This window comes from Quercus lobata, chromosome 3, assembly GCF_001633185.2.
Source record: "Quercus lobata isolate SW786 chromosome 3, ValleyOak3.0 Primary Assembly, whole genome shotgun sequence".
NCBI lineage: Eukaryota > Viridiplantae > Streptophyta > Magnoliopsida > Fagales > Fagaceae > Quercus > Quercus lobata.
Genome location: NC_044906.1, coordinates 18,216,061 through 18,329,515, shown reverse-complemented (window position 1 = coordinate 18,329,515; position 113,455 = coordinate 18,216,061). Strand labels below are relative to the sequence as shown.

The window sequence follows — 113,455 nt, the reverse complement described above, 5'->3', positions numbered from 1 at the left end:
AGCCTCTCAGAAGCTCTCTATTTTTTTGGACAAATTTTCATTCATCCCTATATGCTAATATGCTATATCTATTCCCCATCCTTTTCTCCATTACTGGTCATATATCCTTCCATCTAACCATTTTTTGTTGGTTTACAGAAATGGACAGCACTAATCTTTTTTGCCATTGTGGTTGAAACAAATAAGGGAAAATTATACTTTTCAGCATAAATTATACCTCATTTTACACTTATTTTCCTAAACTACAAGAATGCATGACCGGTCCCCTAAACTAAAACTCGTATAATACTTTATCTCCATCCGTCACTTTCTCAATTAAGTTTAACAGAATATAGTATTAGTTGATTCTCAAAAAAGAAAAAAAAAAGAAAAGAATATAGTATTTTTTTTTTTTTTTGAGGGGAAAAAGAATATAGTATTAGAAGACCAATTTACCTTCTATCGTATGTTTTGGAGGGAGGGATAAATCTGTCTTTTAATGTTAAATTTTGTTAAACTTTTTTTTTTTTTTTTTGAGAATCAATTTTTTTAAAACTTAACTTCAAAATAAATGGCTAAGGATTAAATGTTATAGAATTATAATTTTAGGGGGTCAATCATGTACTTTGTTAGTTCCAGAGTAAATTGTAAAATATTGTATAAAAGTATAATTTCCCCACAAATAAACAATGATAACATCCTAAATAGAAATGATAACACATAAATAGATATATGGAAAGTTTTCAAATTTCAACATTCTTAAGCTGAGCAATATAGATTGTTAAACAGGTCGATTGTATGTGGTATATACCATACTAACTAATCGTAGATTATCAAATAACCAATAGTATATTATTATCAAATATTGAATGATGAGATAAGGAAATCATAACAAAACCAAAATAAACTGACAATGCACAATCAAATTCTTGTAAAAAAGAAGAAAAATAAATCACCTTAACAAGTCTAGAATGTCTACAATCCGGAAAAAGATTTAGAAGAATATCCTAATTATATGAAATATAAAATTTTTATTAAAAAAATCCAAAAGAAAAAAAAAAATCACTCTCTCCATGAAAGATGAAACCAATTTTTTGCTGATTTTGACTCCAATTTGGCAACAAAATGGCGGTGCTCTTGTCGTTTACGAAGACTTGGTCTCCATTTTCCTTTCGTGCAAGCTCTTATGTAGCCACTAGTATGAACCGACCATTTTTTTTTTTTTGAAAACGCCTCAAAACTTTCATTCATTAAGATTGAAGGGAGTCAACATACAATGCCTCCAAGGCTGGTGGAGGAGAATCCTCTAACCAAACTACATCTTCAACAATATTTTTTGCATAACGTGCTAAGGAGTGTGCTGCACCATTTGCATTTCTACTTACCAGTTTGACTTCTACCCACAGTAAACCAGCCATCAAACATTGAATATCATCAAAAATATGACCAAGCCGAGACAGATTTGTAGCAGTGGACCTCAGTGAATTCAGCACCTGCGCACTATCTCCTTCAATCACTAGCTCTGAAAAACCAATATCAATGGCAAATTCAAGAGCTCTGCGGCAAGCAAGTACTTCGGCTTCAGTGCTGTCCAGTACCTGTTGCTCCTTGGCGGACATGGCACCCATCACTTCACCTCTTTCATTGCGAATAATAGCTCCTATACCAGAACACTTGAGGTCAGGGAAAATGGCTGCATCAAAGTTAAGTTTAAACCTTGAATTCGGTGGAGGACACCATCTGCTCACTGTGCTGGTTCTGCTGGCTATTGTTAGCTGTTCTTGTGCTTGTCGAAACTCTGTTAGAAGATCAAATGCTCTTTTGTTCAGTTGGGTTGGTGACTGAAGCTTGCCTCCATGTGAAATCCTGTTCCGTTGGGACCATATGAGCCAGGCCTGAACTAAATTAACCGACCATTGAAGTCAACCTGGACCACCCAAATTAAACGACTTCTCAAGGTTATGATGATAGCCAATTTGCTTTAATTTGTAAAGAATGTCAAATTTTATTGAATTAGTAATTTTGACCAATCTTGTGAAGAATCTTCCAATCAATTAGTAATTTCCTTATACCTTACTATAAGGAAAAAGGGGAAAAAAAAAAGAAAAAAAAAGTAAATATTACATTCTCAAAAAATAATAATAATAAAATAAAATACACATTAGGAGACATTTGATTCGCTATGATATGCCATTAATTTGATGCACATTACGATGATATGACATTAAGTTTTTTAGTTTATTTTATTTTTTCTAACTTTACCATAATTTAAAATTATATAATATATCACATTACCATAATTTCATCATCTTATCCCAAAAAAAAAAAAAAAAAAACTTTATAGACAATGTAATGCTGTATTCTTGTATTAAAATTACATTAATATAAGATTACGATAACATAATATTACGGCGGAATGTAACATCATGTCGAACTAAACGCCCCTTTAGTGTATTAATTTGCTGTGATTTAAAAAATTAATATTGTTCCTAAAAATATTTAGTGACATTGAAAAGCACAAAAGAAATAAAATGTGACATGGAGATTTTCCACACAAAAAAAATAAAATAAACTAAAAAGGAGAGAGAAGAGTAGGGTTTTTTTTTTTTTTTTGTGTGGATGGAAGATAGAAGAGTAGGTTGATGAGTGGTAATGACAAGGGAGATTATGAGAGCTATAAAAAAGAGGTGTAAATTTTGTTCTTTAGTTCTTTTATTTTCTTTTTTCTTTTCCAAAATTTGAAGAAAGAGAAGAGAAAAGGAGGTGGGACATGTGTTATTGGGAAAAGATAAGAAAAGGAGGACTGTGAGGGTGAGACATTAATGTGTTATTATTGGGATGAGAGAGACAAAACACATGAAGAGGAAGTTGATTGAATAGTAGGATCTCTATGTGAATATTTTGGGTTATCTTAAAAAATTGAGACCAAAGCAAGGGGATTGTCCTAAAAAATTAAGACCAAAAAATTTAGTGTATTAATTTGTTGTGATTTAAAAAATTAATATTGCTCCTAAAAAAATTTAGTGACACTGAAAAGCACAAAAGGAATAAAATGTGACATGGAGATTTTCCACCAAAAAAAAGGACAGAGAAGAGTAGGGTTTTTTTTTTTTTTTTTTTTTTTTATTTTTTTATTTTATGGAAGAGAGAAGAGTAGGTTGATGAGTGGTAATGACAAGGGAGATTATGAGAGCTATAAAAAAGAGGTGAAAACTTTGTTCTTTAGTTCTTTTATTTTCTTGTTTCTTTTCCAAAATCTAAAGAAAAAGAAGAGTAAAGGAGGTGGGACATGTGTTATTGGGAAAAGATAAGAAAAGGAGGACCATGAGGGTGAGACATTAATGTGTTATTATTGGGATGGTATTGAGAAAACGCATGAAGAGGAAGTTGATTGAATTGTAGGATCTCTATGCGAATATTTTGGGATATCTTAAAAAATTGAGACCAAAGCAAGGGAATTGTCTTTAAGAATAAGTAATGTATATAAAATTAATTGGAGGGTGTTGTCAATTCAATTGTGAGTTTTATACTCTCTGAAATGTAATTCAATTCTACATTATGGGAAAGAAGGATAAATTTGAGACTTAGCAAATGAGATTTATGATGGGTTTGGTTAAAGGGGGAAATAAAGAGAGATGGAAATTAGAGAAGATAAAATGGTTTTTGGAGTCATTTGATAAGATGAGAAAAGAATAACAATACTAATAGGGCCTAAACAATTCCTCTCCCTTCCCTCCCCCCCCCCCCCCCCCACCTACCACAAATTGATCTTTCCAAAATGGGGAGAAAACATAGCTAAAAACCTGGTATTGGGCTTAGACAAATGATTTTATGAAAGTAACCCCACATTATTAATAACTCATGAAATGGTTTTTGGAGTCGTGTGATAAGATGGGAAAAGAATAACAATTCTAGTAGGGCCTAGACAATTCCCCCCCCCCCACCTACCACAAATTGATCTTTCCAAAATGGAGAGAAAACACAGCTAAAAACCTGGTATTGGGCTTAGCTAAATGATTTTATGAAAGTAACCCCACATTATTAATAACTCTAGCGTATGACCTATCCATCCAGCCAATTCTTTATCACCTTCAACCAAGAACCATACAATTGTTTTATCCTTTTTTTTCTCTCTCCTTTTTAACTTCTTTTGAACCGCTACTACCCAATATATCTCACTCTTCTTCAATTTTTTTTATCCTTCTTGTCCTCTCTCTCTCTCTCTCTCTCTCTCTCTCTTCCACCCAAAAATATAATAAAGTATATATTATATATAATGACAGAGAAAAAGCTTAAAAGTTTATATGTATGAAGTGTTAATTTTTACAAGATGTTATTTTATTCATTTAATTAATAAACTACCAACGGGTCTGGTACAGGTAGGTGACTGCTGAGGCTTTCACCACATCTTAGGTTCGAGTTCTCATGAGGATTGTAATTGCAATTTCTAGAAGTCCCATAAACCAATAGAGCCTGGGGTGTATGTGGGTTCGGAGTTTCCAAGCTCCAGTTTGAGCTAGTGGTACCCATGGGCTTACCCAACTATACCGTGGGGCGTGGGACAATGACTACCACAAGCGAGTCCCATTTTTGTTTCTCAAAAAAAAATAATAATAATAATAAGTAGTATTTTCTTTTGTATAAAGAAATTATTTCTTACATATTATGTAATAATTGTATAAGAGTAATAAACTATATTTTTTATTCTTCCTACTTTTTTCCTCAACTAAATAAATAAATTTTTCATCCTCTCACTTTTCTCTTCTTCTAACCAAACACACATGAGGGAAAATTAAAAATTTTCTATTATCCTACTTTTCCATCGTCTCGTTTTTTTCATCTCCCTACCAAACCAACTCATGGAAACTAAAAAAACGTGACCCATATATTTTTCATAAATCTCTTGTTGATCATAAATTATTACCGCCGTTATTGTATGCATCTTTATTCACTAAATATAATTTAGCTATTAAACGGGTCTTAAACCATGTATTCTCTCCACTAGTACAAGAAAAGCACAAGTTTAAGGAAAAGTACAAGAGAATGCTCCTATACTTTGAAAAATAAAACTAATCATACCTCACGTAATATACAATTTTTGACAACAGCAACAAACATTTGGACTATTTCTAGGACAGCATATGATATTTATTTCTTTTAAAGGTAAGGAAACTAATGAAACAAAAATTTTGCAACTTTTGTTTTTAATATACATTTCTTGAGTTAGTTTTTTGTGATTAATGTATAATAAAAGTAGTATCAATAATGGATTCATATAAAAGTAATGTTACTTCAATTACAACTTATCATTTCAACAAGTTATGGAAATTTTTTTTTAACATTTTCAAAAGTTTTTAGTTCTTAAAGTTGAACTCATAATGGAATTAAAGTTATATTTATTTATTTAATCAAAGGGAAAAGGTGAAAAAATTAAGCATAAGGTTTCGAGGAAGAAGTTGAGTTGAGTAATTACAAATAAGGTCAAGTTAACGGATGCCCTTAGAGCATTTATTAATCAATTATTTTAGGAAAGTTTTGATACCACTTTCATAAGAAATATAAAAAAAAAACTCTTTAAAAAAAGTAGTTACTTTTTTATTTTCTCATAAAAAAGTTTCTTAAAACATTTATAAAGCGCACCTTCATTAACTTTTTCCTTATAAATAATAGGGTCATACTAACGAGTACTTTTAAGGCACTGGTTAAGAATACAATTAAAGAAAATTTTGACATCACTTTTATGAAAAATGAAAAAAGCTGTCAAAATATTAATTGGTTTTTTTTTTTTTTCTTTTCTCATAAAAACTTTCTTTAATTAGATTCTTAATCAATACCCTAAGGGCACTCATTAGCATTTTCCTAAATAATATATTAGTAAAAAATTAATGCAAGAGGATATAACTCAACTTTGGGAAGGGCTTGTGTTCGGTGGCAGTTGCCATTGGACACAAGCCGCACCCCTCAACTTTTTAGATAATCCCGCTTTATACACAAACATCATTTATTACCTTGTCTTTTAAATAAAAATATAGGAGTTTCTAAAATTACCCTTAAACAAAGTTATGAAAAGTTTTCTATTTTTTAAATTTTTGAAAAAAAAGTTATCAAATCTTTCCCTTAGTTCCAGGAAGTTTTCAAAGTACTTTAAGAAGGAATCCAAATTCAAACTTACCCTTTAAATCAAATGTAAAAAAATACTAGTACTATTATAATACAAAATCCATTGACATCAAATAGTCAATATACATTATTGGCACCAAGCAAGTTCCAAAAATTTTAAGATTGTTCTGTGCAAGGTAAACTACTTTTTGATTAGTTATTTTTTATATTGCTCTTACTGTAGCTAGTTGCCCTTTTTTTTTTTTGGTAGTTAACTTGTTGAAATAACTTTTAAGTTATTTCAACAACTTTAGTGTGAATGCTCTTAAAATTCAAACTTGATTTAGCATAACAAGGAGGACAAGGCATCTTAGGAGAAATGACTTTTATACTAATTTAACTGTAAGGAATTATTTTTTGAAAAATAATACTTGTTTGGGAAAAGAAGTTCTTAGTTTAGATGATTCCGATTCAAATAATAACTTTGGCCAGGACAATGAATTGAATTGTCTTTCCCTTCTTTACATTTTGAGAAAAAAACCACTAATTTTTTTTAAAAAAATGTTTGGTACAAATACAATAAAGAAAACAACGTTTTTCATATTTTAAGGTCTGGTATGTTGGAAGACATCTTACACTTTTAGAAAGCAGAAACGTTTTTTTTTTTTTTTGAAACATCACATACTTAACAAAATTACCACAAAAAAGTTCCACATAACCCCAAAAAAAAAAAAAAAAAAATCCTAATAATAACTTCTGTATCTTCACCTCTCTTTCTCTCCATGGAGATCAAATGAATAAATGCAGTTGGATCTCTAAATCCAAAAATTTTACATTATTGCTAATTCAATAACAGTTGTTTTTATTGATCATTGATGATCAACGTTAACCAACCATTAACTTTGTTCAATTTGACAATTTTTTACTCAAACCAGTTACTTTTCCTCTTAAGTTTTTTCCATAGATTCCAAATTTTGGGTTTGTTTTCCCATTTAAGACTCCCAAGTGATCCAAAAACAAAAAAAAAAAAAAAAAATACATTTTTATTTGGGATCTATTTTTATAAACGTAAGTTTATTTGAGACTCTTTTTTTTTTTAATGAGTCTATGACCTATTGGGCTTGTTTGTTGGTGGTGAAGCAAGAAAATGTCTCATTTTGTTTATTGCAAGGTTAAGAAATGTAGCCAATCCATGGAATGTTTGTTCTTTATGAATTTATTATTTAATGTAGGTAATGGATAAAGAACAAACATTCCTTGGATTGGAGTTTATGAGTTTTAGGACTAGTTCTAGGACTACAAAATTTGTTTACCATAATTTTGCTAAAATTCTTATGTAGCAAAGTGTAAATAATTACTTTCACATGAATCTACAAATTTTTTTTCTACTGCTCATAATCTGCCACTGTATATTTAAGACAAAATTATGGTTTAAAATTTTGTGGTCCTAAATATTATCGAGTTTTAGTGGTACAAAGGCTTAGATTTGCTAACTCCTTAACACGTGTGGGCCAGCGTGTGATATGATGACGTGTTTCATATTTAGGTTTTGCTTTCTCTAGAGAATCCACATCCGGATCTCATATCTCATCTTATTTTACCATCTCAAAAAGCTACTTTATCAATTATACCATATCATTTCACAATACACCCAACATCCCAAAACTCTATTATTTTACCATCTTATTAAAATATTATTTTTTAATCTTTCTTTATTATTACTTTTCCAACCGTCATTTTTTTTTTCAAATTCAACTATTCCAGCTTTTTCAAATTCAACTATTCCAGCTTTCTCCTTTAACCTCTAGCACCGGCCAACCAACCAAACGCCAGCCACCAAACCCAGAAACCGGCCGCAACTAAAAACAAACAATCACCACCACGCCACCACTACCCTTGGCTCAACAAAATCCCACCAGAACCAAAAAACCCAAAATAATAAAACAAAATAAAACCCACCAAGTACCCACTACAAACCCAGCAAACCCATAGTAACCCAACCAACCAAACGCCGGCCACCAAACCCAGAAATCGGCCACAACTAAAAACAAACAATCACCACCACGCCACCACTACCCTCGGCCCAACAAAATCCCACCGGAACCAAAAAATCCAAAATAATAAAACAAAATAAAACCCACCTAGTACCCACTACAAACCCATAGCAACCCAACACACCAAACGCCGACCACCAAACCCAGAAACCGGTCACCATGTCAAACCCACCAAACGCCGATCTCTATGCCGATCTCCACGTCGGCCACCAAACCCACCAAACGCCGGTCTCTATGCCGATCTCCACATCGGTCTCCACACTGACCTCCAGCCACCATACCCATCTCAGTAACGCCACCAACCTCGCCACCACACCGATCTAGAAATCCGATCAGGCGTGAGCTCCGATCTGGCACAAACAACTGAGAGAAGCTTGACAATGGCGAGAGAAAAGAGGGGATGAGAAAGAGAGAAGGAAGAGAGAAAAGAAAGAGAAAAAATGAGAGGGGAGAGAGAACCAGTTAAAATCATTTTAATGAGAAGGAAGCATTAAAAATATATTTTTTTTATACCATTCAACTACAGTATCATCTTACATTTGAGATGATACTGTAGCTAAATCTCAAAAAAAAATTTGGCATATGCGATATGGCCTTCCTATTATTGAGCAGTTTTGGGGCTTAAATGCCAAATGTTCCTAACATTTGACATATACAAATCTCACTGCTGATGCTCTTAAAGAAGTTGGTATATATCTTGCTTCTCCACTTGCATTTTTCTGTTTTTTTTTTTTCAACTATTGTATATATAATAAAAAAAGTGGTGTTCCAACTTCCAACTTCCCAACTTTTTGGTCAAACAATTTTACTTCTGGCCTATGAGATACCTTGATAAAATAGTTGAGAGACTTAAAAGCTGAAACTTATTACTGATAAATTTCATAGTTTATTTAGATTTGATTCTCAGCAAACAAATGGTGGCTTGGTATTTTTGTTTAATTTGGTATTCTTTGTTGTGGGTATTGGTGAGTGAATATTGCAGATCCAGAGCACACTTGGGAAATCAAATACTACACCATCTGTGATGCCATCTGAGTACTTGACATCATGGGTATCTACATTTGGGAAAATCAAGTTCGATGTTAATAGGGAACATGACTTACATGATTGTGAATCTGTGACTAGTTTTTTCCAGTAATCCAGATCCAGATTCACCCCCAATTTGAACCATGATAAACTGTAAGTTGTGACTGTATAGTATATGCCATAAATTTGGCAATATTGAATATTTTGTTTTTGCAATGAAAAGTTAACCTTTATTATATTTTTAACTGATTTGGCTAACCTCAAACCAAAATACTAAGCAAATGAGAATTTTGGTGCTCTTATATATCTCCATTTACTAAATGTCTTGTATATATGTTTCATATGCTTCAACTTTGCTATCCCAACTGAACCCCAGAGGCCTGAGAAATTGTTTTTGCTTATGTTATTGCCTGACCCAAAATCTTAATATACTATTGCCTTCATAATCCAGGCAAACCTTTCTGTGTTTATATTTGATTCATGGAAGGAGAACATTGATCATGGGAGTTCGATTATAGCACATTTAGTTTTAGAAGGTCTGCTAATAATGTCACAACATACATAATTCATTCTCTTTGTCATTCTTCTAGTACATCATTTACTTCTTACATGTTGATTATTCTTTCTTGTTTAGCCCTTGTTTCTTGTAGTTGTTTTACTTTTATTTACCAAAAAAAAAGATGATTCTTGTATATCTCATGATTCTGTATTGCTATCTTCCTTGTTAAGTAATGCATAATTGCTAAATACATTGTAATCTCTGTTCTGTAGATGGATGCCATTGCGTACATTGTGAATGCTGATATCATGGACACGGAGCAATTTTCGGGGCCAAGGGAAGAGCTGAATGCTCTACTGTCTGATGAGGCCTTTGCAAATGTTCCATTCCTTATTTTTGTCGTAACATCTAATGGAGCTTTTTCTCTCCCAAAAGAGAGATTGTGTTTCTTCCTCGGCCCGCTTGATGTCACCACAGGGACGCGTAAGGTAGAGCCAGCTGATGAAAATGGCCATCCCCATGAGGTTTTTGTGGCTGAAGCAAAAGAGTATTTAGATGGTGTCAACTGGCTTTCTCAGTACATTACGTAGCAGTAGAGGTGATTACACTGGATGATCCGACGCTTGAATTCTTTTCCCAATCTAATCTACCAAGGATTCATAACCGACCCAAATTGTGAGACTAAGGCTTTGTTGTTGTTGTAGTATAATTGGTGTCACGTCAATTTATTAGCTTGATATAATAAAACTTGTAATACTTATTACAGTACTCGGCTACCTATACAACCTACGATCAACTTGTTTGACAATTAATAATGCCCAGTTTAGGGAGATTAAATTTTGAAAATTTTCCATGCCTATCTTTCTGCTATCATTGTTTAAATCACATTGGCAAAGAGGTAAGTGCTGTTCATTTTTGTGAAACTGCATCTTTTCTTTTCTTTTCTTTTCTTTTTCTTTTTTACTTTCCCTCCTTTTTTTTATCAAGGGAAAAAAAAAAAAGACAAAATAAACTGACAATGCACAATCAAATTCTCGAAAAAAAATGACACAAAAAAAAAATCATTTTAAGAAATCTAGAATCCGGATGAAGATTTAGAAGAATATCCTAATTTAAAATTTAAAATTTAAAGAAAAAAAATCCCACTAAAACACCTCTTAAGGTTCAATTTTACATAAGCTCAAAAAAAAAAAAGGGTTCAATTTTACTAACATTAATCCAATTACCAAAACAAAAACAAAAAATCACTCTCTGCCATGAAACCAATTTTTTGTACCTAAAACCAGAAAAAAAGAAACCAATTTTTTGCTGATTTTGATTCCAATTTGGCAACAAATGGCAGTAGTCGCCTGGAGGCCAGTGTTGGCATGATTCATAATCTTCACCCTTGTCGTTTCCGAAGAGTGGATCTCCATTTCCCTTTCGTGCAAAAATGGTACCTTAGCCAATTTGAACTAGCCATTGAAGTCGACCACTTGAACAACTTTAAGGTTATGATGATAGCCAATTTGCTTCTGTGAAGAATGTCGTTAAATTTTTTGAAGATCCTTCCTCAATGAAATTTTTCAAAATGACTTAATAAAAGGAAAAAAGGAAAATAAATAAATAAATAAATATTACAGTCTTTAACATTGGTTTGCCGTGATCTAAAAAATTAACATTGTTCCTCAAAAATAAAAAATAAAAAATAAATTTAACATTGAAAAACACAAGTCGAATGAAATGTCATGGAGATTTTCCAGAGAAAAAAGAGAGATGAGGAGGTTACTGAAAATAAAACCTAACACTTTGTTTTGTGGTGCCGTACAAAAATTTGAGATTATCATAAAAATGACAGTAAGGCCAAATTGTAGAATCCTATCCAATCTAAATTTTGTTTGAAATATTTTAGTGAATAAACAAATTTTGATACAGCATATAATATTCCGGATAATAAGCAAGAACAAAAAATAAAGAATAGTTTACTATAAAATCACACAAAGGCACTATAGAATCACATAAAGAATGTTGTCCTTAAAAATTGACTCATATCACTTAGAGTAAGACTCGATGCGACTGTAAAAACGACTAAATTTTAATTCTGTTGGCAATGAAAAATATTTGAGACCTCAACAAATATTTGGACAATTATTTAAGAACAAAAAACATAATATTTTAATCCTTTTAAAGGCAAGCATCCAAATGAAAGGAAAATTTTTGCAACTTTTTTATTTTTGCATATTTTATTGAGCTAGAGCGATGGAGTACAATAAAAGTGATCTCGAATCCTCGATAATGAATCCATATGAAATTGATATTGCTCTTATTACAACTTATCAATTTAAAAATTAAGGAAAATTTTGGTGTTTTAACATTATTAAAAGTTTTTAGTTCTTAAAGTTCAACTCATAATGGAATTAAATTCTTTTTTTTTTTTAATCAAAAGGAAAAGATGAAAAAAATAAATAAATAAATAAACATAAATTTCCGAGTTGTTTAAAGAAGTTATTTTGAGATGATATAAATATACTGGTAATTATAATTTCATAAGTGGGGATGTAGCTCAGATGGTAGAGCGCTCGCTTAGCATGCGAGAGGTACGGGGATCGATACCCCGCATCTCCACTCTTTTTATGTTTTCTGATTTTTCTAGTTTCCCCTTTTGGGCCTAAAATGAAGAAATTCACAAGCCCACTTATGGTCCAATTAAAGATCTTTAAATGGGCTTGGGCCTTCAACTAGTTTCAATGCAAGCCAGTTCCCAATAGTCCAAGTTTCATGTTCTGTCCTCATTTCAATAATCATGCACATAATTTTTTTCCCCTCAAACTTTTGGGAATACCATACTATCTTCTGTTTATAATAAACTCAAAACAAACAAAAACAAAAACAAAACAAAAAAATTATACTTAGCTGCACATTTTCGAGAGGGATGCATGGTACCTTGCTTATAATAATTTTATTTCATTATAAAAGTTGTTTTCCTCCATTTGTTCACCTACCTTCTTTCTCAAGGGAAAATAATTCTTACACGAGTTTTGTTTAGTCAAGATGTGCAAAATTGAGAAGGCAAAAAGAATTTGAAGGATAATAAAAGTAAGCGGAAAGAGTGAACTATAGGAATTTCTATCATAAGAGTTTCTTAAGAATTAAATATAGAAAAGTTAGAAGTTTAAAATTTATAAAAATAAAATAAAAAAAAAAGAGGCTAGAGATACAGATAATTTTACAATATTTTTAACAAGCTATTTATATGGTAAGTGATTATTGATAAATGAAAAAATGATGTTAGTGGTGGGCTCAAATGAAAATCAATAAGAATTGACCACATTAACATATTGTAAAATAGTGCATGGTACCTTGCTTATAATAATTTTATTTCATTATAAAAGTTGTTTCCCCCCATTTGTTCAACTACCTTCTTTCTCAAGGGAAAATAATGCCTACACGGGTTTTGTTTAGTCAAGATGTGGAAAATTGAGAAGGCAAAAAGAATTTGAAGGATAATAAAAGTAAGAAGAAAGAATGAACAATAGTAATATCTATCATAAGAGTTTCTTAAAATTAAATATAGAAAATTTGGAAGTTGAAAAAAAAGGAAAATACTAGAGATATAAACTATTTTACAATATTTTTAATAAACTATTTATATGGTAAGTGATTATTGATAAGTGAAAAAAATGATGTTAGTGGTGGGCTTAAATGAAAATCAGTAAGAATTGGCCACATTAACATATTGTAAAAACGTTGTAAAATCGTTTATGTCTGTAGCATTACTCCTGAAAAAAATGCATATAATTTACTCTTTTAATATGTTAAAAATTCATAACGAACCCCTAAATTATGGGATTAAGATTTGATTGTTGTTGTGATAAAATTGTTTATATGGTATATGCAAGATATTTTTTTTCCTCCTCTTTTCCTTTCATATGAGAAGGAATGAAAATGGTGAGCTTAGGGAAAGAATCTCTCTCTCTAACTTTTCTTTTCTGCCAAACAAGGCAAAATAGCAACCCCTCTTAGGCTCTTACACTTTTCCACCCTCTTCCATCCTCCAACTTTTCATCACTATCAAAAGGCAATCAAAAGATGACCAGAGTTCTTTAGTCAACGTTTGGGCATTGGCCTTGTTCTAAACTTAGGTAGATATATGCAGCAAATCCACTAAAAAAAGATGATAGAAGTTCAATTCTAGGTTCTACCCTCAATCATTCCAAAAATAGAAATAAGATCTAACACTCAAAGGCTTTGAAAGCAACTACAAGTTGGTGGCTAACACACCAACTTTCACTCTTCCTTTTAGTCCATTAGTCTACAACAGTCACCAACTAAGCTCTACTCATATTTCTTTAATATTGCCTAGGTGGGGTGGCCTAATATTTTGTCTCTTATATTACTGCATTACTTCTAATATTAAAACATGTAAGCCATTTCTTACAATAAATTATACCATACCGTACTACTGATACCAGTTTAAATAGTCCTTCCTCTTTATGCCCAATTCTTCTTCCTCACAGCTCTTGCAATGGCATTTTCATTCTTGCCAAAGCAGAAATTCTTCATCCTCACACTATTTTTCATTGCCATATTTTGCTGCTTCTCAGGTTATATGCCTGTGACATTCACCTTTTTTTTTTCTTCTTTTCAATACAAATTTCCTAATTCATTTTTCTTTTCTTCTTTTTTTCTTTATGGATTGTGAACAGGTGACATTCACCTTTTTTTTTTCATCTTTTCAATACAAATTTCCTTATTCATTTTTCTTTTCTTCTTTTTTTCTTTATGGATTGTGAACAGGTTATGCAGATGACAACCCTGGGCAAATGACAGCACAAGCCTTGTTTTGTTTCAACAATAAGCTTGTCAGTGAGAACCTTATATTCATATGCTATGACAAATATATGTCGTGATGAACTTACATAGTGTTAGAGCAGACGGTCATGAGTTCGAACCTGTATCCACTCTACTTCCCATTTAAAAAAGTTCAAACCCGGCATGTTTGGGACAACTAATATTTTATCAAAGAGAATGACAAAATTTATTCTGAATAATTAACTTCATCTATAAACTTCTATTAATTATATAGAAGCTAAAAACACCTGTGATTCCTTTCTAGCCTGTTTGTTTTAGTAAAGCCTTATTTTTTTATATTGTCCTTACGATTTCATAATCCAAGTCCATCCATGCTTCTTGTTGTGTAACTTTTTTTTTTTTTTTTCATTTTGGACGTGTCACAGATCTACAGTGGCTGTGATGAGACATATAGATTGAATCCAAGTGGAAATATTAATGTACCTCCTGAGGCTGCTGACCTATTCTGCAATGGACCATGCCTATTTGAGACACAACAAGTTCTCAATTGCATCAATAACTTATTATCTAACTTCTTATTCTACAACAAGGCCACCATACCAGATGTTAGATATGCACTCAATGCTGGCTGCAGCAACACCAACCAAAGAGGTAGCATGTTATCACTGCTTCTTGAAGATTTACATTAGCTTGTGGATTCATATTTGTTATGATTACAAATGTTGTCATTGAACATAGAAGTACGTTCATATAGTTGCATTCTTAAAGAGGAGCTAGTGTTCAACTAAATAACAAAAGTTTTTGTTCAACGTAGGGAATTTCAATGTGGGACAATACATTGATGGATTTACAAGCAATGCACACAGATCAACAGATTGGATCAGCCACCACACATTCGTGCTGATTATTTGGCTATTGTTTTTCCATTTTATATGAAAGCCTCCAGTATCTTCCATTTAAGGAATTTTTAACGTAGTGAAATCTTATGGCTGGCTTAAAAACCTTTTGTTTCATATATATATTTACGAACCAATTTAAGAAACATTTCAGGACTTCGTGGACTTCATTTGGAAAATGAACAAAAAAAATTCAAATTCATAATTTGAAGTTCATAGAAATTTGTTTTTATGCTTGTACCATAACAACATTTTACTTTTAGATACCATACCACTTGTTTTCAACTGGCAGATGTGACGGACTTAAATAATTTAACAAATACACCCTTGCCAAATCTTCCTAATCACCAATAGTACTATAAATAAAATTTACACAAGTCTCATAAACTGATGTCTCATCAATTTCAAAAAAGGCAATTTATACATTTTTTAATTTTTTTTTTAATTTCAGTAGCACTAATCATATTCATTGCCGCATCAATTTATAAAACTTTCTTTGAGAATTGTATTTATAGGATGAGAGAGAGAGAGAGAGAGAGAGAGATTACATCATTACACAACTGTATTATTTTATTACTTGAGATTTGAGAGGGCCTTATTCAAAGTTTCAAACAAACTATGGATTACATCACATCTATAGAAACCACAAAGCAAACTGACAATCACGCAAATAAAAGAAAGCTAAAAACCAGACCAACTGTTATAAACAAAACAAAACACCCAACCCCCTCAAAATCCACTAAGAAATCACATTTTTAACCACAACCACCACATCAAACATTAACTTTAACTTTTTCTTCTTTCTTGACACTAGCAATCTCCTTTTCCTCAGCCTTTGGAGACTTCACCGCTGTTGCAGCTCCACAAGTTGAACTTCCTTTAACATCCTCAGCAGTTTCTTTCTTAACATCTTCCTCTTTCTTTGGGCTCACGACTGGTTCCTTCTTAGGCTGTGTAGTGCATGGAGATGAAACGTAGCTCCTTCCTCCACAGCAGGACTTTCTCTCCATATTCTTCCTAATGTTTTTTTCTTTGAAACCCTTACTTAAAGTAATATTAGGAATATCCAATGAGAGATGAGAGTGTTGTGCATATTGTGAAAAAGAGCAGGAGTATTTATAGAAGCAAAAGAGGCTAATGGTTTTCTTCATTTTTTTTTTCACCATAATGGTCTTGTTTTCATGAACTCAAGGAGTCACCTAGCGTTCCTCAAAGTTTGTGTTTCATTCAAATGAGTGCAATGTACCTTGTTAGTAGAGGGACCTTTAAGGATAGGATTTTCTTGGAAAACAAAGATGATCATTATGGGGTAGACTTGGGATTCGAGCTTAATGAGCTTCATCTAATCTTCTCCTTCTAATCAATTATTAGAATAAAACGAAGGTGGCCGGACATTACGTGAGTTGGGGTTCCTAGACTCCATTTTGCTTAGCTTTGGTTTCAGGTTCCATCAAATTCAACAATGATGATAATGAAAAACATACTGACTTTCACAGGGCATGTTTTCATTATGATAAGACAACTGAAAAATATCATTTTCCTGATAAAATTATGTGGTAAAATATCAATTCGAATTGTGAAAAGTTGAAATATATAATAATTATAATGATTAATGGTCCTAATTTCTTGATCCAAATAATTTACAAGCCCACAAGGTGTGTGGCTTGTAATTTCTGATTGCAAATCACATGTCACCATTTTCGTTGGGTGCCATTGAAACTGAAAGTACCTGGTACAAGTTATTTGAGAACCCACACATTAGTGGATCTGTGGATGAGTTTAAATATTTTAGTTCTATCATCAATTGACAATGAAAGGAAAGGATCCACAAAACAAAGTAGTCTTTTGTTCTATAGGAGGTCAACTTTTCCTATCAGCTTATTTATAAGATTTAGGGTCTTTAAAAAAATTAAAATCTGTCTTCAATTAGAAGGTTTACTTATGCTGTATTAGTTTTTCAGGATGGCTTTCACTCCTTGATCCTTATAATGGACATATCAGCATGAATTCATCAAAATTGCAGAATAAAGCTCCAATTCTGTTAATTACCCTTTTATCATTGGTATACAGTTACATTTCCATAGCGTCAAAAAAAAAAAACAAAAAACAAAAACAAGAAGAAGAAGTTGTACAATTACATTTTAAGGGAAATCTTGCTATATCATCACTCATAATACAATATCCCACTCACAACAGAAGCATTGTTTCAAGCTTGCTCTACTCAGCAACATAAAAATCATCCAGTTAGTACTTTGACGGAGCATCACACGACATTAGTAGTCAGCTGTCTTAACAGATACTTGAAGGAAAGAAATGGGATACTCATGATGAAAGTGAAAAATGAAATGGGAAGAGAAACATCCCACTTAAGTGTGAAACAGATGTCACAGATGAATATATAGAAGAGCTCTAGTTCTTTGATTTTTGGGAGTCAATAGCTTATTATGAAGAAGTACAAAAACAAAGACAGGGGAAGGTATTTCATTGAAAGAATTCTATTGGTTCTTGCTGACTTTCTTTGCTTACAATTCTCAATTTCTTGTACCCGATATTCATATCGAACTTGTCCGGAAGAAATAAACATAGAAGAATATTCTAAAAAATGTCTCTCTGTTTTCTCTCAGCAAAATTCTCATTGTAAGGTTTCTTACTCTGTCAGTAAATTTGCTTTCTTTCAGCCTCCTGCTTCCATTTCTATGCGATCCCATCATCATTTTTGTAAATTTGACCAGGATCTAGGTGGATGCACAAAGCAACCAGCCTTCCTTTGCTTTAAGTCATTTCCCAAACAGCCATCATGTATATCTTCAATTCATGGTGGAGATGTTAAGTCTTGCAATAAAGGAACCAAACACCTAGAATACCAGCCAAGAGAAGACTTTTTTTTCCTAAACCAACATTTCATAATTATTCAATCACACTCTGCCCTGGTGCTTTCTTGACGCACTTTTCCTTCATTAAAACCCTGACCATTGCAACCTCATCCCACCTCCCTTCATCTGCGTATATATTTGACAAAAGCACATAATTACCAGAATTCCACGGTTCAATATTGATCAGCTCTTTAACAGAAAGTTCTGCAACTTCTACATCACCATGAGTGCGGCAAGCACCAAGCAATGCACCCCATAAAGCAGCATTTGGCTTCATGGGCATGTTTCTAATCAAGCCATGAGCCTCCCTCACAAGTCCACTACGCCCAAGAAGATCAACCATACAACCATAATGCTCAAGCTTTGGTTGAATTTGGTGTTTTTCAGACATAGAAGCAAACAACTCTCGCCCCTTTTCCACCAAGCCTGCATGGGCACAACATGCTAAAACGCCTACAAAAGTTGCATCATTAGGGCTCATACCTTTGTTTATCATCTCCTCAAACAATTTGACCCCAACCTCACCCTCCCCATTGAGTGCCAGACCTGAGATCATTGCATTCCACGAAACAACATTTTTGCAAGGCATTTCATTAAAAAGGCTGCGCGCAACTTCCAAATTTCCACATTTACAATAAAAATCAACAAGCGAATTACCCACAGAAATAGCATCTCTCAGAAGCCCTCTAGAACCTGAGTATGAGTGTATCCACTGCCCAACCTCAACAGCCCCCAAACGAGCACAAACAGGCAACACAATCACCACAGTCACTTCGTCTAGCTCAAAACCCTGATCCCTCATTTCACAAAAGAGTTCCAAAGCCTCCCTATCCCACCCACTCTTCGCCAAGCAAGAAATCATCGAGTTCCAAGAAACAACACTCCGCTCACTCATCTTTCTAAACAAACACAACCCCATATCAACATCACCCATCTTGCAAAACCCCCGAATCATCAAATTCCAAACAACCACATCTCTATAAGACATTTCATCAAACACCATCCTAGCATCCTCCATTCTCTCACAACTCACATACAACTCAACAATCCCAATCCGGATCGAACCAAAACGCTCAAACCCAATCCTAATTACCTCCGCATGAACACATTGCCCAAGTTTACAATCACAAATACCCGAACACGCCTTAAGCAAAGGAGCAAACGTGTATTCATCAGGCCGAATGCCCCGGCTTCTCAAAAGGGAAAACAAATGGAGGGATTGCTCAAAGGGTCCACAAAGCGAGTACCCTTTAATCATAGAATTGAAAAATATGATATTTGGGTTATGGGTTAAGCAAAAGATGCGATTTGCATAGGCCATTTTGTGAAGGGACCCGCAAACGGAGACAAAGTGGGCAAGGACTTGGTTTAATTGGTCGAGGCCGTGGCGGAGGAAATGGGCGTGGATTTCTGGGAGTCGGGTTCGGGTTTTGTGGCCGTGGAGGAGGCGGAGGACTCGCCGCTCAACCTCGAGGAGAGCTTTACTCATGGTGGTTTGTTTTTTTGGCAATGGAAATGTGAGGGTTACAGAGAAATGAGTTTAGAGAGAAATAACTGAAATTTGAAAAGTTTGGTGGGTTAGCGGGAAGTGGCGTAAATAAAACGACGAGTCGTTTTTCTTTTTTGGTACAGTTGAGGAAACAACAAGAACTTTTGCTTTCCCAGTTTCAAATTCGTTTAATTTTTTTTTTTTTATATCCCAAACTCTTCTCAAATTCTATTAAATTTTAAAAAATTAATTTCAAATATGTCTTATATACATTTAAAATACGAATTTGTTATGAAAGTTGAGCTACTTTTGTTTGACAAAATGACCTAAGAATGACTTAAACGGCATGCTCTTATCTATATAAAACGTGATTATTTTTTTTTTATCTTTGAAAAGTAGTAAAATGCTAAGGGGGTGTTTGGTTTGTATTTTCAAACAATAATTTTCAGTTTTTAAACAACATTACATGTATTTTCACACTTTTTTTACCCACAAATATTTCCACACATATTTTTAAATAACAATTTTCAATTTTTAAACCTATGTACCAAACCAACTCCTAAGTGTTTTTGAGTATTTTTTTAGTCGTTTACACTTTAATGAGCGGTACTTCTTCTTATCTCTTTGTTGACTTTTTATTTAGCCAACAAAAAACAGGACACGTTGAGGGATAGAGATAAGAAAAAGAAAATTACTAGAGAGTAGAGACTAGAGAGAGAATGGTTAAACACGGGCACACATTCAAAAAGAAAAAGAGAGAGAAAGTTTGTGAAGAAAGAAAACTCATACTCCCTCCGTCCCACTTTGTTTGTCCTGTTTGAAAAGTCAAATTTTTTAAGGGAACATCATTTATTGTTGTAGGGCCCAAATGATTTATGGGCCGGACCCGTCTACCTGGGAAAAATTCGAAGGCCCAAGCCGAGGAGGGCTATGGCCCAAGCCCGACAAAATAGCCTGTGGATATCGCCGAGGACGGCTCAGTCCTCGGCAGACCCAAAGTTCCCCTCCCTGAAGGAAGGGTAAAAACGGTATAGGACCGAAATCAGGACGAAAGATCTAAAATATCCAGGGAAAGCTGCTCTCACTGCCATTCTATGCTCTGAACCTGACAGAGCCGCAGTCTTTGGCTTTTACAACCACCCTCAACGACTTTGAATATGGGCTGATGGGACAAGTATCAATTTTGGAAAGGTTGACCCTATACGTGGACGACAGACAATGAACGCAGGCGAATATAAAAAGGAAAAAGAAGTAACCTAAAGGGGGGTTGGGAAAAATGGCCAGAAACCAGAGCTTCCCAGCCCACCTCTAGGAGAAAGACTCCAGAGGTGTAGGAAAACTTAAACTTGTACGGACACCGCAAAAAACCCACCTCCTATCAATCAAGGCCTAACCCTCCAAACCCACGCTCTACAAATGATATTGTTGGGGGCCTTTTCACGTGCGAACCCGACACTGTTACGGTCCGCCACGAATCGCGTCCTTACAATTGGCGCCGTCTGTGGGGAGGGTTTGTGTGTTGGTATAGGAAGTGGGTTGATAGAGTTTCTTCGTTATATCTAACCGTTGGTTATAGGGTTCTAGTATAAAGTTCTGTTAGGAACTACATTTCTTGATTAGGGGCTTGGTTGAGGAGCTAACTCCCTTAAAGCCAAGGTCCCCCGTAAAGAGCAAACTAGGCGCTTGGTAACATTAACCGTATAGATAAACTCAAGGGGCTTGGCTGAGTAGCTAACTCTCCTAAAGCTAAAGGCCAGCCAAGGCCCCGTGCAAAGAGAAAACTAGGTTTTGGACAGAACCAAGGCATTGTATGGTCCACGGACTCAAGCCTCTGGGGAAACCAACTACTTGGATGATGGAAAACTAGGTTTTGGACAGAAACAAGGCATTGTATGGTCCACGGACTCAAGCCTCTGGGAAAACCAACTACCTGGATGTGGAAAACTAGGTTTTGGACAGAACCAAGGCATTATATGGTCCACGGACTCAAGCCTCTGGGGAAACCAACTACTTGGATGATGGAAAACTAGGTTTTGGACAGAACCAAGGCATTGCATAGTCCTCGGACTCAAGCCTCTGGGAAAACCAACTACTTGGATGATGGAAAACTAGGTTTTGGACAGAACCAAGGCATTGTATGGTCCACGGACTCAAGCCTCTGGGGAAACCAACTACTTGGATGATGGAAAACTAGGTTTTGGACAGAACCAAGGCATTGTATGGTCCACGAACTCAAGCCTCTGGGAAAACCAACTACCTGGATGTGGAAAACTAGGTTTTGGACAGAACTAAGGCATTGTATGGTCCACGGACTCAAGCCTCTGGGGAAACCAACTACTTGGATGATGGAAAACTAGGTTTTGGACAGAACCAAGGCATTGTATGGTCCACGGACTCAAGCCTCTAGGGAAACCAACTACTTGGATGATGGAAAACTAGGTGTTAGACAGAACCAAGGCATTGCATGGTCCTCGGACCCAAGCCTCAGGGGAAACCAACTACCTGGATGTAATGAAAACTAGGTTTTGGACAGAACCAAGGCATTGCATGGTCCTCAGACCCAAGCCTCAGGGGAAACCAACTACCTGGATGTAATGAAAACTAGGTTTTGGACAGAACCAAGGCATTGCATGGTCCTCGGACCCAAGCTCAGGGGAAACCAACTACCTGGATGTAATGAAAACTAGGTTTTGGACAGAACCAAGGCATTGCATGGTCCTTGGACCCAAGCTTCAGGGGAAACCAACTACCTGGATGTAATGAAAACTAGGTTTTGGACAGAACCAAGGCATTGCATGGTCCTCGGACCCAAGCCTCAGGGGAAACCAACTACCTGGATGGGGAACCCACTATTTTAAAAAAAAAAAAACTATGGCACATAAACCTCAAAATTCATCTGAAGAGAGCTCTGCATTAATAGATGGGTTAATACCTTGATTGCGTGGGTTCCCCGGTCTACCCTCTGATCCCCCAATATCAAAGGGGTTGATGCGATACGGCGCAACAAATTATCCAAAAGCGCAACCAAAGCCCCTCGCTACTCGGCTACCCTCTTGGACGAATTACCTAGAGTTTATCGTACTCGGACATCGCTCTAGCACGCATCGCGCAGCACTTAGCCGTTATCCTGGTTAGTTCCAGGAGTTTAATTTATTGATGATTAATCTTGTTACGCTTGATAATATTTGTAAGTCTAAACTAGTAGGAATCTGTGTTAAGGCGTTTCTCTGCCTAGAATATCATTAAGGGCAAGCTCATATTTAATATTCATGCATAAAGTAGTGGTTACGGAGAAGAAAGATATGTATAGAGAAATAGACCCATATTTTATTAAGACAAAAGAACAGTACAGTGTACAATGGAAAGCTGAAACAAAACCTACATCGAAGCTAACTACGTGAGTAACGAAGAATACAAGAGAGTGAAGATAAAGCCGAGGAGGCAGTTCAGAGGAGAGGTTGGCTTCTGCCTCGAGACCTTATTCCTCCTCCATGCTTTTGCACGCCCGTAACTCAGGCAGCAAAAGAACCTGACCTCAGGCTAACACCATCTACAGAAAAGGTGCAGGGAGCCGGAAGTTGGGAAGCCCCCGCAAAAATCTGCCTACCACAAAGTAGACAGTGCTGATGGCGGAAATTCCTTTTTCTGACATACCAAAAATCTGGCATGACCAGAACCTGCTTCGGGTTTTGATTAAAAGAAGGAGGAATACCATCTTCCTCCCCTCAAGATGGAGGACTGGCTTAAATCTGTGCCATCCTTGTCCATACCATATCACCTTGAGGATTCGGTGCCTCTGAAGCGTACGGAGACCTTTCGTCCCTATCCAAGCCTCAAACATCTTGCTTTGGGGCAGTGGCACTAGAAAGAGGGATCGCGGATATGGAAGAAATATAGTTCTGAAGGGAACGGGAGAGTTCATGTGCAAGTGAAGTGATCCCCTATCCCATTTATACCCAGAAGTAAACCGGTGGCATTTAATTCGCGCAGCGTCCCAAGGAACGCTACAGACAAAACGTCTCTGACTCGATTTCCAACGTCGTTTGCAACCCTGAGGCTAAAGGAGTCTCGAGAAGGTGCACCTCGAACACTGGGACGCCAAAAGGTACCGCGTGATCAAAGGTTATGGAGACACCTCTTGATTTGTGGGCCCAGTAAATTCGCGGACCAGGCCCGTTTAACATAAGGGCCCAAGGACAGAACCAAGGCCTTGTATGGTCCTCGGACTCAAGCCTATGGGGAAACCAAGTACAAAAAATTATAAAAATTACAAGTTTTGGACAGAACCAAGGCCTTGTATGGTCCTCGGACTCAAGCCTATGGGGAAACCAAGTACAAAGAATTATAAAAATTACAAGTTTTGGACAGAACCAAGGCCTTGTATGGTCCTCGGATCCCAGCCAATGGGGAAACCAAATACTTGGATAAGACAAGGTTTGAATCTCGTAAGATGGGTTACTTGGTAAGAATGTCAAGTCACCTCATCCACGGCTTGAACACCATAAAAGGTTAAGGCCAGTTAAGGTGTAAGGAAGGGAGTGGAACGGCCCAGCACTTAGTCATATTAGAAGGCCGCTCATTTGGTGGGTGATATATCTTCAAATGGTTGTTCCATACATGACATCAAGCCTTCGTTTTTCTCCTCGGCTAGCATGGGGTAAGTATGACTCTTCACTGATCGGCCTTATTATGCCAAGCATTTCTATTAAAGTTATGGTAACATCTTTTTATTATCAAATCTTTTGGTTTTAGTCGTCATTGATTTAGATGCTATATTATTGTGCCGAGCAGCGTTTGTAGATCCAAAAAAAAAAAAAGGCATAGAGACAAAACATGCGAAATAAAATAACAACGATTTTTATTAATACGAAAAACTATTACAATGTACAAAGAGGGGCTCGAACGAGCCTATGCAAAATGTGAACTGCCTAAGCGACGGTTACATCCGTAGTATAGATAAGTAAACTCCCAGGCATCTTTTAAACTCGTCTTCAAAGTCTCTCCAATCTTTGCCTCAATACCGCTCATATTATGATAAGAACCTTCTTTGGGAGGAAATGGCGGAGAAGGAAATAGTAAGGAAGAAATCAATGAAGAAGATGGAGGAGATGAATGAAGAAGATGGAGGACATGAGTAAAGAAGGAGGAGAAGAAGAGAGAAGAGATGAAAGGAAAGAAAAAGGAGCAAAAGAGGGAGAAGTGAAAGCACCAGGGTGGAACTGGTGCTGGGAAGACTAAGAAAAGGAGACGGAGAATAGCCCCAGTGAAGGAAGAGGGGAAGAAGTAGAGACACTTAGTCCCTACCTCGATCCTGACTCCCAACACACTGGAGCCATACTAGGTATGCTCATAGGAGAGCGGTTGGTACTGATGATGGGTGTTCTCGACTCAGTCACGCCGAAAGTTTGACGTGACGAGTCCCTGCTTCGGATTTTGACTGAAAGGAGGGTGAGGTTGATTTTGAGTCTTCGCCACCCCTGTCCCGATTGAGCCATAATGAGTTTTATTGGAACATGGCGTTTATGAGAGGGTTTTGGCTCTCGCATCGCTCGTCGTTATGGTAAAGTGTATCACGATTTAGTGCGTAAACCCTTCGGTAAAATGAACCCTGGGGGAGGCCAAATATTTCAAATCTCAGAAAGATGAGAAGGAATTATTTACAAAAACAATAACCTCCGCCCTTCCTTCTTATACTGAGGGGGGAGCGGGAGACATTTAATAGGTTCAGATATCCAAAGGAATCTGCCAACACGAACATGCCGGTTCCGTTTCTCCACCCCATCAAAACAAACCGCCGAATTAAAGCAGTCTCGTAAATAGTGGTCATTAAAAGCACGTTTTAGGATGCCCAAACGATACAAGCGCGTCAAGCGCGAAATCAAAAGGCTGCCTCATAAACCGGCGCGTTTCTTGGACAGATGAGGAGCCGCCAGCATTATTAAAAGGCCAAATTAATTGGGCCGTAGGAAGAGGTTTGGCATCGCCAAAACCCCCCTTTCCAACCAAGAGGTTGGATAGCCGGGTTTTGAGGGGCTATTGTGGGGCCCAAATGATTTATGGGCCGGGCCCGTCTACCTGGGAAAAATCCGAAGGCCCAAGCCGAGGAGGGCTATGGCCCAAGCCCGACAAAATAGCCTGTGGATATCGCCGAGGACGGCTCAGTCCTCGGCAGACCCAAAGTTCCCCTCCCTGAAGGAAGGGTAAAAACGGTATAAGACCGAAATCAGGACGAAAGATCTAAAATATCCAAGGAAAGCTGCTCTCACTGCCATTCTATGCTCTGAACCTGACAGAGCCGCAATCTTTGGCTTTTACAACCACCCTCAACGACTTTGAATATGGGCTGATGGGACAAGTATCAATTTTGGAAAGGTTGACCCTATACGTGGACGACGGACAATGAACGCAGGCGAATATAAAAAGGAAAAAGAAGTAACCTAAAGGGGGGTTGGGAAAAATGGCCAGAAACCAGAGCTTCCCAGCCCACCTCCAGGAGAAAGACTCCAGAGGTGTAGGAAAACTTAAACTTGTACGGACACCGCGAAAAACCCACCTCCTATCGATCAAGGCCTAGCCCTCCAAACCCACGCTCTACAAATGATATTGTTGGGGGCCTTTTCACGTGCGAACCCGACACTGTTACGGTCCGCCACGAATCGCGTCCTTACAATTGTCTTGTCTACCTTTTAAAAATGTATAAGTTTCCAAAACTACTCTTAAATAAATTTATCAAAAAATTGAATTACTCCCTCCGTCCCACTTTGTTTGTCTTGTTTGAAAAGTCAAACTTTTTAAGGGAACATCATTTATTGTCTTGTCTACCTTTTAAAATTGTATAAGTTTCCAAAACTATCCTTAAATAAGTTTATCAAAAAATTGAATTATTAATAAAATAGGGGTATAATAGGAACATTAGTAAATTAATGACTTTTATTTTTAGAAACAGGACAATATTTTGGGACATCCTAAAATGGAATAGAGGACAAACAAAGTGGGACGGAGGGAGTAGTAAATTAATAGGGATATAATAGGAACATTAGTAAATTAATAACTTTTATTTTTGGAAACAGGACAATATTTTGGGACATTTCAAAATGGAATGGAGGACAAACAAAGTGGGACGGAGGGAATATTTATACTATAAAGCATAGACCTCTCACCTCCTTACATATCATTAAATAAAAATTCTTACCGATATTTTAATTTGATTTCTTAAAGTTTTTATTTTTTTTTTAATAAGTAATGAAACTTATTAGTTAACAAAAAAAAATTTATTAAGCATGTCAAACAACCATGCGCCAGCCCAACTGGGTCTAATCGGGTTGGGAATGATATCTACAGCTTGAAGACTTGAAAACGTTATCGCCTAGCAATAATTAGACTATGACACACTGTCATAGTTCATCTACCAAGTTTAGGTTCCCATCTCTTTGTGTTCAACAACTTAGATGTACAAGCCTTTATTAGGACAGTCATTATTCAAGGAAGGGTCAATTGCATCTTATTTGTTGAACACTTGAACCTGAAGTTCATCAATCTGCATTAATGACACTCCAATTTAGAGCAAAAAAATAGCTCCAAAATAGGGAGGGATGGCGTGTTAGGTTTGAATTGTTCAATGGGTTTTTCAATTTGACTCAACCTCCTCAATAAGATAGATTATAAAATTTCAAGGCTTTTGTTGATGGGTTTGTGCACTGTTAAGGAGGTTTGAAAAGAGTTCTATCTATATTGGAAAATAACAAAAACTAATAAAAATATGGACTTTAAACTAAAAGTGACTTGACTCCTTATAAAAATCTAGTCAATTGTATTATAAAATTCTACCTTATCAAATAGACAAACAAAATCTGATAAAAATATAGACTTTAAATTGAAAGTGACTTGACTCCTTATAAAAAGTCAATCAATTGTATTATAAAATTCTACCTTAATGCATAAAAAAACTAAATCTTATAAAAATATGGACTTTAAACTGAAAGTGACTCGACTCCTTATAAAAAGTCAATCAATTGTATTATAAAATTCTACCTTAATGCATAGATAAACAAAAGCTGATAAAAATATGGACTTTAAACTGAAAGTGACTCGACTCTTTATAAAAAGTCAATCAATTGTATTATAAAATTCTACCTTAATGCATAAATAAACAAAAGCTGATAAAAATATGGACTTTAAACTGAAAGTAATTCGACTCCTTATAAAAAGTTAATGAATTATATTATAAAATTCAAAATTCTACCTTGATAGAGAGACAACAAAAGGGTGAGTTTGGGTTCAAATTTTCAATAATTTGAATCTAATAAGGTTTGTGTAATAATTATTAAACATTGAATACCTCAACCCAACTGAATTAATATACATTTAAATTATTAAATTACTCATATTATTAGTTTTTACTTTTTAGTCTTTGCCTTTTCTTGATAGGCGTCAGTGATGAAAACTTGAAATGCAACAACGCATGCTTTTAGTTAGCCTACTAAACCAACGAGAACCTTTTTTTCCACGAAATTTATCTTATCTTGTACTAGACAACGAGTTTTTGGTTTTAGACAGCACGTCACTGATGCAAGAGACGTACTTGTGTAGTGTGATGTGACTATGTGAGTGTTTTTGTTTCGCCCTATGCTAAGGCCATTCTCACCAAAACATTTTCATTTCGTTTGTACGCATGTCGTCAAACAAAAGATTTCCCATAAGATTCAAAGAATCATTTCAGTTGTCCCTAATGAGGATTGTCACTTCTTGTTCATATTCTGAATTTATGATGATAGAAGGGTAATGATATTTTTGTTGGGGTTCTACAACAATTGTTGATAAAAAACAGCGGGTTATGGATGTCAAGGAAAAACTACATTCTCTAAGCCCTCCATCTAATGCAGACTTTCACCACAAGAGAGTCAGAAGAAAGGTACAAGGTAGCCTTAAAATCATTCATTGATCAGTATCTCCTGCAAGGAGAATGTACAAGAATGAAAATGAATGGCATCACCACTCACCAGTAAAATCTACCATAAATGTCGAGAAATTCCATGAAATTTGCTTTTTCGCTGTTAACATAGAACGTCTCAAATGAAATATAAAATGAACATACAATTTCTAAAAGGTCAAGTTACCTAAATTAGACTGTTCCTTACAGAACTGTCACTAGTACAATGCTACAAAGGTTACATGGCCAAAACTCACTCCAAATATAGGATGGAGTGATGAAACATGATCACTTCTTGGATGAACGGAAACCCCCAAATCCCATCATTTCCGCAACATCAGGATCCATTTCAGTTTCCTCTTCTGCCACCTTCTCTCTCTGAACACAAAAATATAACAAAATTATCAGGAAACATTACAGTTAAAATCTACAGACAGGCAAAAAAATTTCCCCAACAATCTTATGGCTCAGGCATACGGTATTAAGCAAACCATGGTAGTACAGTGCTCACCTTCTTCTCTTTTTTCTTTTCGCGACGTTGGCGCTTCCGTTCTTCCTCTTCTTGTTGCTGCTTTAAGATCCGCTCATCAAGATCTAGGGAGAGAGAGAGAGAAAGAGAGAGAGGGATCAATTTTCCAACAACCATAGATTACCAACCAATTGCATAAACCTCTAATGAAAGACACACACACACACACACACACACACAAACACCCAAAAAATATATTTCCATCTCCTTCAATTTTTTTACCTTGCTCTGTGAAGCTTCCAGGAACTCTCCGCTTCTTAAGGACTTCAAATCGCTGTTTGACCTGTAGACCATAAAGTTGCAGCTCAAATACACCATAACAAGAGAAATATGTACTTGTGATGAAATGGTTTAGGCCAGAAAATAGTTTTTTCTTTAAATGAATTGCAGTGATCTCTTCCTCATCTCCAAAAGGTGGGATTTTTAGCATCCATGTAACATATATTACATGGTTTACTTCTATATATCTTTGCATACATAGAGCCCAAGCTTGAGAGTTTCACTAAGTAAAGGTTGCATCCTATTTCACACATTCAATTATGCCTGTTTATTAAACTTCCATTCATCATAAATTAAAAGTACTTGCCAAAATATACCTGGTCAACAGATGCCCGTTCTACCCTCATAGACATACCCAACGCTCTTTGATCTATGGGACAAGATAAAGAGAGCCATTAGAAGAGTGATCAAACTATGAAACGTTTTCATTAAAAGAATTGATGAAACAATATTGTCTCCAGATAACCACATACGTTTCTTTCCATTGATATGATCCAAGTAATTTGCAGAATCCTTCACTACACACTCACAAACTGAACAATAATATCCAGCCTGTAAAATGAACAGATTTAATCAAGAAATGACATGGTAAATAAAAATGTTTAATATAAGATTACTATTAAAGAAGATAGATATCAGCAATAACAATACGATGACATGGGACACATGAGAACACGGTCATGTACCTGCTGACTTAAAGGTGCCACTGGTGTAACAACCTGCAAAATTAAGACAAAATAAAGTCATGTATTAAGTCGAGCAAAGATGGGGTATTTAAGATATTCAACATACAATTATAGATGTTTCAAACTTTTAAAACTAACAGGGAAATAAGAAGTTATGCTATATGTGCCAAGAAACTTATAAGTTATAAGACAGGACAAATCAAAACATATGAAAACACAAAGCAAAACGTACCCCACACAATTTTTTTTTGATAAGTAAAAACATACCCCACAGAATTAGAGCAATAAAATAGAAAACCATGACAATTGTATTCCATATTTTCACATTCTAGATCATGCCAAACACAACATTCAAAACTCAGAAGACTTTATACCAAAGCCAAATCCATAAAAAAAATTATGGTTAAGTCCACTACACAGACCATATCCAATCCATAAAATGCTGCATGTCATTATGATTTGGGCCCAAAATTTATAGCTCGATTAACAAAATGGTAACTCTAATAGGACATTAATTCCTTAGTTTCATTTACTCTAAAAGGTACGTACATCATTTCCTCATTTTCTGCATGGTTTATTTGACCTGAAAATCTCAATAATCTTGCTGCAATATTTTCCCAAGGTAAAGTGAATAAGATGTATGAATAGTCTTTGTCTCAATTGTCAAATAGATTTACAATTATACATTAATGAAAACTAATTATACTTTTAAACAAGGTTCAAAGGAAATACATATTACTACTTCCACAATGAAATTGGAAAGCCCAATTTCAGGATTGTCAACTGTTATAAGCAGGTTTGCTTCAAAAGTGTGATCCGTCTATATTGATGGTGTATATGTTACTCCATCATCCACTAAATCCCCAACCAAAGAGGTAAAAGTTTTAGTATCATCTTCTTTAAAGCAACAAAAAGCAACATAAGAGAGTAAGAGAAACCTGCTTCTTTTTGGATAGAAGACCTGCTAATTACAATAGTGTCTGAATCTCCTAGAACCAGCAGAATCAATTCCAAACTTAGTCATTCTTGAGGAATCCGGTTTGAAATATCATGGACAGTGTAACTAGGTTGGTGCATAGAGCTAGCCAAGTAGCCAAACCTTTCAACATTTATCAACAAATCATAATCCCAGCAAGCTACAGAAAATTTTCATGTAAAAGTGCATCAAGACACAAGATTAGATAGACTCATTCAATGCTCTCAAAGTGACACACCTACTTGCATTATACAGATTAACCATGTCATTTGACAACACGCACACTAGGAAAACTTTTATAACTCTCTTCTAAGTATTGCTTATGAAAATTGATTGTACTCCTCAATGCATTTCAATGTCATCCACATAAGTGGAAACAATGTCATAAACATTCCACAAATTGAACCGCTCATAAAAGAACTAATCAACCAAAGAGTACAACTTACAAGCAAAATGGCCTAAGCACACATTCAAGAAGAAAAACAATTCTAGAAAAGAAACAGAGACAAAGCAACACACCTGAGTTTTTCCCAACCGAGATTCAAGGTCCACTTCACAATCCCTATGTTTCAAAGGCTTCCTCTGCACTGGAGGACCTTTTGCTGCAACAAAACCGACAAATCACGTAAATTTTTCACGCCCATCAATCTACACTTCAGCAGAGCCAATAGTTTCAACATATACAACACCCAATATTAATTCTACAAACTAATCACTCTAGAATTCAGAGAGTTCAATTAACATGCATACACACATATGTACACAGAGTACAACCGCCCGATATTGATTGTGCAAACTGATTACTCTACAATTCAAAGGGTTCAATTAGCACACACACGTTACTCTACAATTCAGAGAATTTAATTAACTCACATGCATACAGAGTACAAACACCTATTATGAATTCTACAAACCCATTGATCTACAATTCATAGGGTTCAATTAACACACATGCACGCATGTAGGCACGTGCACCCAATATTAATTTTGCAAATCCTATGATTCAGAAGGGTTCAATTAACACATGCACGCTCGCGAGCGCACACCCAGAGTCAACACTCAGTACTATTTTTGCAAACCCATTACCCTAAAATTCAGAGGATTCAATTTACACACACAATAGTATTTCTGCAAACCCATTACAGTACAATTCAAAGGGTTCAATTAAAACACACACAGATACTAAAACCCATAAAACCAGAAACAAATACAAATTCAAACTAAAATAAAAAAAGATTATCAGCTTAGAATCACTTACATTTGGACTTAGACCGTGACTCTTCCTCCTACAGTTCAACAAAAAATGAACCACAATCAACTAAGAGCAATTCATCACAATGTAAATTTATAAAATAATAAAAATTGAAAAACAAAAACTTTGAAAAATTAAAAAATTGAATTAAATTACCTGTCTTTCACGCTCTCGAGCTCGTTCCAAATACTCTTCCCGATCAAATTTCCTTCTAAATGTGTTATCAACCCCAACAACCTACACCAACAATCCCAAACAAAAATTAAGTAAGCCAGTTAAGTTATTTTATTTCAAAAAATTTGAATTGATAAAACTAATTAGGGTTACAGAAAGTAGGAAAGAGATTTGAGCTTACCTCTTTGTTGGTGTGAGCCATTGATTTTTTTTAATTTAAATTAAAACAAAAAGGGAAATTTTGTTTGAGCTGATTACAGATTAGCCTCAATACTGTGATTGAGAGTTTATTTAAAAATTGAAGAATTTGGCATAATTTTTTTTTTTTTTTAAATAAGAACCCTAATTCTGAGTCTGTTTGGAGTCTGAGAAAGTTGAAGGAAAAGACACTTTAAGCTGTGATCGAAGAATTTGAAAATTAGTTAATAAAAAAGGGTTTTAAGATTGAGAAAAAAATAAATACTGTAAAAAATTCTGGTCCGGTTCAATCGGGAACCGTACATCAATCCGGTCCGGTTCTAATTAAAAATCGGAAATACTGACATCGTTTTTTTAAGTAAACGATGGTGTAGTAGGTTTTTTTTTTTTTTTTTTTTCTAAGATGATTATTTTTAGTTAATTAAATAATAAAAAAAGAAGTTAAAATCTACTTTATATTTCTTTAAAATGAATACATAAAAAAAGAAACTACTATTTACTTATATTAATAATTTCATAATAATATATTTGTGAGACCAAGCACAATAATTTTTTTTTGTTTTTTTAGGATCAACAATTATAGTTAATGTAATAAAAGAAAAATAAAGACTTATTATAACAAGCTTTCAAGATGGCTAGTTGAGTCCAATTTTTTGTTTTTTTTTTTTTTTTTTTTTTTTTTTTTTTAACAGTAATGGCCGTATATTGCCCTTAAAAAAGAAGGCTATACTACTAATTGTTTTGTTTTGAGGCTGATATTGCAATGTTAATATATTTAGTTATATTTTTGTATCTTTTGTTTTTAATTATAATCCGTGAAAACTTTATTTTATTTTATTAAATATTTTTAACTGGTTATAAATTTATTATATTTTTTTATAATTTTAAAATTATTAATTAATTATTTATGATATCACGAATTCCACCGTCGATTTGATTCCAATTAAACCAAAGAACCAAGAATTATTCTCTTTTTCTATTCTTTGATCAATTCAATTTTTAAAACTATATGATTCTAGCTTCGATGTAAGAGGTGGTGAGTTCAATTCTTACAACATCCCTTCTATTTTATATATTTGACTAATAGTATTTTGGTTTGTTATTTTCTTCCTTTGTGTACTTTTTTCTTTTATTTTGGATAGATACCAAAAAAAATTATTTTCTTTTTGTCTAATATGTTTTTTGATAAATTGAAAAAAACTTAAAATATTATTTTCCAATTATTAACACATGCAATTAATAATGTGAAAAATAATTGTACACTTAAATGAGTGAAAATAATTAAATATTTTTCAATTCACTCTAACATTTTGCTCTTTTTTTTTTTTTTTTTTAATCATCGTCTCTTTCTAAAGGCAAGTATATAACATATAATAAGTTGATTCTTATATATTATAACACATAGTAAGTATTATAATTTATTACACAGTGTTGCAAAATGCATTGGATGGCAAAAATGCCCTCCCCAACCTTGCTCCACCACACGCAAATTCTTCCCATTACAAAGAGGTGTTAGGGTGAAGACGATTTTTGCTTGCACCCACCCTACCCTGATATATAATTTAAATGATATATATTAAAATTAGTTATTCATATAATTTAATCTTTTTTGTACGTAAAAATAAAAAATATTTTTTACATATAGCTTAATTATAATTTGTTTCTTCTCAAAAAATAATTATAATTTGTTTTTTATAATACATGTGTAGGGTCGGTTTTTGGGGCCCAGGCCCAACAAGTAAGTGATTCTGGCCCAAAGAACCCTAGATAATGAATTTGTAAAAAGCGGGTTACAGAACTAGGGCTGGACGAAGTGAATGTTAGTTAATTGTATGCCATGCAGCAGTTTGAACGTAAGAATATCTCCTTAATGTCCACAGGATACTCAGTCCGAGAAAACGTATGGGTGCACCTCTGGTTCTGATCCAAGACTATTGCCTTCCTTTTTCTTTCTATATCCTTTTTGTTTTCAAATTTCCGATCCCTTCTTCATGGGGATTTCCTTCTCTTATATAGCCTCCTTGAATTGATAAGAGTTTTACACTTGTTAACCATTTGGACCTTCACTTGACTGCCTGTCCTATCGGACGTCCACCTTATCTTTCTGTGAGTTGCATTGGCCAATGTAACACTATTCGCCTGTTTTCTCCACATTAATACGGCTGGAAAAGTAGCTTCATTGCATTTAATGCGGCAATTGTGGTCTCCCCCTGGACGTCTTACATTTTCTTCCTTCTTCTTGCTTTGTGAGGCTCATCCTACTATCCACATTTGTTTAGGATGATTCTTCACTGTGGATAGGGTGCACATTGGGCCCGTATTTGGTGAGTCCGAGGAAACGTTCCTTCTCGGACGTCTTTTTAAATAAGTTGGGCTCAACAAGGTTGGGTTAGAAGTCTTTTGGTCCCCATTTTCCCTTTTGATCATGGCTGAATTCCGTGCGGGGCCCAAGACCCATTGTTGACTTGAGAATTTTACCCTTACAACATGTTATATTATTATTATTATCTTCAAAAATATTTTATTTATCACTCTTTCCTTTTACTCTTGATTTCACTATTTTTCTTTATGTTTTATTTTTATCTCTTATCAATAGTGGAGTTATCTTCGTAGGATTAGTAAAAGACAATCAACTTATCCCAAGCTCAATAGATTTTTTTTTTTTTTAATGATTTATCTTTATCTCTCAAGTCTTATCAATATCAAAGTTATCTTATTAGGATTAGCAAAAGGTAATCAATTTATCACAAACTCAACGTATCTTGTTGTCTTGTTTCTTTTGAATTCTTTTCATCACAAAAGGGGGATGGGGGAACCCATGAGCGTATCTTGCCTTATTGTCATTGCTATCATCGAAAAATTATCTTACAAAATATCTCTCTTATAATATGCGTAGATTTTACACATATTGTAAAAAAGATGTCTCTTATCATGAGTTATCTTCTTGTATACACTATGAATGACTCTAGATAATTACAAAATGGTTTCTAAATAAATAAATAAAATATATGGAAAAATATAATTTTTGTCCACACATTTTGGTGTTGCTGTCAATTTGATCTATATATTCTAGTAGCAGTTGATTTGGTCTAGATTATTTTCAACTCAGTAATTTAGTAAATTTAGTTAATGTTATCATCAATTTACTAACGAAAATTGACTAAAAGTTAAAGTAAATTTAGTTAATGTTATCGTCAATTTACTAACGAAAATTGACTAAAAGTTAAAAATAACATGGACTAAAAACTAATATATATTCATATCTCATATGCTTTTTTACCTCTGATAATTTTTCAAAAAAGCAGGCAAGAAAATTTCGAAGGCATTGAACAGAGCTACAGAAATGAAGAACGCAAGGACTTGTTGCTCTGTTTTGATCGCGTTGTCCTTAATATTCCTCTTTGCCTCGCCGGTGATCGCAGACGACGTCGTTGTGCTCACCGAGGACAACTTCGACAAGGAGGTCGGTCAAGATCGCGACGCTCTCGTCGAGTTCTACGCTCCCTGGTACCAGAAACTCTCTCTCTCTCTCTCTCTCTCTCAATTCTCTGTTTGGTTGCATAGAAAATTCATTTTTCTCGAGAACCAGATAGAAAACTCGATTAGCGTTAGCTGTATAGTGTTTGATGAGCTCTTCATTGTGTTGTTGAAATTTTTTTTTTTTAAATGATCGTTTTAGTAATATGTGTTTTTGATGATCTCGTGTTTGATTTGTTGGAGAAATGATGAGATTGACTGTGAGCGATGGGTGATCTGTGGATTTTGAGCTCGATAATGCTATATTTGAATCAAACTCTCTCTCTCTCTCTCTCTCTTTAATTCTCTGTTTTGTTGCTAGAAAAATTAGTTTTCTCAGGAACCACACGGAAAATATATGTTGGTTTTAGTTCTATATAGTTCTGCGTTATTGAGATTTTTAGGTTCGTTTAGTGATGAGCTCATCAAGCATGTGATCGGAGCATCTCGTGGATATTGACAGTGTGTTATTGGAGATCTGTGGTTTTTCAGCTCGATATTGCTATATATGAGTCTATCTCTGTGTGATTCTGTGTTTGGCTGCTAAGAAAATCTAGCATTATCAGTTTTTCTCGTAAACGAAACACATATTAGATACGCTTTTGTTATATATAGTTTGTGTTATTAGGTTTGTACTAGATACGTGTTGTTTTATTGATTAGCTCAAGTGTTTGATGAGTTCGTTGTGGTGACAGTTCATTTGTTGGAAAAATAATGATATTGACAGTGAATTTGATTGGGCATCTGTGAGTTTGAGCTTTGACATTTGCTGTATCTGAATTGCTACTGGTCTACTTAGATATGAGGAACTGTAGGAAAGGAAAATGTAATCAAGATTTGAAACTCGAATGAATTTCATTCGAGTAAGAAAATACACAATTGAGAATGCCTTATATATGTATAGTGTAATTGGTGTGTTGTGGATCAGTGCAAGACGCAAGCGTTTGAATAGCTTGTCATGGGTACCATTGATTTGTGGGAAAAATGATGATATTGAATGTGTGATTGGTGATCTGTGGGTTTTGAGCTTGATATTGCTTTGTTTGAATTGCTTTTGGTCTATTTAGATCTAAAGTGGGTGATCCCAAATCAAATAGACTGTTTGGAATATTGTCAAGGTCGTTTCCTGCAATTCAGTAATGCACTTAGAAGCTCTACCCACTTTGTTTCTGGTTTGCTAGATTTAATTAGTTGTGATCTAAGAGCTCCACTCCATTTAGAAGGCCTGACTAGACTCTATCATTTTAATATGGTTTTCTTAAAATTTGTGGGTTCAAGAGCCATTGGATACGTGTGTAACTTGCCAATCAAACCAAATTTTTTAAAAAATTCTTGAAAAATTTCAGGGATGTCAGTTGTAAAATATATATATATATATATATTTTTATCAGTTGTAAAAAATTAAGATTTAAGAACCCTTTTTGGAGATAATGAAATGTGTAAGGACACGATTCGTGGCGGACCGTAACAGTGTCGGGTTCGCACGTGAAAAGGCCCTAACAATATCATTTGTAGAGCGTGGGTTTGGAAGGCTAGGCCTTGATCGACAGGCGGTGGGTTTTTCATGGTGTTCGTACAAATTTAAGTTTTCCTTCACCCCTGGAGTCTTTCTCCTGGAGGTGGGCTGGGAAGCTCTGGTTTTTGGCTATTTTTCCCAACCACTTCTCTAGGTTCCTTATCTTTCCTTTTATACTCGCCTGCGTCCACTATCCTTCATCCACGTATAGGGTCAACCTTTCCAAGGCTGATACTTGTCCCGTCAGTCCATACCCAAAGTCGTTGGGGATGGTTGTAAAAGCTAAAGAATGCGGATCTGTCAGGTTCAGAGCACTAAATGGCAGTAACAGCAGCTTTCCCTGGATATTTTAGATCTTTCTTCCAAGTTTCAGTCCTATACTGTTTTTACCCTTTTTTCTGGGGGTACCTTGGGTCTGCCGAGGACTGAACTGCCCTCGGCGGTATCCAAAGGCTATCTTGTCGAGTTTGGGCCATAGCCCTCCTCGGCTTGGGCCTTTGGATTCTCCCCGGGTAGATGGGCCTGACCCATAAATCATTTGGGCCCCACAAAATGAATTGAGTTAGAAGAAGAAGATACATATTAGTTTTTTATGATTTCCTTCTGTTATTCTCATTTTTTTTAACACTTCTGTTATTCTCATATTTGTACTGCTTTGGGAACTGGAATAATGGTTTTGTTTCCCTTGGCAGGTGTGGGCATTGTAAAAAGCTTGCTCCAGAGTATGAGAAGCTTGGTTCAAGTTTCAAGAAAGCAAAGACTGTACTGATTGGAAAGGTCAGCTCCTTGAATCCTTATTATTATTTTGTATTATTGCTTTATTCCTGGATGTACGATTCTGGATTCATTATTCTTGTTGCCAAATTTATGGGTCTGTTTTTATTACAAATTGTTGCTCTTTTGGGCCTCATAATTGATCTCAAAAACAATATTTTCTCATCTTACATCAAATAATGAGCTTTTTCCAGTAGGTTGCAACTGTTATCGCCAATGGTGATTGATTGATATGTTATTTCACTTCATCGATGGTTTCTGGTGTAGGTTGACTGTGATTCACACAAGAGCATATGCTCTAAATATGGGGTTTCTGGATATCCCACAATTAAATGGTTTCCAAAAGGATCTCTAGAACCAAAGAAGTGAGTGCACCCATCCCCCACTTCTCCTCTATTCTTTTCCTCTCAAAAACATTTCCCGAATCCATGTGAACCCCTAAATCCTAAATATCGCAGAACGTTTTCACCTTCTTTTAGTTTAGGAATGTTGATGCTAATTGGTTAAGGGAGAAGAAAATATTAAAATATACAATTAAAATCCTTATTCAACTAGGAAAAGGATTTTAATTGAACTTGAAAAAACAAATAAATCCTAATGCCACTAAGAAAGAGAAAACAACATAAAATATTAAAATATTTTCTTCTCCCTTAACAAATCTGCATCAAATGTTTAACTAGACACCTTTTGATCACATTCTCTATGTTTTAGGTATGAAGGTGCTCGTAATGCAGAAGCCCTAGCAGAGTTTGTGAATAAGGAAGGAGGTAATAATATGTTTTTAATTTTGGTTGAATTGTGTGCACCAAAGCAGGAGGTTGTTATTTCTTGCATGATGTTTTTGTTGCTCCATCTGTTCTTTTCCCCCTAAGTTGCCCCATCATGTTTTTGTTATTACATTTATTTTTCTAGCTTTTGTATAAGTGCATAATCTGATACTTTCAGTGGACCATGTAGACATATTATCTTATAACGTTCAATTGAATATATATTGTTCATCTTATATTTGCTTGAGTGGATTGGCTATAATATTTCCTGTGCAATGACTTTGCCTTTAGCCAACTTCTTGAAGTTCAGAATCCAATTTCTCTCCTTTAATTGCTGAGTAGACATGGGATTGATGGTTCTTGTTAGATTTGAAGATCAATCTCTTCGAGATGATTAATTATAATAAAAAAGCTCGAGTTTATGTGAAGTATTTAATGGCATACATGTTATCTTTAGTAATTGAGACAACTTAATTAAAGTACATCACAACTTCAATGCTGATTGACTGATAATTGGACACTTGTTTTCTAATACTTATCACAATACTTTTCAGTAGATTGAAAATTGATAATTGGACTTTGTTCTCAAATACTTCTGGCAACTCTAGTCAATAAATTTAGATTCTGTTCTTTAATTGTAAGATATTATGCCTCGAGTTATTCCATTGATACTTGCCTACTTTTTGGTCGATGCCCAGCATGACTTGTTCTATGGACTCCAGCTAATGGCTCTCTCTAGGTTTTTTTTTTAAATATTTCTACATGGTCTATCATGCTGCATTCTTGTTAACTTTAGTTGCTTTAATAAACAACTCATATCACTAGTCAACTTGTAGTTTGACATTGAAGTGTTGCCTGTGTCCAGGGACCAATGTGAAGATAGCCGCAATCCCATCCAACGTAGTGGTACTAACAGCAGACAATTTTGACAAGGTTGTCCTAGATGAAACTAAAGATGTTCTGGTTGAGTTCTATGCACCCTGGTAAGTTTAGGTGTTCAATTTTTCTGTGTCCACTTCATTGTGCTGCTATATTAATGTTATGATGTCTTTGAAGCTATGTCTGCCTGAATATGGCTGAAAAGACTTTTTTAGTTGAAGTTTTGCATCTCTAATTATGCTTTTCTTTTCTTGGTGTGTGGCAGGTGTGGCCATTGCAAAGCCCTTGCTCCGGTAAGTATATATTTTGCTTCTTTATCTTGTGCCTAAAAGATGGTTGATACTGATCTATTTCTGCTGTCTGTCTTGTAGATTTATGAAAAGGTTGCAACAGCATTTAAATTGGAGGAAGATGTAGTGATTGCTAATCTTGATGCTGATAACTACAAGGATTTGGGTGAAAAGTGAGTTCAGTAGTACAATATGAATTTTTTATTGTTATCTGTAGGGTGCTATCAACTCTCAGATTTCCGTGGTTAATAATTGCAGACTTAAATGTACTTGTTAATTTCTTTTTGGATAATTACTCGGTTAATATTCATTAAAAATGAATAAAAGAATTCTATTATGAAAGTGAATATGCCTGATGCACGGATGCTGCTTTTGCAGGTATGGTGTGAGTGGATATCCCACATTGAAGTTTTTCCCCAAGAGCAACAAAGCTGGCGAAGGTTATGATGGTGGCCGAGATTTAGATGACTTTGTAAATTTTATCAACGAGAAATGTGGCACTAGTCGTGATGGGAAAGGACAATATACATCCAAAGTGAGATTTGTATATTCATAATGGACCATAACATGACATGTTTTCAATTTTTTTTAATAAATCTTTTCTTCCTTTGATGTAGGCTGGTATAGTTGCAAGTTTGGATGAACTGGTGAAGGAATTTGTGAGTGCTGGAAATGAAGAGAAGAAGGCAGTATTTGCTCGCATAGAAGAAGAGGTTGAGAAGCTCAAGGGTTCAACTGCCAGGTTGTAACAGTGACTTCATACTTCTGAAATATTTGTTCATCAAATTTAGTCAAACCCTCTGTTATAATGTGAATGATTGGTGGCAGTCACCATTCACCACTTTCTTAATGGAACCATAGGGAATTTTTTTAGTAAAAACTGAAGTTTGTGAGACCTGAGTTTTTAAAGTTGACTATCTGTTTCTCACGATTACTTACTTTGTTCCCCCTTTCTCTCTCCAAAGATATGGCAAGATCTATTTGAAAACTTCCAAGAACTTTATGGAGAAAGGAGCAGATTATGCCAAGAATGAAATTCAGCGACTTGAGCGCATACTTGAGAAGGTACTATATATGACCTTTTTTTCACTTCACTTTATGAATCCATCTTGACAAAAGACACTTTAAAGTTTTTTTGTCACTTGAAAATTATTTCATTTCTTTGAGAGTTATAGAAATACTGAGATTGTGAATATTGACCTTGACTGTTATTGCAAGATTTGTTCTTTGCTTCACTGCCTCTTTGAGGGCCAAATTAACTGGGTTTATGTCCATATGAGACCAGGTTCTATTAGCTGCCACATATCACAAGTTTTAAGACAGATCTTTAGGAGACTATATACAAATTAGCTCAGGAAAAAAATTGTGCTTCTCAATAACCCTTGGCATTTCAGAACAAGAAGAGAAGATGATGGGAGATGGAGACCTTAGCTCATTCCTACCTGTAATCTGTCCCTTGATTGTCTGGTCGCTTTGTGCAAACCAACAAATACCTTTTAACAATCCCATGATACACTCTTTTTTTGTGTTGTCATTGTCTTTAGATATCACATTTTCACATCTTCTTTTCTTTATTTTTTGATTGGAAAGTTACACTTGCACCTCATGGGTCTAACCCACAACCCCTACCTTACCTCATTGGCATATCTTTTCTTTTCTTCTTTCCTCAATCATGCAGTACTTTATTCCTGTAATGAAGAACATTGCCATCCTGCTGGGGCTGGGCTGACAACACCTAATTGTAGAGCATTTCTCTGTACAGCCTTAGTAAGGTCTTTTTGGACCTTGTAAAACTTACAAAATAAAAAGGATTTTTAGTACCTTAAGTTGCTGAAAAATAACGGTCATCACATCCATGCTAAGCTGCTGTCTACCTTCCATATAGGACACAAGATGTAACAAAATAATCTCAACACAACAATTCTAAGATACTTTAAATTCAACTTCTTGGGGAACAATAAAATTATCCTTGTATGTATATAAATTAACTGCTTTTTTAGAACTTGAGTCTGAAAAATCTGGTGGTCACCAGTCGAGGCAATTACTATTACAATGTTGGAAAGATATTAATACGTGGATAGACAAATGTGAAATGTTATTGGGCTGTTCTTAATTCTCATGAGGACTATTATGGAAGCTGCTTATTCTTGGCATCCACTCAAGCTGCATATAATCTCAACATACTCTCGTTGGCTCATATTTTGTGTATTGTTGGTGCAGTCTGTCAGCCCAGCAAAGGCAGATGAGTTCACCCTCAAAAAGAATATCCTGTCCACCTTTGCTTGATCCTCAGGAGTCCCAAGAGAGGAGTCACATCTTTCAGTTTTGCTTGGAGGTATCAGCAACCCAGTTCCTGGGGTTTCTATTTTCAAAATTTTTGAGCTTGGGAAATTTACTTTTTTTTAGTGTACTCTAAACGCATATCCTTATCTTCAAATTTTGCACTTTTTGAAGTTATTATGGTAGAAGAGAAGGAAAGGTTAGCTAGCATATGATTCACACTAATATGTAGTTTTTGTTTTTGTATTCAGAATCGGATTTTCATAAGCCCCTTTGGCATATAACGAGGCATATATTAACTGTTGTACAATGTTTACTTTTTTGAGCTTGCATTTTCTACGGTCCAAAAGGTAGGCAGCTCTGTAAGGGTGTCTTGTACAATCAGGTTGGGACCATTAGATACATGTCTTCGATACTTACACTAATTCTCCTAGAGGATTAAGGTCCAATTACTATAACCTGTCCTTAATAATTCCCTTTTTTTATTGGATGGAGTTAATTGTAGCCAATGAGTTCAAAATCCAATGGCACTTTCTTTCTTGCCTTGTAAAATGAGTGAGACAAGGGTAAAGTTGTGCGTTTGAGTCACCAATTGGGTGTGAGTGTAATTTATTAATAATACCATGTAGATGCCTGTGCACATAGTATATGTAGGACAGGTTGATGTGATATTACTGGCGATGAGAGAGATGCTATAGAAAAAGTACTAGCTTAAAAACCGAAAATCAGATGTGTACATTTGAGCTTGGACTGACGGTGAAAATACGAGGGTTAGATTCTCGATATTCTCTTAAAAATTCACTGCCCAAAATTTATTCGTGCTCAGTTTTGGCAGATTGTCATCTTAGTACCATATTAGATTTTGTGATGCCATTTTATATCCCAGGAATTTAGTATAGATTACATAAGATAAGAATCTGGTGAAAGTGCCAATTGGCCAAAAATCCAGAAGAAATTAATGCAGGAGAGGTTCTGAAATTGCAAACTCATCTCATCAAAAAGAAAAATAGTGCAGATATGGTAACGACGTTGACCATAAAATAGGATAAAATTGGGACGTAAATTTTTTTGCATTGCCTGCCTAAAGGCTAATGGTATAGGACTTCTGAAAAGTTTCACATGGATCATGCAGTACCTAAAGCAAATCCATCAGAAACGTAGTGCGAGCTTTAGGCCCACGGTGCAGTGTGGACTGTAAAAAACTCTTTCGTGATTCATGTGAGCCTTTAATCAGATGAGGAAACAGACAAAAGGTTTTTTTCTCTCACACCATCACATCCAGGGCTCATGTGTATGGGGGATTGGGATGTGATTGCAACATTAGACTTCCCTTGGGGGCTGTTTGCCTGGCTGGATAATTTTTATACTTTCCTTCGTTTTGGATTGGATTCTCTTTACAGTAGAAAATACTGGAACCCTGCCATATTGTCATGATTGTTGTGTTGTGTATGTGTAATTGTGTATGAGGTTGTAGGATTGCTAAGAAAATAGACCACTTTTTTTTTTGCCAAACCTTGGTAAACTCGCACTGCAACACTTTACTTATTTTTGCCTTTTCGGTCAGTAAGAAGAGTTCATTTTTACAAATCTTTGCCCATAATGAGTTCAAGTTAATATTGGAATTACTCGTGGTGATTAAGAAGTGCTCATCTTGGGCCAAATTTGCCGGCACAATTTAAGCAAAATTTTAAGGAAAAAACTAAACAAAATTATTTAGTTATGTAGGACATTTTCAAAACTCAAATTTTAACTCAAACTCAAGTTTCAGTAATTGGCGTGCCATGCCAGCTGTTTAACTCGAGTTTGAGTTGAAACTCTAGATTCAAAAATGTGCTACATAACTTTTGTGGAATGCATTTCTCCTAAAATTTTGCTAAAACTGTGCAGTTTTAGCAAATTTGGCTCTCATCTTGGAACTATCTTGGTGAAATTCAAGGCAGCAGTTTGTGTATTGTTTTCAAAAAGAGAGTGGTGAGTGAACTGCTATAGAGATGCCCGGTCCTATATCAACCAAACACTTTCGAGTCCAGGTAGATTGTGATTGAACAGTGTGGAATTTTCACACGGATCTTTGTAGTACCACCTAACTAGATGTTATCATTATTATTGATTCTGGGGATATAAACCAAAGAGCAATAATGGCTCTGGGGACCATGATTTGATTTTAGGCATCACTTTCTACTGGGGGTTAAAATTTTAGTGTCTCACAACAATAAATGAAGTTGAGGCTTCATATCTGTATCTGATAATTAATGGCTCTGCTCAATTTATTAACAAATGCGACCAAAAGTCCAGACAGTTTCACTTTTGAAGGTGAAAAGGGAAGCAACAAAACAATTGTTTTAACCATTTTTGTTTAGTGATGATGCTTAAGAAGTTTTTAGTGCGCTTTTCTCTTTTACGTTTTTTTATTTAGATAGTGCAATATGATGTTCTCATGGGAAAAAAAAAGAAAAGAAAAGAAAGACCACAAAGAGAAGAAGCCAAAAAGAGATGTTTCCGTAGTTTCGGATTCGATTGACAACAAACTCAACAAAAACAAGTCAATGTTTCACAATCTCACACTCTTTTATGTCAATGTCTAGGAGACATCATTGCCCCATTTAAGTTTGGATTATAATCCACCCTTATCACTTCCCATTTGGATCTTATCGAATTTTTTTTGAGAATCTGGATCTTATCAAATTGATTGGCTCGAATGTAATCGAGGCAATATCATTACATAAACAAGAGGCTCTTTTTTTTTGTGGCCCCAAAATATGTATAACAAAAGCAAATTGGCTCTCATTGCATCTATTCCCAAAAAAAATCCCACTACTATGCCATGTAAATCTGCGCAAATGCATCAAGAGCTTGATCCATGAAGAAACAACCAAAAATCTTGAACACCCTTTTGTGCTTGTGGGTTGGTATGGTACTATGGGCATACAATTGTGGGTTAGCATGGGTCCTTTTACTACCTAACAGGTCTGGCCATGTCCACCATGTGGATCACATTATTGGTTCAATAATCTGATAAGGTTTTCTCAATCACAATGATGCAAATTGGGTAATAACTATACTCAAAAACATAAAAAAGCCTCTAATTATTAGCACAATAATTACATTTAACTTTGATTTAACTTTTTATAGGCTGTTACTTGAGTAACCATAAGGAACAAGATTTTTGATCATATATCTTCCTCATAGCTTTACAACAAACCCTATGAGAGAGAAAGTACCATATCAAAGACTGATAGAAAGTGCACTATAGGTGGATATTCCACACTACTTGACCCTTAACACAAGGCGAATTGGGGACAAAAGGAACCCCATAATTTCATCAACCTCGTTTAATTGGGGACAGCTTCTCCAACGATAAATACATATAGATAATAATAAAAATCCTAAACATAAAACAAAAAAAAATCTATACAATTTTTTTTTATCTTGAAACCCCAACAACACGGATAGATTTACCTGGAGGAGACTGGGTTTAGAGCTCTAGCAAACCCATTCATAGCCCCATAACCTTTTGAACTGAACCCCAAGCAACCAAGTAACCCTTGCCTATAAGGCAGGAAAGTCTTTTTCTTCATCTCCTCAGCTTGAGCCCTATTAGTTTTGTAATGCAATTCATGTGGTGAAGGTGGCACACGCCTTTTACCAATTCCATTGGCAAACCTTCCTGCTGATTTCTTAGCTGAAGTTTGTGCATTTCCTTTAGTATTAGCCGAAGTACTATTCAGCTTGCTATCCTTATCTTTTGGAAGTACTGGTTGGTTTGCTGATTTCTTTTCTTTTGTGGGAACAAAAGAGATAGTAGACCAGAACTTGTTGTTGCTTCTTCCTTCACTCTTACTCCTAAGAAAATCTTTCAAGAAAACCCATCTCTTTGAGCTTCTTCCAGCTGAAGAAGATCTTGAAGATGAAGCTGAAACTGAAGGAGTAGTAGCCTCTGAACAATCAATCTTCTCTCTCTCATCACTTTCTTCCACTTCCAAACCATCACTATCTTTGTTCTTTATAGTTGCATCTCTGTCTTCATTTTCTGACCACTCAAACCCTGTGTTTCTGAGTGGTGACATAGATCTAGTTCTTCTACGCAAAGACTTATCACGTAGCCTTAGATCTCTGCCTCTCACACCATCATCTTCTTCAGCTTCAAGATCCAACAATGGAGCTAAAACCTGAGGCTGCTCTAAGTGTGTGGAGAGCTTCATGGGTCTGATCTGACCATTCAAGAATAACTCATCAGCTGAGCTCATAGACCCAGTTCCACCAAACCCACTTGAACCAAACCTTGCTGAGAACTCAAAATCATCCATTGATGAAGAAGACTGAGCTGAAGTTGGTGTCTTTGATGCTGACAAAGCTGAGCTGAGTGCAAAGTAATGCATTGGGCTTGCTGGGGCACTATAAAAGAAGCCACTTATCACAGGGCCATCACGCCCTGGACTAGAGGGTGCACTTACATATGGAGTGGAACAAGTGCTATCAAAGTCTTCAAAACTGAGTTTGGGTTCTTGGGTTTCATCGTTTGTTGCATTGGTGGGGTTTGGAGGGTCTGAGTTTGTGTCAAAGTTTGGGTCTTGGCCATTATTGTTGTGGTTGAGACTTTGGAGATCCATTGTTGTGTTCTGTGGAGAAGGAGAAGAAGAAGAAAAAGCTGTGTGTGTGAGAGAGTGAGAGAGAGAGAGAAGAGTGTGTGAGCGCAAATGCAAATGCAAATGCTATTGTTTGCTGTTAAGTTTTGGGTTTTCATTTCTTTTTCAATCGGTGCAATTTGTCTTGTCATGTCCGTACCACATTTTTCAAGTGAAAATACTGAAGTATCCTTTTCTATGTTTTTCTTTTTCTAGATTAGTGTTTTACTATCAACCCTATAAAACAAAAAGTAATTTGGTTTTATTGCCATAATGAAAAAATAAATAAATATATAAAAAGAAGAAGAAGAATGATTTCACTATAGTGACTAATCAAAAAAGTTCCAGGCCACCTAAAGTACACACAGGAGCTAAAGCCTTTTACTATTTGAGGAGAAAAAAAAAAAAAAAAAAGTAAAAGTAAAAAAGTTGAGTTTTACACTTTTGCTAATTACTACCGAACCAGTTTTATGGCAAAAATGGGATTTCACTATATGGCCAAGCAAGTTTCAATTCACTAAAGTACACAGGGAAGCTTAACCTATTACCATTTGAGATGACTAAAAATTATCTGACCTACAAAGATATATGAAAATATACTTTTGGCCTTACTACATGTGAAATGGGATTAAAAGAAGTAAAAGATTTGTGGTTGTACCCTTACAAATAAGTAGTTGTTTATGGTTGGTATACGATAAAATTGATATTAAAGATAATTTTATGTGAATTTGTCGCCCAATAGTAGTAAAATTTGTTGTATATATTACTCCAATGGATGATTTATTAGAAAATTAATTAGGGAAACTAATTCTTGTTTATAGTTAAGGATGTTAATGGGACAGAACAAGATCATGGGTATATTATTTTATTCTCTCTTTGGAGAAAGTATACCATGTTTCGGTAATATTAACTCAGTATCTATTTTGGTATTTCCTACCAAATAAATGAGTGATATCTGTTTCAAAAAACCACATCAGACTACTTTAATAAATGATTAATTTTATCTTCCCGATAGTATAGAAGATTGTGATTAATTTATTGAAGTAGTCTGATGTAATTTTTTGAAACAAGTGTCACTCATTTATTGGGTAGGAAATATCAGAACAGATGTTGAGTTAGTATTATCGAAATATGGTATACTTTCTCCCCTCTTTGGGTAGGGAAAAATATGAAAAAGATTAAAAAAAAAAGAAAAAAAAGAAAAGAAAGGAGTAAAGTAGAACTAAGGTGAGATGGAATTGGTTAGAAGTATTTATCATTTTTAATGAGGCGATTCCTACATTAATAATGAAAGAGAAATGAGGAGAACAATCGTGACAATAATGAGAGAGGGAGAGGTGAGTGTTTTGGGAATAATAATAGAATATAAATTAGGTAAAAAGTGTATATACACTTAAAATAGGACAAATCAAAAAGAGGAAAGTAGGAAAGAGCAAAATTTGTCCATATCTCATATTTTCTTTGTGATGAAAAACCCTACACGAGGCAAGTTTAGAGGGACAAGTCATTTTTGTCATACCCATACATAGAGTCAACTTCTAGTGTATATATCTCTGAAGGAAAACTAATTCTTGTTGATGGGGTTATTAGGATGGTTATGTTTTTTTTTTTTTTTTGATAATGATGATTATGTTTTCATAATTAAGATTGAGCAACTTGTAGTATATATCATTATAGTGAACAACTTGTAACTATTGATAAAACAATTTCATTTCATCAAAGTCAAGAACTTCAAAGCTTTATACAATTAAGGAAAGAAACAACTTTGTCATTTTTTTACAAGAATCACCCACACACATACTCACACTGACGTATACACTACTGTACTGTGATCTGTGAGTGAATGAATGGCTTTGTAGTCAACCACAAACCACACAGATAAAAATTCTTTCCTATGGGTAATAACTAGAGGGGGGGGTGGGTGTATATGGGAAATTGGATTGTTTCAACTTTCAAGTTGTAGGCTTTGTATTAGCATTAGAATGTGACCTAAAAAGAATTAAAAGTGGTGTCATTGAGAGCAGAGTAGGGATCGAACTGGGAAAACGTAAAAGGACCCAATTGGATATTTGGGTATAAAAAATCACAGTAGAGGGTGGCATGTTCATTTCCCCAAATTTATTTATTTATTTATTTTGTGATCCTCTGTGATGTAACCCCACCATTCTTTCTCTGCACACCATTCTCATTTCTCAAATTTCACTTTCATTTTCATGCTCTCATGTCTCCCACATGAAATGTACAAACTTCATTAATGCCATAGCCGGTTGATTTGCCTCGAGATTTGTGTAGCGAGACCATTACACATGTGAGCCTTGCCATATACATACATTGTGCCTTTTGAAATTTGAAGTGTGGAACTAGTACTACTATCAGCATTTAATTGCACTAATACTAGATTGTGTGTGTATTATGCCAACCCGAAAAATAAATACCTCTATAAAGATCTTCCATTATTGATTTCTCTGCTACAATCTTTTAATTTTGGAGAGTTTTATTTCTGCTCGAATTAAATTTCTGAGTGATCTAGTTTGAATAATTTCAAATGAAACATTTAATGTTTTGGGGCTATGGTGAATATAATTCAAAATCTATGGAGCAGTTTGATTTGCTAGGTTTTGACAGGAGCATGCAAAGTGTCCAGAACAATTTATTATCATAGGACTACTTGAATCTTGCTTGAAGCAATTTCCTTTTTAAATGTCTCTCAAACCTTTTTTTTTTTTTTTTTAAGTACTCTTTCTGTCCCATTTTGTTTGTCCTTTATTCCATTTTAGGATGTCTCAAAATATTGTCCTGTTTCTAAAAACAAAAATTATTAATTTACTAATGTTTCTGTTATATCCTTACTTTATTTTCAAAATTATTTGAAAAGAAAACTAACAAATATTTTTTAAAAATTAATCTAACTGGGTCACTTTTTTAATTGTCTCATTAAGAATAATTCTTAAAAAAAAAAAGGCTGAGAAATTTATTTAAGAATAGTTTTGTAAACTTATACATTTTAATAAGGCAGACAAAACAATAAATAATGTTCTTTTAAAAAGTTTAACTTTTCAAATAAGACAAACAAATTAGAACGGAGTAAATAATAATTAGTGGATTCAATGAATAAGGACAAATGGGCAATAACATATGCATAAATTTTCTAACTGTTTATGTAAATTGTTATGATTCAATGAATGATTAACGGTAATATCGAATGCACAAAATTCTCGCATGCTAGTACTAGATTTGCTCGCAAAATGAAATGGTTTCATTGGTGGAATGACATCCTTTGTCAAAAATTATAACTTTATCAAGAACATAATAATTTTATAATAACAACACAAGTGATTTGTTACGATTGATATATGATAAAAGTAGTATAAAATAAAGTTGGTATGAAAATTGGAACCAATAATTTTTCACTTTAACAATTAAAAAATATTTTACAAAAATTGTCTCCATCGTAAATTTGATGTTTCATAAAAGGTGTGCTGTTTCAAAAAAGGTGTTAAAAGTCCGAAATTTAAGTAGGGGAAAAACAATTTCTATGTAAATTCAACCAAGGCCCTAGGTAATAGGTACACCTTGGAAGCAAGTGGTTGTAGCTCTCTTTCATAGGATCCTAACTTTGGGGCAGCTGCTACGAGGCTGCGAGGTTCTGCATCTATACCCTCATCTCTAATTAATTAATTTCTTGGATAATAAAATAATTAATAAATTAATAATTGTAACAATAATCTAATTAATTAAACAATTGATTTTTTTTTTTTGGTAGAGATTAAACAATTGATTAATCAGAATAAAGATAGCATACTAATCTGTAGACATTATAGAATGCAGAGTCTCTTTTCAGTTTTCCCTATACCCAAGAAAGAAGAATATTGGTGTTAGCCATACTTTGCTTGGTAGGGAAGAGAGTGATTCAGCCTATTGAAGTCTGACATTTGGCTAAGCTTACTGATACATAGACCTTTCAACATGTGCATTTTTTGTCCACACCCTAATAGTATAAAAGTGAAAATAGTATTGAATTTGGGACCAACATGTTGCAGTTTATAGTGTGAGGTCCTCAACACAAAGAAATCAGCAGGTAAGCTAGAATAACATGTATCTTTGGGCCGATACACTCAAACCCCCTTGAATCATAAAGAGAAATGAGGTAAGTTGATCCCTTTTGGTTATGCTAATTATAACTGGTCGGCTAATGTATGTCTTTACAGCCTTTGTTAATGTATCATTTTAAAAAAGTTTTAATAATACTATTTTTATATAAAATATTAAAAAAATGGTAAAAGAAAAGTTAGTTATTTTTTCTTTTTCTTATAAAAAATTTCTAAACATATTTTTTAAGCCAACACGGGCATACCGCATATGTGATTCTATTAACTTTTTTCAATTATAAATACTTAAAAAGAAAAGAAAGTTTTAGTCTTTAAAATTAAGATCTCATTAAGAAATTCTAAGAAACTTGTAACTATTAAGAGTTTTATAGTTTAATTGGTACCTCTTCATACACAAAGTACTTAGAAGTCTAAGAGAAAAAAGATTCAAATTATGTATATCATTAAGACAAGAAATAAAATCTTAATTGTAAAACATACCTTTTTATCTTTCACTTTAAATCATTTGAAAATAGAAAGGATGCATGTTCGTTAATCATTAATTTAGGACTATGAATACTTTTAAGAAAGACCCTTTTTCTCATGACAAATAATTTTTTTTTGTTCGGCTGGTATAACAAACAAGTTTATAATGCAATATTTTCTCAGTAACTTAACTCAACTATCGATTACATATCTGTGTGGTTCTTTATCCACAATTATTTGTCTGGATAGATTTTCATTTTGTAGTTGAATGGATTCATAAATAAATAAATAAATAAAATAGTGGCATTTCTTTCTTCTTCTTTTTTTTTTCTTTCTTATTTTCCAATTGCTCCCTACTAATCAAGATTCAAGAATCTTAAAAAATAAAATAAAAAGTTAGATGTGATGCAATCAGTGGAACCACCAGAGAGAAATAAATTGATATAAAATTTGGTGGTGGAGAAAAGAAAGTGAAAAACTTAAGGAGGAAACCACGTGATATGTTCCTACATTTGTCTTTCATACTATGCCATGTGAGGTGGGTTGACATTGTTCATCATTAACACATGGAACACACACAGTTTGCTTTCCCATCAACAAGCATACCAAACGAATGTTAAACACTTAAACTTGTCCTATAAATGCAACAAAAAACCATGTGCTTTTTTTTATATTGCCTAGTCAATGATTTGGTACTAGAAGAAATCTTTAGGCTAGGTGTTTGTTAATGTACTTTTGAAGCTATTGGTTAATAGGCTTATAAGCTCATGATCATGACCAATAAGAATAAACTAAATGCTTCCAATGTGTTCTCAATAGAATGTTATCTTATATACTTCATTAAAAAAAAATGATAGACCTTCTTAGGTTATGTAATTTCTATTCCTTGGTAATTAGTGATTAGGTTTACATTCTTATTCCTAGTAGGTAATGCTAGTGGTCTCCTTCTAAAATATAATAATGGTAAGAACACAAAAATGTTCATAATCTTTTTCCACAATTACTAATGTGGTAAGTTTTTTTTTTTTTAATGCATTGATAGTTGGGGATAGTAGAATTTAAATTTTAGAACCTTTATAAGAAAAACTAAAAAGTGCTAATTGGGCTAAAAGCTCTTATTAAAAAAAAAAACATACAAACACACACATACAAAGAAGAGAGAATAATATTCTGACACAAAGATACATCATACCACAAACTTTTGGTCAAATACGACAAATTATAATTGAAGTAACATCATTTTCATATAATCTATTATTAAAATAACTTTTGTTAACACCCGCCAAATATCCCAACTCAACAATAATTGTGAGAGAGATTCTTAATTGTTTTTGAATTCTTACTTTTTAGACTTATTGATTAAAATAAACATGACCATGATTTTGGTTTGAAAATTGGACATTCTATTCTTATCGAGCCCCACCTAATATTAAGCCGGCCGAAGTAGCGATATTGGTCCATTAAGCGTCCAAAGAAATAAATGAACCTTTTTCTTTTTTTTTCCTGAAGTAGGTAAAGAAAGCTATGACAAATACTGTTCTCTCTATAACAAGGACCTGAAAAAAGTTGTATACTTTCTAAACAATTATTGCATGAAACATTGGAAGACAGTGCTTTGGCAACCACACAAACACCAGGGTAGATAAGATAAGCATAAAGTCCTGTTCTCTATAACATTGGTAGACACTGGTGAAGCTCATAATCAATTCTAATAAGTCACTATTAGCAAAAGGACAGCTAGTGGCCCTATAGACATGTATACTTCAGCTAAAGCTCAAGAAGTTGAGAGCAAATCCACGTCCCATTTTTACATGTAATGGCAAATGAAGAAGCTTGTTGTAAATTTGCCATTTTCACCAAGCTTCCTGAACCATCACTCCCTTTACCTTTAATAGCTTCTTGTAAATTTGCCATTTTTCACCAAGCTCCCAGAACCATTACCCCCTTAACATGTAATGGCAAATAAAGACGCTTTTTGTAATTTTGCCATTTTCGTCAAGCTGCCAGCACCATTACCCCAAGCTCAAACTGAAGATGTCACCGACTTTTTTTAACTCAAGAGGGTATCTCATGCATTTTATATATACATTTTCAAGCCGTGCTAGACCCACATGCAATGGGAGGAAGGATGCATATATAGAACACATAAGATAATGATTGCTTTAGCTCACCATTATCATTTATCACCCAACTCACAGCTGTGGGCCAAGCCTATACAATAACATCGTCAGAACTACTGTTGACCATTTTTTTTTCTATGTATGCCACAACCAGTGCACCGTGTTGCCAAGAATATCAACTATTTTACCACACTGGCCACAAGTACCAATTGCAGAACCACAAAGGTTGCTCAATTTTACCAGCCATAACCACTCCATCTTTCACCGTATGTAAGAACTACAGGAATAAAAGTTTAACTCGATTTAGGAGGTAAAAACCAGAGGCCATTGAAAAACGATGAACCAAAGCATTCTTTTTAATTTGGTACTAGGAGCCGCTACACATTGAAATATGAGAAACATTGACTTGAATGAATGATCTTTTATGCTTTGCATATTTTTTGAATAATATATATACCAGAATGGACAGGGAAAAAGAAAGTACAAGATCCACTAGGGGACCATTCCAACTGGACATATTGAAACTAAATTAAAAGAAGGCCATCAATGCTCTAGAAATGCAACATATCAGAAACCAATTCATCAACCAATGAAGTCAATATTCCCTTCTCAATCTCCACGCCTTCTTCAAATGCCTCTATGTCAAAGTCAATCCATCTCCCATACTGAGTGCTCATGTCCTTGTCGACGAGCTCATCCACCATGAAATCCTCCATGTTTTTCCAACCTAAAATCTCCTTATAAAACTCCTCTGCTAGCAACACCTTCCTACCACACAATGTCATCCATTTAGCCCATGCTTTGCAGCTTCCAACAAGAGTGTGACTGTACCTCAAATTAAGGCATTCGGTTACACAATCAAACAGAACCTTTCGCCCAAGCTTGACGTTCTCTTCTTCATTTATTTCTGATCCATTTCCCTGATACTCCAATTGATCAAAGAGATTTGAGGCTATAACCTTATCAGCATGACCCAATTCAAAATCTTCTGATGACAACTCTGCATTGTCAAGAATATCCCTCACATATTCTAGTTCCCAGTTGCTTGATCCCTTGAAACTTTTCGAACTGAATGTTCTACTTATATGCCTTATGCCCACATCCCATGTAGAGATGGAAGAGGCTGTGTCCGATAATTCTGTCTCACCTCCCACTAGTAGAGATTCATTTGTAGAGTGCCAGTTAGATGAATCTTCTGCTTGCTCCAATGAATACTTTGTGCTCCCTGAAAAGAAGGGTATATATATTGGTTATTAATCTGATAAGAACATGCATATGGTAATAGGCACCAAATCAAAGTTCTCACATGCATTTGTACACTACCAATTACCCACACATCATGAGCAGAAAACCGCTGATGTGCAAACATTCCTGAATCATGCAAAAATCACTAACTTTTATATATACGTCTGGAGCAACAATGCTTGAATTCTTTATTTATAGAGCATTGCCTTGCATCACTGAAAGAATGGTTTTTTTTTCTCAATGGACATATCATTTCTGATGACAGCTAGGTTCCAAGCTATTTTTTGACATTATTTATTCTCATCATGTGTAGTGAAAGAAGAACAAGGCTAAATTTACCATTGGCACTCTGGCTACTATCTGAGAAACTTTTACTCCCAAAAGAGTGTTCAAAACTTGAAGCAGGCCTGGGATATAGACAATCAAGTTCTCCTCCAGTTGCCCTGTCGTTGCTGCATCTGCTATGAGTTTCCATCCCTTCAGGTCCCTGAAACTATTGAAGAGAACTTGAGTCATGTGAAAGTAATATGTCAAACATATGTTCAACATGTGAAGTACATAATCTGTATAACTCAGAGATGAAAGGCATGCCCAGAAAACAAAAACAAAAAAAAAACAAATGGAATCCAAGAAAAATATACTATCTGAAATTTCCAACTTATGTTAGTTATGATCATGAATAACTCCTTCATACATATGAAGGCAATTTACGGGTGTCTTTAGTTGACATAAACTTCAATTGAAAACCTTTCGTTCTGGAGAATGGACTGGTACTGAATAAGTGCTAGTGGATGTAGTTGCACATAAGACGGACATGAAGTCAGAACCCAATTAATAAACCTAACATCAAGGTCAACCATTTACATAATGGCCAAAACTTCATAAGTTAGTGGATATAATAGGGACATGAGTTCTGGCATAAAGATATTTGATCAATTGCCATCAATGACATTAATATACATTGCTGAAGAACATACTGACCACTAAATTTACCAAGAAAAGAAGCTAGTTTTCAGAACCAGGAGAACTACGTGCTAATTTATACATAAATCAGAAAGGTTTTGAACCTTAATGGATACTACTAGAATTATCAATTCCTGCTGCTCCAATAATTGCATCATATTTGTTGAAGATATTGGGTTTATGTTATTTATATTAATGTAAAATGGCCCAAGAGGCCCAATATATTGTAAGTTCATGTAGGGATAACCCTTGCAGCTACACCTTTACTATATAGTCAAGTCATCAATTACAGTGAACCCTTATCAGGGTATATATAGAGACTAGAAGCTGGGGTTAGGCCAACATGGGCTTACAACATAGCTAGCCTCTTGGTCCCCTTTTTTTTTTTTCCTTTTTTTTTTTTTTTTTTGATCAGGCCTCTTGGGCCCTTACATCAACATAAACCCAATACTTTTCAAAATATTTACATCACAAAACCCCTTGATCTCTTCTTGAACCAACAACAACCAGCTAAGTTCCATTAGTTGGCTACAACCGGAACTTACTCACATCTTGAAAGATATGAGTGTTCATACTCAAAATTAAAACCAGGTCAGTATGACTTCCGTGTGCAACATGTGGAGAAGTTTAAAGCAAATAAGGAAGTCACATGTAGCATTCTGCTCATCGTAAAACAAGTAAAGCAAGATAGTTTTTGTAGAATTTGAATGGTGGCAGTAAAGGTGAAGACTATAAAAGGAAGACAAATAAGAAGTCAGAGGAGACACAAATATCAAATCATTGAAAATTTCTATTTTATCCTTAGGAGTGGTGTAGGTGTAGCAGTTAGTTTGAAAGCTTTTCATTGTCAGATTGAGCAAGGATACTCACCAAAGATTGTATTGTTCAAATCACACTTCAAATTCCTCTTAATTGATGCAAAGTACAAACCCATAAAATTAAATTCAGAAACTTGGCAAACAATGGGATCTATATCAACAATTAAAGTTTGTAGATGGTTAACTAAAGCTGCTCACTCTGAAATGAACTGCTTGTGGCTTCAGGGAGAACTTTACTAATAAAATTTTGTTCTTTTAGTACTAAAAAAGTTGATGTTATTGTTTATTTCTAGTAGAGGAAAACTATCATCTGAAATCCTTGACCTAGCAATTTTTGCCTGGTAGTGACTCCATAATCGATTTGGTCATAGAAAACCACCAAGGGTGAAAATTCAACACACAGAACAGAATGATAGATTCATTGGAAAGGTATAAATAAAGAAGACAGACCTGCCTCTGCTGGTCCACATTTTGCAACAGACCATCAACTGAAGAAAAATCATAGTCATGTTTGCTCTCTGATTTACTTCTATGAATACCAAATTGAAACCTCTCATTCTGTTCCCTTGATGTGGAGCTCACCATGCTGGGAATTGAATCTTGCAAACTGGATCCCAAACTAGCAGAAGTCTCTTCTCCAACCAGGTTACAGTGAGATGAGTCAACTCTAAATATCAACTCCTGCAGCTTTTGTTCCAAAAGGACACTCAAAACATCACTCCCAGTTACATTCAACCCTGGACATGATAGATCAAGATTTTTTCGAAGATGGCGATCACCATTACCAAAAGAATCATTACTGAAGTGGTTATTTATTCCCATGACCTCACTGGAGGACTGTGCTTCAGGCATGCATCTTCTCAGGGGAGACATGAACGTAAATGAAACAACATCCATTCCTTGTTTCATGTTATCTGTACCCCAATTCATGCACTGATCAGTCTCAACATTACATTTTCTAGAACTTTCATCATTATTGATTAATGCATCATCAATGATGTTTTCTTCAGGTTGAACATCCCCACTAAAAGACATTTTCTTTCGAGAAACATTCTTAGTTTTGGCTGATGAAAACTCCTTGTCAGTATGAGTTGCCACTGACCTTGGCTTTTTAGCCCCAGTTTCAGTGTTCACAACAACCTTCTTTACAGTCCTATTTGGCCCATTAGAACCATCAATGGACTTACTTCTTCTTGCTAGCTGATTGGAAACTGAAGTTTTTGAACTTGAAATATCTTTATTGGATACAGAATTCTGCTTCTGATTATTCTGCCTGAGCACATTGCTAGTCCTATTAGCAGAAGTTCTCTTCTGTGCAGTTCTTTGCCTACTTTGCTGATTCTTCAAAAAGTGGTTTGATTTGACATCATTCTGTTCCTTCTGACTCCTAAAATTCCCATTACTAGTTGAAGTCGATCCATTTTTTCTCTGGACATTGACCTGTGCTTGTACCGCAAGTGAAACAGATTTTCCCTTATTCCTTGAATTCTCAGAACCACTCTTTTCTGAATTTGTAGAAGACTTGGATACTGATGCATATTCTGATCCACTGTGACTCATGTCATTAGACTTACCTTTCTTATACTTAACAACACTGGGTTCCTTGAGTTTTCCAGGCCTGGATGCTCTATGTGCAGCTTCCATTTTCTCTTGCAAATCCCGAATCCTCAATGGAACTGAGGGAGATCCAAAAGACGATACTTTATTGTTGTTAGATGCTCGGGGACTTGAATCAATTATCTTTGCAGCTGCCTCCATTATGTAAGCTACATTCTTTGTTTGGATAAATGCAGGACTCTTGATAGGAGACAACAACTTATGGTGGGTAAATGGAATAGATTTAGCTGATTTTGGAGGCAACATCTCTGTTTGAAATCTCTCAATTGGGCGGTTCTGCACCTTTTGTGCCCTTGACTCTATGGGATTCCAGGAAGACTTCTCCATCTTACTAGGCATGTTTATGTAGTCCATGTGTTGATAATCACTCCACAAATTAGGGTTGCTCCTATCATAAAGAGACGGTCTAAAAGAGTGAGACTCGAGACATGGGGTAGAACAAGGCTCGGCAACATTTGAAGCTGGCAATGAATCCAAACCCATGAGTCTAGCAACAACTCCAGGAGCTCTAGTCCCACTGCCTTCATCACTAGTCACCGATGAAGCACAGTTATAGTCACTACTTCCTTTATTACTTGAACTTGCTCCATTCTCATTTACCTCTACCTGGAATTATAGCCATAGCAGACAAAGCAAGTACATTTATACTAGTCTTATCCCGCTTTAAAAAAGGGAAAGAAAAGAAAAGGAATTGGGAAAAAGGGGGTGGGGTGGGGTGGTGCCTACCCTATTAGGCCATGATTTTGACACATTCTCCACACTTTCTTTCCCCTGCTTCAGTCCTTCTACATTCAAAGTGGCAGGAGCATTAAGAATAGTCAACTAAACATGATGCTCAACTAGAAATAACAAAGATTGGCATAAAATGATAGAATCACTTTAAAGATAAGGCATATATATACACATCAATATAACAAGCACAATCATGAACTTAAGAGTATACAATGTCATTAAAAAAAGGCCAATAGAACAACACACACATACCAGGCAAGTCAGAATTGTTAGAGAACAGCTTCTTCCGAGATTTACCATTCCAATCAAACAAGTTAAGGAAGCCTCCCTTTGAGCGTCTTTTCTCAACCTCCATTTTCTCCTCTATAAATGCAAACTAGTGCAACAACCCCAGATATATTTCACAAAACCTGTTTGAAATATAATAGTAAATCTTATCATGCCTCAAATCATAAATGTACAAAGAAGTTTAAATAGCTATATGTAAACAAAATGGTTAGCACAAAAGTTGAGGTTTAATATCACTACATTGCTCATTTAGGTAGGTGACTTCCAGAAAACCCCTAATTTTCTCAAGTGTGTGTGTGTGTGTGTGTGAGACAGTGAGAGAGAGAGAGAGAGAGAGAGAGAGAGCATTTCTCAATCTCTGAAAGAAACTATTGAACATATGAATCAGACTACACCAATCTTACATACGCATAAGCAGCAAGCACAAGGTGTGCGTGTGCGTGTGCGTGTGTGTGTGCGTGTGTGTGTGTGAGTTTCACTTTCATATTCAAATGGGCACTCTTCAGAATAAACAGAAAGGCACAAAATTTTTCAGTCATTCCAATCAAAAGATTCAGAACCTCACCTACAAATACAATGCCTTCATCTGCAAAACCCCATTTCCCATACAGCAACTCTCCAACTTCTTTTGTATGCAAAAACAGCAAATCAGTCAAATCCCATTAGTTTCATACACAGCAAGCACAATGTAGATGTGTATACAAACATCTTCATTTAAATGGTACCCATCAAAATAAGCAACAAAACAAAAGAAATTTGAGCCATTCCCATCAAACCCACCAAAGACTTAATCCTCTCTATCCGATAAATCCACAATACCAAACCCCAAGAAAGTTCCTTAAAAATTAATTAAATAAATAAAACCCCACCAAACCAACGAGCACATTGAGCAGTACAGGAAAAGATCTGAATGTCTTAAGAAGCAACAAAATTTGTCTTTAGCAGAAAAACCCAAAGAAAGAAGGGCCCAATGAAGTACAAAGAAAGAGATTAACAGCACCCAGTCAGAATGAAAAAAAAGATGTGAAATTTGCTCAGAGAGAGAGAGAGAGTTTTTCTGTTTCTGGTAAAAGAAAGTCTTTTGAGTCAAAGAGGGTTATTTAGTAAAAAGAGTAGACAATGAGAAAGTTTTTGAAAGAGTATAAAAAAATATATTTAAAAAAAAAAAAAAAAAAAACATATGGTTCTGTGAGACTGATCTGGAGAATAGTGTGGAATAGTAATAAATATTCACCCTTGAGGAATAGAAAAGACACTGCACTGTACTGGCCCTTCATATTTAAGGAATCAGAAGGCATTCAAGTTCAAGCTCCTCTCTTGTGTGAAGTGTGACCTCAAAAAGATGTCCTCTTTTCTTACGTTGCCACGTGGGGATTCCTTGTTGGATTGGGGCCCTTTGACCCTTAATTTCTGGTGGGTCCACTACTCCACTTGGTAAATCGAGTGGCAAACAAGGATTCAAAATCTTTCTTTGAATTCTTGTATTTATTTATGCTATCATGGGTAATAAGAGAATGTTTTTTTTTTTTTTTTTTGCCTCCGATTTTGTAGTTTGCTCTAATTTATTAAGGTAATCAAGTTTTTTAAATTGGAATCCCCATTTATTGAATTAAAAAAAAAATGTTGAATAAATAATAAAAAGAGTAATCATTAGTGTACTGCTGCAATGATAAAGAATAATTATTATAAAATGGATATCATGTGTTTAACTTTATTCTATTTTACTTATTAATTAATTGGTTAATTACCTTATAAAAATTTAAAATGAGAATCTTTCAGTTGTATCTTATTTATCTTTTTTTTTTTTTTTTACTAAATAAAAAAAGAGGTCTTACATTGCCATGTGGGAGTTCATTGTTGGATCGGACCCTTTGACCCTTAATTTTTGGTGAGTCCACTACTCCACTTGGTAAATCATTGGTAAACAAGGATTCAAAACTTTCTTTGAATTCTTGTATTTATTTATGCTATCATTGGTAATAGGAGAATTTTTTTTTTTTTTTTTTTTTGCCTCCAATTTTGTAGTTTGCTCTAATTTATTAAGGTAATCAAGTTTTAAAATTTGCATCCCCAATTATTGAATTAAAAAAATTGAATAAAGAATAAAAAAGTAATCATTAGTGTATTGATGCAATGATAAAGAGTAATTATTATAAAATGGATATAATGAGTTTAACTTTATTCTATTTTACTTATTAATTAATTGGTTCATTACCTTATGAAAATTTAAAATGAGAATCTTTCAATTGTATCTTATTTATCTTTTTTTTTTTTTTTTTGGCCAAATAAAAAAAAAAGATAATTACACTTTACCTACCTGCAGTTTGCTTATAATTTTATTTACCTACCTATGGTTTCAATTTTGACACTTTACCTACCTGTGATTCTCTCCGTTAGTAATCCGTAACCCACCTACTTTCAGACGTTATAACACATTTTTTCTCAAAAACAAAAACCAAAACAGATCAGACACTTCTCTGTCTCCCAAAACACACTCCCATTCACGCTTACAAATTTTCAACATTCTAGGCTTGTTACAAATTACTATGCTTACTCCCAATCACGATTTATTACAGATATTATTGTGTTTGACAAATTACTGTGCTTAGATACTTTAAAGTTTCAGTAAAAAAAACGAAAAACAAGTAAAAAAAAAAAAACGAAAAAAGGGGATAATTACAGATAATTCAAAGAAAGGGTTTATTATAGTCAAAAGGGTCATCCCAGAAGTTCAAATCGGAGTTGGGATCGGAGAGATGAACGAAGTTGGGATTGGAGAGATGAAGGGTCATCACAAAACTCTCTCTCTCTCTCTCTCTCTCTCTCTCTCTGTTTCACTGCTCTCTCTATTTCTCACTGACCAAGGAGAATGCGTCGCCGTTCGATCTGAACTCCATCCCCTCCAAATCCAAGCCATCACCGTTCGATCTGACCTTCATCGTCGTTCAATCTGACCAAGGAGAATGCACCGCCATTCGATCTGACCTCCATCCCTTCTGAATCCAAGCCATTGCCGTTCGATCAAGGAGAATGCGTTGCTGTTCAATTTGTTTCACTTCACTTTACGATGTTGTGATTTTTTCTGGTGGGTTTATTGTTTGGCTTTGAAACCTTCCTCTCTCATATCTCTATTCCCTTGGTCAAGCTTTGCCAATCCTCCCCTTGGGTGCTGCCAATGTATATACAGTGGCTTTGTGTGATTGAGATCTTGGATGTTAAAAATCAAAACTTTAGAAATTAAGTGCTGGAAATTGTTGATCCTCCCTGTTGTCAAGTTGTAAATTGTGTTATGCTTTGATTTTAATAAATTTCTTAGTTAAGGGACAAAAAAAAAGTATAAGAAAGAAGATGAAGAACTCTCTCTCTTATGGTTTTGCTTCATTTGATTTGTATTAATTTTTTGGGTTTATCTTCTTCATTATTGTGTATGTTCTTCATGTTTGTGAATGATGAGGAACTAATATCATATTTTAATCTTGTTTTTCTCTTTTTTTTTTTTTTTTTGGGAGGAGAGAGACATAAAATGGGTGTAAAAAAACTTATTTACCCCTTTTTTTTAACAGAAGTGAGTTACGGATTACAAACGGAAGAAATCACAAGTGGGTAAAGTGTCAAACTTGAAACCACGGGTAGGCAGATCAAATTAGAGGTAAACCACAGGTGGGTAAAGTGTAATTATCTCTAAAAAAAAAAAGGTTTTTGGTGTGGGCTCATCAACCTCACGTCGCATGACAGCAATGGATAATATTACGTGTACAACACGGTCTTGTAGTGTACCTTATTTACGTCTTAATACTTGACAAAAAAAACTTCCTAAACTTTTCTAGATTAAGTATTTAGTTTAGGATAATGTTTTGACTTTTGACATGCATATCATATTTATGTTCTATAAAATATATGCATATAAATATATAATTTTTTTAATTATATAAAAATAAATTGATCAACATTTTTTTTCTTTTGATTTACTGAGGAAGACTAGTACCTGAATATCTAAGAGTCTCTTTTGTAAATAACTATTTATCACTACATTAACATAAGGTATCAATTACATCATCTTTAGAAGATTTATTTAGTTAAAAGTTAGCTTAAACCTTAAAGCTCCTATATATTTATGGGGGACAGGTGCAGAGAGATAAAGTGACACCTCTCTGCATACTGTTAGAATTTAAAGCTATGAAGGAAAAAAAATTAAATCAAAAAATTTTTTTTTTTTGAGAATCAAATTAAATTAAAATAGTTAAACCATATTTTCATCCATCCAAATCTGCTTAGTCCCATTGTCAAAAAATAATAATAAAATAAATAATTAAAAATTGCCTACTACCATTCAGGTGCAACTCTAGTGGTCCTCTTCAACATCTAGGAACTTTCCTTCTCTACTTTCTTTCCTTCCATATACAATACAACATCCAATACCAAACAAACCCACACACCCACCCACCACAATTTAGGAAAAAGAAACAAGAGGTTTAGATTTAGAATATCTTCATGGAACCAACCAATATTGTGAACTTCTTTAAAGAAAAGAAGAAGTTTACAATATTTCATTTCATGCAAACAAATCTCACCACCCTTCATAACACTATTCTTGTCTTCTTTTCTTTTATGAAATTCACTATAATTCTAGTTTTCTAAGCATGACATTGCCCATGCACTGATAAGGTTCTCTTTTTCAGCAACACTATAAGGGCTTGGCTCAGTGGGCACAACCCTGCAGTACAACTTGGTATACATGCTAAAAGTTTGTCCAGCTCTATTATTGAAGAAATCATTCGTATGCACTATAGTTGATATGTGGAAGTAGCCAAACTGCTTTCATAAATAAATGTATGATTAATAAGAATTGTCAATTTACTTTCTAAAAAAAAAAAAAAAGTCATGAAAAGAACTTGAAAATATCCACTTGGAGGAACATTTTCTGTAAACAGTGGTAATGGATCAAGTTTAGTGGGTTTCCTTACCCAAACAGTTTGTTTTTTTTTTTTTTTTTTTTTTTTTTTTTTTTTTTTTTTTTTTTAAAGAGGATTTGGGATGGTTTTGGATTTATATTTAACTATGATTATACCTACATTATTAATTTTCTTTACATGCTTCTATAATTAAAAAAAATGCCTGGTCTCTTTTTCACTTAAAATTTTATTTAATGTAGCTTAAAGTGCTTACTACTGCTTAAGATTTGTTAAATAATATATTGCACGTTCAATTTTAAGTTTAGTGGACATGAACGGACACTTTTGACTGATTCATGGTAAGACAAACAAGCGAGTTTAGACGAATTTAAATCTTTAAATATAAATAAGATGAGTTTGTAATTAAATTTCTAAATTTATAAGGGTTTGCTATGTACTATATTTAGAGGGTATTTTGGTTTTGAAAAATCGTTTCTCGCCTTAAACCTGATCTATTGACATTCTTAAAGATATTTTTTTAGATTCTCAAAAAAAAAAAAAATTATTTATATATATATATATATATACACAGAAAACAGGTGTCAAAAGTACTGCTCAAGGCAAAATAAATAAATTTTTAATTTTTAATTTTAAAAAAGATATTTGCCTGAAGATAAAAATCGAGTGATCAAGAAATGTTTGGATTTGGGCAGTGTATAATAATAATAGCTTTAACATGAATACAATTATTGGGGTTAGTTAACATGTCATATTCTACAAATCTTAATCTTCCCCCAAGTAGAAAACAAAATATGTTCATAACAACAATTGCACGGTGCTGCATGTGCTCTTTGTCAAATTGTTACTCTTTAGTCTCTGTAACTTGTAGGTCTTAGATCCATAATAATACACCTTCCATGGATCCTTGTTGACTACAAGCCGGCAATATGATAAATAAATAGAACATAAATGGTTGGCACAGAATGCCTAAGGTCAATGCAATCATAATGCATTATGCAATGTGTCATAAGGAGTTAGAATAATCTAGTTAAATATAAAAAATAAATAAACCTACATGCATTATACTTGCTTGAAATTCTGGTACTAAACTACAAATGGTGCCAGATTGGAGCAGATTGGATCAGTTGGGACTTGGGAGCACCCAATTGAAGAGCTTCTCAAATTAAATTTATTTGTTTCTTTTATAGGAGCCAGTCAAGGCTGAAGCCAAACTCACCAGCACACTGACACAATAATTTAATTTTCAGGGATGCATTGTTTCAGAATTTTAATACGTACTTCAAATATTGGAACTAGACTACAAATGGTGCCAGCTGGTGAAGATTGGATTAGGTGGAGTACTCAATTGAAGAACTTCTCAACTTAAATTCAATTGTTTATTTAAAGGAACCAAGGTTGAAAGCCAAAATCTCCATCTGACACAATATTCTTCATCTTTGAGGATGCATTGTACAAAGTTTTAATATAACATGAATCACTCTGAGATCAGCACAAGAGAGACCTAACTTGGAATTGGATCAAGATCCCTTTTGGCTATTAAGACTTAAATAATTAGCCATTTTTGAATCAAGGTCAAAACAAATATTGTTTTTCAAACTTTCATCAAACCATATTGAACAATATTTCTTAATGACCGATGTATTGTTTTTAGAAAAGCAAAAGACGAGTAGTAGGTGTTACCTAGATCAACTAGTAAAATCTAGTCACACAAGAAAGATGGAATACTTTACACTGGGGGAATGAACGTTAAAAGAAATGAAAGAGTTCTCTTATGTAGCTCAAAGGCCTGTCTTGACTTCTAAATCCCACAAAAGGAATCAAGTAGTAACTACGAAACTTTGAGTTTAATAGACATTCATGTAATCACATGAAATTAGCAGACCATATCATTAATTGTCATACAAGTACATCAACCACTTCAACCTGGAAAGCACATGGCCAACTGATACACACCAAACCAACTCATTCAAGAGTACATTCTTTACACAGAGCCCTCACATTCAAACACCCATGACACACACATGCAATCTCATGCATGCACCCGACACAAAATCTGATAATAAGGCGGGTGATGTCTGAAACAAACAGCGGGCATGGATTTTTACTAGTCATTTGACAAAGAGTAGGTCGGCTTTGGTACCTCCATCGGTATAGCAAGGCTACAGCATGGCAGTACCACTATTAAGAAAAATTTGAAAGGACAAAAAGGATTGAGATAAAACCCAGCACAGTTGCTTTATACCTTCAATAGGGGCATAATTCCGCAACTAAGTCTATTTTTATGTCTAGTCAGAAAGTCAAGAATGAAACAGTCCTTTATTGAACCATGTGGGATGTGATGAGGACAATATACTGAGATGTGGGCCCAACAAGAAGGTAAATTAAATTGGTACTGAATTGCGTCATACCTCAGTAGCATACAAAGATTAACGTGGAGGTCCTCACGAGGAAGTCTTGAGACAGTTATCACAAGGATTAGAACCATATTTGCAGGCTTTCCGGTCAAAAGACTCTCCAAAGTGATTGAGTAAGGCTTGTCTCCGACAGTCAGCCTGCAAAACTCAAAAGCATTTTAAGGATAAAACAAGGTTGTACCAATAAACTTGACTGTCTGTAACCAAAAAAGCTGAACCTTTTTTTAAGAAGAGAGAGAGAGAGAGAATGGAGAAGTCAATGGAATAATGTGCAGTTGCTAACCTTCAGTTCACAATACTGTTGCATTTTCTGAGCTTGAGTCATTGCTGTCTTAAAGCTTTCTTTTTTGTATTTAAGCCCATTCCGTAACATACACACAACCCGACTAAAATCCTTCTTCTGATATAGAGCAATGCATACTGCAGGGTGATCATCTCTTCCTGCCCTACCTGATTCTTGATAGTAGCTTTCAATCGATTTGGACATTGTATTGTGGATGACAAATCGCTGAACATTTAAGAGGGAGAGATTTAGGTTACATATCTTAAATAAACCAGACCCAAAAGAAACTATGCTGCAAGCATATTACAGATATCAAATGCTGAAATACCAGAGTTAAAAGGATAAGAGTATAATCATACAAGTCAGACCAAAGTAACAGAAAAATTGTTGTAACATTATTTTAGTCATATATATCAACCCAGTTGAGTAGCAACTGCTACACCATCCAGAGTTTTGGTGTGATCCATAATTGACCAACCCAACTGTTGGATCTAATGCTATACTAACATAAATCATGCATGCCACTTTTAAGTCAATTACTCATCTATAGCTATCCCAATCTTTGCAGCTCTTGAAATCAGCCTTAAACTGTAAGTCCCTGGGCCAGAATAGATAGAGACAATCAACTTAAAACTTGGGACATACGATGCACAATTAAATCCAACAATTGGTTTGAGAAAGGATTAAATCTAAACATACAGAGAGAGAGTGGTGTCTCAAAGGAAGTTGATCCCTCCTCTTAACAATTTAATAATACTCTTTTATCACACCTTAAAATGTTGTTAACTTGATAATTAAAACATAACCATAATCAATTAATGAATGCATCAACAAACTGTAATGGCCATTGTATAACAGGCATATATCATAATCTTTAAGTAATTTAATAATTTCGGCAAAAAATAACATAATTTAACAATTTGACAGGTGCAGTCATTTGTGGCTAATAAACTAATCACCAGAGAGAATATTTACCTCATGCAATAGAGAATTCCTAACCGTAGTTGATCGTACAATTGTGCATGACCACAGCATTATTAAAAAATTCTTTAAAAAAGCATTATAGAGAAAGTGCAGAATTTATCTGGACTTACAACATCTGGTTTGTCTATTCCCATTCCAAAAGCTATGGTAGCACATACAATATGGACCTCTCCCGTGTGCCACTTCTTTTGAACAGCAACTCTCTGGCGAGGTGCCAAACCAGCATGGTAATATTCTGTCTTAATCTTACATTTCTCATTTAAGAACTTTGAAACCTCAGCACATTCACTTTTTGAAAGGCAGTACACAATTCCAGACTGATTCTTGAAGCGATCCATTAGTAGTTGTCCAAGCTGCTTCAATGGCTCCTTGGTCTTTCCAATAACTTCGTACTTCAAGTTGGGTCTATCAAAGCTCCTTTCAAGAACCAGAGCGCGAGGGATTCTTAAAGCTTTCATTATGTCCTGCAGAAGGTGTAGACATGGGAAACATTATGTTTCTCCGAAGACAAAAAAATAGAGAAGTTCACAGTCATTCTTATTACCTCACGAACTGAATGGGTTGCTGTGGCAGTCAATGCCATCACAGGGACATCTGGGAAATTCTGCTTAAGACATCCTAACCCCCGGTAATCTGGACGAAAATCATGTCCCCATTGACTGGAAAGAATAAGTACAGAAATTAGAACAAAAAAGATTACATGATTCTCTTGTTTTTCACTAACATGATAAGAGTTGCATTGCTTGACACTTGTTCAAGAACACTGTGACCCAGTTCTTAGCATGTCACAGGATTTTATTAAGAGACCAGTGATTTGAAACATCTTTGATGCTAGGCTACAGTTTCAGAACTATTTGAATTTTAGCATAAAGGTAAGAGTTGCTTTCGCCCACTCAACTTTGTTGCAGCATTTTCATCCAGTTAATCCAAAATTCAGCAAACTTCCCATTACTTATCAAGATCAGATGTCACTAATTACTAGTCCATCTTTTAGTAGAGCAAAATATCATTCAAAACCAACAAAAATTTTGAAGCACTGCCAGTTGTTTGTTAAATATTGCATTGGTCATGGCTCTGAGGAAGGTCTTCCAACTGTTAGTCTTTTCTTCATGCCCCAACCCAGACAAGAAACATGACAGGATTAAAGAGTAATTAAAAAAAAAGGCATTACATGACCATTTTATGACTAGTGTGATGATTTGAATCTATGGAAGTGTGGAATTGAATTTGATCATGCATAATTCATCTATAGTAATTATTGTCAACATCTAATAAGTCCTACATTAATTAGCATAAAAATGTGTATACAAAAAAAAAAAGCTTTTTATCCTTTGCTTGGTAGAATTGAACTTAAAAACTTCCCCTATCTCCACACCCTTTATATCACCTGAGGTTTGACTCAAGGTCAGGCACACACTGAGCTCTACCCATATTCTACAAGCGTTACAAGAATCAAAACCAAGCAACCAAGTGCCCAACTTTTGGACAAGGCATCAATAAACATAATTCTTAACCAAGAACAATGGCCTATGGTTAAAAACTTAAAATTATGTAGTTCAAATTTCTGTCAGTAAACAGTTGTGAAGCGATGGGAAAGGTGTGGAACAGGGTTCCTTAGAAGGTGTGCTGCATGCCCATGCTTTAAGTCATATATTTGAGTATCACTTATAGCTATCAATATGAACCAATACAATAAGAACCAATACATAACACAATCAAGAAAAGTGCATACCTTACACAGTGTGCTTCATCAACAACAAAACCTGCTAGTTGTCCCTGTGATTAATGTTGGAGCATCAACAATGTGCAACAGAAATTTTCAAAATCCTACAATAGTAAACATTGGTTTGTAACATTAGTCAGAAACCTGTAAATTTTCACCTTCCGACGCAGGCATTTGAGAATCTCAAGAAATGATAAGTTCCCAGCAATCCTCTCAGGAGTTACATATAAGAGCTTGCATGATGGTTTATCTTTCCTAAAAACAAGGAAAAAAAACATGGTTGAGAAATCAATTGGAAGTCTAATGTAGAGAGCGAAGGACAGCTGAAAAAAATCAAAAGGTAATCTATTGCTGCATATGGCACATAGAAAAATATTCTTGAACAATTTTTTGAGTGGTTATTGAATCCAGGATTCACCCTCCACCTAGTACTTACAAGGGGAGGAGGTGCTAGTTGAGCTAGAGCTCATTGGCATGATTATACTTCTTATAATAGACATGAGTACAAAGAAGAAATGAACCTTGCCTTAGCTCTTGGAGGACAGCTGCTGCTTGGGAAGCAGTTTGTTGAGAATTTAAAAAAGTTGCTGGTATTCCATACTTGAGGTTCAGAGTAATTATTTGATCCTGAATGAGGGAAAGTAAGGGAGAAACAACAACCGTAACACCTGGTTGCAGAGTTGCTGGAAGCTGTACAAAACATGCAGTCACGATAATGTAAAAATTACGTTGATAGCATTACACATGAAACTACTCAAACGAAGGTCAGATATTCATATTACTGCTCAATGTTCAGAAGAATAGATATCTGATAAAATGTCAAATAGACTACTTGTTAGGGTTTTAGGGCCACTATAAGTCCAGATCAGAAACAACTCAACTTAGCAAAATTTTAGAAGATTATGTTTATATAGCTTTGACAGCAGGAGCCCTGGTTGCTATTCCCTATGAATGTGATACATCATGGACATCAGGTTTTAAAAGTGTATATATATATTTTTGATAACATGGGAATCTTTCTAAAGAAGAGCCCTTTGGACTCGCCTCTAGTGAGTAAAACCTATGGGCAATTGACCACCCGCCAAAACCAATTGCCTGGTCAGCCAGGGGCAGTTACCACTGAGCTAAAATCCCCAACAGGATGAAGGGATTTCTGTACATTTCACATCTTAATGAACCCTTTGGTGATAGAAATTTGATAGTGAACTGAGTTTCATTAACATAAGTAACAACTACAGACTATCTTGGAAATCATTTCATTGTCTGCCAATTTTATTTGGGCCAACATCACAAATAAAATGAACGGAAAAAAATTAAGCAAAAAGAAAATTATCTAATTCTAAATCTCCTAGAATGATTTCATCTCCAAACTAGATTCATAGTTTAAAGGGCCACTAAAATCTGGAAAATAAATTTGAACAGAAACAGCTTAACCAACTGTCAGAGCTTTAGATTAGACTTAAATTAAACTCTAGCAAAAGAAAAAAGGCCAAGGTTCATAGCAGTAGAATTAGTATCTATTGTAGGCCAACAAGAAATAATACACCAAATTTTAGGTTCCCCAACAGCCCCAAAAATTTAAGGACAGGAGGAAGTTTTGGCAGAAGACCTCTAATTTTATGGCATTAGTAAAAGACTAGGCTATTATATATCTGATTAACAATTGCAATGTTAGAAAAGTAAAATGGAAAATGTCATCAAGATTAGCTGTAGAAGCTATATCTCGATAAATTTTAGCCATGTTGATTTGCTGTTAATCCATGAGAACATACAGGACAGACATTCCCAAATTTGAGGAAAAGGACATGACCTGGTAACATAGACTTTTACCACCTCCAGTAGGCATAAGAATAAAGCAATCTCTCTTTGCTACAGCTGCTTTACAAGCCTGATGCTGCAATGGGCGGAATGTCCTGTTACCAAAAATTACGACATTTGCCAATTCAAAATCATCCAAAGCCTGTAATACTTCATAACTGAGAGTCTCATGTTCCACTTTTGATGTTTGGGAGCAATGTTTTTTATGAGAAACTGATGGGATTGAACCTTGAGTGATGCTGCTCCTACAATCCTTCAACAGACAAACTACTTCAGTGTCTGAAAAGAAAGGTATTTTATGCTAACTGCAACATGCAATCATTTACAGTCATATGCTTAGGTAAGTTCATAACCGGAATACATCAGCTTGTTTCCTTCAATAATTTGCAGAAATAGACAATTGCTAAAACTATAACTACTGAAGATAACTACCAGGAAATTAAGAGGCAAGTGCAGCATATGCACAACAATTAGCAGGCTTCAGAGCTGCAGTGGAAATAAGATGAGAATAAAACCTTTGGGGCTAAAATACATACCACAGATTTTGAAGAAGTTTTACTTGAACCTTCGTTGAGAACAGGACTGCTCCAATCAGTAAAAGAAGGGGTAGATTTGACATTTTTTTCCTTTCGAATTCCAAAGTCTAAGTCTTCACTGTCACTCGAAGAATCCAACTCCATAAAATTTGGATGCTTTTCGGGTGAATCATCTATAACATTGATGTAGTTTCTTCCATTGCCATCATTATCCACTTCAGGACTATTGAGAACATCTTTGTCAAACAAGTTATTCAAAGTTCCACAAGCTTCTGACTCAATGGCTTGTAAATCGTCCCATTCCTCAGTGTCTTGCATTGATTCAGCTAAGGCCGCAAGGAAATCATCACCACAGTGCTCCACAGTGATAAAATCACGGCCATCTTCACCTAAACAACATTTAGCATTAAATGAAAAGGTAAATGATTACGAAAACATCAATACCTACAGCTGAATAGAGGACCAAACAACCAACTGCACCAATCACAACCAAATAAAATAAGAATTTAGTTTGTACAATACACATACTGTCAAACATGGATATCGTCTACAAAACTCAATACTACCCACATCACTCACACACAGAACTCCTTGCATACATAACTTCAATCCAATCACAACCTCAAATACAATCACATTTCAGTAAAACAGCTCAAAACACCAGCATACAACAACACAAAAATCCAAATACAAATTTATTCTTTCTAAGTACCATAATTACTTTGCAACACACTGCAATAACTAACACACAAACCCAACAAACCCATTTCAATTGCCACCATTCCATCCTACCACTTGTCTCAAAAGTTTAAGCTATTAGGAAATAGTAAAAGTACATCATTTAACCATTACTGTAACACCTCCCCTCACTTGTGGGCTCAAACTTCGCCATAATAAGTGAGTCCAGCACATAAATTTTAAAAATTTTTAAATGCGACGTAGAGTTGAGGCAGGTTTTGAGCTCAAAGACACCTACTTTTATAGCATAATAAACTATGGTTTGTCCCAAAAGCTTAAACAGTTGTGATCTTAATCATTAAACCACTATTCTAACACAAACACCCACTATTACAAATCCCCAAAAAAAATTAACAGAACAAAAACAAAACCAAAAAATTAAAAAATTAAAAACCCAAAACACAGTTCAGACTTTCAAGTCACTAACACTTACACCCATAAAATCACTTAAAGTACACACATTTATGTTTGTAAAAAAGAACAAAACCAAAAACAAACAAACAATAAATAAAAACCCAAAACCCATTTCGTAAGTTGAGATCACTAACACATACACACATAAAATCACATAAAGTACAAACATTTATGGAGAATGGGGTTTTAAAGTTGGTGGGGTTTTTTTGGGTGTAGAAATGGGTATATACCATAGAGTTGAACCATACGATCCAAGCACTTCTTTGCTGATTCTTCATCGAACCCAAAATCAAGAGCCAAGCTTATCAACCGAGTTTTCTCCAATTCCAAATCGTAGTCGTCCATTTTGTTCCGAAGAATTTGACTGCGAATGTGAATTGAGATTTTCTCCCGCGCGAAATTGCTTTGAAATGTAACCTATAAAAAACATGTAGCTGAAGAAGTTCGGTTTATATAGAGGATTAGAACCCTGTGAAACGTTGTCGTTTTGCTTTAGTACTTTTACTCTTCTTCTTCTTCTTCTTCTCTCTCTCTCTCTCTCTCTCTCTCTCTTTTTTTTTTTTTTTTTAAGTCCTTTTAACTCACATGTGTTTCTAGTGTAACATTTCGACCCATAATAATATTCACTTTAAAAAAAAATGGGCCTATAAAATGAAGTAGTTTTGCTATTTGGAAACATATATAGTTTAATGGCTATTTTGGACATAAATGAACAAGAGGATTGTATTTAAGACATAAGTAAATTAATGAATTGAAAAGAATATATATATATATATATATATTAAAGAGATTTAAAGGAAGTAATTTGTAATTTAATATAATTTTAAAATTGAAATTACTATTAATTTTTCTTTTGTAAAGACTTGGATAATGTCATATGTGCGCACCTAAAGCGAGCTTAATGGACCAGTCTCACTCTTGGGCTCACAATATACTTACAATGTGGGTTTTGGATTTCCTACTCTGGGTGACTCTAACTTAGAGACCCATAAATGTTTCTACAATCTCTGGACTGCTTTCCTCTCACTCTTTGTAGCTCTTAATCTAGACTCGAGACTCTCCTTTCAGACCTTCAACAACCTTTTTCCTTTCCTTGGTCTCATATATTTATAGTCCAAAATTAGTGGGAAAATCATGATTATTCTCAAGGCTAGTGGGAATGGAGGTCCAATATTGTTATCGCTAAGTGGATGTTTAGTTGGGAGTGTGGTGTAAGTGGCATTGGAACTAGTTCCTACTTCAAGGAAGGGATGATGTTTGGCGGCGGAATTTGCCAAGGAGTCACCGAGTATCCAGGATAGGGCCTTCCCGAGCACTCATGCGCATAGGAGTTGGACGCGACGGGCAACTTCCCGGCCACGAACTGACAAATACCTATTTCAAAGACTGGCCCAACAGGTTTTGGGCCAGATATGGTACTACGGGATTTGCTCCTATGGCCCTAGTGGGTCTTAAGCCTAGTTTCTTTGACATAAGTGTTAGGAACCGCAGAACATATCGTTTAGCTTGGGTCTAAGGCCCAAATGGCTTTGAGGGCCCGGTGCCGTACATCATAAATGATTGTTTAATAACTCATTTAGTTTTAGACAACATTTTTTACTTGTTTCACAAATTAAATGAATAATTTGATAAAATTATTACAATTATTTAATTCTCAAATAAGACAAGAGCTTATAATAGTAATAATTGACATTTTCCTATGCATATAGTGCTTTGGACGTTTATGGAGGAAAGGAGTTCAAGTTACAAGAGTGGCAACATATTGTAATTATCTCTATAGGGGGTGGGGGGTTGAATTGAAGCTACCTCGTGGACCTTGAGTCGAAGAGATATTGTCAAGGTAAAGACTCGGTCCAAATGCAAATATAGAATGGCTTAAGTCTTAGAGAAAACGGGGCCATATGGATTAGCTACCAAGGTAATCCGAGAAATAGGCTTATCTTGAGTTGTAGTAACCTAGTTGAGGAGAGCAAACCATTCACTAAGGACTCCATCCCGTTTCCCATCCCCAAGGAACGCAAGGAAGACTACACAAAACCTAAGGTAATAGTCATCTCCACATTAATAAGTTATTCATACCTAATGTTAGCCTCATTAAATGCAATATGACTAGTCTAAACAGTTAATACACCCCCAAAAGTCAACTTTTATGATTAAGAAATGACAGGAAAAGTATTTGATGGGACAGGTATCCTCTAAATCCAATAAAGAAGAACACGAGTAGAAAAGTTAGGGGCGAGGGATGATAAAAGGAGGAGAATGCCCACAGGGAAGAGGATCCAAAAAAAAATTAAGGAGGAAGAACAAGAGAAAAAGAATAGTGAGAGAAAAAAAAAACTTGTTTTCTTCCTTAGAATCTTCATTTGTACCTTGAAAAACTAATTTTCCATCAATCAAAGTGTTTATTTATTCCTCCTTTGCCTTCAATTATCTATCTGATCTTCCCATTGTGGAATTATATCATTTTCTAATAACAAATTAGTTGGGCACATCAAGAAAGCAAGCCATGTTCTTGCTAATTTGTGTTTTTGACCCCACAATCTAAAAACGAAGTTCTCAAAATAAAAAAAGTAGTGAATATAATTAAATATAATTTAAACTTTTATGTGATTTTTAATTAGTCATTATCACATTAATAGTGAGTTTTTGCCATTGTTGACAATGAAAAAAGAAGGTGGAAGAAACTACTAATTTTGTATGTTATTTATTATATATTTAGGATAATTTGAGAAAGAGAGAGGAAGTCCCAAACTCATTTCTAAGTGTTTGGATTAATTTGTCTTTATCTTAACAAATTTTGCTTAAAAAATAAATTGATTAAAAATAAAACTATATTTAAAAAATAATTCAACTAACCTTTTAGTTCTGATCATAAGTCATTAGAATTTGTCACTTACCAAACCCAAAATATTACACTTCATTTATAAGTGGTTTAGGTTACATTTGACGATTTGACCTTCTTCTTAAATAAAATTAAAAAAAAAAAAGTAACAGTTTATCTGTCAATATTATACTATCCATATGAGATTTAACAACAGTTCACTTTCAAGTGACATAGTCAAGTTGAAGTTGGGCTACGTCACTTTCGAGTGACATAGTCAGTTTGTCTCTCTCTCTCTTTACGAAGGTAAGATTCCAAAAGCCTCGTTTTTCTCTCTCTTTCTTCGAACAATCGTGAATGCTTGCTTGCTTTTTGATTCATTTTCCTCTGAAAAAAGTTTTCTGAATTTCCTTCGATTTCGATACGATTTCCGCTTCATTTCTAGGGTCCGATTTGAAGGTTTTTTTTTTTTTTTGGTGGTGATCTGAAGGTTTTGTTGTGAAATTCATTCGGACCTGTTGTATTTTAGTTCTGCATGCATGTAGTTTTTCTTCGAAAACGGAATCTGATTTCGCTAATGGTGCTTGATGTGTCTGTATGGTGATGATACTACTTTTACTCTCGGATCTGTGCGATCCAGTTGAAAACATATGTTTGTTATGAGATTTATCAGCGTGTGGGTTTCTTCGAAATTTTTTTTTTTTAATTTTTTCCTCTTGGTGGTTTTTATGGGGGCCGTTTCTTGCTATGGTTTCTGGGTTTGGTGGTGGTGGCAATCTGCATGGATTGATGGTGGGTTTTTCTTCAATTTTTTGTTTTGGGATTGTTGTTGTGATTTGCTGGGGGTGGCTGGTGGTGTAGCAGTGATTTGGGTCCGTGTAGTGTGTTGTAAAATGGTACAATTTACAATTTTGAGTTCCTAAAATAGGATAGGACACAATTTCCCACTGTGAATGTTCTAAGAATCTTTACTTTCGCAGGGAGAGTGTGAGTGTGAGTGTTGAGTAAGAATGCTGAAGTTCCTATCAAGGGTTCGGATCGAGTTCAATGCCTTGGACCCACGCACAGCCTCGTGCATGGAATTCTTGGCACAGTGCAACGCTTCCAAGGCCAAAGAGTCCAACCCTGCTTGTCAAATCCAAGTCAAACGCCGAACCGACGACCACCTTCCCCAAATCACCGTCACTTTTGTCAACGGAGTCGAAGAGGTTTACGATGCCACATCTACACCGGCCCAGACCATAAGGACTATGATTCTCGATAAGGGTCAGTTCCTCGAGACCGAGCAAATGTTCCGTGAAGCTGGTGAGGCTTGGCCTGTTTTTGTCCCCGAAGAGGAGCTCCGCCAGCACGCGCCTGGCACCAAGGTGCGTGCGTAATTGTGTTTTTCCGATTAATGGGTTGTGTTTCGTTTCTGGGTTTTTGATGTGGGTTTTGGTTGAGGCATTTCGTAGAATAGTTAGTGTGCATTAATTTTATTTGTTAAATAATCACAAACTCGTGTGGTAGACTAAAATACATTAATAAAAAGCTCTAAGTGATTACGAAATTGTGGCAATTTCATCATTCTAATAAGAAGGCAATAAAAATGCGAGATCCCAAATGTTTTGGAGAGTACAACATTAGTATTATTGATAGGATTCAGGTTAATCTTGTTTACTTAGGATTAACATATCATTAACCATTGCATGAACTGGTCCTGTCTGACCTGAGTTCATGTTACAATCTGATGGAGAAGCCATTGCTTGAGTATTAGGATGTATTGGCATATCAGTTGAGTAGTGATAAATGTGGAGGTTCCAAAATCATAGTGGTCCTAGTAACCATAAGATTTCTAGGAATTTTCAAACTCACTTTCTGAACTCCCCACTAGTTGAGCTACTATAGGTCTCTACAAAACAATAGTCAAAAGATAAAATGAATCAAATCTATATGGGGGCTAGTTTTCTAAACAACTATAATAATGGAAATATACTCTGTCCCTGAAATAAATTGTGCGAGTTTGAATGAGAAGTGCACAGATTTTTATGTAATAGAGGTCCTTTTTTTTTTTTTTTTTTTTTTTTTGGGTGTATTCTCCTTGAACTCAAAATTGTTTTCTTTCCTTTTCTAGATAGTCAAAAGTAAGCAATATAGAGCATTGTGAAAGTGTGCAACTAAGCTGACAAAATAAGGCAAGGATCATAGGGTTCTACCCACAGTGGCAGAGGATTAGAATTGAAAATTGCAACTAACATGTGTGAGGATTGTGATCTAACAGCCATAAGAAACCAAAAACCAAGAAACCTAAGCATAAAAGTAAAATGTAATGCTTACCACATTACAACACTTGGGGAAAATATCATTGGCTGCATATGTCACTTTCAAAGTATCTGGTACCTATTGCTTGATTGGTAGAATTGTGCCATATAGTAAAATACCGCTAAGTTGCTATAAAGTACAATAAGAAAAGTTATTATTAGTTACATCAAGATAAGGTTTTATCAGTAAAGAGAGCTAGTAAGTGTTTTATGTTTGGTTTTCCATTTAATTCTATAGCTGTGTTGAGATGCTTGCTTAATTTTTAGCTTATTACTTTATGGTCTTCTACGAAGAAAATGATTTAAATGGCCAAGGACTTCCCGGCATCTTTAAATGGGATTTCTATCTTTTTACTTATTTTTTCACTGATATCAAAAATTTGTTGGGATTTCCCACCTAATATTTCCCCATATCTCTTGATTGCCCATTATTTCCTTATACTGTCCAATAGCAATAAAGATTATAAGAGAGTGATCAAACATTGACGTTCAAAAGTTCCAATTAATCTTCAAAATAAAATTTCTAGGTGGTTGTACAATGGCCAGGGACTGATCCCTGCTTTTACATGGGAAAAAGCAACTACTTTTTCTCTTAAGAGGGAAAATGTGCATATTAGTTTGTTTAACTAAACCTCTAAATGCCCATGGGTCACATTTGTTTCCTTTACAGCATTCAGTAATGATTAAGAAAAGTACTATTGGATCAATCAAACTATAGAATTGAAGACTTTCGATTAACCTGCTGACAATCTTTCTAGGCAAAAGTAACTAATACTAAGATTGATTCATATCAGAATAATCTTTCAAAGTCTGTTATCGTTATTCAGATAACAAGAAAATATAAGTTTCTTTCATCTAATGGTGGATGATATACACCTACCTCAAATCCTTGGGTCCAAGCCCAAGGCCCCCACCCCACTACATTTAGTTTGGGTCAGGCATTTTGTCAAATGATGGGTTGGACCCTCGATGCCCTAAAAGTCCCAGCTAAATGTCATCCCTCCTTAAATCATGGCAACAGAAACCACCTGAAGTATTTACACATGTGGTGGGGTATGTACCGCATCAATCCACTAAGTAGAACTCTAGCATTTTAATGGATGAATTGTGGCTCTCATGAGCCACTCCTTAACCCTGATGGGTTTCGCATTCAACTGTTAGACTTTGTTCTTTTCAGAGCCAAGTTGAATCCTCCTTTTTATATAATTTCTCAAAAATTGTTGGTATAGAGATGATCATAGGGTGTTGGACATGGCCAACTCCCAAAATCAAGGCTTGAGGGGTTGGTTAGATATACGTATCATTTTAAATTTATGTTGTCAAATATGTATGTTTTTATATGTAGTGTTTGTTTGAATGCAAGAGGACAGTAGGTAGTAAACTGGATTAGGAGAATAACAACCATGTATGGCTTGTGGTGTCAAAAATGCATTATACCCTCATTGCTCTGCTTATGTATTCTTCTGGTAAATGTCCAAAACTGTTGTTGATGGTCATCATGTCCTCACATGTTTGTTATGCCATTCAACTCTAAGTATCCTACAAATAGTCGGTGCTGTGCTTTTTAAATATCGTATTATGTGAGAGGTTTAGTCTGTGCATTGCATGTCTTTTCCTGTCTGTATCCTGGGTAAACTTCTATCTAGGTTAAAGAGTAAGAAAGGTGTTGGAAAAAGAGGAAGGAGTTGTGTTTGAATTTAATGTCAATTATAATTATGTTTTGCCTCTGGATGAAGAAAAATCTCTCACATCAAATGATTGCAATCTTCTCATTTATCTCATCTTCTGATGATTGGAGAAAGTATGTAATCCTCTACAATATCTTCTGATGGTTATAGAAATTATGTAATCCTCTACAAGTTGCTATCTTTTGTGGATGTTAGAAATTAGAATCATTGTTAACTGAAGGCTAAGGGCTGTGCTGGATGCTTCTTGAATGGCAAAACCATAATCCTTTGAATAAGCAGAAAGTGCATACTTCTATGGTGGAGATAACTTGTTCTATATTCTGCTTTGTTGAGTGGCTATGTGAATTCTGATTGGTGATACTGTGGCGAATTGCATCTGCAGCATATGTATATAGCATAGGGTAGACCTTTGTTTTCTCTTGTTGTTGTGTGCATGCTATGTTTGTGGGTAAGTTAGAATTCATATTTGGTAATTCATGAGACTGGATGCTGTTTCTGCTCACTGCTTGCAAGAACTTTAATAATTAATTATATCTTTTAATGCTGCAAATGTGCCCTTTTTTGCAGCCGAGGAAAGCAGAAGAGAAGAAGCAGTAAGTGTATCTTATCTGATATACATATAGCTTGGGATCATCATGGATGGTGGGTAGTTAGATTTTGCTTCACAGAACATTTCATTTTTGGAAAGAAAATGCCATGTCAGACATGATGTTGAACCATTCTTTTGGATTGTGCTGCTAGCATGTTTGTTCTGCTTCATCGTGGATGCATCGGGTGAATCACTGTGATTTAATTGAATCCTCGCTGTATGAGTTGTGGATGTTTGGAAGTCTTTTGCTCCTTCGATTCATCCTTTTATTATGGTCATAAAAGAAAGAGTTATGTGCATAATAAGGGCTCGGTATGGGCACATTAAAAGATCTTACTTGAAAAATGCCTATACTAGATAACAAAGAAAAGCTAGTCTGCATTTCGCATGCACCAATTTGAATTTATATATTGACACAATGTAGCGAAGGACCAATACTTTGCCTTTGGGATGGCTTGCAATATTAAGCTGGTTCTTCCAAGGTGATGAGCGTGGAGGGTGAGTGAGATTGTATGGTTGTCCAGGCCCAATCAATGGTTTTTGTAATAAAATAGCTTTTTTAGTTGTTGTAATTTTAATTATATATATATATATATATATTTATATATTTAAAGCCTTGTTATTGTAATGCGAGTCACTCAAATTTTCATTTAAAAAAAAAATAAAATTGTTGGTTTTAGCAAAAAGAAAGAAAGAAAGAAAAATGCGAGCTCTAACATCTTTGCGAAAATATATAATCTCTTCCATATACGCTACTTTGGCATAGCCATCCCCCAAGTATCAACCAAGCAAGGAACTTGAATCTCTTTCCAGTTGAGTTGAGAGGAAGTTTTTATTTTAACTCCCTAATCCCTTTTTTTTTTTTTTTTTTTTTTTGAGGTTTCCCTAATCCCTTTTACTTTCGCATGATAAAAGTAAAATATTTCTTTACAAAGAGGGGTAAAATTCTAGTACACCAGCACTATATAGAAAAGTACAGTTGTTACTGTATAGAAAAGTTTTTATTGTTTGGCGGTTGTTCCTGATGGTGGTGATAGTGTCTTTGAACGTGTTATATTGTTGTTGGTTTTTAAGTTCTAAAATAATTCTTACGAAAATGTTTTGAATAAGTTTTGTAGCTGGTGTGTTTTGAGAAATTATTCGACCATATCAATAATGTTTAGTAATCCTCCTACTCAATAATATTGTGTTATGTGTGATAGTTTGTTGAGTTAGATCTTAATTATTAACCCAATCATACATTTTCCAAAAAAAAAAAAAAAACCTTATAATTGGGATGATGACTAGGATTTGACTCAATAAATTGTCACACATGGTCACAATTTTATTGAGTGGAAAGACCACTAGGTATTGTTGATGTGGTCCTCCTAGTAGAGTGAATAAATTGTCACTCATGACCCAATAATATTGAGTGAGAGAACTACTAAATATTGCTAACGTGATGATTGTCCTAGAAGGGTGAATAATTTCACGGTGTCTCTCATGTCAAAAATATGTTTCTTTTTGCCCCTAAAACACAAGAAACTTGTTTTAGAATTGATACAAGTTGATGGCCATATTGTAACTGAATAAGTGCCCGTTTGTTTCCACATTTTGAGCCCAAAAAGGGCTTTTTGAAAAAAGTCAGGCCTAAAATTGCGTTTGGTAAGCCCAAAAACGCGGAAATTTTTATGGACCTCTGAGGGTCCATAAATGAAAACGCGCACTGCGCGTTTTGGATGGGTTACCGTTGCTATGATAGAATTACAGAAATACCCATTCAATTATTCAGTTCTCTCATGCCCCTCATCTCATCTCTGCTCTCCCTTTGCACGACGCCTCCCATCTCTTCTCTCTGCTTTGCTCTGCCCTCTCCGTAAGTCTGTCTGCTCTGTCTTTTTTCTTCGTCTTCCTTTTCGTCTTCCTTTTCTTCTTCCTCTTCTTCTTCTTTCTTTCTTTCTGTCTTTCTGCGTGTTTATGGTTGCTTGGCCGTGGGTTTGGGTATTGCTATTTCTGTAGTTTTGGATTGTGGTTTGTGTTATGGGTAATCTCTTCCAAATATCACTTTGCCTTAAGCAGATCTTTAAACCTGGACTGAGACCTATATTGAACACGGCCAATTTGAGTCCTATTTAGATTATGCGACATGAACCCCCCTATGCAAATGAGCCCATCTTAATGGCATTTTTTTTCTCTCATAATAAAAGGCTGAAGGTGAATTCATGAGTTCAAAAACCGTGTGAACTTGCCATTATTATCTACCCTCGTTTACATAGAGTGCTACGTGGTTTCTTGGTTGTTATTGTTAGCCATTTCTACTCTGTACCACGGAGCTACTTTGGTCTTCCAACATGATAAATAATAGCTATTTGTTTCCTAAAATTGTAATACCCTGCATACTTTTATTTGAGGTTATTATTATTTTATTTATTTTAAAGATAATTGATGGGCCATAGGTATTCTTTTTATTAGTAATTGCAGCCCACTAACCCACAAAGTCCACATCTCTAATACAAACTACAGGGTAGAGGAAGAGATAATCAGGGTTTTCATAGGAAGGGTTTTATCAAAGAGGCTAAGAGGTATTTTTTTTCCTTGGAGTTAATTGAAGAGGCAGCTGATTGTTTCAGGTATGAGTTTTCATCCATTAGAAACAAAGAATTAAAGGTTTAGAATTTTATCTTGGTAATGTTAGTGGTGTGTAGATTGTTAAAAGGGGTTTTTTTCCTAGAATACGATTTACATCAATGAGTTAGTTGCCTACGGTTTGTATTCAAGAACAAAAGCCATGGTTTTAAATCGAAATTCATGTGGATGGCTTTTTACTTTTTCATTAGGATAGATATATATTAAATCCAAAGCTTGCCGCACCATGTATTCATGAACGAAGGTTATATATATAGGCGTTAGTCACGAAGAGATCCAATTGTTGTACTCCTAAGTTTATGGTAGTTTTGTATATAATATTGGTTACCTGTTGAAATCGAGGACCTTGGGTCTAACAAAGTATGATATTTATATATATATATATATATATATATATTTAAATCTTTAATAGTCATCAGTACATGGTCTCATTAAGTTGCCTACAGACTTGAAGATTATAACTTTTAATTTTAAAGGTGGCTCTATATCCTTACGCTTTCAATGGGAATGTTAAATCTAAGGTCTAGAATATTTCGGCTATTGCTCCTCTAATGGTAATACGAGATTTGACCCAATGCAAGGAAGCATTATTGGCCTAGAATATCAATTGTGGTTATAGAGTTTTGTTCGAACTTCTTTAGTACATATTAGTTTTGAGGATATATTGTTGCAGTGGGACTTTGATAAGGAATAATAAATTGCTTAATTCAATGGTATATATGAAAGTAGTTTTCATACCTAATTTCTGTAGGACAGTAGGAAAGAAAAGGTTTGTAAGGATTAGATTTCATGCTTACTGATTAAAGCATTCTTTTGTTTAGAGCTTACGGAGGATTAAAGTGTTCAACTGTGTTCAGAAGTATTAGCAAGAGAGGTAAGTAATTATGCCTAATATGCACAAGTTTTATTCTTTAGGTTCTTAGAAGTCAAAAGTTTTCAAAAGTTATGTTTTTAAAGCTTACGTTTTCTAAAGTTTATTGAAAGCATTATTTTTACATTATTGAAAGAGAAACTTCGACTTTTAGACAATGTTTTAAAGAGAGACTTCGAATTTGAAATAATGTTTTGAATTTCCATATCTCATTTAAAATATGATTTCTAAACTAAACTATTTCCCAAAAATAATTGAGTTTCAAAGTAAGTTTTCTAAAAAGGTTCTTGCTCTTTAAATTTGATTAAAACCAAGTGATTTTAGTCATATTCCTATTTTCAAATGGTATTTGAAATATTTCTTTTAGCAAATTTAATTTTCATATTTACTCAAGAATTGTAATATATTTACATAAACTCCTCAGTCACTATTCGTTTCCCAAGAGAATCAAGCATCCTTTGATTTATATTCTATTCAATATTGTGATCTTTGATATGCTTCTATATTTGAAAAGAAATTGTTAATATCAAGTTAATTATTTTATTTTGTATAAACTTTGCTTCGTGACATGTGACTTAAAATAATTGTTTTTTAGAATTGATCAGATATATCAGATATGTGTGTAAATCCGCTCACAGGATTGTATGTGAGAATATGTGTTGATCCCTCACCAACAGGGGTTAGATGTTGGTATCCGCTCACAGGATTGTATGTTAGAATATGTGATGTGTATATGTGACACTGTGCTCTGATCAATTATCCATATGTGTTTACGAATAACTTTAAGATTTGATCATATACATGTGTTTAGTGGTTCTTTATATGTTTTGGAAAATTATATTGAATATTTTGAGTGAAATTGTGAAATCAAACTCGTGCTTTGCTTGACTCTATTCTGTTGTATATTGTGTATAATTACTTACTAGATGTGTGGTTCACCCCATCAATTACTATTTTTTTCAGATTAAAGTATAGTTGGAAACATAGAACCTCTGGGTTGTTTTGTAAGGTGCAAGGTAGAGCATGGAAGCTGTAGGCGACTTCAGTATGCATTGAGGACTTATAGAATTTTAGCTACCTTATTTTGTAATTCCTGTTTTGTGGAGATTATTTCCCATTTGTGGAGTTTAGACTTTTTTTTTTGTAAGAGGTTTTTAACAGTATTATTTTTGGAGGATTGATTTATTTTGGATTAATTATGTTTATGGATTTGTATAAGTTTAGCTGGTTAGTCATGCATCTAAATTCATTTTCTATGGATTTGGGTCGTGACAAAAATTCTATGTAGCTGTACAAGGCCGATTGATATAAGCACAATACAACACAGTTGCAGCGGTAGATATGTATCGAGAAGATTGCTATATGTAGAAAAGCTTCAAATGTTTGGTCACTTTTACGCTTCTCTAGTTTTCTTTACAGCAACTTCCCAGTCTAACAAGAGTCTCAAAGAGTCATTTGCAAAATTTACACTTTTTAAATACTAATACACCTGAGCAGCAAAAGTATAATATGGCATTTGTACTATCTTAAATCTATACAGTCTTAACGATCTTCTCGCCGAACTGCATTGGGATCAGAGATCATGTCCATCATCATCTTTTCGGGCGATTCATCCCAACTTCCAAATGTTTTCAAGTCAACCTGCAAGAGGAGCGAATAAACACAAGATTTATGTCATCTATAAGTAACTTTCAAATGCAAAATTCAAAAGCATACAAGATGCCTTAATCTGATCTAGGCAGGTTACCTTTCGTCTTTGCTCTGTGAAAAGCTCCTCTCTCTTCCTGTATGAACTCTGCACTTCCTTAGCTGCTTTCCCACCTAATCCCCAAACTTCAATTTTCGAAATCAAAGCTTCAACAGGTAGGAACCCCTGAAATACATTAATTCACATTTGTAAATACATAGTGAAGCTTTGACTGGGGTATAAGATGGTCTTGCCAATGCATAGATTGCATAGTATTGGAGACCACATTTCTTAGTGAATTCCAATGTAACCTTTATAATATGCATGATGGAAACTTTTAGTTTTATCTCATAAGTCAAGAAAGAAAATATCAGATCAGAGATCAAAACTAATTACATCAAGTAGTCTATTTTCTTGAAACATCAATACAAGTTGAAATGGAGGGGAGAACAGTATTTAAGTCAGACATAGGGTGAATTAGACATGGCAATATAGGTTAGAATTTTCTGACCCGACTCGAACCCAATTTTTTTGACCTGAAACAAAAATGGGTTGACCCGTGACCCGACCCAATTTTTTTGCGGGTCAACTTGACTTGACTTAGATAAACTGTGACCTGACCCATTAAAAAAAATTGGCTAAAAAAATATTTAAATTACGTCATGATACTAGGTGCATAAAGCACAAAGTACCAAAACTAATAATCAATATATTATAGATATAAAGTTATAAACAATTAAAACTATTGTCAAGACATGACATGAGAGAATGACTATTTGAGTTTCATCACAACCAATAAGAACTAAGCTTCAGTGCTTGACATGAGACAAGACAACAAGTTACACAAGGCTGTCAAGACAACCATTAAAACCCGCAAACCCTATTGACCCGACCCCGTCTCGACTGTTTTGCCACGTCTAGGGTAAATAACGTAAATGACATATGAAAAACTAAAACAATTCTTCATATATATATATATAATATTATATATATATTATTTTATTATATTAAAATGGGAGAAATAACAGACAAAACTTAACAATTTTAGATCCAGAGCTTTTTCTGAAATAACTTAAAAACCAGCATTTGAATCCATTGAAATATTGGTCTCAAAACATTCAAACCTTACAATTGTACCTGATCTGGGAAGAGGGAACCAGGTTGGTAAGTTTTGTCAGTGGCATGATGGCGAATAGTAACTCTAGCTAGCAAAATCTTCATTTGACAAAGACTCTCTCATTTCCCATAGTTCCTCCAAATGCAATTCCGACAGGCTTATGCTGTCGTTCATATACTTTACCAGTAGGTTGCAAGTGGCTATACACAAAGTTCTTTTCTTTCCCTGTCAATGATTACATATGTCACTGGACTTGCTCAATTTTTCTGGCAAAATACTAGAAAGGAAATGGACCTATGTTATATACCAGCAGACGGAAACACATGGAAGACAAGACTTACAGCATATAGACTTCTTGAGCTTCCATAGAACAAATCCTTATTTTCAAAACCATTCTCTGTAAGTGCACCAATGATCCATTTTTTAACATTGGTGCTACCCCCATGAGCATCTTCTTTACTTGCAGACACCAACATTAGCAATGGACCTTTGTATCCTCCAATATTAGACCAGAATCTATTTAAGCCTCTCCCGTGAAGAGATGACCAACAAAGTCATAAAAAATAACGGCTAATCAAGCAATTCTACATATGCATTTGTGTCTAAAAAAGTATGAAGTAAGATATCCTAGTCAACTTAACATCACCCATTTGAAATGAAGTTCAGAAAATAAAACAATAAGATTACTTTCAAACCACATGATGCCTGCATTCCAAACATATAGGTTTCTAAAATAGAATAGATAATTTTCTGTGAAAGTTGTAGCCACAAAATGAAGAATGCACGAATATGATATTGAAATATGCATTATGAACAATAAACGTTGTATCCAATGCAAAAGGCTTCTGTTATGTGTGCTAAAGTATACTTGTACTTTGAAAAGGTAAGAAAAAGTGAGGTTTTAAAAAATTGTACATAAAAGCTAATAATTGCTAAACAAGCAATTCTATATGTGCATTTGTGTCTAAAAAAGTATGAAGTAAGAGGATCGTATTTAAGACATAAGTAAATTAATGAATTGAAATGAAAAATATATATATATTAAAGAGATTTAAAGGAAGTAATTTGTAATTTAATATAATTTAAAAATTGAAAATACTATTAATTTTTTTTTTTTTGTAAAGACTTGGATAATGTCATAAATGATTGTTTAATAAGTCATTTAGTTTTAGACAACATTTTTTTACTTGTTTCACAAAATTAAATGAATAATTTTATAAAATTACTACAATTATTTAATTCTCAATAAGACAAGAGCTCATAACAGTAACAAATGACATTTTCCTCTGCATAAAGTTCTTTGGAGGTTTATGGAGGAAAATGAGTTCAAGTTGCGGGATTTGCAACATATTGTAATTATCTTTGTAGGGGGTGGGGGGCTTGAACCGAAGCTGCCCTATAGACCTTGAACTGAAGAGATATTCTCGAGGTAAAGACTTGGTCCAAATGCAAATATAGAATGGCCCAAGTCTTAGAGAAAACAGGGCCATATGGATTAGCTACCAAGGTAATCCAAGAAATAGGCTTATCTCTAGGTGTAGTAACCTAGCCGAGGAGCGCAAACCATTCACTAAGGACTCCATCCTGTTTCCCATCCCTAAGGAACGCAAGGAAGACGACGCAAAACCCCATGTAATAGTCACCTCCACATTAATGAGTTATTCATACCTAATGTTAGCCTCATTAAATACTGAATGACTAGTCTGAACAGTTAATATACCCCCAAAAGTCTACTTTCATGATTAAGAAATGGCAGGAAAAGTATCTGATGGGACAAGTATCCTCTAAATCCAACAAAGAAGAACATAGTTAGAAAAGATAGGGGAGAGGGATGATAAAAGGAGGAGAATGCCCACAGGGAAGAGGATCTAGAAAAAATTGAGGAGGAAGAACAAGAGAAAAAGAATAGTGAGAGAAAAAAACTTGTTTTCTTCCTTAGAATCTTCGTTTGTATCTTAGAAAACCGATTTTCCATCAATCAAAGTTTTTATTTATTCCTTCTTTGCCTTCAATTATCTGTATGATCTTCCCATTGTCGAATTATGTGCCCGTTTGGTTCGGCTTTTTGAGCCAAAAAAGCGCGTTTTGAAAAACGCTCAACCAATTTTTGCGTTTGGTAAACTCAAAACGCAACTTTTTTATAAAAGTTGCGTTTTGAGCATTGAGAAAAAACTGAAGAGAAACGCGGAAGGATTATGGACCCTCAGGGGTCCATAAATGAAAACGCGCATAGCGCGTTTTGTATATTACCGTTGCAAATCCGAAAATTACCGAAATACCCATCAGTCTCTCACGCCCTCATCTCTCATCTGTGTCTTTTTCCTTCGTCTTCTTCCTCTTCATCTTCCTCTGCTTCTTCACCAGTCTACCCCCACAATCAACAAAACCCATTTCACCTTTGATATTCCGAACACAAAATCAACAAAACCAAACCAAAAATAACTCAAAATCAACACAAAAACAACTTAAAATAAACTCAAATCCGGAAAACCCATCCCAAACCCAACTCAAAATCAACCTAAAATCCATAGAAAAAAAAAAACCCAAAATCCCAAAATCCTTATCTTCAGCTTCAATCATCTTCATCTTCATCATCATCATCATCATCATCATCATCTTCTTCTCTGGAATGTGAAAAAAAAAAGAATAAAGGATGAGTTCTGGCGTTGGTGACGATGGTTCCGATGTGTTCCGATTTGAAGTGCTAAGAGGAAAAAAAAAAAAGAAAAGAAGAAGAAGCAGAGCTGTGTTCTGGACCGAAGTGCTAAGAGGCAAAAAAGAAAAAAGAAAAGAAAAAAAGCAAGAAGAAGCAAATGGTGTTTCTGGACCGACAGTGCTAAGAGGGCCAAAAAAAAAAGAAAAAAAAAAAACAAAAGAAGAAGAAGCAGATTGGTGTTCTGGACGAAGTGCTAAGAGGCCAAAAAAAAATAAAAAAAAAAAAAAAAAGGAGAAAGAAGCTAGGACATGTTCTGGACTGAGAAGCCCCATGGGAGAGCGAAGAGAGAAAAAGGAAAAGAAAAGAGAGTGTGGTGGTTACATGGGTGGATGAAAGGAAAAAAAAGAGGAGAAAAAAAAAAAAAAAACCGGAAAGGTAGAGCCACGTGTGTGGAGAGAAAAAAAAGGGAGAAAAAAGAAATTATACCATAATATTTTCACAATATTTTTACAATAAATTTTAAGGTAGACTATTATTAGCTAATATTGGTGAGAAAAAAATAATTTTTTTAGAAAGAGAAAAAAATAATTTTAATAGTATGTTAAAATAAAATTACTATCAATTTTTATCACAATATTTTTACAATACTTTCACAATAAATCTTAAGTGGTAGATTATTATTAGCTAATATTGGTAAGAAAAAAATAATTTATTTAGAAAGAGAAAAATTGATTTAAGTATGATGAAGTAATTGATTTAAGTATGAAACAAACTCACATAAAAAATTTTTTTTGAAATAAATTCCCTTATATATACATTGTCCTTTTTGGTCATTTACCCCTCAAAAAGCCACTTTTATCAGGTTTTACCAAACACTCAGCTTTTTCATTATGCACTTTTTAACAGCTTTTACCAAACACTCAACTTTTTGAAACTCTACTTTTTACATTATGCACTTTTACAAAACTCCACTTTTTCATTATGCACTTTTTCTAAAAGCTAAACCAAACTCACCCTATATCCCTTTCTGATAACAAATTAGTTGTGCACATCAAGAAAGCAAGCCATGTTCTTGTTGATTTGTGTTTTTGACCCCACAATCTTAAAAAGAAGTTCTCAATATAAAAAAGTAGTGAATATAATTAAATTTAATTTAAACTTTTATGTGATTTTTAATTAGTCATTATCACATTAATAGTGAGTTTTGTCATTGTTGATGATGAAATAAGGTGGAAGAAACTACTAAGTTTTTTATGTTATTTATTATTTATTTAGGATAATTTGAGAAAGAGAGAGTCCCAAACTCATTTCTAATGTGTTTTTTTTTTTTTTTTTTTTTTTTTTTTTTGACTATTGTGTTTGGGTTAATTTGTCTTTATCTTGACGAATTTTGCTTAAAAAATAAATTGAGTAAAAATAAAACTATACTTAAAAATTAATTCAACTGACCTTTTAGTTTTGATCATAAGTCGTTAGAATTTGTCAGTAACCAAACTCAAAATTTTACACTTCATTTACAAGTGGTTTAGGTTACATTTGATGATTTGACCTTCTTCTTAAATAAAATTAAAATAAAAAAAAGTTACAGTTTATCTGTCAATATTATACTATCCAAATGAGATTTAACCATAGTTCACTTTCAAGAGACATAGTCAAGTTGAAGTTGGGCTTTTTCTATGTTCGGCCAACTGATTTTCAAGTAAACCCATTTTCAACATTATATTGGGCTTGTTAAATTGGTATTGGATGTATTTTTAAAATAAAGAATAACAGACCATTTTGATTAATTTTTGGGCCTTCCTCTTATTTCACATATGGATCCTGCCTGTATTGAGAGCCTTATTATCCTCTTGAAATTTTTGGGCTCACTGCAAATTTTTAATTTGCTTTTCACCTCAAACACTACTTACACTCTACAGAAATTACAAATATCCAGATTAAGTTACAAGATTACAAATGGAAATCCTGTAGGGTACAACCTAAGTTTAAGTTCATAGTCTTTTATTTAGCAAAAAAAAAAAAAAAAAAAAAAATAGTCGTTTTTTATTACCAAGCACAAGCCTGTAACCAGGATGACATTAATCATTAAAAGAATATAAAAAAGTACTGCATTAAATAGCATATTGAGACTAAGTAAATTAAGCAACTATTTTCTTAACCTAAAATTTATACTTTTTTTTTGTGCGTGTGTCAAAGAAAGATATTAAAACTGGTTTTAAACTAATAACGTAAGATTTGAAAGCATAGTTTATTCAAACATCACAAAAAGGTTTTATTTTTATTTTTATTATTATGAGCTTATTTGTAATTACAACAATAACAATAACAATAACAGTAACAATAACAATAAATAATAAATTTTATTTTAATAAAAATAACAATAAAATATATCAATACATGATTATATATATATAATGATAAAATATATCATGAAATTTGAGAAATAAAGACTTTATAATAGGAGTAGGCACCAATTAAACACCAATGTAATGGCAAATATGTATATTCTGCCCTTTGACGCATAAGATTCGCCTAGTAAATTTCTCTTATACATCGAGTTCTCCCTGATAGGTATAATTTAATTCACCTATATTTAGCACAAAAAAAATTGTAATTGACCTATGATTGTCTAATACTCAATATTAGCCACAATAAATATGGAATTATGAATTAAAAAAAATGACCTTATGTTCTTCTATAGCCAACTAGCACACATCGCACAACACACACTCCGCACTTCATATCTCATTTCATTTGCAATTATCTAGAAAAGGATACCAATTGAAGACGGAATATTAATAAGTATATTTCAGCAAAGATAGCTTTTGTAGTATAGGCCATTTTTGATTCATACTCTGTCTTTGAGACCGAAGATAAGCCAAATAATACAACTGTAAGGGTAGAAAAGGATAAAACCAAGAGTTTCTTCCGTGATATCTTCAGAGTCCCAAACACGCTAAAAATAGCTCCAATCAATGCTATTAAAATACTAATGGAATATTCTACCTCCCTTGAAAATCCAGCTGAATTGATATTATTGTTACTTAAATTAGACTTTAATTGAATTTCAATTTAAAATTTAATTGAATTTTCTCTCTACTTTACCTATTATTATATATAAGGATTTTTTTTTTAATAGCATTAATATTAACCAAATGACATGATAGATACGAGACCTATAAAACAATCATATGAGACTAACATAACATAGATAAAGTTAAAACATTTATAAAACTTACCTTTATAAAAGAAATAATTAATACATACAAAATTAAGTGAGATAAATGAAGAAAATCTCATATATGATACAAATGGTAAACCCTATCTATACTGCCCAATTCACTCCTTTGATGTAATTCTCTTAAACTTTAATGGCAGCTCAAATAACATGAGCCTTAAAGCCAATGCTTAACATTGTTGTTAGGCTTGCAATCTTTTACATAGGGCATCACATGAGTCGTTGTTTATGCGTGTGTTGATAAATTTTTAGTCACAGAAATTTTGAATAAGAAGAAATTGATATCCCATATAGAGATTTGTTGAAATAGTTCAACAGCAAGTAAAATTATATATATATATATATATATATTTTTTTTTTTTTTTTCATGTCATTTGGATATTTTTATTAAATTTTTTTGAAAAATTCATCTTGTTTACATGTGTCATGTGTGCAATCCCATCCTTTTTTTTTGTGTGTGAAAACAACCTTCTAGAAAGGTATAAAAAATCGTACTACAAAGATCCACACAAAGTAAGTTATACTACAAAAATAATAATAAAACAACAACAACAATACCAATAACAATAATAATAACAATAACAATAACAATAACAATAACAATAACAATAACAATAACAATAACTATTACCAATTAGATTATACATAATTATACATAAAGTAGGAAAAAAAAAAACTCTAGTCTACAACTACAAAAGGGCCTGCCTTTTTGTAGTTGTATTCTGGTTATATAATGTATTATAAACCCAGTTTAAAACATTATTATTATTATTTTTGTATGTGTTCTAATAAATATTGTAGGGAGGACAGGCCCAATAGTGTATACTGGGCTGAGGGCTTGGTCAGAGGATGCCCAATTGTTCAAGGATGGGGTAGACATTGTTATAGAGATCAGCGTTGATGAACAGAGAACGTGGTTTAGTTACAATTGTCCAAGGAGGGGGCCGAGGAGAGATGCCTCCTTGGCTGTGTATGTCAGAGGTTAGAAGGTGTGGTCTGCCTCCCAAAAGTAAGTTTGCAGGAGATTCTATTAGTAAGGATATATATCGTGAGAGCATAAGACAAAGGAAAGTTATGAAATATCTAAGAGAAAGCTGCTACCACCGCATTGAATATTTTATAGCTAACTTTCTGACCGCATTAATGAGGAAGTGATACCTGAGAAGCAGTTTTCAGCCTTACAACTATTCCCAAAGATTTCAGAAAGGTGCTGATGGGACAAGGATGAATACTTGCTGTTTGATCTACACATGGAGGGTAGAAACAGAGGGGGAAGATAGTATAAAATGGAGAAAGGACCCAGAGGATGGGGATCGGAAGAAAAGGAGAGAAAAACATTGTAGACTAAAGAACAATATTTGTATTTTGTCCCTAAAGGAGATAAATATAAGAATTAGCCTCCTCGGATAGGGTCCGAGGACGATTTTCCTTATATAGAATTGCTTCATCTTTACTATATTGTCATCTTGGCCCACTGTGATTGTTATCCAAACTCATTAGAACCTAGATTTCAAATCCACTCTCTATAAATTTATTGTATTGGGCTCTTTGGGTCTATTCCCTTTCTCCTTTTGGGTCTAGGTACTAAGTCGTGTCCCTATAATTGGCGCCGTTTGTAGGAAATCCTTGTGTTTTGGTGAGTTTAATGTCTAGTTATGGTAGGTTTAGGTCCACACTAAGCGAAGTCTATGGGGTCCCAACGTCAAGATCATTCCCTTAGCCTTGAGCGAAGAAGCGACCGGGAGGAGAGTGTGCACACCACCCATAGTAGCACAAGCCAATCTTGAGGTGAAAGCCACGTCTCTCATGAGGATAGTGCCAGGGCCATGCAATTGGAGATTGATCGTTTGAAGAGAAAGTTGTGCCACGAACGATGGAAGCGAACTCCTTCCATTTCTGACCCTTCTTTTGATAATGATGGGGATAGGAGTTACAGGCCTAGGTTAAGGACTCCCCCTAGTGAGTCTTTCTCGTATGAAGAGGACAACCATCATCGCCGCAAAAATAGGAATTTATCTTGCAGAGGCCTAGGGAACGACGCTATGAGCAGAGCGTTGAACCGGATTTCTAAATCACACTTCACGCGTAGAATTGAAGGAGGAAAACTTCCTCGATGATTCACTCATCCTACATTCACCATGTACAATGGTTGAACAGACCCGGTGGAGCATGTGAGCCACATCAACTAAAGGATGGCTGTGCACTCCAAGAATGAAGCTTTGATGTGCAAAGTTTTCCCATCCAGTTTGGGACCCGTGGCAATGAGGTGGTTTGACAGCCTGGGGCTAGGTTCTATTGATTCTTTTAAGGAACTTACTTGAGCGTTTGGATCTCGCTTTATTACGTGCAGTAGGGTTTCTCGACCCTTGGATTCCCTGTTGTCTATGACTATGCGAGAGGGGGAGACCCTTAAAATGTACTTAGATAGATACTGGGAGATGTTCAATAAGATTGATGGGGACTTTGATGATGTGGCCATAAGAACTTTTAAGGTTGGCCTGCCTGCCAAGCACGACCTGAGGAAATCGTTAACGGGGAAATTGGTTAGTAATGTGCGCTAGCTTATGGACCACATTGATAAGTACAAATGGGTCGAGGAGGACCAACAATTAGGTAAAGGTAAAGCGAAGGTGGTCTCTCAGGATAGAAGGGACTTCAAGTCGGACAAGTACAATAATAATCGTCCTTGGCGGGATTTTTTTGGGCAGTCTAGGGCTACTGCTGCACCATAAGCGGTTAATATATTGTTTTGAGAACCAGTGCATCAAATCTTAGAAAAAATCAAGAATGAACCTTGATGGTGAACCAAAGGGAAAATGAACTCCAACTCGTCCATAGGGGTTGTTTAGGTCAAGAAGGCAAGAATGGCTTCCCCCGTCAGGACGGTCATCCATATGCATGTGGGTCATCCATAAGGAAAACCCTTGGACGACCTCTGACACTTGGGAATAATTCCATAAATTTATTTACAAGAGCTAAATCAGACCATGTGTTACTATCTTGAGGCATGAGTTAAGTCCTGATTCATCGTTATAACTTCCTCCGCAGTATTTAACTTCCATGACAATTATAGGAGATAAAATATTCTAACTCCTATAGCGGTTATGGAAGTTAACCTTGAACCTTCTGACTTCCTCAATTGTAGGGTAAGTTATAAGACAAGTAACTACTCTGAGACCACACTATATAAACACTCATTCACATTAAGCGAAGATAAGTTATATAACTCTTGAAAAATTGGAACTCTAGAATTGGAGAAAGAAACTAACTTTGGCATCGGAGGATTCTTGGCCGGTCCACCCCGGTCACCTTTGATCGTGTGTTCTTTTTTCAGGCCTTCCAATCAATCGTTAGCCCTTTGAAGCCCAAAGCATCCAGCCTACTGATTTTCCTTACATCATCAGTTGGTGCTGTCTGTGGGAAGAGTAATTATGTTTTGCAATTTATCTTTCTTCAACGAAAGGCTGTATGGTTCAGACAAGATCAAGGGCCACTAGCCTAGGCCACTAGGAGAGTAGGGTTGCTTCAAGTAATCCCCACCATGACTGTCAGTTAGCACTTTTCGTGCAGTCGCCTTCCATCCAACAAATACAGTCCATGGCAGAAGCCATGACGTAACTAACCTGTCAAAATCGAGAGTTGACTAGGGAGATTAGTTTAAGGTGGCAACACCATGAAAGACACGCGGGAGGACAAGCCCAGAGTTAAGAAGATAAAGGAGAAAATGCTGAGCCCGAGAACTAGTAGAGGGGAACCATTTCACGAAGGGTGCCATACTTGGAAAAGGAGATGGACCAAATGAGGAAGGCTATGGACGAGATGAGGGAGAATATGAGAATGGCGAATCCCATAGATGATTTAGTTCATCGAACAGACTCCCCTTTCACCGCTTACATCAACAATCACCCCTTGCCTCCAAAGTTCAAGATGCCTTCTTTGGATTCATATGATGGAACGCACGACCTATGTGATAATATTGCTACCTTCAAGACTACCATGCACCTCTAGGGGGTTTCCAAACGAGATTATGTGTAGGGCTTTCCCTACCACCCTCAAGGGGCCAGCGTAAGTGTGGTTCAGCAAGATACCTCCAAACACTGTGGGCTTGTTTGAAAAATTGAGTAAATTGTTCGTTAACAATCTTATCGGAGGACAATGGCACAAGCATTCCTTGTCCAGCTTGTTAACCACAGAGCAAGGGGAAAATGAAAGCTTATGGTCATTCATTACCCGGTTTAATAGGAAAGCCCTGACAGTGGACGAGATGGATGACAAGTTGATATTGGTAGCCTTCCATAATGGAGTTAACTCCGATTTACTCATTCATAAGCTTTATGATCAAGAGCCATAAACGATGGCTGAACTTGTCCATTCATCCCAAAACTTCATGAATGCGGAAGATGCAATCATAGCCATGAAGAGGAAGAGAGCAGAGTGCATGGAAGCAGACCTCCCACACCATCCTGAGCAGGGTCCTTGTCCAAAAAAGGCTCGGGTAGGGGAGAAGAAGGACAGAGATAACAAAAAGGCAAGTTCTTCTACAAGGAGTTAGCAGTACATGACTTGAATATGCCGCTTGAACAAGTGCTTATGCAAATCAAGGATGACCCATCCTTGAAGTGGCCAGAGAAAATGAAAAGAGATCCTAAAAAGCGCAATGGGAACAAGTATTGCCGCTTCCATAGAGACCATGGACAGGACACGGACAAGTGTTTTGATTTGAAGTAGCAGATAGAGAATCTCATCAGAAAAGGAAAATTGAGAAATTTTCTTGGACAAGATAACAAGGACGAGAAGTTGAAGGTGAAGGTAGAAGAATCGTCACGAACCCCACTTGGAGAAATAAGAGTTATTATAGGAGGAATTTCGATAGGACAATCTTTCAAGTCAAGAAAGACTTACCGGAGATTCTAGCATTTTACCCTTAATTTTAAAAAAAATTGGCAATATGCCCCTGTTTGCAAACTATATAGGGGCGTGCCCCTGTTTTGATACTCGATTACCCTAAAATCGAGTTCAATTAAATACTCGATTCATAGAAAATCGAGTTATGCCCGATCAAACTTTAAAAAATAAAAAATAAAAAATGCATGGAACTCGAGCTTCTGGAAATTGAGTTCCATGCAAAAAAAATTTTGTAAGTATGATCGCCCGATATTCAGGGAGCCCTATAGTGGCGTTTTTAAGCCCTATAGTAACGTTTTAAATCCCTATAGCGACATTTTCCTGCAAAATTTTTTATAAGTTTCATCCCCCTGTTCAGGGAGCCTTATAGTGGCGTTTTTAAGTTCTATAGTGATGTTTTAAGGCCCTATAGCGGCGTTTTTCTGCAAATTTTTTTTATAAGTCCCCATATCAGTTTCAAGGAGCCTTATAGTGGCGTTTTTAAGCCCTATAGTGACGTTTTAAAGCCCTATAGCGGCGTTTTGGAACTCGACTTCCCTAAAATCGACTTCTATGCTTTTTTTTTTTTTTTTTTTTTTTTTAGTTTTAGTTTTATTGGGCATAACTCGATTTTCTATGAATCGAGTATTTCATTGAAACTCAATTTTAAGGTAATCAAGTATCGAAACAGGGGCATATCCCTATATAGTTTCGAAATAGGGGTATATTGCTAAATTTTTTAAAAATTAAGGGCAAAAGGCTAGAATCTCCAAGACTTACCTAAAGGTGGTCCAAAACATCCAACTGTTTGGACGATCTCCAAGGACGAGAGGAACGGACGAGCAAGCTATTACATTCAAGGACGAGGATGCTAAAAGAGTCCACCACCCACATGATGACGCGATTGTCATCACCTTGCTCATTGCTTACTATACGACTAGAAGAGCGTTGGTAGACAATGGGAGTTTAGTGGACATCTTGTATTACCCCGCCTTCCAACAAATGAAGCTTGGACGAGATTAGCTTCGCCCAATAAACTCGCCCTTGGTAGGATTTGGAGGGATGAAAGTGTAACCCGTGGGTACCATTATGTTACTTGTGGTGGTATGAGCGTATCCCCAACAAATAACTAAAGAAGTAAACTTCCTTGTTGTTGATTGTTTGTCGTCGTACAACGCTATCATTGGAAGTCTGACTTTAAATAATTGGAAGTCAGTAACATCTACATACCATTTTTCTGTTAAGTTCCCAACTGAGTCTGGGGTGGGTCAAGTGCAAGGAGACCAATTAGCTGCTAGAGAGTGCTATCTAGCCATGTTGGCTATGGACGAGCACATACAAACGATGAACATAGACGAGAGAAGGATTACTGCAGAGCCCACAGAAGTGCTGGAAGACATTCCTTTGGACGAGAGTAACCCTGAAAAGTTTACTAGAATTGGTACGAGCATGGAAAAGAAAACGAAGCAAGACTTGGTGCAATTTTTAAAGAAGAGCCTTAATGTATTCGCAGGGAGTCATGAGGACATGCCAGGTATTGACCCAAGTGTCATTACCCATCGTCTAAACGTGTATCCTTTTTCCAAGCCGGTACGTCAGAAGAAAAAAAATTTCACTCCCGAACGAGACAATGCCATTAAAGAGGAAGTCTAGAAGCTAACCATGGCAAAATTCATCCAGGAAGTTTATTACCCGGACCGGTTGACTAATGTGGTAATGGTCAAGAAGGCTAATAGTAAATGGAGAATATGCATGGACTTCATTGATCTGAACCGAGCTTGCCCCAAGGATAGCTATACATTGCCACACATTGACCAGCTAGTGGACTTGACTACGGGCCATAAATTACTAAGTTTCGTGGAAGCTTTTTCAGGCTACAACCAAATAAAAATGGATGAGATGGATCAAGAGAAGACATCTTTCATCACCAGCCAACGCTTGTTTTGCTATAAGGTGATGCCTTTTAGTTTAAAGAATGCAGGGGCAATTTATCAAAGGCTGGTTAACCATATGTTTCGTCCATATATTGGATGAAATGTGGAAGTTTATATGGATGATATGTTGGAAAAGAGCTTGGATGAGGAAAAGCATCTAGATGGCATTTAAGAGACCTTTTATACCTTTAGACAGTATAACATGAAGTTGAATCCAAGCAAGTGTGCCTTCAGAGTTTCGTCAGGTAAGTTTCTTGGGTTTATGGTTTCACACAGGGGAATTAAAGTGAATCCCGATAAAATCTAAGCAATACTGAACATGGAGCCAACAAAGAATATCCAAGAAGTCCAATCTCTTACTAGATGAGTTGCTGCCATTAACAGGTTTGTTTCAAAGGCTACTGACAAGTGTTTACCATTCTTTAAAGTTCTAAAGAAGGCATTTAAATGGACGGACGAGTGCTAGAAGGCCTTCCAAGACCTCAAGACCTACCTCACTACTTCTCCTCTGCTAAGCCTGTCTATATCGGGTGAAGAGTTGTATTTGTATTTAGCGGTGTCCCCATACACAGTGAGCTCGGCATTGATTAGAGAAGAAGGGAGAATATAGAAGCCAGTTTACTATACAAGCGGAGCGTTAAGAGGAGCGAAAGGACGATATCCAATGATGGAAAAACTAGCCTTTGCTTTGGTCACAACCTCAAGGAAGCTAAGGCATTATTTTCAGGCTCATGTCATCAATGTCTTGATAGATCATCCACTAAAGAAGTCGATGAACAAGCTGGAAGCCACAGGACGACTAATCCAATGGGCCATAGAAATTAGTGAGTTTGATGTCAGATACCAACCAAGAAGCGCGATAAAAGCACAAGCGTTGGCAAATTTCATTGCGGAGTTCACTCCCAGCCAGGACGAGGTAGACAAAGGGGACGGAGTTCAGAGGTGGGTCATTAATGTAGACGACTCGTCCACTTTATATCCATGAGGGATTGGAGTTATACTCAAGTCCCCGGAAGGAGATAAGTTGAAATACGTAGCCCACCTACAATACCAAACTACTAACAATGAAGCCGAATACGAAACTTTCCTTAAAGGATTAGAATTGGCTAAGTCCTTGGGGGTAGAGTCTGTAGTTGTCCAAGGAGATTCTCAGTTGATCATCAATCAAGTGAATGTAATGTGTGAAGCCAAGGAAGACCGGATGAAGAAGTACCTCAGCAAGGCAAAACGACTTGTCAAAAGATTCAAAGAAGCCATTTTTGTTCAACTCCTGAAGGAGGAGAACATGGAAGCGGATGTTTTGGCAAAAGCAGCTTCAGCAGGGGGAGCAATAGACGACCATGACCAAGTCTAATATATGCCAAGCATAGATATTTCAGAGGTACAACAAATTGAAGGAGAAGGAAATTGGATGACTCCAATAATAGTTTATCTCAAAGATGGAAGGCTTCCAGAAGACAAGGAAGAGACTAGGAAGTTGAGGATCAGAGTTGCCAAGTATGTCCTTATAAATGAGGTACTGTATAAGTGAGGCTTCTCTCAGCCTTACTTAAGGTGCTTAGCTCCATACGAATCGAATTATGTGTTACGGGAAATTCATGAAGGAGCATGCGGAAATCACTCGGGAGCAAGAGCACTAGTTTATAAGGTCATCCGTGCAGGCTACTACTGGCCAACTATTCAAGCAAATGCTAAGGCTTATGTCAAAGTATGTGACCAGCGCCAGCACTTCAGCAACGTTCCTAGACAACCATCGGAGTATTTAACCCCGATGATGGCCCTATGGCCCTTTGCGCAATGGAGATTGGACATTTTAGGTCCCTTCCCACTTAGAACTAGGCAGATGAAGTTTTTGGTAGTAGGAATTGATTACTTTACTAAGTGGGTGGAAGTTGAACCCTTAGCGAAAATCACGCAACAGAATGTCAAGAACTTCATTTGGAAAGTATTGTATGCAAGTTTAGGGTACCCAGGTTGCTAGTGTCCGACAATGGATGACAATTTGATAACACACCTTTCAGGGAGTTTTGTGAGCAACTTGGAATTAAAAATCATTATTCCTCCCCCTCCCACCCACAAGCGAATGGCCAAGTGGAGGTTGCAAACCGATCCTTGTTGAAAATCATTAAGACTCGGCTTGAGGGGCAAAGGGAGTATGGCCAAATGAGCTACTAGGTGTTCTATGGGCTTATAGGACGATCGTGAGGACACCTACAGGCGAAATTCCCTTCAAACTAGCCTATGGAAGTGAAGCAGTCATACCTGCAGAAGTACACATGGCTAACTGCAAGGTAATGCAATATTGGCGCGAAGAGAATGAAGAACAACTTCGTCTTAACCTCGATTTTATTAACGAGGTAAGGATGGATGCGGAGCAGAGGATAGCAAGATACAAAAATCTTATAGCTAGGCAATATGATGCGATGGTGAAACCCAGGCGCTTCAACATTGGGGACCTCGTCCTTAAAAGGGTCTCTTTGGCAACCAAGAACCTAGCTCATGGAAAACTGGGACCTAATTGGGAAGGACCCTATAGGGTCATTAATTGCAAAAGGTAGGGACCATACTACCTGGAAGCCTTAGATGGGCGGAAGCTGGAGCACCCTTGGAATGTCGAGCATTTAAAAAGGTACTATCAATGAAGGGTCAAGCCTGGACGAGCTGCATCTGTAACGAAGTTGAAGGGTTTCCCTCTTATTTACCTTACCTATATTTATTACTATTATTGCGTGTTTTATATTTTAATTCCCTAAAAAGTGCATTAGACTTTAACTTATGCACTGTTTGAAGATAAGTTTGTGATGGACGAAGTTATGTACTTAGTCTCTGTATAAGTATTTTAATTCCCTAAGGCACTGGCTTCCAAGCATGTGCCGTGCTTTTGGACGATGTTTTATATTATGTATATGGAGTTTGGATTCCTAATGTATGTGATACATAAATCTAACTCTCATAATTTCTTCCACAAGAAGGCTAAGGCCTAAGACGAGAAAAATACTTGGACGTAGGGATGTAACGTTTACAAGCTCCCCTTGAAATGAGGATAAAGCAAAGAAACATAAGCTTAAGGCATACTTGTCTAACCAATGGACGAGCATACATTTGCTCGCCCACGGGACGAGATAAAACCTTAAGCATAAGCGTCCAAGAAACGGACAGGAAAATGCAAGCGTATAAGAATACTTGAAATCCATGGATAAATACAACCAGCCAAGACAATCCAATCTATGGACGAGTTAAGTGTTGGAGGCGTCTTACCTAAAGACGAAAGTAAACTATCTAGCCTATGAACAAGAAAAAAAGCTAGATAAGTCAGACTTCTGGACGAGTAAAGTTGGTAAAAGCAACACCATTCATAAGATGAATCATACTTATGAGATTCAAAGAATGACAAATATGTTGAACATGAAAGAATGCCTGAACAAGGACAAGCTAACCACCATGAGTGGACATATCAGTATAACATGGATGATGTAAATAAAAGATAAACTTGTCCAAGCAATAACATGTTCAATAGCAAGTAAAACAATGAAAATAAACATTCATTCATGAAGTTTAAGAAAGGGTAGACGACCACCGTCCAAAAACCCTTATAAGTTAAAGCCTGGAAGGCAATTGTTTGAAAGCTCATCACAAAGACTATAGATGAGACAAATGTACTTGAATAAATTCAAATGGTCCAAAACAACGGACCTTCTACTTAAAAAAAGAAAAAAGAAGAAGAAGTAAACTAATAAAATTTTTATGCTTTTCCTGAGGGGTTCTATCTTTTTATTTATTTTTTCACTGATATCAAAAATTTGTTAGGAATTCACACCTAATATTTCCCCTTATCTCTTGATTGCCCATTATTTCCTTATACTGTCCAATAGCAATAAAGATTATAAGGGAGTGATCAAACATTGACGTTCAAAAGTTCCAATTAATCTTCAAAATAAAATTTCTAGGCGGTTGTACAATGGCCAGGGACTGATCACTGCTTTTACATGGGAAAAAGCAACTACTTTTTCTCTTAAGAGGGAAAATGTGCATATTAGTTTGTTTAACTAAACCGCTAAATGCCCATGGGTCACATTTGTTTCTTTTACATCATTCAGTAATGATTAAGAACAGTACTATTGGATCAATCAAACTATAGAATTGAAGACTTTCAATTAACCTGCTGATAATCTTTCTAGGCAGATGTAACTAATACTAAAATTGATTCATATCAGAATAATCTTTCGAAGTCTGTTATCGTTATTCAGATAACAAGAAAATATAAGTTTCTTTCATCTAATGGTGGATGATATACACCTACCTCAAATCCTTGGGTCCAAGCCCAAGGCCCCCACCCCCCTACATTCAGTTTGGCTCAGGCATTTTGTCAAATGATGGGTTGGACTCTCGATGCCATAAAAGTCCCAGCTAAATGTCATCCCTCCTTAAATCATGGCAACAGAAACCACTTGAAGTATTTACACATGTGGTGGGGTGTGTACCGCATCAATCCACTAAGTCAAACTCTAGCATTTTAATGGATGAATTGTGGCTCTCATGAGCCACACCTTAACCCTGATGGGTTTCGCATTCAACTGTTAGACTTTGTTCTTTTCAGAGCCAAGTTGAATCCTCCTTTTTATATAATTTCTCAAAAAATTTTGCTATAGAGATGATCATAGGGTGTTGGACATGGCTAACTCCCAAAATCAAGTCTTGAGGGTTTGGTTAGATATGCGTATCATTTTAAATTTATGTTGTCAAATATGTATGTTTTTTATATGTAGTGTTTGTTTGAATGCAAGAGGACAGTAGGTAGTAAAATGGATTAGGAGAATAACAACCATGTATGGGTTGTGGTGTCAAAAATGCATAATACCCTCATTGCTCTGCTTATGTTTTCCTTCTGGTAAATGTCCAAAACTGTTGTTGATGGTCATCGTGTCCTCACATGTTTGTTATGCCATTCAACTCTAAGTATCCTACAAATAGTCGGTGCTATGTTTTTTAAATATCGTATTATGTGAGAGGTTTAGGTGCATTGCATGTCTTTTCCTGTCTTTATCCTGGGTAAACTTCTATCTAGGTTAAAGAGGAAGGAAGGAGTTGTGTTTGAATTTAATGTCAATTATAATTATGTTCAGCCTCTGGATGAATAAAAATCTCTCACATCAAATGATTGCAATCTTCTTATTTATCATATCTTCTGATGATTGTAGAAAGTATGTAATCCACTACAATATCTTCTGATGATTATACAAATTATGTAATCCTCTACAAGTTGCTATCTTTTGTGGATGTTAGAAATTAGAATCACTGTTAACTGAAGGCTAAGGGTTGTGCTGGATGCTTCTTGAATGGCACAACCATAATCCTTTGAATAAGCAGAAAATGCATACTTCTATGTTGGAGATAACTTGGTCTATGTTCTGCTTTGTTGTGTGGCTATGTGAATTTTGATTGGTGGTACTGTGGCGAGAATTGCATCTGCAGCATATGTATATAGCATTGGGTAGACCTTCGTTTTCTCTTCTTGTTGTGTGCACGCTATGTTTGTGGGTAAGTTAGAATTCACATTTGGTAATTCATGAGACTGGATGCTGTTTCTGCTCACGGCTTGCAAGAACTTTAATAATTAATTATATCTTCTAATGCTACAAATGTGCCCTTTTTGCAGCCGAGGAAAGCAGAAGAGAAGAAGCAGTAAATGTATCTTATCTGCTATACATATAGCATGGGATCATTATGGATGGTGGGTAGTCAGATTTTGCTTCACAGAACATTTCATTTTTGGAAAGAAAATGCCATGTCAGACATGATGTTGAACCATTCTTTTGGTTTGTGCTGCTAGCATGTTTGTTCTGCTTCATCGTGGATGCATCGGTTGAATCACTGTGATTTAATTGAATCCTCGCTGTATGAGTTGTGGATGTTTGGAAGTCTTTTGCGCCTTCGATTCATCCTTTTATTATGGACATAAGTGAAAGAGTTATGTGCATAATAAGGGCTCGGTATGTGCATATTAAAAGTTCTGACTTGAAAAATGCCTATACTAGATAACAAAGAAAAGCTAGTCTGCATTTCGCATGCACCAATTTGAATTTATATATTGACACAAGGTAGCGAAGGACCAATACTTTGCCTTTGGGATGGCTTGCAATATTAAGCTGGTTCTTCCAAGGTGATGAGCGTGGAGGGTGAGTGAGATTGTGTGGTTGTCCAGGCCCAATCAATGGTTTTTGTAATAAAATAGCTTTTTTAGTTGTTGTAATTTATAAATTTTTTTTTTTAAAAAAAAAAACACTATTTAAAGCCTTGTTATTGTAATGTGAGTCACTCAATTTTTCAATTTAAAAAAAATAAAAAAATAAATTTGTTGGTTTTAGCAAAAAGAAAGAAAGAAAGAGAAAAATGCGAGCTCTAACATCTTTGTGAAAATATATAATCTCTTCCATATACGGTACTTTGGCATAGCCATCCCCCAAGTATCAACCAAGCAAGGAATTTGCATCTCTTTCCAATTGAGTTGAGAGAGTTTTTATTTGAACTCCCTAATCCCTTCTACTTTCGCATAATAAAAGTAAAATATTTCTTTACAAAAAGGGATAAAATTCTAGTACACCAGCGGTCCAGCACCATATGGAAAAGTAGAGTTGTTATTGTATAGAAATTTTTTTTATTGTTTGGTGGTTGTTTCTGATGGGAGTGATGGTGTCTTTGAACGTGATATATTGTTGTTGGTTTTCAAGTTCTAAATTAAGGGTCGGTATGGATAGCGCTTATTTTACTAAAAATTGAAAATTGAAAACTGAAAATATTGTAGTAAAATAATTTTAAAATGTGTGAATAGTGTCATGGAACCTATTTTTAATGAAAGTTTTGGTGAAAAAAGAAGTTTGTGTATCATGTGAACAGTGCACGGACCCACTGGAAAGCACTGAAACGGACTTCTCAATGAAAAAAAGAGTGTGAAACGCTAAAAATGCAGATGCACTCAATATAATCAGTACCCAAACGGGTACTAATTCTTACGAATAAGTTTGGAATAAGTTTTGTTGCTGGTGTGTTTTGAGAAATTATTCGACCATATGAATAATATTTAGTAATCCTCCCACTTAATAATATTGTGCCATGTGTGATAGTTTGTTGAGTCAGATCCTAATCATTAACCCAATCATACATTTTCAAAAATAAATAAATAAATCCTTATAATTAGGATGATGACTAAGATTTGACTCAATAAATTGTCACACATGATCACAATTTTATTGAGTGGAAAGGCCACTAGGTATTGCTGATGTGGTCCTCCTAGTAGAGTGAATAAATTTTCACTCATGACACAATAATATTGAGTGAGAGAACTACTAAGTATTGCTAACGTGATGATTGTCCTAGAAGGGTGAATAATTTCTCGGTGTCTCTCATGCCAAAAATTTGTTTCTTTTTGCCCCTCAAACACAAGAAACTTGCTTTAGAATTGATACAAGTTGAAGGCCATACTGAATAAGAGTTCAAATATCACTTTGCCTTAAGCAAATCTTTAAGCCTGGACTGAGACCTATGAAGCACGGGTGCGTTTCGGGACTCTGGTGTGGGTGCGGGACTCGGCAATTTTTGAAAAAGTAGGGTGCGAGTGCGGTAGGACTCAGCGATTAAAAAATTATTAAAAATATTTTTATTTATATTTTCTATATATTTTTACTATTAAAATATTCTTAAAAAACATATTACTATGCCTTGATTCACAAAACAAAGAAAGAAGAAGGCAAGAAACACATTACTATGCCTCTAAGGTCAGAATTTTGGCTGTTCCGGCGAGATTCAAGACCGATTTCGACCTGTTTCGGTCATATCGACCATATCGGTCGCCGGTTGATACGACCCAATTCTGGCCGAATCAACCTGGTTCGACGCGAATCGAGCTGTGTCGGCGCGTATCGAGTCAAGTTGGCACGAGGCTCAGATGCGGCACCGACGTACGGGTAACCGTGTCGGACTCGGGTGCGACACCCTCCTAGCCGCATCCGTGCTTTCTAGACTGAGACCTACATTTAACACGGCCAATTTGAGTCCTATTTAGATTATGCGACATGAACCACCCTATGCAAATGAGCCCATCTTAATGGCATTTTTTTTTTCTCTCGAAATAAAAGGCTGAAGGTGAATTCATGAGTTCAAAAACCGTGTGAACTTGCCAATATTATCCACCTTCTTTTACAAAGAGTACTAAGTGGTTTCTTGGTTGTTATTGTTAGCCGTTTCTACTCTGTACCACGGAGCTACCTTGGTCTTCCAACATGATAAATAATAGCTATTTGTTTCCTAAAATTCTATTTAGCTGTACAAGGCCGATTGATATAAGCACAATACAGCACAGTTGCAGCGGTAGATATGTATCGAGAAGATTGCTATATGTAGAAAAGCTTCAAATCTTTTCGGGCGAGTCATCCCAACTTCCAAATGTTTTCAAGTCAACCTGCAAGAGGAGCGAATAAACACAAGATTTATGTCATCTATAAGTAACTTTCAAATGCAAAATTCAAAAGCATACAAGATGCCTTAATTTGATCTAGGCAGGTTACCTTTCGTCTTTGCTCTGTGAAAAGCTCCTCTCTCTTCTTGTATGAACTCTGCACTTCCTTAGCTGCTTTCCCACCTAATCCCCAAACTTCAATTTCCGAAATCAAAGCTTCAACAGGTAGGAACCCCTGAAATACATTAATTCACATTTGTAAATACATAGTGAAGCTTTGACTGGGGTATAAGATGGTCTTGCCAATGCATAGATTGCATAGTATTGGAGACCACATTTCTTAGTGAATTCCAATGTAACCTTTATAATATGCATGATGGATACTTTAAGTTTTATCTTATAAGTCAAGAAAGAAAATATCAGATCAGAGATCAAAACTAATTACATTAAGTAGTCTATTTTCTTGAAACATCAATACAAGTTGAAATGGAGGGGAAAACAGTATTTAAGTCAGACATAGGGTAAATAACGTAAATGACATATGAAAAACTAAAACAATTCTTCATATATATATATTATATTATTATTATTATTAAAATGTGAGAAATAACAGACAAAACTTAACAATTTTAGATCCAGAGCTTTTTCTGTAATAACTTAAAAACCAGCATTTGAATCCATTGAAATATTGGTCTCAAAACTTTCAAACCTTACAATTGTACCTGGTCTGGGAAGAGGGAATCGGGTTGGTAAGTTTTGTCAGTGGCATGATGGCGAATGGAAACACTAGCAAAATCTTCATCGACAAAGACTCTCTCATTTCCCATAGTTCCTCCAAATGCAATTCCAACAAGCTTATGCTGTCGTTCATATACTTTACCAGTAGGATGCAAGTGGCTATACGCATACTGTCAAACATGGATATCGTCTCCAAAACTCAATACTACCCACATCACAAACACACAGAACTCCTTGCATACATAAACTCAATCCAATTACAACCTCAAATACAATCGCATTTCAGTAAAACAGCTCAAAACACCAGCATACAACAACACAAAAATCCCAATACAATTCTAAGTACCCAAATACATTGCAACACACTACAAAAAAAATCACACAAATCCCAACAAACCCATTTAAATTGCCACCCATTCCTTCTTATTTCCAAAATAAAATCATTTTTTAACCAACAAAATAAACTACCATTTGTACCAAAAGCTTAAACTATCAAAAAATAGTGAAATTACATCATTAATCATTACTGTAACACCTCTCCTCACTTGTGCGCTCAAACTTTGCCATAATAAGTGAGTCCAACACATAAATTTTAAAAATTTTAAACTGTGAGGTAGAGTTGAGACAAGTTTCAAGCTCAAAGACACCTACTTTTATAGCATAATAAATTACAGTTTGCCTCAAAAGCTTAAACCATTGTGATTTTAATCACTAAACCATTATTCTAACCCAAACACCTGCTACAAATCCCAAAAAAGAATTAACATAACAAAAACAAAACCAAAAAAGATAAAAAAATAAAAACCCAAAACCCATTTCATAATTTCAAAACCAAAAAAAAATTAAAAATTAAAAACCCAAAACCCGTATAAAAATTTCAAGTCACATAAAGTACACACATTTATGTTTGTAAAAAATAACAAAACCAAAAACAAACAAACAAACAGAAATTAAAAAATTAAAAAAACCAAAACCCAAAACCCATTTCATAGTTTGAGGCCACTAACACATACACACGTAAAATCACATAAAGTACACACATTTATGAATGTAAAAAAGAAGAACAGGGTTTTAAAGTTTGTGGGTTTTTTTTGGGTGTAGGAATGGGTACCATATAGTTGAACTATACGATCCAAGCACTTCTTTGCTGATTCTTCAATCTTCATCGAACCCAAAATCAAGAGCCAAGCTTATCAACCGAGTTTTCTCCAATTCCAAATCGTGGTCGTCCATTTTGTTTTGAAGAATTTGACTGTGAATGTGAATTGAGATTTTCTCCCGCTCCAAATTGCTCTGAAATGTAACCGATAAAAAGCATGTAGCTGAAGAAGTTCGGTTTATACAGAGGATTAGAACCCTGTGCTGTCGTTTTTTTTTTTTTTTTTTTTTTTTTTTTTTTTTTTTTTTTAAATTTTTTATAAATTTTAAATTTAAGCTAAATTACAACATACACCATCTAATTTTGACATGTATTCATTTTCATCAATATGGTTTTTATTTTTTATTTTTTTTTAAGTCCTTTTAACTCACATCTGTTTCTAACATAACATTTCGACCCATAAAAATATTCACTAAAAAAAAGGGGGGGGGGGGCTATAAATGAAGTAGTTTTGCTAGTTGGCAACATATATAGGATTTTTTTTTTTTTTTTTTTTTTTTTTTTTTTTTTTTTTTTCATTTAACATTAGATTGCTAAGAATTTCGTTAGTTGCCCAGTTTCAAAACAAAGTGGAAAGGTAGCATCTCGAGTTTTTAAAACTTGAGTTTCGGGTAGAAATCGAGTTTCTAATACTCGAGATCCTGAGTTACAAACATCTGACATGGACTTTTTTCCACATGGAGGCACATTGAAATCGAGTTTTTAATACTCGATTTGTGATCATATATCAAACATTTAAGCTTCCAGACTCTAGAACATTCTCACTCTCCTTCACACCCAAACATACAAACCCTAAACCCTCACTCTACTGGAGACAAGTGCATCTCATCAGTGGCAGAAAACCCATCGGCAAACCCTCACTCTATTGGAGACAAGTGCATCTCATCGGCGGCAGAAAACCCATCAACAGTAGAAAACTCATATCGGCGACCTCTCACTCAAAACCTCACTCAGCTCTCTCACTGTCTAGCACTGAGGTCAGTTGTAAAACACAACCCCTCTCCTTCTATATTTACTCACAAACATTTGGCAGTTCTCCTATCTTTTATCACTACTCCCATTTATTCATTATCAAACCAAATCAATCCACTGAGATTTTTGTTTTTCCCTCATTTCCACATAACCCCAAACTAGATACATAAAAAACTTAGAGTTTTATTCTGGTAGAAATCGAGTCTTGCAGACTCGAGATCAGTGGCATTTCTTGAAGAAAATTGATTTTTAAAGACTCAGTTTTGCTTTGTAGAACTTGAGTCTTTAAGACTCGAGATCTATGTGGCATAATAGTGCTTAATAGTGTCCAACTTAGCAAGTAGGAAGCGAGTCTTTAAGCCTCGAGTTTTATATGGAACTCGAGTTTCTAAAACTCGAGATGCTAGTTTGCAATTATCTTTCAAACGCGTGTTAACTTATATATTCTATCCTCTTACTATGCTAGTATCCAAATATCTCCACATATATAGTTTAATGGCTAGTTTGGACAGAGATGAAAAAAAAAAAAAAAAGAATTGTATTTAAGACATAAGTAAATTAATGGATTGAAATGAAAAAAAAAATATTAAAGAGATTTAGAGGAAGTAATTTGTAATTTAATATAATTTGAAATTTGAAATTACTATTAATTTTTTTTTTTTTGTAATGACTTGGATAATATCATAAATGATCGTTTAATAACTCATTTAGTTTTAGACAACATTTTTACTTGTTTCACAAAATTAAATGATTAATTTGATAAAATTATTACAATTATTTAATTCTCAATAAGATAAGAGCTTATAACAGTAATAATTGACATTTTCCTATGCATAAAGTGCTTTGGAGGTTTATGGAGGAAAGGAGTTCAAGTTGCAGGATTGGCAACATATTGAAATTATCTTTGTAGGGGGTGGGGGGGTTGAATCGAAGCTACCCCATGGACCTTGAGCCGAAGAGATATTCCCAAGGTAAAGACCCAGCCCATATGCAAATATAGAAGGGCCTAAGTCTTAGAGAAAACGAGGCCATATGGATTAGCTACCGTGGTAATTTGAGAAACAGGCTTATCTCGAGGTGTAGTAATGTAGCTGAGGAATGCAAACCATTCATCGAGGACTCCACTGTTTCCCATCCCCAAGGAATGTGAGGAAAAAAATGTAGAACTCAATGTAACAGTCACCTCCGCATTAATGAAATATTCCTACTTAATGTTCGCCCCATGAAATGTTGAACGACTAGCCTGAACAGTTAATACACCTCTAAAAATCTACTTTCATGAATAAGAAGTGGCAAGGAAGGTATTTCATGGGACAAGTATCCTCCAATTCTAGCAAAGAAGAACACAACTGGAAAAGGTAGGAGCGAGGGATGATAAAATGAGGAGAATGGCCACAGGGAAGGGGATCCATAAAAATTGAGGAGGAAGAACAAGAGAATAGTGAGAGAAAAAGTTTGTTTTCTTCCTTAGAATCTTTATTTGTACATCAGGAAACTGATTTTCCATCAATCAAAGTGTTTATTTATTCCTTCTTTACCTTCAATTATATGTCTGATCTTCTTATTGTAATTATATCCCTTTTTGATAACAAATTAGTCGTGCACATTGTTGAGGCTCATTTTTTACAAGCCCAGTAAGAGAAACGGCCCAGCAAGACAGGCAGACCAAAGTTAGTAAGCAAGAAAAAGCCATTGAGCCCAAGTGGTAGGAATGAATGGCTCACGGGCTCATAAAGTGGGTCTTGAGGAGGCAAACGGGCTTGAATGGGCTCGGAAAGAAAGAAGCAAACCCATGGGCAGTATGTAGAAAAGCAAGAAGGGGCTACAGCAGGCCCAAAGTAATGCAAGCAAAGAAAGTCAGGGGCTAATGGGAGACCCATCAGCTCCAAGGATGAGGTATAAAGTAATCGGGCTAGAGAAGCCCAAGAGAGTTAGTAAAGGCCCATGGGAAAGCAGGATTGGAAAAGGGCCGAGGAAGCCCAAGGAAAGCAAATGGACCAAAGATGCCCAAAAGGGAAATGGGACACAGGAGCTCACAAACAATGTAAGAAAAGGCCTAGTGAACACACTGAGTCATTGGGAGGGAAATAAATAGCAGACCCAAAGAGGCCTAGTAGGATTTAGTCAAACAACATTACAGCAAGAATAGCAGAGTGGTACGACAGGAA

The 113,455-nt window shown here is 35.2% G+C and overlaps 12 protein-coding genes, 1 long non-coding RNA gene and 1 other non-coding gene across 19 annotated transcripts in view; 7 read left to right on the top strand and 7 right to left on the bottom strand.

Annotated features, from left to right (window-relative positions):
* Positions 1-12,188: 12,188 nt before the first annotated feature.
* On the top strand, positions 12,189-12,261 carry TRNAA-AGC. The gene has a single exon. It is a non-coding gene; the product is annotated as a tRNA-Ala (tRNA).
* A 1,843-nt stretch (positions 12,262-14,104) lies between these two features.
* Positions 14,105-15,500, top strand: LOC115978640. Its single transcript, XM_031100473.1, has 4 exons — positions 14,105-14,240; positions 14,434-14,498; positions 14,874-15,099; positions 15,263-15,500. Exons 1-4 carry the CDS (start codon positions 14,162-14,164, stop codon positions 15,382-15,384), a joined length of 492 nt encoding a protein of 163 aa, XP_030956333.1. The 5' UTR covers positions 14,105-14,161; the 3' UTR covers positions 15,385-15,500.
* A 2,241-nt stretch (positions 15,501-17,741) lies between these two features.
* LOC115982057 (pentatricopeptide repeat-containing protein At1g09190) lies at positions 17,742-19,784 on the bottom strand. Its single transcript, XM_031104546.1, has one exon. The coding sequence runs from the start codon at positions 19,704-19,706 to the stop codon at positions 18,252-18,254; it is 1,455 nt and encodes a 484-aa protein (XP_030960406.1). The 5' UTR covers positions 19,707-19,784; the 3' UTR covers positions 17,742-18,251.
* An 8,825-nt stretch (positions 19,785-28,609) lies between these two features.
* Positions 28,610-32,933, bottom strand: LOC115979399 (zinc finger matrin-type protein 2-like). Its single transcript, XM_031101425.1, has 10 exons — positions 32,713-32,933; positions 32,514-32,594; positions 32,364-32,391; positions 31,625-31,707; positions 30,130-30,162; positions 29,917-29,995; positions 29,761-29,813; positions 29,387-29,447; positions 29,147-29,229; positions 28,610-29,013 (listed from the first exon to the last, which is right to left on the bottom strand). The coding sequence occupies exons 1-10, from the start codon at positions 32,731-32,733 to the stop codon at positions 28,924-28,926; spliced, it is 612 nt and encodes a 203-aa protein (XP_030957285.1). The 5' UTR covers positions 32,734-32,933; the 3' UTR covers positions 28,610-28,923.
* A 3,074-nt stretch (positions 32,934-36,007) lies between these two features.
* On the top strand, positions 36,008-43,260 carry LOC115978731 (probable protein disulfide-isomerase A6). The gene is made up of 11 exons (XM_031100590.1): positions 36,008-36,236; positions 38,454-38,538; positions 38,803-38,900; positions 39,247-39,302; positions 40,168-40,285; positions 40,447-40,474; positions 40,553-40,644; positions 40,850-41,006; positions 41,089-41,213; positions 41,437-41,536; positions 42,692-43,260. Exons 1-11 carry the CDS (start codon positions 36,073-36,075, stop codon positions 42,755-42,757), a joined length of 1,089 nt encoding a protein of 362 aa, XP_030956450.1. The 5' UTR covers positions 36,008-36,072; the 3' UTR covers positions 42,758-43,260.
* A 2,577-nt stretch (positions 43,261-45,837) lies between these two features.
* Positions 45,838-47,474, bottom strand: LOC115982809. The gene has a single exon (XM_031105529.1). The coding sequence runs from the start codon at positions 47,359-47,361 to the stop codon at positions 46,207-46,209; it is 1,155 nt and encodes a 384-aa protein (XP_030961389.1). The 5' UTR covers positions 47,362-47,474; the 3' UTR covers positions 45,838-46,206.
* Positions 47,475-54,403: 6,929 nt separating this feature from the next.
* Positions 54,404-60,877, bottom strand: LOC115979960. Of its 5 annotated transcripts, none has more exons than XM_031102086.1 (6): positions 60,299-60,877; positions 59,698-59,855; positions 59,440-59,495; positions 57,547-59,319; positions 55,655-55,808; positions 54,404-55,295 (listed from the first exon to the last, which is right to left on the bottom strand). In XM_031102086.1, the coding sequence occupies exons 2-6, from the start codon at positions 59,798-59,800 to the stop codon at positions 54,622-54,624; spliced, it is 2,760 nt and encodes a 919-aa protein (XP_030957946.1). In that variant the 5' UTR covers positions 59,801-59,855; positions 60,299-60,877; the 3' UTR covers positions 54,404-54,621. The 5 variants fall into 5 exon arrangements, with proteins under 5 accessions (XP_030957946.1, XP_030957943.1, XP_030957947.1 ...); XM_031102083.1 differs by having other exon boundaries at positions 59,440-59,498; positions 60,299-60,876; XM_031102087.1 differs by having other exon boundaries at positions 55,655-55,802; positions 59,440-59,498; positions 60,299-60,876.
* A 5,509-nt stretch (positions 60,878-66,386) lies between these two features.
* Positions 66,387-73,995, bottom strand: LOC115980028 (ATP-dependent DNA helicase Q-like 1). The gene is made up of 10 exons (XM_031102219.1): positions 73,787-73,995; positions 72,405-72,793; positions 71,861-72,121; positions 70,577-70,740; positions 70,209-70,305; positions 70,060-70,103; positions 68,872-68,986; positions 68,438-68,791; positions 67,344-67,568; positions 66,387-67,198 (listed from the first exon to the last, which is right to left on the bottom strand). The coding sequence occupies exons 1-10, from the start codon at positions 73,899-73,901 to the stop codon at positions 67,088-67,090; spliced, it is 1,875 nt and encodes a 624-aa protein (XP_030958079.1). The 5' UTR covers positions 73,902-73,995; the 3' UTR covers positions 66,387-67,087.
* Positions 73,996-76,613: 2,618 nt separating this feature from the next.
* Positions 76,614-81,247, top strand: LOC115980030. Of its 2 annotated transcripts, none has more exons than XM_031102221.1 (3): positions 76,614-76,683; positions 77,358-77,744; positions 80,933-81,247. In XM_031102221.1, exons 2-3 carry the CDS (start codon positions 77,388-77,390, stop codon positions 80,960-80,962), a joined length of 387 nt encoding a protein of 128 aa, XP_030958081.1. In that variant the 5' UTR covers positions 76,614-76,683; positions 77,358-77,387; the 3' UTR covers positions 80,963-81,247. The 2 variants fall into 2 exon arrangements, with proteins under 2 accessions (XP_030958081.1, XP_030958080.1); XM_031102220.1 differs by lacking the exon at positions 76,614-76,683 and adding an exon at positions 76,713-77,273.
* A 2,197-nt stretch (positions 81,248-83,444) lies between these two features.
* Positions 83,445-85,614, top strand: LOC115978823. The gene is made up of 3 exons (XR_004088874.1): positions 83,445-83,563; positions 84,401-84,453; positions 85,414-85,614. It is a non-coding gene; the product is annotated as an uncharacterized LOC115978823 (long non-coding RNA).
* A 289-nt stretch (positions 85,615-85,903) lies between these two features.
* LOC115982923 lies at positions 85,904-87,802 on the bottom strand (the record flags this gene model as incomplete). The annotated part of the gene is given in 5 exon segments (XM_031105681.1): positions 85,904-86,091; positions 86,198-86,323; positions 87,275-87,346; positions 87,349-87,479; positions 87,562-87,802. Coding segments are annotated over 5 exon segments (669 nt in total), but the record flags the coding sequence as incomplete, so codon positions are not given.
* A 9,700-nt stretch (positions 87,803-97,502) lies between these two features.
* LOC115980477 lies at positions 97,503-100,066 on the top strand. Its single transcript, XM_031102718.1, has 3 exons — positions 97,503-97,676; positions 99,278-99,622; positions 99,713-100,066. The coding sequence occupies exons 1-3, from the start codon at positions 97,503-97,505 to the stop codon at positions 100,064-100,066; spliced, it is 873 nt and encodes a 290-aa protein (XP_030958578.1).
* Positions 100,067-101,323: 1,257 nt separating this feature from the next.
* Positions 101,324-102,524, top strand: LOC115980476. Its single transcript, XM_031102717.1, has 2 exons — positions 101,324-101,463; positions 102,161-102,524. Exons 1-2 carry the CDS (start codon positions 101,324-101,326, stop codon positions 102,522-102,524), a joined length of 504 nt encoding a protein of 167 aa, XP_030958577.1.
* A 5,846-nt stretch (positions 102,525-108,370) lies between these two features.
* LOC115980475 overlaps positions 108,371-113,455 on the bottom strand; it is a 6,100-nt gene continuing 1,015 nt past the window's right edge. Inside the window, exons 2-4 of the mRNA XM_031102716.1 lie at positions 109,141-109,326; positions 108,528-108,653; positions 108,371-108,421 (exon numbers count right to left, since the gene is read on the bottom strand). Coding sequence (XP_030958576.1) covers positions 108,371-108,421; positions 108,528-108,653; positions 109,141-109,326 — 363 coding nt within the window. The remainder of the gene's footprint in view (positions 108,422-108,527; positions 108,654-109,140; positions 109,327-113,455) is intronic.

Coding starts and splice junctions, on each gene's coding strand:
- LOC115978640 (XM_031100473.1), top strand. CDS start 14,162: ATGGCATTTTCATTCTTGCCAAAGCAGAAATTCTTCATCCTCACACTA. Junction 14,499..14,873: donor TTTGTTTCAACAATAAGCTT/GTCAGTGAGAAC, acceptor GACGTGTCACAG/ATCTACAGTGGCTGTGATGA. Junction 15,100..15,262: donor CAGCAACACCAACCAAAGAG/GTAGCATGTTAT, acceptor TGTTCAACGTAG/GGAATTTCAATGTGGGACAA.
- LOC115982057 (XM_031104546.1), bottom strand. CDS start 19,706: ATGAGTAAAGCTCTCCTCGAGGTTGAGCGGCGAGTCCTCCGCCTCCTC.
- LOC115979399 (XM_031101425.1), bottom strand. CDS start 32,733: ATGGCTCACACCAACAAAGAG. Junction 32,595..32,712: donor TGGCTCACACCAACAAAGAG/GTAAGCTCAAAT, acceptor TTGTTGGTGTAG/GTTGTTGGGGTTGATAACAC. Junction 31,708..32,363: donor GTCACGGTCTAAGTCCAAAT/GTAAGTGATTCT, acceptor GTTTTGTTGCAG/CAAAAGGTCCTCCAGTGCAG.
- LOC115978731 (XM_031100590.1), top strand. CDS start 36,073: ATGAAGAACGCAAGGACTTGTTGCTCTGTTTTGATCGCGTTGTCCTTA. Junction 40,645..40,849: donor TACAAGGATTTGGGTGAAAA/GTGAGTTCAGTA, acceptor CTGCTTTTGCAG/GTATGGTGTGAGTGGATATC. Junction 41,007..41,088: donor AAGGACAATATACATCCAAA/GTGAGATTTGTA, acceptor CCTTTGATGTAG/GCTGGTATAGTTGCAAGTTT.
- LOC115982809 (XM_031105529.1), bottom strand. CDS start 47,361: ATGGATCTCCAAAGTCTCAACCACAACAATAATGGCCAAGACCCAAAC.
- LOC115979960 (XM_031102083.1), bottom strand. CDS start 59,800: ATGGAGGTTGAGAAAAGACGCTCAAAGGGAGGCTTCCTTAACTTGTTT. Junction 59,499..59,697: donor TAACAATTCTGACTTGCCTG/GTATGTGTGTGT, acceptor CTTTGAATGTAG/AAGGACTGAAGCAGGGGAAA. Junction 55,809..57,546: donor ATGTGGACCAGCAGAGGCAG/GTCTGTCTTCTT, acceptor TCTCTTCAATAG/TTTCAGGGACCTGAAGGGAT.
- LOC115980028 (XM_031102219.1), bottom strand. CDS start 73,901: ATGGACGACTACGATTTGGAATTGGAGAAAACTCGGTTGATAAGCTTG. Junction 70,306..70,576: donor GCTGTCCTCCAAGAGCTAAG/GCAAGGTTCATT, acceptor CCTTGTTTTTAG/GAAAGATAAACCATCATGCA. Junction 67,569..68,437: donor GAATAGACAAACCAGATGTT/GTAAGTCCAGAT, acceptor TTAAATGTTCAG/CGATTTGTCATCCACAATAC.
- LOC115980030 (XM_031102221.1), top strand. CDS start 77,388: ATGCTGAAGTTCCTATCAAGGGTTCGGATCGAGTTCAATGCCTTGGAC. Junction 77,745..80,932: donor AGCACGCGCCTGGCACCAAG/GTGCGTGCGTAA, acceptor CCTTTTTTGCAG/CCGAGGAAAGCAGAAGAGAA.
- LOC115980477 (XM_031102718.1), top strand. CDS start 97,503: ATGGCTGAACTTGTCCATTCATCCCAAAACTTCATGAATGCGGAAGAT. Junction 97,677..99,277: donor AGGACAGAGATAACAAAAAG/GCAAGTTCTTCT, acceptor TTTTCTGTTAAG/TTCCCAACTGAGTCTGGGGT. Junction 99,623..99,712: donor TGTATCCTTTTTCCAAGCCG/GTACGTCAGAAG, acceptor AAATTCATCCAG/GAAGTTTATTACCCGGACCG.
- LOC115980476 (XM_031102717.1), top strand. CDS start 101,324: ATGCCAAGCATAGATATTTCAGAGGTACAACAAATTGAAGGAGAAGGA. Junction 101,464..102,160: donor TTGAGGATCAGAGTTGCCAA/GTATGTCCTTAT, acceptor ATGGGCTTATAG/GACGATCGTGAGGACACCTA.